We start from the raw sequence: 104,859 nt of genomic DNA, 5'->3' as shown, positions 1-104,859 counted from the left end.
ATTAATCCAATTGATACACCATTTAACCTAATTCACAATCACTTTACACTTAGGTTTTGTTATGAACCTGACAAAGGCCTACATTCTAGAAGGCCTAAATAGGGCTAACAACTAAGAGGGAATTAAGGAAATATTCCTTAATTATACTAATCCTACTACGGCAGCAATGGATCAACAATTGGACCCCCAACACTCCTAAGAGGCCCAAAAGTCCACTTATGTCAGGTAACCCATCTATAAATAAGGGGTTAAACCAATAAGGTACACACACTCTAAACCCTCTCTCTTAGCTTGTCACTGTGCACACACCCCACGCCTTGACTATGTCGTTATATAGTGCACAGTGATCCGCTTATCTTTAGGGTACCTCTCCTATAGGTACTTGAGAGAGGGCAACAGATCCAATATTAAATTACCAATCTCTGATTGGACATTCACGATCTATCAGATCGTAACATTGGCGCCGTCTGTGGGAAAGATAAAATTCGATTCCTACCCAATTGTGGTAAGGGCGTAAAAGCCGCCGACTAACCAAATCCTAATACGATGGACGCAAAAGACAAAAATGAAGCTCATCAACAACTCAAGGAGGACCAAAGTTCGTAATCCAAGATATGAAAGCCAATCTCAACGAGTATGGTGAAACCGAGATCCAGACGAGATCGTGGCTGAGATCGAGGTTAAAAAGAAGGGGGCAAATCAAGCAAAGAGCAAAAGCTAAGTCTCCTTCCTTTTAAATTCTAAATTTACATGAAAAAGGAAAAAATGTTCCATCTCTTTAATAATATTTGTTGAAAAGGATCTACCTTTTTAATATTTTATCAATATTTAAGAAAAATCGTGGCACGTAAATTTTGAAGGTCCATGAGATATCTTCTTGAAATAATACGTCAAGCTTGGCGGTTGACTAAATGATATACTAAATTGTTACCACCAAGACTATATATGTCAATTATAGCCGTGGGACCCATGTCTTGTTCTCAAAGGCCTTACCACGTTATAGTTGTGACGTTATGTGCATACATTTAACCAATATGCCAATTAGATATGCATTTTTTATAAAACCAGGAAGTCTGGCTATTTATTATTTTCAACACCATCCAAGATGCAATTAGATAACCATTATGCCAATTATTATCATATGTGCCAGATAATAATTCTGAATTCCATGGCTGAATATTTTATTCACTTGAGGCAATATGAAATATGATTAATTATCATTATTTGCTTATTGTCGTTGATTAATTAATATTGATAGCTGTTGATTGCCTTCTTCATATTGTATTATTGTGCATTTATTTTTATGCAAAAATAATCAAATATATGCTGGGCCCCAACAAAAGTAGAAGAAGGTACAGACTTCTTTGGCCAAAACTCATGCAAATAAAGGCACTTGTTGAAAAAGTTAGTCTTTAATATAATTTGGTGGAGCCCGCCCCTAATGCAATGCTTTCTGATGGGACGTAAATTCGTTCCCATCTAAGCCTATTTTGATGGAAAAATACCACACGTTCTCTCATCTGATGAACAACTTCAACATGAAAATCACTTGTTTTGCACATTTGTGATAAAAACACATTGGGAGAACGTATGGTAACATATTCCTTTAAAATATATTAAAAGGGAAACAGACTGAGACGCATTTAATACACCTGTTCCACTCATTTAATGCCTCTGTACACTTTGCAGGAAACGTGGATTTAAAGTCTTCTAAAAGCAGAGGCGGTGCACCAACTGAGCAGCAGGAAACGTGAATAGCAGAGAATCAAGAGTTCTCATTGGCCAAAGAAGAAAGCAAAGCATGGGTGGACTGCAAAAAACAGCTAATCATCAACAAATCCTGTCCCATCCAGCAATTTGCGCAGCTTCTACACTCTATTGCCACCGCCACGTCCCTTCACGCAAGAACCCAGCTCCAAAGGAATTACAAAACTGCCACTCATCTTCCATCTACAAATAGGACGCCCCACACACAAAAACATCATCGAATTCTGGAGGGATTGAAGTCCTAAAGGAAGAAGATCACCTAGTAGTAGTAGTAGCTTAGATTTATTTAAGTTGTAGCTGTAACTAAGTGACAACCCCTCTTCTCTTCTCTGTATCAACCGTTAAGACTCCTCACGAGCATCAAACCATCCTTCTCCATTTTTTGTTTTTGTGTAAATTGTCTTTTAATTTAATATAAGTGTTTCTTCTCTTCATTCTATTCGTTATGTCTAAGCTAAATCTCGGGTCTATGGGATTTCAGATTGGAATAATTATGTTTCAAATATGTGACACCCTCCTTTGTATGCATCCAAGGGAAGAGTCTGCTAAAACTGATTAGAGATGTAACGTTGACGTGTAAAATTCTTATTCAGTAAAAACAATTTGATGTTACCAATTAAAATCTTGCTTGGAAAACTGACTTCACAAAATAAAAGCAGCAAGTAAATTTTTGGAAAGGCTTTCGCTGCGCAACTCTAATTTTTCTAGAAAATAGCCTGTCTTGCAAAAATCATGTAAATTCAAAATAAACAGCTTAAAAAAATATTCTTTGATATATAGAAACTAGACATCTGGGGCTTCGCGTACATATAAATTATAAGTGAATCAGAGGTGAATAGCCCCACGAAGAAGAACTCGCAAGGTACTTGAAAATTCATTGTATTTTCCAGAAACCTCTTGACTTGTAAAAATCATACTAAATCGAAATTTCATAATTTCATTATAAGGTTTATATAATCTGAAACTAGACACGTGGGGCTTCGCGCGCATATAAATTATAAGCAATTTGGAGGTCTGTAGCCCCACTAAATACAACTCGCAAAGTGCTCGCAAAACAGTTTATAAAGCTACATTCAAAACTTTAAGAATTAGTTTTCGCAAAACGTTTCCAGAATTTTTCCAAAGTGCGAATCGACTATAAAAATCTTAAAACAGAAGCTAAATCATGCTTCCCATAGTAATCCAAACTTCCCCAAAATAGTACAAGAATACAATCATCCAGCAGACACACAGTTAACATCCATAAGACAAGCAGACAACAACAAAAATCCCAAACAGTAGCAGTAAACAACAATTATCCAACTAACAACGTCATCATATACTTTTCCGTCCTCCTGCAATTTTATAAAAATTGAGCCCCAAAAGGGGTGAGAAAAATCCCAGTAGTGTGATAGAAAAACCAATAATGCAACAGTACTAACTAGATACAGAATTATAAAACAGTCGCATCATCAGTTCAAATCCATCAAATACTAATCATAATCATAATGCGTATATAACGCAAAAGGGTGCGTATATAACGCCAAAAGTTTACGTTCCTAGCACTACGGTGCACGTATCACTAACAAACACAGTGGAGAATCCTGGGTGGCTCCTCAAAAGGGCTCCAACTGTGACCTAAGCGGACGGAAGCCAAGTGTCCCATACCCTGGTACCGGAGGGATGCCTATATGATGCGTGCTCAAACATATGCTTACTTTTCATAATTATTTTCAGTAATCAACACGAAAAATATGCAGGTATGCTATGTAATGGTCCGCACACAAAGCAGCTAAAAATATGATATGGGTATGCATGACTAAATAATAATCAATATATCATATGTTCCATGGATTTCCTATAACAAAATGCTGAACACCAATTACTTCCCAAAACAGAATTTCCAGCACGTCAAGTCCATGAACAGCATACGAATAACATATGCAGAATCCGAATCCAAAGCATGAGAGCAACATTCACAATCCATGTACTAGCTAGCAATCACAAAAGGTAATGCCACCAGACACTTACCTCGACACTTTAGCTTTTTAATCAAGCATTCCAAATATCATCAAACAGTCCAATTATTTAGGACCTTGCGCACCTAAACAAACATATACATCAAATCAGAATTCATTACATTCATTCCTCTACGTTACATAGCTTTTCCATTTTCCTTAGTACTAGGTTTATAATCAAATTTCAAGGCTCCTAACTAAGTACATTTTCTGACTTGAGAGTGCATTACCCAAGGTTATCAAGTACCAACACTCAAGGTGTTCTATGCATGCAGATTCGGTTTGTACCACCATCACCTAGGAGATGTAAATTTATTTAATTACATACATGTTCTACAAGACTTAGGAGGGTGATAATGAGGTCTATCATGCTGCCTAAAATAGTTCTTAGCGCATACAAGGTTGGTTCATCAACTAAATGCTTATAAATTTCATTTACAAAACACTACCAATACCACTTAGACATGATTCATATAATCTTCAGCATGTTGTTTACATTCTTCTAAGCACATGCAAAGCCTATTAACTTTTCTAATTCAAGAAGGAGTCCAACAATTTAGATGAGGCTATTTTCCAAGTTCATACTTTTCAATTTAGGTTCATATGCATCAATTCCTAAGGCTGTACCAAAGGACAGAATTCAGGGAGGAAAATGGCACAAATAAAATACCCTCCTACAAGCATGTGGGGCCGAGCAGCAAGAAGCAGGGAATAAAATGACAAAACATAATCCTTTTAATTTACTCATACTGGCCGAAACAAGAATGATGAAGGAGAGGGTTTGAAGTCTGAGTTTTACCTTCTGCATGCGGCCGCAAGGTTCAACAATCGGCCAATTGAACAATCACAAAGGGTTGCGCAACATCCTTAACGTCTCATGCTCCAAGGATCCGATCCAGCTGCATGCAATGGATGGAACAACTCAAACAAGGCAGGATTGTGCGCATTCAATGAGGAAGGATTCGACCAGAATGGATTCAAGTAGGCAGGAACAAAAGAATCACGAAAGGTACCTCATCTCCTTGAAGTTGAGCTTGGCCGAACGAGAAAATAGGAGGGGAATGGATATAAGCTTGCTCTAATCTGCATGCAATGGAATGGAGCGACTTCATCAAAGCGGAATCACGTTCCAGCAAAGGGAAGAGCTTAGTCAAAAATTGGTCCAAGTAGGGGAGACAAAGAGGCAACGAAAAAAGTCTCACCTTCTCCTACATGAAGTGGCTGTGCGCACAAGAATAGAATGGCAGTGAGGGTATAACTTTCAATATGCATGCAGAAGGCCTTCCATCAAAGCGAAGAGAATAAGGATAAACAAGGAAGTAGAGCAGTTGCAATACCTCCGTGCTTGGGGATCCTTGACCGAATAGGAGAAAGAAAAGAGAGAATGCTTGGATGTTTTGTTACCTTCTCATAGGACTCACGGCTTGGGCGAAGAGGAAGGAAGAGATATGCAAGTATGGTTTTTCTTTGGGCATGAAGTGGAGCATTCAGCTTTGTGACTTCAAAGGGTGGAATGTCGTTCAAAAAAAGACATGCATACAAGTTCTCTCCTCTCATAAAACGCATGGAAGGGGAATGTGGCTGACTAGATCTTGCAATTCAGATTTATTTTTCTTGTTTTGTGCACATAAGAAGAGATAAGGAGAGATAAGGTTGAACATGTGTCTATTCTTTGGCCAATCAAGAATAAGTGTGTAGATTGTATTTAAGAATAGGCTAAGGATCATGAGCATGAAAATATTGGGCTGTATTAAACCCCAATTAAAGGCTTGGGCTGTGGTTGGCCCATGAGAGAAAGTAGACCCAATAATTTACCTAAGCCATATTGTTTCATGTAGCCACTAAGTTGTAACTAGAGCTTTCATAAAGAGTACCTAAATTATTCCTATCCTACACATTCTTCAATTTAGGGACTTAGGGCTGACGCCCCAATAGATCCTATGGTCAAAGAATTTTAGTCTCTTAATAGATCATCTTTCAGGTGTAGTATTCCACTAATTGTTCTTTCATGTATCCTCTAGAAATTAACTAAGGCTTTTGTACGTTGTACTCAAATCAATCAAGACTTTTACACGTCATAAACAATTTAATCACATACTTTTCAACTAAGATCCAGGTTTAGAAAATATACATAATTATTCCTACAAGCATGCAGAAAATAATTCCTTAACTACATTGGAGTTGAATTCAAGGCACGCTTCTATGTTCTTAATTATAATTTATATAAGTTCCTAATTATGCGGGATGTTACACTCTCCCCACCAAATTTGAAGTTTGTCCCCAAACTTCGTCCTACCAATTTCGCTAACTACTCAAGGCGAATGCCAAACACACATGCATTCATGCAAGACATTATATCACATTCAGCTGGACATCTTTAAAAATCATCAATTAATTCAGAGTGTTACAATTAAATCGTACCCTAAAAGTTCATTAGATAACACACAACAAAACCTTACTCCTACTGAAGGAGATAAAAACTTTCTTAAGTTTAATCATGATAAAAACAATTGTCTGGTTCTTTCTAAACAACATCAAATTCATACTGCAACAAGGATGGAGTAAACCAACATATTATTTTATTAAACAAGAAACTCCAACTATCCCTTACGTTATTGCTTATGTTCTTCGTTTCTTTATGTGTGACAGTATCAATGACATGCCAAACTCTTACTGATACACCTGCTATACTTACTATACTGGAAATACACATCATTAACTACCAGATGATTCTATGGTTTTTATGCAAAACGTTTGGAAATTAACAATTCAGTTTACAAGGTTACTACACAATTGATCACACAACCAAAATTCTTACAATTCCGAATTAGAAAATTTTAAAACTATTAGATATACCTACCCATTACTTGTGCAACAGAGAGCTAGTTAACTAGGACCATCAACAACCGTTATTTTATCTTTGTAGATTACAGGTTACAATTTAGCTTTTCGCCCACTTCTTACTTACTCCCTACATATGAAAAAAATTCAATTCAATAAACACTTCACAACTAATTACCTGACTTGACAAACATCACAAGTAGAATTCCACAAATTAATAGTCTACAGAACAACGAGTAAGTAAAACAGAGTGCATCATATTCCAATTTACAATGTAGAGGGGTCTTCGTAAAATCACAGAATTTCATCACAGACAGACTTTCTATAACTTAATAATCTTCGGGACATACACAAATAAAACATAACACGTCCACTTCTGAGTTTCAGTTTAGAAGAGTTCTCATGGAATTTCAAAGCTACAATACCGAACATTTAATTAAACCTTTCATTAATTACTCTATCTTCTAAGGACCTTAGTCTATCACTTTAGAGGTATAAAATTTAGAGATATCAGGGTAGTGAGTAATTTAATATTGTATACTATCTTACGGAAGGAAGATTCACATTGAGGGGTAGTGGTCCTTACCCAACACACCCGGTTTAGGAGTCACCTCTAATTAAACTCGGAATACCTGATTAAGGTAATAGGAAAGAAGACATATGATGAATAGTGTTTGTTCTTTCCCTACAGATGAAGTCGAATTACAAAGGTCAGGGTAGAAATGCATTGATTCTGAGATACTAATTCTGAACTGTCACAATTATCTGAGATGTTAGCCTGTTCACTTATTCTACAGATACTGTCAAAATATTTTCCCACAATCAAGTGTCACAATGTCTATTCTTCTACATCGTACTCAACAAACTACTGATGCCAATCAATCAAGAATACAACTAATCAATTCTATCATACTATTCATACACATCATGTTAAATGATACCTCTCATACAGTTCCTCAAAACACCCATATGAGGAAACTTCCTCGAGCTTTCCGCTGTCCTAGGTACCTCAGATGTAATTGACTTCACCGATCATAGGATTCATTAACTATGATATGAATTTTCCAATAATTACTAACACTACATTTCTGAAATAACAACCAATCATACTCCACTAAAATAGACCATCATAATTAAACTTCACAACAATCACATTCAAAAATCTAGTTGCAGTTAAATTTCTATTTAGAAGGGACAAGAAGATACGGCTACATCCTTAACAACAAAGTTAAGATAATATTTCTGATTTTTCTTACGTCCCCGTTATGATAGTATGTATCTAGTTTAGTTTTCCTCCTTATCGAATTTTAATCTCAGATTGACCTCTTAGTACTTCATGAAGAGTAAAGCAACTATGTTACCTGAATCCCTTTGTAATTTAATTAATTAAAGCATAATCACTTCCACAAGTTCTCAACACCATAGTGGCACGTTTCTATTAGGACTCATTTACATCGACTTCTCCTTTCATCTAATATACTACTGAATTTTAATTTCTGTCACTAACCAAAATCCTACTTTCTACTTCAGGTTCGGTTTGATACTGTTCCTAATACGTACCATGCTTTAAGTCCAATTTTCAACATAAAAGAGAGTTCATCAAAATCAAGTACTCAAAGTAAAAATACTCAATCAGATTTGCAAACATAGAAGAGTCTCCTGGAAGTAGTTAGACTAAAATAAGACTCACACATTCAGATTACCTAACACAAGGAGTTTCTCAAACACAGTGCACAAACTGAAGTTACTTAACCGTGACTCCTCTGGAGATTGCATACTAGTCGGTTAAAATACATCCACCATTTCATAAACTCAATTTTGTATATTCTACCAACCATCCAGTTTCGATTATCTTTTTTCTTTTGTTATCCCGACAAACCAATACCAAAATAAGAGGTTTCATGTATTCAATTTATCAAACAAAGATCACTCACTTTTAATACAACTTAAACATCAATTCATTTCTACGTCCACTCATATGGTTCTACAAAATTTAGTTTATTTGTTCCAATTATTCAAGTCATTCCCTAGATTAAATTCCTAACTAGTTTCAAAAATAGGTACCACAACCCCCAAACAAAACTTTTTCATTAATTGATTCTCGGTGTTTGACAGTTTGATACTACCGTGTTACCGAAGAATGTGTTGGCCAGACCCATTCCCAGTCACAGCTGGAGTATCACCTCATCACACACTGGGAATCGACAAATTCCATACTTCATTATTTATTCTTCATTCAGGCATTATTCATGTACAATCTACTACGCGTCAGACTTCTCTCTTGAGGAGGTTTTCGTGTCTCGTAAATACTAATTCTACCTTCGTCATGCCAAGCAACGAGCGGATCCTACTCACTGCATGACATGCACGACGGTAGTCTTAAGATTGAGACACGGTTCCCACTTCAGGACAAAATCTCAAATAATCATTTATACAATTAGACAATTCACACATTTCAATTCAACTGCAACACAATACAATCAGACAACTCTTGCACAATTTAGTGACAGCCACCACTCAATTCAAATAATTCAATGCAGCGAATGGACATCACAACCGAGCAGAGCATATGATAAAACAGTACCTAGTATTCGACACCTGAACAACATTCAATAACCACAACAGCAAAACAGTTCAATCCAATTTAGCAGGTCAAATTCGATTTCTCAACCATATTACACTTATCACTGCATAAACCAATCGTTACACATCCAGTCACAGTAAGTCAAATTCATACAATACAACCTACACTTCAGAAATTCAAGCAGTACTTTACAACATTCTCAGGACTCAAAACTGCTCCAAGTAATAAATTTCAAACTGCTTAAGTAAACAATGCCACCAAGTGATTTCAGTATATCTCAGGATAACTCTAATATTTCAATTATACTAACTTTCTCAATTTAACAGAATAATTCAGCACGTGCCAATCATGATTCCAACAGTCCAGTGATTTAATCCTAACAGTCAGCAACCAACGAACGGTTCAACAGCTAAATTCAAACAGCAATAATTAAACAAACATATACAAACAACAACCAATGCAGCAATCACACACAACACCTTGAATCAAAACTGCTCTGATACCATTTAGTGTGACACCCTCCCTTGTATGCATCCAAGGGAAGAGTCTGCTAAAACTGATTAGAGACGTAACGTTGACGTGCAAAATTCTTATTTAGTAAAAACAATTAGATGTTACCAATTAAAATCTTGCTTGGAAAACTGACTTAACAAAATAAAAGCAGAAAGTAAATTTTTGGAAAGGCTTTCGCTGCGCAACTCTGATTTTTCTTGAAAATAGTCTGTCTTGCAAAAATCATGTAAATTCGAAATCAACAGTTTAAAAAAATAATCTTTGATATTTAGAAACTAGACATCGGGGGCTTCGCGTACATATAAATTATAAGCGAATCGTAGGTGAATAGCCCCACGAAACAGAACTCGCAAGGTACTTGAAAATTCATTGTATTTTTCCAGAAACCTCTTGACTTGTAAAAATCATACTAAATCGAAATTTCAGAATTTCATTGTAAAGTTTATATAATCTGAAACTAGACACGTGGGGCTTCGCGCGCATATAAATTATAAGCAATTCGGAGGTCTGTAGACCCACTAAATACAACTCGCAAAGTGCTCGCAAAGCAGTTTATAAAGCTACATTCAAAACTTTAAGAAATAGTTTTCGCAAAACATTTCCAGAATTTTTCCAAAGTGCGAACCGACTATGAAAATCTTAAAACAGAAGCTAAATCATGCTTCCCATAGTAATCCAAACTTCCCCAAAATAGTACAAGAATACAGTCATCCAATAGACACACAGTTAACATCCATAAGACAAGCATACAGCAGCAAAAATCCCAAACAGCAGCAGTAAACAACAATTATCCAACTAACAACGTCATCATATACTTTTCTGTCCTCCTGCAATTTTATAAAAATTGAGCCCCCAAAAGGAGTGAGAAAAATCCCAGTAGTGTGATAGCAAAATCAATAATGCAACAATACTAACTAGATACAGAATTATAAAACAGTCGCATCATCAATTCAAATCCATCAAATACTAATCATAATCATAGTGCGTATATAACACCAAAAGTGCACATTCCTAGCACTACGGTACACGTATCACTAACAAACACAGTGGAGAATCCTGGGTGGCTCCTCAAAAGGGCTTCAACTGTGACCTAAGCAGACGGAAGCCAAGTGTCCCATACCCTGGTACCGCAGGGATGCCTATATGATGCGTGCTCAAACATATGCTTACTTTTCATAATTATTTTCATTAATCAGCATGAAAAATATGCAGGTATGCTATGTAATGGTTCGCACACAAAGCAGCTAAAAATATGATATGGGTATGCATGACTAAATAATAATCAATATATCATATGTTCCATGGATTTCCAATAACAAAATGCTGAACACCAATTACTTCCTAAAACAGAATTTCCAGCACGTCAAGTCCATGAACAACATACGAATAACATATGCAGAATCCGAATCCAAAGCATGAGAGCAACATTCACAATCCATGTACTAGCTAGCAGTCACAAAAGGTAATGCCACCAGACACTTACCTCGACACTTTAGCTTTTTAATCAAGCATTCCAAATATCATCAAACAGTCCAATTATTTAGAACCTTGCGCACCTAAACAAACATATACATCAAATCAGAATTCATTACATTCATTCCTCTACGTTACATAGCTTTTCCATTTTCCTTAGTACTAGGTTTATAATCAAATTTCAAGGCTCCTAACTAAGTACATTTTCTGACTTGAGAGTGCATTACCCAAGGTTATCAAGTGCCAACACTCAAGGTGTTCTATGCATGCAGATTCGGTTGGTACCACCATCACCTAGGAGCTGTAAATTTATTTAATTACATACATGTTCTACAAGACTTAGGAGGGTGATAATTAGGTCTATCATGCTGCCTAAAATAGTTCTTAGCGCATACAAGGTTGGTTCATCAACTAAATGCTTATAAATTTCATTTACAAAACACTACCAATACCACTTAGACATGATTCATATAATCTTCAGCATGCTGTTTACATTCTTCTAAGCACATGCAAAGCCTATTAACTTTTCTAATTCGAGTAGGAGTCCAACAACTTAGATGAGGCTATTTTCCAAGTTCATACTTTTCAATTTAGGTTCATATGCATCAATTCCTAAGGCTGTACCAAATGACAGAATTCAGGGAGGAAAATGGCACAAATAAAATACCCTCCTACAAGCATGTGGGGCCGAGCAGCAAGAAGCAGGGAATAAAAGGACAAAACATAATCCTTTTAATTTACTCATACTGGCCGAAACAAGAATGATGAAGGAGAGGGTTTGAATTTTGAGTTTTACCTTCTGCATGCGGCCACAAGGTTCAACAATCGGCCAATTGAACAATCACAAAGGGATGCGTAGCATCCTCAACGTCTCATGCTCCAAGGATCCGATCCAGCTGCATGCAATGGATGGAACAACTCAAACAAGGTAGGATTGTGCGCATTCAATGAGGAAGGATTCGACCAGAATGGATTCAAGTAGGCAGGAACAAAAGAATCACGAAAGGTACCTCATCTCCTTGAAGTTAAGCTTGGCCGAACGAGAAAATAAGAGGGGAATGAATATAAGCTTGCTCTAATCTGCATGCAATGGAATGGAGCGACTTCATCAAAGCGGAATCACGTTCCAGCAAAGGGAAGAGCTTAGTCATAAATTGGTCCAAGTAGGGGAGACAAAGAGGCAACGAAAAAAGTCTCACTTTCTCCTACACGAAGTGGCTGTGCGCACAAGAACAGAATGGCAGTGAGGGTATAACTTTCAATCTGCATGCAGAAGGCCCTCCATCAAAGCGAAGAGAATAAGGATAAACAAGGAAGTAGAGCAGTTGCAATACCTCCGTGCTTGGGGATTCTTGACCGAATAGGAGAAAGAAAAGAGAGAATGCTTGGATGTTTTGTTACCTTCTCATAGGACTCACGGCTTGGGCGAAGAGGAAGGAAGAGATATGCAAGTATGGTTTTTCTTTGGGCATGAAGTGGAGCATTCAGCTTTGTGACTTCAAAGGGAGGAGTGTCGTTCAACAAGAGACATGCATACAAGTTCTCTCCTCTCATAAAACGCATGGAAGGGGAATGTGACTGACTAGATCTTGCAATTCAGATTTGTTTTTCTTGTTTTGTGCGCATAAGAAGAGATAAGGAGAGATAAGGTTGAACATGTGTCTATTCTTTGGCCAATCAAGAATAAGTGTGTAGATTGTATTTAAGAATAGGCTAAGGATCATGAGCATGAAAATATTGGGCTGTATTAAACCCCAATTAAAGGCTTGGGCCGTGGTTGGCCCATGAGAGAAAGTAGACCCAATAATTTACCTAAGCCATATTGTTTCATGTAGCCGCTAAGTTGTAACTAGAGCTTTCATAAAGAGTACCTAAATTATTCCTATCCTCCACATACTTCAATTTAGGGACTTAGGGATGACGCCCCAATAGATCCTATGGTCCAAGAATTTTAGTCTCTTAATAGATCATCTTTCAGGTGTAGTATTCCACTAATTGTTCTTTCATGTATCCTCAAGATATTAACTAAGGCTTTTGTACGTTGTACTCAAATCAATCAAGACTTTTATACATCGTAAACAATTTAATCACATACTTTTCAACTAAGATCCAGGTTCAGAAAATATACATAATTATTCCTACAAGCATGTAGAAAATAATTCCTTAACTACATTGGAGTTGAATTCAAGGCACGCTTCTATGTTCTTAATTATAATTTATATAAGTTCCTAATTATGCGGGATGTTACAAAATATCAGCCATGGGCTGAACTATCTGTGGAACGGATAAACTGCAAAACTCTTAAAGAACTATTTTCAAAACTCTTGACTGAAGCTTTTTGTATTTCTTTGGATAAGTAAGCTATATTCATTGTGTATCAATGGAAATTGAACACATACTGAGAAAGGAACTTCCATAAGGAAGGGATTTCAGACAGCTTAGTTATTGGGGGAAGGTAGTGTCATGGCAAAAACACTATTGGTCACCTTAGGAATAAGGGGCCAACTCGTCCATTTTAAGGTTCTGTACTAAGTACCTGTTGGAGTCAACGGAGCCAAAGGAATATGGAAACTTGTGAGCCATCTAGTCCATGAGCTGAGGAATCGGAGTTGGCAGATAAGAAATTGGGACAAAGCCAAAAAGTGCTAGGTCTTGAGTAGAGAAAATAGCTATTTAAGAATGAAGCAGTGAATCCGTTCCTTCTGTTAAACTGTTTTAAAACCATCCACTTGTTGTCTCTTAATTATAGTTATTTATGTTTAAATATTTATACTTTATTTTAAGCTGTTATCTATCAAACTCCAATGAATATTATCTCACCTTCTTCTAATCAGGAAAGATCACATACATAACGCAGCGAGCAATTGTTTGTCATTAGATTGAACTTACTGTTCCTGAGAAACGTTGTCAAGACAGTAAGGAAAATTTGACCAGACAGTTCATTCACTAACTTTTCTTTTCAGTTTCATTCTTTATAAAACAGTATAAGACAATATCTAGAGTTCTATTCACGTGGGAACGATAATCTGGGCCTTAATACACCCTTTATTACTTGATGCGTGCACTTGCGCACTTAGGCTGGAAGTAAGGGAGCGAATCTGTATTCTGTTTAGAACAGAGGAACGTCCCCCATTAGAACTTATCTTTTTCCACCATCAGCAAACCACCTAACACTTTCCATTATCACACACATAAGGAAGCTAGCGTTAGATAAGGAAGCTAAATATCAAAAGAAACCAAAATCAGCTTTCATTTTATGGGCATGGGTCCGCGAATAAATGCTTTTTGCTAACCATATTATTAATAGTTGGCAAGCTGTCAAGTGTGCAGGAGTTATGATAAAAGCAAGGTTACTAAAAATATATTTCTAAAACTAAAACGGTGCAAGCTCGGTAGCTTTCACGACTCTGTAAGTGCCGTCATCATGGAGCACCCATCGATGATGAAGGCAGAATGCATGAATACTATACACAGCCGGGTTGAAACAGAAGACGATATCTGATGTGCGTCTAGCATATGATGCTTTCTAACTTAAAAGAAGCAAGGAATTAATCATAAATGTGTGAAAATAAGTCATATATGCAAGAAATATTGATTATTCCTTCTCAATCATTCTCTCACTCAATTTATGTGTTTTAATAGCAGGAAACGCCATAAAAGGAAGCAAAAGAGAGAAGTTCAATTTTCCAGCTGGCGCACGGTGCGCAGGACCTGGGGCACGATGCGCAATTTTATGCAAATCGTCCCTGTATCCTGGCGCACGGTGCGCCGTTTGATAACTTCAGTTCTGTTTTCTCATGCAAAGAGCGCCAGACTTGGCGCAAAGTGCGTGGGCGATACTTTTTAACACTAATCTGATGCGAATTACTCAAAAAGGAGGCCCAATTGGAGAGCAATTGAAAGGAGGTTTTCCCAAAACTAATAAAAGGATCAGAAACAAAGGAAGGAAGGACTTTTTGGACAAGAAGGAAGAGAAAAACAACAAAGAGAGGGAGAACTCTTGGGAGCTTTTTGGAGTTTCAAGGATTCGATCGATCAAGACGGAAGATCTTCATCTTCCTTTTCTCTTGTAGGTTCTGAATGTTATTTTCTTTTATGATTATTTTGTCAGATATGAATATGTTTGGCTAGTTCTATAATTGTGGTAAGGATCACAACCCTTGATGTGAACCCCTTGTGATTTGGTTAAATTTATATTCATCTATGTTAATTGAGTTTATTTTCCTTGTTCTTCATCTTATAATTCTTCTAGAACTGATCACTCTTTTAGGATTGCAAGGGTTAGGGTTTTCAATAGGAATATTAGAATTCTAATTCCTGACAAGAGGTAAGAAAACTGTTCATGTATGCACTAGGGATAGGCTACATGAACCGCAAACGTGAAAGATTCGCTGATTCGAAGGCTCAACTTAAAAAGGGATTTCTAAGGGATTGGGATTCTAATAGGGTTGATAAGGTTAAGATCATTAAGGAATTAAGGCTTAACCAATTAAATAAAAGATAGTGAATCGTTTGATCAATTGCATAATTAAATGTAAACATTAATTCAAGTTACAAGGTGGGGATCATAAAGGTGTTGGCGTCTCTTTACTGCAATATTTTCTCAAATACTTTCTCAACCTTTAATCTTTTGTTCTTTAATTCTAAAAGAACCTTGCATTATTTACATTTTCTTGAATTGTTTTCATTATTTCACAAACCACAATTGTTCTTAAACTATTTTGATTAATCCAACAAGAGAGGAATAGTTATAATAACTTCGGTGCCTCAATCCTCGTGGAGACGATACTCTACTCATCATTTTTATTACTTGGTACGATCGGTGCACTTGCCGATTATTCGCAACAATATCACAACAAGATTCTGGCAAAGTCGAGCTCAAATAAGTAAAGCTACAGTATATAAAACTGGGCTAATTATAGCAAGGAGAAATTCAACTTTGCAAACGAAACATGCAAAGAATCGGGAGCAAAGCCCGACAATATCAGTTAAAAGGGGCTCAAAGATCCCCAAATTAGAAAAAATAAATTTTGATAAATGGCAAAGTCGTTATTCCGACATACAGAGCTTGGATTAAAGTAATACAACACGACAACCCGGATTCTCGACTGCCGGACTGGGGGGCAAGTACAGGAATGCAACCAAAGTTAAAAGAGAAAGGCAGCAATCCTAAAGATCTTGGTAAGACAGTTGAAAAGACTGGTCAAGTAGTCCGAGCTACGTACCTCGGCCAAAAAGGTTGAGGGAGGAATGTTGAAATAGCATACATAGTACCCGGCTCATGAAGCCCGGCACTGAAGAAAGAACGAAATAAGAAAAAATAAATTCGAAACACGGATCGACAAGAATCCCTGGATTCAGAACATGGGTCAATGAATCAATAAAACCTTGGCAAAAAGGTCAAAGGGAAAAACTCTCCTACTTCTAATAGAGACCTCGGTCACGGAAGTTTGACCAACAAGATTATGATTCAACAGACTTCGCTTTGGACACCCAAAATACCTGGTAGGAAAGCAAAAGAGGATGTCTGAAGTAAGAATTCAACATAACAAGATGGTTGAAGCCACATCACAAAACAAAGGCTAAAAAGGCTCGAACCATGAACATGGCCGACTTCCAGACACTAGAAATAAAATATTCGCAAATGCGATCAAGAGCAATGCACAATAACATAAATATACTTATCGGATAGAACAAAAGCTCAACATTGTATTACATCCTGGCAGCCCGGACAACCAAACTACTGGGCTAAAGGGCGACAACCCAGGATGAAATTCCAGGATAAAGAATGAAGACGAATTTGGAGAGATGAGATCCTGAAAAAAAGGATCGCACCCCAATCCGCGATAAAATGAAGACGAGTTTGGAGAGATCTGGAAAAAAGGATCGCACCCCAATCCGCGATTACTGACAAGAAAGTTGGTAAGGAGAACTGAAAACTCACATCCGGGATCCAAGAAATGGACACCTTGACACAACGATGTTAAGCCGAGTTACGAGGATGATGCGCTTGGGGGCAACTCACCAGTTCGATCCGAACAACTCAAGCTCATTCATCACCTGGTTATATGGAATGTACGCAGTATCTTGCCGGGTTCATGCTCAACCCGCCAAGATAAGGGGCAGTGAAGTACCATTCCCCGTTACAAAAATTCAAAGCCTAGAACGCATGGGAAAGTTAAAATAAGCCAAAGTCAAAAAATGACACTCTGGCAAGAAGCCAAGTTAAATATTATAAAGCCAAGGTATTGGAAACCTACGAATAGCAACATGCAAAAACCTGGATAGAAAACGTGTTAAAAATAAAAAGCACACTGCAGGACTGTGGCTTCTGGCCGAGGCATAGGAAAACGAAAGGACACTTCTGAATCCTAAATGTTGTCAAAATAAACAACATGTGTACAAGCTGTGATAAATGAAATCAGGCTTGAAAAATAAGTGGCAGATTGGTACGACCTTAATCAAGTCACCATGACGCCTCAAATTTGAAAACCTAAATTGGGTTAAAAGCAAAAAGCGGAATCTGCATGAAAGACCATGGCTAGGTCATTTTGTTCAGTTAACACTGAAAAGCTAAATCTGAATAAATAAAGCTACAATGCAAGAAGTTGGGCTCAAAGCGAAAGCCTCGGAGGGAGAAGCCGAGCTCGATGTTGAAATGAGGCAAACACTGCCTCACCAAAGCACCACCTCAGCAAAATAAGGTTGAGGGAGAAATACGAAAATAACATATTCAATACTCGGTTCTCCAAAACCGGCTGAATAAATTACAAAGATAATAAACTGCAATCGCTAACCCAATTAAGTTGGCCAAGGAAAGTTCCAACCCAAAGAAAATTGCTTCAATGAAGATGCCAAGTCAAAGCAAGAATTCGACTGCTAACTTGAAAATCAAATGCAGAGATTACTGCTATTACATGCAAGTATATGACAACTCTTATCTGGGTTATGCAAATGATGCTTGGGGACAACTCGTCAGTTGGATCCCAACTACTCAAGCACATTAGTTACCCAATTACACATGCATAATATCTTGTTGGGTTCATGCATAACCTTCCACATAATTGACAAGGGAAAATCATTCCCGGAATCCAGAAGAAAGCTACAAGCTCAGGACGTGTGCGTATGGAATGATGTTTGGGGGAAACTCGCCAGTTGGATCCCAACCACTCAAGCTCATCCCAAACTCGGTATAGGAATACGTGAAATATTTTCCATGGTTTATGATCAACCCGCCTAGATAAGGGGAAATGAGGACCCCGGTTTAAAAGCCTGAGATGTAAGGAACATATATGCAAAAAGTTTACAAAAACTCAAACGCTATCAGCTCAGCAAAAAATCTGAAGCAAAAGGCAAGACAATTCACCCCGGTAGCCTGGACAACCAAACTACCGGGCTGGGGGGCAACTGTTATGGACCTGACAAAGGCCTACATTCTAGAAGGCCCAAATAGGGCTAACAACTAAGAGGGAATTAAGGAAATATTCCTTAATTATACTAATCCTACTACGGCAGCAATGGATCAACAATTGAACCCCCAATACTCCTAAGAGGCCCGAAAGTCCACTTCTGTCAGGTAACCCATCTATAAATAAGGGGTTAAACCAATAAGGTACACACACTCTAAACCCTCTCTCTTAGCTTGTCACTGTGTACCGAGTCTCTGGCCAGTAGACAGTTGCCTTCGGGCGTTACAGACTTCCACTAGATAGGTCTCCATGAGGGAGTTCCAGTTGACCTGGGGTCGTGGTGTGTGATCCGTAGAGGAGAACACTAGGAAGTCTCGGGTGGTTATGGATGGAGGGTGCCTTGGTTGATGTTCTGGGAACACTCCTTTGTTTGAAACCCGTAGGCTATATGCCGAGGCCAATAGGTCGGACGTTGCGTGGCTTTGGCATTGACCATTCCAGCTTCGTCGTATTTTGATTCCCTATGCTTCCCTACTTCACTAGATCCCTTGCTTTATCTCGTTTTAAATGTTATATTATATTGTTGATATGCATCGAAGTGAGCCATTGGGCGGAGTATTCTCCAGAACCTCTGAGTTACTGAGATATATTCGTATATCTCACCCCGTTTTAGGGACTTTATTTCAGGTATGCCAGTGGCATGGGAGCGGCAGGCAAGAGGCCCGTAGGATGAGCTCGTGGATTCATGTTGGATTTTGCATTTTGGGGCCATTGGGCCTAGGCTAGACTTAGGGCATGAACACTGTAGGTAGAGTTAGGCTTATGCATTGTATCATCGCTGTTCATGCCATATTTTGTCTGAGTTTAGCTTATGTTTATCATGAATTATTTTGGTGGATTATTATGTATAATTGGAGAATTGTTGTAATAGTTGTAAATGAGGTTGTAATTTGTAATTTGAAGACTCTATGTAATATTGATGCATGTATATGATGAAAGGGCAATAGGCCTATTCTAGGATTTGATTTATGTTTTATGTCAAAGAATTGCATGCAAAGGAATTAATGTGATTGAAATGGTTTAAGATTTTATAAGGAGATAATTGAATGGAAAAGTAAGTCAAATGATATAAACTATGAAGGGTTGTAAGAGCACCAAGTCATTGCTAGTCCTTGTGTGCCACCCACGATTATTAGGTACAAATTGAGGTTAGATAACACACCTTCAAAGGTGGGATTTATTGGAAAAACAAAGGAAAATCTGGTGAATTTTTTTGAAATTGGCAGAATTTAGGTAAACGTTGGGAGAGCATATCTCCCTCCACAGAAGTCGAATGGGGACGTGCCATACGCCGTTTTAAAGATTGAGATGTCCTCTACCTTATGTTAAAATTTGAGAATTTTCTGGGTTGCACGAAGCTCTCTATAAGCCCGAGAGCTGGGACTGTCTAGAACGCACCTGTGCAGGGGTTGTATCTGGTAGTTTTTGAGAATTTTATTCTCGCTTCATTTCTTGGTAAAATTGGGTGCATGATATGTCAAATTGAAGCTTGAGGTTTCTAGTTTACTGTATAAAAATTTGAGAGAAATTGGTTGAGTGGAGTTTCCAGAATCACTAAGATATTAAGGACTGTTTGGAGCCTGTTTGAGGTTGGCTGGCAGATTTGCTTGTCCAACTTCAAACGACGATATCCGGAGAAAACGAGAACTTTATAACTCATGTGATAGCTCGTTAGAAAGGTAATTAAGTCTAGAATAATATAATATAAGATGAGAGGTTCGCGACATGCAGATTCTCTGCAGTAATTAAAAGACCAAACCATGTTTGGATAGGTAGAAAACGTAAAATTGAGATTTAGGCTAAGTGGGTTTATGGGAACCCCTTAGTGACTTGAGAGAGGTAATATATGATATGTAAGTAGTTTAAATAATTATTCCGTAAAGAGTTTACATTTACGGTCACAACTTTTATTTATTACGCTTTATTATTGTTTTAAATGCTCGCGTAATAAAACGAAAAAAATTTACTCGCATTTTTATAAATGAATTGTTGTGATTGTAACTGCGCTTAATATCATAATCAACGTTAACAATACCGGTACGTAACGGGCTATTACAGTTGTTTAGGGGATGATAATGCCTTATGTTTAGATGGTAAGAACGACCCAGAAGGAGAACAACTCTCGAGAACGACCCTAGGGAACGACTTATATGTATAGGGAACATCCCGTGTATGGGGAACGTCACACGTTCCCAGCTCATACATGATTTAGTAAAATAGATATAACTTGAGCTATAGAGCTCCAAATCGAGTGAGGTTTGAACCTATATGAAGCTAACACATAGGGCTATAAACTGTTAAATTTTTTGGACCATTGAGCATATGTATTATTCTCAGTTTAATTTATAAGTTGCTTCCCTGTTTTGTGTAGTGTCTGTTTATAGTTTTGAGGGATCAACTTATGGTGAGCGTATACGGAGTTATAGAACTCCAAATGAGGCGTGTGATACCTTGTTGGAAAGGTAATTGAATCTATTTTTTAACATACTAAAATATGGGAAACTAATAAAGTGTGGATCACACCAAATAGTGAAAGGACAGAAGCATGTTCAATGTTAGGAAAAGTGGAAAAGCAAGATTTATGCTAAGTTGGTTTATGGGAAACTCTTAGCAACTTAAAATAAATATTGTATGATAGTTAAGCATGTGTAATGTTAATTCCGCGTATAGATTTCGGTTATGATAACAGTTTATATCATTACGTTTCATATTGTTTTCAAATGCTTACGTAATGAAAAAGAAAAAGTTTACTCGTATTTTTAAATAAATTGTTGTGATTGTAACTGCGCTTAATATCATAATCAATGTTAACAATACCGGTACGTAACGAGCTGTTAAACTAGGGATTAAGATTACCTGGTCTTCGTTTTCTCTAACTTCTAGAGGGAAAAATAACTTGGGGGCAGAGAACCGATTGGTAACCAGAAGAATATAAAACTAAAATAAAATAAAATAAAATAAAAAAAACTTTTGAAGTTAGAAGATAGAGAATAGTAGAAGGGAAACGTTGAGGATTGGAAGTGGTTTGGTTTGGATAGACTAGGCCTTTATTTATAGTTAGATTTCTGGGCTCAGATATGGGCTTTGTACAATTTTTTTCTTTTTTTTTCTTAATTTATTATCATAACACCTTGTAGATTTGAAACACATAAATATACTTAAAATGAGAATTAAAGGGTAGGATTGGTGAAAATTCTGTGTTCTGGGTCAAAATACGTAAAAAGGGTAAAACAATAATTTGACAAATACGTAACCCTGAACAATAAAATGATAGTAGAAGGTCTCAAATGGGAAAAATAACCCTGGAAATGGATTCAAAACTAAAAATTGAGTTGTTAGGCAAGTTTCTGAAAATTTGATGAATAATGTTTTTACCGGATGAAAATATAGCGGTACAATTGCACTGAAAAACGTGTTGAGTGAAACTTGTGCTCTAAGTTTGAATATAAGTTGGAAAAGGTACTTAGGACCAAGAAATATAATTGTTGATGAAATTTGATGGATTTTAGGGTTTTTGGAGAAACGTGCCAACGGTGCACCACTAGGGGTAAAATAGTAATTTCACCAAATTACCAGAAAACTCGATTCATCTATTCAAGGGTAATTAAAGGACCTTGGTGAATGTTAAATTTTTTATAATGGATAGTTCATGAATTAATTGAAGATTAGTGGTGAGATTAAGTGAGTTTAAGTGAGGTAGCACTTGTGGGACCCACCCCTACTTAAATGACTTATGAGCACATGTAGAATCAGAATTTTTTAGTCTTCTTCCTCCTCCAAACAGCCCCAATTTCGTGGCCCTCCATTGTTAGTGAAAAAGAAAAGCTCAAAAAAATTCAAACAACCATAACTTGAGTTCTAGGCCACCCAATTGATTGATTCTAAAGGCAAACTTGTGTAAAATCTGGAGAGAAACACATTGCTAGCCTTATTTTCAAGTAGGGACCATTGTGTGAGAAGAACATGGCATTAAAAAGCCACGAAATTTCGAGGTGTTCTTGAGTGTTTATGGTTGTTTGGCTAGGACGAATGCTTGAATATCATTCCTATGGAGCCTGCGAGTACGAGTTTTGTTGATGATTTGAAAATGGGTATAAAATTTGAATATGTGTGAGTTGTTTGTGGTAGTTGGAGGCATGTAATGATAGTGTCTCTTTGGAATTTATTGCTTAGAATGATGTCTTGTGTAAAGAAATTCAATAAAATTTTAAGGCATTTTGAATTGTTTAACTTAGAAAAAAATTCATGGATGAACATAGTTTCGTGAAAATAAGTTGTTGGAAAATTGTGTAATTGATTTGTTGGTGATTTGAATCATTGATAATTGGATTGTATGAGAGTGTAATGCATGTGGATTGAGAGAAAAATTCCTTGGTTTCTATAGGGTATATGTTCAGCCATATAGGGTAGTTTTGAAGGTAACTATGCAATTTGGCATTTGGATTGATAAGTTGATGTTGTAGGTGTTTGAATGAACTTGTGTGGACCTAAGAATGAGCCTTGAACCTTGAAAAGGCAAGAAAAAACTCTAGCCCCATTGGTGAGGTACATTCGGCCATATTGGGCTTTCTTGGAGAAAATTATTCTAAGTTATGGTTTGATACAATTGTGGTATAGATATGGTGTTGTTGTTGAACAAGTAAACCATTGGAAGGATGAAATGAAATTAAAAACGTGGTTATGGGTAATTAGGCCTTAAGGGACAAATTGAGTATTTGTGGGAGGAGAGTTTATTGTCTTGAAATATGGACTTGTTTAACAAGTGGATTGATGATTATGTGTTGTGATCATTTTAGGTTGCCTCCCACGGACGAAATCCTAGAAGATTGAAGATTGGAGCTTGTGGATTGCCTTTGGTCCCTGACCAAAAGAATATTGGAATTTCTTTGTTGAAGAAAGTTATGTGGTAACTTGTGATTGAAGCAACCTAGCTTGGGAGCTTCAAAAAGGTAATCTCTTGGTACTGGGGTTAATCCACGTGTGTGCTTCACCATGACCACTGGGGTAGTGGTTGAAAGTTGTTTGTCCAATAGTGTAATTATAACATGTTCATGCATTTGTGAATGTTGGGTACATAGAGTTGTATCGTATCTCTGGCCAGTAGATAGTTTCCGTAAGGCGTTGGGGACTTCCACTGGAGAGACCTCCGTAGGGAGTTCCAGTTAGCCTGGGGCCGTAGAGATGTTATCAATTGAGGGGCACTCTAAGAATGTCTCGGGAGTTATAGTTGGGGGCACCTTGAATGATGTTCTGGGAACACATTCTTGGACGAGAGCCCACATGTTGTAGGCATGAGGCCAGTGGGCCAGATGGGTGCATGGTTTTGGCTCAGAACATTCATACTCCATCGTATATCTTTCGCTTCTATCCCCCTGTCTCTCTAAATCCCTTTCTATATCCCTCTCTCTCTTTCTATCTCCCTATCTCTCTAAATCCCTCTCTATATCCCTATCTCTCTTTATCTCTATGGTTATGATGCATTATTGTATTTTACATCTGAGTGAGTCATTGAGCGGAGTGATCCTCCAAATACTTTGAATTACTGAGATATATTCATATATCTCACCCCGTGTTTTGGGGCTATATTTCAAGTGGTTGTAGCAGTTCGGGAGTCCTGGGCAAGAGGCCAACGGGTTGAGGATATGTTGAGCATTTGGAGAGCATGACATATTATGCCATTTTGCATTTTGGGTTGTACATGATAGGCTAAACTTAGTGCGTGAACATTTGGGTTGCATGAGTTATGTATACCATGCTTTTGTTGTTCATGTAGTATTATTTTGGCTAAGTCTAACATTGATGTATTTGATTGTAGTTATATTTGGAGAATTGTAATTAAAGCATTATGGATCTTGTGTAATTATAAAGTATGTATGTGATGGAAGGGAAATAGGCCTATTTTAGGTTATGAATTTATATGTCAAATGTTAAGAATGAATGAAATGGAATTATGTGATTGTAATGAGTTTTAAGTTTTAATGAAGTTAAGCAATGGATTGCAAAGATAATGATTTATGGGTTGTAAGAGAACCAAAGTTTGTTGGTCCTTGTGTGCCACCCTTGTCAATTAGGTACAATTTGAGGTTTAAAACACACTTTGGTTAAAGTGGGATAAGTCAAATAAACAAAGGAGATGTCGAAATTTATAATAAATGAGCAGTTTTTAGGCTAACATTGGGAGAGCATATCTCCCTCCAGAGAGGTCCAATTGGGACGTGCTACAGACCATTTTAAAGGTTGAGAGATGTCAGCTATGTTTTGTCAAAATTTGGTACTATTTAGAGTTGTATATCTCCCTGAAGAATGAAAAGAACACAGACTGCCCAAAGAGGTCTAGTGCAGGGGCTGTTCGGGTCTGTGACTTCCACAAATTGTTTCTCCATCAATTGTTACACGAATTAGGCTCATGATATATCAAATTAAAGCTCAAGGTGTCTAGTATTCTGTATAAAAATTTGAGAGCAATTGTTTCAGTAAACTGTCCAGAATCGCAGAAATGGTGGGGGAGGTTTGGTGCTCTGTCTTGGGTTGGCTGACAGTTTTGCTTGTCCAACTTCAAACGGTTATAACCGGAGCTAGAGAACTCCAATTGAGGCGTGTGATACCTTGTTGGAAAGATAATTGAGTCTAATTTAACATACTAAAATATGAGAAATTAATGAGAAGTAGTTTGCGCACAGTGATGAGAAAACAGAAGCATGTTCAGTGTAGAAAAAGTGAAAAAGTGAGTTTTAGGCTAAGTTGATTTATGAGAACCTCTTAGCAACTTAAAATAAATGTTGTATGATAGATAAGCATGTGTAATGTAAATTACGCGTTTAGAATTCAGTTATGATCACAACTTTTGTCATTGCGTTTTATATTATTTTCAAACGCTACGTAATGAAAAGAAAAAAGTTTACTCGCATTTTAAATAAACTGATGTGATTGTAACTGCGCTTAATATCATATCAATGTTAACAATGCCGGTGTACAATGGGCTGTTACATTTTATGGCTCAGAATATTGCTGACTCATCTTAATCCAATCACATTACCAATCAAATAATAACATTAAAGAATAAATGACCAATCAATTAATAATTCAAACAATCACAATTTATCATCTAGTCCTATATAATTATTATTATTACTACTAATTTATAATTTATTATTATTATTAATTTATTGTATTATAAATTACTATTATTTTTCTAGGATATTACACACAGGGTAGGAGGTGTGTCACGGGTTTGGGAAAAAGAGAGAGAGAGATGATTGAGGGAGGAAAGGGAGATCATGGTAGATGAATGAGAATGAGAAAAAGGTGAGAAACTTTGACTTTTTGACTTAGAAAATATCTAAGTGGTCAAATACTCTTTCACCTCTCATGATTTACTCACACTCAACTACTAACTTAGTGTATTTATTTGAGATTTTAGGCTCTTAAAATTTATGAAATGGTTTCCACTAATTTTTTTCAAGTTTCGAGTAATTTTGTTTAACTACATTTTTACCTCAAAACTTTTACTATTTACACTTTTGTCCCAAAAGTGACATAATGCAAATAAATAAAATTTTCATCTAATTAACATCTTTTAATCATTAATTAATTCCTAAATATCCAATTTAATTATTTGAGTTATTATATCCCACCCCTCCCAAATCCTCTCCATTACTCATTTCTTGCCTCTCACATTTTTCCTTCTCGTTTTATCCTTACTCTAGCTTCCTCTCATTTGCCTCGGGATATTATGTTAAATATTAGGACCCGAGAGATATGTGATGAAATCTATATGCGTTAATGGAGACTCTATTATATAACTAAATGAAAAGGAATTACAAAGATACTTACGTGATGTGGGACTTCATCCCTCACACTAAACTACTCTACACTTCTCTATTTACAAGAAAACTATATTCATACAAAAGTATGTAACAAATTAGAGAAGCAATATGATATAGTGGTTAATGTCACATGTACTTTGTATCATGCAGCAGGTTCAAATGCCACATATAGAATTTCCTATTAAGGATTTTGCACAAATTTCCAAAAGCTGATCCAGCCATAAAATTGATCCAACTTCTTGCTGGTTTAGCCGGGTTTATTAGTTTAATACCGGTTTGATTGCATAATCGGTTCAAAAATTGATGCAGGACAGTCGGACCAACCAATCAGGCCTGGGTTCTATAACGTTCGTACGTACCATTTACAAAAATATAGTAACAATATTGTCAGATATAACTTACTGTATTTACAACTGTGCACAACTCACAAGTGCCTCCATATGGGATTTAGATCCCATTAAAACATTTTCTAGTTCATCTAAATAAACCTACTTATGCAGTTGTATGCTGTGTTACAATAATATGCACTCCAATCTATCTAGTCTCATAATAAAATCCAAATAATAAACACTGAACTTTAAAAGAACAATTACTACGGAAGTTAGAGCCAGCATAGCGTTCAAGGTAATTCTGAACTTGCATAAAGCTGTTATAATTAACAGGTTACATCTTGAAAAGATATTACATCATGTTTTGATCCTCTGACTGGACAATAAACCTTTCATAATCTTGTCATGAATTGCCTCAAGGCTGCAATGATAGGAAGAGGATTCTCCAAATGGGCAGCATGCCCACAGTTGGGAACCTCAACCAACTCATGCATGTCATTCCCTTTTTCATGCTGACTCCCCAATCCAGAGCATATTGCATTCATCATTTCTTGTGCAATTTTCTTAAATTTCATATCCTTCTCTCCGTGTATGATAAGAAGCGGTACTCTGCAATTCGGCAAATCTTCCCACAACGACCTGCCATGCAGAGAAAAATTCCATGAGTCCTTCTAATGGTGCATTAAATGTTGACTATATCGTTCACATATATACAACGATTCCCATAGAGATCATGAATTACTGATTCATAACTGGCTTTATCACAAAAGCAGGTAAGTTCGATGCATCGGGATTGCCTCTTCCAATGCTTTATTAAAATACGCAGAATTCTCATAGCCACAGATGAACATGTCTACTTTGAAACAGCTTGTATTACATTTATTTATAACAAATATAACGAATACCTTGGACACTAATGAATAACCAAAGCTAAAGATTGAACAATTAGTCAAGCGTAATTAGCTTACGGCTGCCTTCCGATGCTTAATCCAGACAGCATTTGGCCAAGACTCCGCATGTCATTGTGCTGCAAACGACTAGCAATGATTCGATTGAAATGGGGATGGCTCCTTAAGCTATTTGATAAAAGAAAAGGAAAAACTATTGAGACACGTATAGAAGGAATAAGTCGTACAAGTATAATAAGATCAGCAAAAATCATAGCAAAATGTAATGTTAAAAAGAACAAGTCACCTTTTCCACAGCTCTCCTGCATACCAGGAACTGAGAAAAAGTTGTAAACCATGCGCAACAACAGAGTGGGCTCTAGCATCGTCCTTAGCTGCACGAGTTTTTCTTGATAATTTATCTTTTAATCCAGGGCTTCCAGATATTAAGACAGCTCCCTTTGTCTGCATCATAAATGTTCAAATTGTTGATCAGTGGTCAGGTAAATATTAAAACAAAATATTAACATTGAATGTCAAACTATACCTTACTGCTAAATCTCAGTGCCATATACAAAGCAATCCTTGCTCCCATTGAATACCCAACTATTGTAACTTTTGCTGGAGCTATATGATGAATTAGTTTATGTAATATCTCAGCAATTATCTCCAGTGACAAACAGGGTTCCTCACCAGCAGCCATTGCACAATGTAATATCGATTTTCCATGACCAGGAAGGTCAACTGAAATGCATCTTGCTGATCCAGAAAAGGTCTTCATGATAGTTATCCAATCTTCACCAGCTCCAAGAAAACCATGAAGAAATACTAGTACATTATCCTACATTTCCTAAATCTGACTAAATCAGATCCGTATGCAGGAATCCAATTTTACTTTCCGGTATACACAAACAAAGGGAGTATTTTACACATCTATATAATGGATTTAGCTTGAAGAGAAAGTAAAGGAACAAAGTCTGGGTTTAAAATCTAGCCATACTACATTCATTACAGCACCATAGCATCTGTTCACTCAGTATGCATCTTTGGGCTTGCTCATAAAACAAAAGCTTTAGCAATATATGGTAATCTAATAATAGGAATAGAACACCAGAGTTTTCACCCATCCTTATGTGCATTCTCTCAATAAAGCTCGAAAAGAAAAAACTGAAATATTATTATCTTCTTTTAGAGTATATGTACAAAGGGGTACCATATATATAAAGACTAATAGACCTAAAGGAATAAACTCAAATCATAAAAATAAGGAAACACTAATTTGGCTAAAGAAGGAAAAAAATGATTACAAATATTTTATGTAAAGAACCAATTCAACCTAAAAGCTTAAGCTATTGGATGAAGACGACTTTTTCAATGGTTTATACTATTATCTAACCCCCCCCATACGAGAGTCCACTAGGCTTGAAGAGTGGATAATGTATCAATTGAAAGAAATATTTGTATATAATTGAACTGAGTAATATCTGTACAAGAATTCTCTATTTAAAGAGACTAAAAGACCTAATGGGCTAAGCCCAAACACACTTCTAGAGTATTCTAGCTAATACAAATAATAAGTAAATAATTCTAATATTTACAACACTCCCCCTCAAGCTAAGGAATGGATATTTATTATTCTCAGCTTGCTAGTAAGCTCTTGAAACCTAGCAGTAGGAAGACCCTTAGTTAAGACACCAGCCAATTGACAACCAGAAGGAATATATGGAGTAGTGATCAGTCCACTATCTAGTTTCTCTTTGATGAAGTGGCGATCAATCTCAATATGTTTGGTTCGATCGTGTTGGACTGGATTGTGGGGTATACAGATAGCTCACTTGTTTTCACAGAGTAACTTCATATATCCTTCATATCTTACCTTGGGATCATCGAGAATGATTTTCAGCCACAATAACTCACAGATACTTTAAGCCATGGCCTGAAATTCTGCTTCTGCACTAGATCTAGCAACCACATTTTGCTTTTTTCTTCTCCATGTTATTAGATTTCCACAGAAAAACATACAATAGCCCGAAGTAGACCGTCGGTCAATCACAGATCCAGCATAATCGGCGTCTGTATAAACTTCTAAGGATAGGTTTCCTCCTCTCTGGAGCAATAGTCCTCTGCCTAGTGTGCCTTTCAGGTATTGGAGAATCCTATCCACAGCTCGCAGGTGTTTCTTCCTCGGATCATGCATGAATTGACTAACAATATGATACGAAAGGAAACAGCAGAAACACAATTTTAACTGAATAACAATTCTGTATTGAAACTGTCTCAATAATTCAGATCTCCTTACATATTTCTCCATAGTACTGCTATAGCTCAGAGTTTCTAGAAATGAAAAATAATAGAAAAATGCAATAACTCAGGGACCTTCGAGATGCCCTGCGAATCTCCAGAATGTTCACACTTTCTAATGACCTCCAAGGTGCCACTCTCACACCACTCCCACGCCTACTTAACTCCCCCACCATAACTAACTTGCAACGTGTGTGCCTTGTAACAGAATGGCTGACTCATCACTAACAGCTTTAGTGGATGCATCCCAGTGTTTCCTATTTTTATCTCTCACATACACCTTGCTCATTTGGGCTTTACGTAATTGGGCCTTATCAATACTCCCACCCAAAATAAGCACCTTGTCCTCAAGGTGGAAGTCAGGGAAATGATTCTCAATGGCAATAAAATCCTCCCAAGAGTTTTCGAAATCGGGAAGGTGAGACCATTTAATGAGAATCTGAATTTGGCCTTTTGAACCACGACGCCAATCCAGAACAGTTTCAGGTGTAACCCGCAATTCCCAATCCTTGGACAAAAGTTCTGGCAGAGGCTGAACAGAATCCACAGTAGGCTGTGCTTTTTTAAGCAATGACACATGAAAAACAAGGTGAATTTTACACCCCGGAGGCAACGATAAACGATAAGCAACCTCACCAATTTTTTTCCACAACCAAAAAAGGGCCATAGAAACGGGGACATAATTTCTCATTGACCCGAGAAGCCAAAGTCTTTAAACGATAAGGCTGAATCCTCAAATAAACCATATCCCCAACCATAAAACTAACATCACGTCTGTGTTGGTCAGCTTGGGTCTTCATGCGGTTTTGAGCTTTGATCAAATTCAACTTAAGCTCTTCTAGAATTGCTTCACGTTCAGCTAACAAGGTAGCCACAGAAGGAAAATTGTTTCCCACTCTCAACAATTGAGGAGGATCTACACCACAAAGAGCCTTAAATGGTGTCATGCCGGTAGACTCTTTATGTGTGGTGTTATACCAAAATTCAGCCCAATGCAACCACTTAGGCCACTCCTTTGGCTTCGGGCTACAGAAACAGCGTAGGTAGGTTTCAAGTACCCTGTTAACAACCTCTGTCTGCCCATTCGATTGTGGATGATATGCCGTACTGTAATGCAGTTTGGTGCCTGAAAACTTAAAAATTTCAGACCAAAAATTGCTCAAAAAGACCCTATCACGATCAGAAACCACCACCAAGGGAAACCCATGCAAACGAACAATCTCTTTCACAAAAATAGATGCGACATCCTTTGCTGAATACGGATGAGACAATGCCAAAAAATGAGCATATTTTGTAAGGCGGTCCACAACCACAAATATAGTGTCAACACCAAATGTCTTAGGTAAACCACCAATAAAATCCATAGAAACTTCAGACCATACCTGCACTGGAATAGGCAACGGTTGTAATAAACCTGCAGGAGATAAATTTTGCACCTTGCTCTGTTGACAAATCGAACATGCCATGACATAATCTTGTATAGTCTTTCGCATCCCCTCCCAATAAACTGCGCCAACAATGCGCTTATAAGTTCTGGAAAATCCGGAATGTCCCCCAAAATTAGAATCATGGAATTCGTGTAAGATTGAAGGGATAAACTTCGAAGTTCTGGACAACACCAATTTATCTCTGTAAAACAGCCTACCACCCAGCAATTTGAACCCAACATGTGCTTCTGAGTTAAGTAAGAGATCCTGCACAATTACCCACAAATTAGGATCTTTCTGAATCTCTGTTGCTACCTCCTCCAACTGTGGAAGCTGAACCAGTGATATCGCTGCACATTGCATATTGCGAGAAAGAGCGTCAGCTACAACATTTGCTTTTCCGGGTTGATATTGAATTTCAAAATCATACCCCAATAATTTTGACATCCATCGCTGTTGTTCCTCCCCTAACACCCTCTGTTCTAGCAAAAAACGGAGGCTCTTTTGGTCTGTTTTCACAATAAAATGTCTCCCCATTAAATAAGGACGCCATTTCTGTATAGCAAACACAATTGCCATCAATTCTTTTTCATAAACTGACTTTCCTTGTGCCCTTTTCGAAAATCCTTGACTGATATAAGCCAATGGTTGATTATCCTGCATAAGAACAGCTCCAATACCCTTGCCCGAAGCATCAGTGACGACTTCGAAGGGCTTAGAGAAATCAGGTAAGGCTAAAACAGGAACACTACTCATTGCTGCCTTCAACAACTGAAAAGCCTCTTCTGCAGATGGACCCCATTGAAAATTATCCTTTTTTAATAAATCAGTAAGAGGCTGAGCTATTTTTCCATAGTCCCTCACGAATTTTGTCTAGAACCACCAACTTACTAAACCACTTAGAACCACCAACTTCATCTAGTAACTCCTCTACTAGTGGTATTGGAAACTTGTCCGGTATGGTTAATTTGTTCAGAGCCCTATAATCCACACAAACTCTCCAACTTCAATCTTTTTTTTTTATTAAAATAGCAGGGCTTGAATATGGGCTAATGCTAGGTCTGATAAACCCATCACTCAACAACTCAGTAACCAATTTTTCTATCTCATTCTTCTGATAGTAAGGATACCTGTACGGGCGGCTGTGTGGCACCTGGCTCCCTGGTTTAAGGTTGATAGCATGGTCCCGGATTCGCTGTGGAGGAAATTCCTTCGTTTCTGCTAACACATCAGCAAATTCTTTAATCAATTTCTCCAACTCCTCCCAAACGTGTTGAGCTGCTCCTTCAATCTCAGCCTTAGCCGTAGTCACTATCTCTCTTTCGACATAATAACCTTGGCCATCCATCAACGCCTCCTTGGACATTGCTTTGAATGAAGAAATGGTTCTGGACAACCCAGAATCCTCCACCAGAAAAGCTTCCTTGCCTTGCTTGCCATATCGTAGCGTCATCTCCCGGAAATTAGCTTGAATTTCCCCCAATTCCTGCAACCACTCTAAACCAAGCACAATATCTGCACCACCTAACTCAAATAAGTACAAATCCTGGATTATTTCTTGATTCTGAACCTCAATTTTCACCTGCCTGCATACCCCCTTACATTCAACCTTATGTCCGTCTCCAACTACAACCTTATACAACGGAGTTTGTTCTACAGACAAACCCAATTTCTGTGCCAACTCAGCCTTCACAAAGTTGCAAGAAGCCCCACAGTCGATTAATACCACCACCCTTTCTCCTTTTACTACTCCCCATACCTTCATGGAATGATTCGAAGTTAGACCCATCATACTATGCAAGGACAGCTGCATGGCAAGATCTTCGTCATTATGATCTTGTTCAATCACTGCCACAGCTTTTGCTTCAACAACTTCTCTTCCATCCTCATCGTCTTCATCAATAACAAGAAGGTGCAGTTGTTTACCTGCGCATCTGTGTTCAAAGTTCCATTTCTCGTCACAATGGAAACACAACCCCTTTCGCCGTCGTTCTTGCTTCTCAGCCTGCGAATATCGACGAAAATTACTCCCCTGACTTTCCTCCCTTCGATTCGTCACTGCACTCGTTTGGGCAGCTGTCGCGGTTCCCTGATTTAGGGTATTCGATTTGGGCATTTCAGAATTGTTGAGCTTAACCATACCCGAAGTGTTATTTACACTAGAGGTAATCCGACCCGACCCAAAACGCTGAATTCCTCCACTTATCCTGTTGGGCCCGTAATTATTTTTAGGCCCAAAATAACCAACTCCTTCTTCAGTCAATTTTTTGTGCAAGCTTCATCATCATTGACAAACGCAAACCAGGATTCATTAACACTTCTTCTCTGATACTCGACTTCAGCCCACTCAACCAAGCTCCCTTCACCTGAAAATATCTTTCCACCTTACTCAACCACATATAAGCGTTTTCCCCTGAGAAAATGGGGATGTCCAACTTCCTGACCTTTGAATCACCGTAATCTGTTCCCCTATGGCTCCCATGAGAACCCTCAGAACCGTTCCTTCTCCTTTCTCCGTTTCCATGGTTTCGATCATGGCTGACTCATCACTAACAGCTTTAGTGGATGCATCCCAGCGTTTCCTATTTTTATCTCTCACATACACCTTGCTCATTTGGGCTTTACGTAATTGGGCCTTATCACAATACTAACTGCATAAGCTAGATCAGGTTTAGTATGAGCTAGATATATCAATTTTCTCACTATTCGTTGATACTGTCCTTTGTCAACTGGAGGTCTCCCATTTTCACTACCTAGTCTGTGATTATGCTCAATCGGAGTACTGGAGGGTTTACACCTGAGTTTTCCTACTTCTTTAAGGAGGTCAAGAACATACTTCCGTTGACAAATAAAAATACCTTGTTTAGAATGAGCAACTTCTATCCCAAGAAAATATCTCAGGTTTCCAAGATCTTTAACTTCAAATTCAGCATTAAGTCTTTTTTCCAGATCATTTTTCTCACATATATCATCCTCTGTTATAATCATATCATCAACATAAACTAGAAGGATAGTGGTCTTACTTTCTTGAGAATGTTTAAAGAAGAGTGTATGATCTCCTTGACTTTGCTTGTATCCCAATGAAAGCATAACTTTGGTAAATCTTCCAAACCAAGCACGCGGGGATTGCTTCAAGCCATACAACGCCTTCTTCAATCTGCAAACTTTATTATCTCCATCTGTAGAGTTGAATCCTAGTGGGATCTCCATGTAAACCTCTTCTTCTAATTCCCCATTGAGGAAGACATTTTTCACATCAAATTGTTTCAAGTCCCAATTAAAATGAGTAGCAAGAGACAATAAAACTCGTCCATTTTGGCCACTGGAGCAAATGTTTCTTCGTAATCAATACCATAGGTCTGTGTGTACCCCTTGGCTACCAGTCGAGCTTTATACCTCTCAAGAGCCCCATCAGAATTATACTTCGGAGTATACACCCATCTGCACCCTACTGCCCTTTTTCCATTTGGCCTGTCAACAGCTTCCCATGTATTATTCTTCTCCAACGCATTCATCCCGTCATGCATGGCTTGAACCCAATTATCATCCTTTAACGCTTCATGTACTGATTTCGGGATTGAAATGGAGTCAAGTGTTGTAATAAAACTTCTATGCTGCATAGAGAGATTCTTAGAGGAGACAAAATGAGAAATAGGGTGTTGGGTACAAGACCTTTTCCCTTTCCTCACAACAATGGGTAAATCACCAGAATTAATATCTGGCTCAGGAATAAAAGAAGTAGTGTATTCAGTCCTTACCGGCGGTTCAGGCGATTGCAGTTGCTGATGGAGCAGTGTGAGTTGTTTCTTCCTTTGATACACTAGTTCGGGTGTCCCAGCTTTGCGTACTCTTTGTTGATCAATAGGAGGCATGTCACATGAGGAATAAGAAGAATTTTCAGTCTCAGCGACGAAGTCTTCCTTCTCAACTTGGGTAAGAGATGTAGGTAACAGGAAGGGAGACTCAGACTCAATGAAAATGGATGAAGCTTCTATACTGTTCTCCCCCTGAAGCTGAGGGGTTGTAAAGTAGGACTCAGATTCATGAAAGCTAACATCCATAAAGACAAAGAATTTATGACTTGGAAGATGGTAACATTTGTATCCTTTCTTGTTGGTGGATGGACCCATGAACTCAACGCCTTAAGGTTTTGAGTTGAGACAAGGTGTCGGATCCACTTGCTACGGTTGGTGTAGCTTAGCCCATTGGTGGTGGTCCCCCGCCACGAGCTTCCCCTGGACCCGCTTGTCAGTGGTATCAGAACATCGATGTCACGGGTTTGATCCTCACCGCCCCCACTTTCTCTTATAGAATTTTCTTAGCATAGGTAGGTGGGCCTGTGTATTATTCACCCTTCATGCCCAATGGGCTCTCGTGTAAGGGGCGTGTTAGAGATGTATAAAACCATTAATGTAGCTTCACCTACCAGCTTAAGCTTTTGGGTTGAATTGGTTCTTTACAGGGTATCAGAGCCTCGGTATCCCGGGTTGGATCCTTGCTGCCTCCCATTTTCTTTGTAGAATTTCTTAGCACAGGTAGGCTGGGCATCCACCTTTCAAGCCCAATGGGCTCTCTTGTGAGAGAGCATGTTAGAGTATAATATAAACTGTTGAGATATATAAAACCATTAATATAGCCTCACCCAATAACTTAAGCTTTTGGGTTGAATTGGTTCTTTACATGGTATCAGAACCTCGTGTCCTGGGTTCGATCCTCGCGGCCCCCCACTTTTTTTCAAGTGGAATTTCTTTGTTAGCACAGGTAGGTGGGCCTGTGCATTGTCCACCCTTCAAGCCCAGTGGGCTCTCGTGTGAAGGGGCGTGTTGAGATATATAAAACCATTAATATAGCCTCACCCAATAGCTTAAGCTTTTGGGTTGAATTGGTTCTTTACATAAACCATTAAAGAGGCCCTCACCTAACAGCTTAAACTTTTAGGTTGAATTAGTTCTTTACATGGTATCAGAACTTCAGTGTCACGGGTTCGATCCTCACCTCCCCCCACTTTCTCTTGTGGAATTTCTTAGTACAGGTAGGTGGGCTTGTGCATTGTCCACCCTTAATGCCCTGTGGGCTTCGTGTGAGAAAGCGTGTTAGAGTATAATATAAACCATTAAAAAGACCCTCACCCAAGAATTGGTTCTTTACATGGTGTCAGAGCCTAAAGTGTCACAGGTTCGATTCTCACCGCCTCCACTTTCTCTTGTGGAATTTCTTAGCACAGGTAGGTGGACCTGTGCATTATCCATCCTTCATGCCCAGTGGGCTCTCGTGTGAGGGGACATATTAGAGAAGTATATAAACCATTGATAGGCCTTCACTTAACAGCTTAAGTTTTTGAGTTGAATTGGTTCTTTACACTCTATATTTACAACAATAACTATATGATCTTGAAACAAATTAGGAATATAAAGACATAAGCCATGATAATTTCTGGTTGACTTTATTCTCTTATTTATTATGTTGTATACACTGTAAGAAAATAATATAGATATTTATGTTACCATCCTAAAATTTTGCATCTAAATTAATAAGTGAATATTAAAGGATATTGAACCAAAATATAGATCAGTAATCAAAACAAATTTGTTAAATTTTAAGCAATAATTAAAACTATTATTAATATGTATGGACACTTCTTTACTCACCGTTGATTTTAGGCCAGTCTCGTGAACTTCAAAAGAACAAGACAAATTGGTAAGTTCTACTTTCAATTGGTACCGACGAACTTGCTGCTCAGTAGTGATATTACAGATGACATTCTGGTTGACTTGAAAATCATGTAGCAACTGACTAGCATTTGCCACAGATGCTTCAACAAAACCACTATGTGGATTACGACCAATCAAAAGAGGATAAGGTGTCACATCTTCCTTAAGCCAACGATAGGTCCCTAGGCCATGAGCTACAGACGGTGCTGCCTTATCATCTAACACTTTGAATGTACCTAAACTCAGTATTTCAAGATAACTAGAAAACTGAGTATATGCAGAGAGACTCAGACTGCTTTCAAATGCAGCACTGACAACAGCCATCTTCCCCAACTGGTGTGCCCATTGTGCAATTAATGCGGCATTCTCAAATCCACCAACAACACTTGGCTTGATAACCTAACAGTAGATATAAAATTCTGAATAAGATAAAGAATTAGTATTTTATATAGACAAGGCAATCAGCTTATTTTTTTTGAATTTTGAATATTGTGCAGTTTTGATAGGGAATCATAAAAGATGATTCTGTTTCATTTAATCAAGAGATTGATCCAATCAGAGTCAGAATGCTGGAACATAGCCATAAAAAGCAAACGTGTTCACATCTCCACATCAGCCAGTATAATATCAGCACTTAATGCAGTTCCACTAGAGCTCAATAACAATTTATTTATTTTTTCTAGTTTGTGCTCTTCCTATAGCATGCATAAAAAGGTACAGAATACCGATACTGCAAAAGAACTATTTGGATAATTTATCCTATGAATCTACAGTCTTGCTGACTCCGGAATAAATAGCCCTAAGAGTAGGCAAATATTGTCTCAATTTTACAGAAAAACAAAATTGCAGTTTAATAATCTAACAGTTCAGTTTTCATTTCTTAAGGAAATAAACATAATACCAGTACCCAAATGAATTAAGGCTACCCTGCTACTTAATATCTTAACGTATTGAAAAGAAGTTTCTGTATATTGATCTTGAATAATTTACATGAGTGAGTATTTATACAAGAAAGAATCGCTAAGAATGACTAAGCGATGACTAATCAATCCTAATCACAATCAATCCTAATCAATCATAATCAATCCTAATTAATAGGAAATAAAAACGGAAACATGTTTGAATTCTGATTTTCTACACTCCCCCTCAAGTTGGGAGGTAAATATTGATCATTCCCAACTTGTCAATCAAGTCTTCGAATGCTGGACGGTGTAGGTCCTTGGTAAGGATATATGCCGTTTGCTCTTTAGTTGGAACATATATCAAACGCACACTTCCATCATCTAATTTTTCTTTGATGAAGTGACGATCAACTTCCACGTGCTTTATTCGATCATGATGCACAGGATTTTGAGCAATGCTAACAGCTGCCTTGTTGTCACAATATAGTTTTATTGGTAGGGAATATGAAATCTTCATCTTGAAGAAGTCTTCTCAACCAGATTCCTTCACAAACTCCATGAGCTAAAGCTCGAAATTCTGCTTCAGCACTACTTCTTGCAACCACTGTTTGCTTTTTGCTTCTCCAAGTAACAAGATTTCCCCACACATAGGTGCAATAGCCTGAGGTAGATCTCCTGTCTACTGATGAGCCTGCCCAATCTGCATCAGTGTAGATTTCAATTGTTCTTTTATACCCCTTTTTAAAGAATAATCCTCTTCCTGGAGTATTCTTGAGGTATCTAAGCACCCTATAGACTGCACTAAGATGCTTCTCCTTGGGTGAGTGCATGAATTGACTAATCATACTCACCGCAAAGGCAATGTCAGGACGCGTATGAGATAAGTAGATTAGTTTACCAACCAATCGCTGATATTGTTTTTTATCCACCTCATTCCCATCTTCAATACCTAACTTGGTATTAGGTTCCACAGGTGTCTCAGCAGGTTTACACCCTAACATTCCTGTTTCCAACAAAAGATCTAGAACATATTTCTTTGGTGTTAGAGTGATGCCTGTTTTGCTCCTAGCAACTTCCATACCAAGGAAATATTTGAGAGTGCCAAGGTCTTTGAGTTCAAATTGAGCTGCTAGAAATTTCTTCAAGGTGTTCAATTCCTCAATATCATCACCTGCAAGAATTATATCATCTACATATACAATAAGAATAGCAATTTTACCATCCTTAGAGTATTTGTGGAAGAGAGTATGATCAGTCTGTGCTTGAATGAAGCCTCTTCTTTTGACTGCTTGTGTGAATGTGTCGAACCATTCTCTGGGAGACTGTTTCAATCCATATAGAGACTTTTTTAGTTTACACACTGATCCATTTCCCTTTTCAAAACCAGGTGGAGGATCCATATAGACTTCTTCATGTAAGTCACCATTTAGGAATGCATTCTTCACATCTAACTGTTGCAGAGGCCAATCTAGATTGGCAGCAAGAGATAAGAGAACTGGGATGGTATTGACTTTAGCAACCGGAGCAAAAGTCTCATGATAATCTATCCCATGAGTCTAAGTGAAACCCTTTGCAACCAATCTTACCTTGTATCTGTTGATACTATTATCCGCATTGAATTTTATTGTAAACACCCATTTGCATCCTACTGCCTGTTTTCCTTTGGGTAGGGTCACTATCTCCCAAGTTCCATTTCTTTCTAAAGCATTCATTTCTTCAAAGACAGCATCCCTCCATTTTTGATCATTGAGAGCCTCATGTATATTTCTCGGTATCTTTGTACTATCCAACATAGTATTGAAAGCACGAAACCCTGGGAACAACTTTCCATATGAAATATGATTAGAAATAGGATGAGTAGTACAAGATCGAGTACCTTTTCTGAGAGCAATGGGCAAGTGTAGATCATTTTCACCATGATACTCAAGTATTGGGGTGCTGGAACTAGAACATGGTTCAGAATCCTGGCAGTGTAGAGGCTTTGGGTTATTCACACTTTGAGGAGGCTTTCGCCTGCTATAAACTTGTCCCCATTTTGAGGAGGCTCCTGATGGTGAGGATTCTGTAGCTCCCCCTGTTTCCAAAAGTAGAGGTAATACCGTGGCATCAGTAGGTTCCTATGACTGATCTTCATCTACTCCTATAGACTCCCCCTGAAGAGAAGTCGAGGGGAAGAAAGGGTCATTCTCAGAAAAAGTGACATCCATAGAGACAAAGGACTTACGAAGAGAGGGTGAATAACACTTATAGCCACGTTGAGTAGGAGAATAACCAATAAAGACACACTAAAGAGACTTAGGATCAAGCTTAGACCGTTGATGGGAGGGAATATGGACAAATACAACGCAACCAAATAACTTGAGAGGTAAGGAGGAGACACCTCGGAAGGAAGGGAAGATACGAACAAGACTAGAAAGAGGAGACTGAAATTTCAGAATGCGAGATGGCATTCGATTTATCAGATACGAGGCAGTGAGAACTGCCTCTCCCCAAAGATATTTAGGAACACTCGTGGTAAACATAAGAGCCCGAGCAACTTCAAGGAGATGTTGCTTTTTTCTTTCTGCAACTCCGTTTTGTTGGGGTGTGTCAGGACATGAGCTTTGGTGAAGGATGCCATGTTGGGAAAGATATTCTTCAAGAATAGAGTTAAAATACTCTTTGCCATTATCTGTACGAAGAATTTGTATAACAACTTGGAATTGGGTTTGAACCATGGCATGAAATTCTTTAAACACGGATACAGCATCGGACTTATCCTTTAGAAGATACACCCAACAGACTCGAGAATGATCATCAATGAAGGTAATGAACCATCGAGTACCTGAAATATTTTTAACACGGGCTGGACCCCATATGTCACTATGAATTAAGGAAAATGGGGAAGAGTCATGGTGAACTTTTGAAGGATAATGAGCACGAGTATGCTTAGCAAGTTGACAAATATCACAAGAAAACAAACTTGGACTTTTATTAATAAATAAGTTTGGCAACAACTTCTGAAGAAAAATAAAATTTGGATGGCCTAGCCTACGATGCCACAGCATAACATCATTACATGAATCCAAAGGAAACATAGAGTTTTTTTCTACGAAAACAGCTTCATGAGTCACATCCTCCTCAAAGTAGTAAAGTCCACCATCCTCTCTAGCACTGCCAATCATCCTCTCCGAGTCCTGTTCCTGAAAAACACAACCATGTGGAAAGAATTTAGCAAAGCAATGCAACTGAGAGGTTAGCTTGCTAATGGAAATGAGATTACAAGTCAGAGAAGGAACATAAAGAACTGATGTCAAAGTAATCAGCTCAGAAAGTTTAATGGTTCCGTGTCCTGCAATCTGGGAAAAACTGCCATCGGCGATCTTGACCCGAGAAGATTTAGAATATGGAGTGTATGAACAAAACAAGCCAAGATTACCTGTCATATGATCAGAGGCTCCAAAATCAAGGATCCAATGATTTTGACTATCAACATGGAAAGCTGTACCTTGCTGGACCACATGACTAGTGGCCTTAGGAGGTTGAGTCAAAAGTCTCTGAAGTTGTTCAAACTGAGTCTTGCTAAGAAAGACACCATCAGAGGATTCATGAGGCTCATCAACCTTGTCATCAGTAGAGACCTGATATGCACGACCTTTATTTTGTCCTTTGGGCTTCCAATTTGCAGGTTTCCCGTGGATTCCCAACATTTCTCACGGGTATGACCAATTTTATTGCAGTGGGTGCACCATGGACGACCATCCCGTTTTGATTCTCCGGAGGAACGGTCAATGGTACGGTTGGCAGCTAATGCAGACATATCATCAGACTTATCAAGAGACTCCTTTTCTCCCAGCATAACTCTCCGTCTACTGGCTTCTCTACGAACTTCAGCAAAGGCGTCAGCAAGTGAAGGTAACGGTCGCTGCCCCAATATTCGACCACGAACCTCATCAAGATCTCGGTTGAGTCCGGCAAGGAAATCATGCAGTCTTTCCTTCTCCAAGTGTTTTTTAAATTGGGTATTAGCTTCCAATCCCTTAAGATCAGATGCATAATAAAGATCCAATTCCTGCCATAAATTCGTTAGTGCAGTAAAATATTCAGTAACAGTCATACCCCTTTGACGAAAGTCTCTCAACTTATTTCTCAGTTCAAAAACTTGAGAGGTATTCTCCAGATCGGAGTAATTTTGTTGAACAACATCCCAAATTTCCTTGGCAGTATCAAAGAACAGATAGGTTTGGCCAATCTGTGGTTCCATGGAATTAGTCAGCCAAGCCATGACCAAGGAATTATTAATCTCCCAATCGTCATAATCAGGAGAATTCTCAGTAGGTTTCTTAATTTTCCCCTCAAGATAGCCCATCTTACCCTTTGCCCGGATGACCAACTTAACTGATTGAAACCATTGCAGAAAATTCTTACCGTTCAACCGGTGATTGGTGATCTGCAAACCTAAGTTGTCTCCAGAGGACTGAGAATTTGGGGCAGATGAGGAGGCGGAAGAGTGTTTTGAGGAAGCCATGAATAGAAAGAGAAGGGTTGACTGTTGATGAAAAAATCAAGTTTTGTAAATTTTTGATCTGACCTCTGGAACAGGAAGGGGAGAAGCCGGCGAGAAGGTCTGTGCAAGTCGCGGCGGAAAAAGACATTGGGAAGGCGGCGCGTGGAGCTCACGCGCCTGAGACTGGCCGCGCGTGTGACGGCGCGTGCGGCGGTTGACGGCGATGGGTCCAGCGGCGGTCGACTCGTTGGATCCTTCTGAGTCGAATGGTCACCTCACTTTCTTGATCGGAGGTCAGTAGACTAGGTTTCTGTGTTTGACAGATTCAAGGAGGTGTTTAGAAGGTGTTTGACGGTGATGGAAGTGTTTGGATGGTTATTTCAGATTTGAATTAGGGTAGGAACGAACCCGCTCTTGATACCATATTGAAAAGAAGTTTCTGTATATTGATCTTGAATAATTTACATGAGTGAGTATTTATACAAGAAAGAATCGCTAAGAATGACTAAGTGATGACTAATCAATCCTAATCACAATCAATCCTAATCAATCATAATCAATCCTAATTAATAGGAAATAAAAACGGAAACATGTTTGAATTCTGATTTTCTACATAACGAAATTCTTATTTACTTACAACAGCAACTATTCCAGGATGAGTAAACTTCACTAGCTTTTCCATGGGATTTTCTTGAATTTTATCTATGGTTTCATCCAGGGCAACAGGTAAGCCACTTTCTTGACAAAACATGAGAATATCATCTTCATCCTGAACAGGTTCCTGCAAAGGGGACATTTTAATCAAGTTATTAATGCATCACAAACATGCCAACAAATTAATTAGTAGAGAGTATAAAGTAAACAGAATTGTAAATCTAAGAATTATGAAAACTGTAAAATTTTCTTAGTTAACCTCAATATACTGCAGGTTACAATCCTTAATCAAAGAGCTGAATTCCATAGCTTCTTCATAAGTCCAATTTCGATTTGCATCTGCACGGATGATAATCTGGCAACCAACTTTTTTTCTCACTTCTTGAATTATTGCTGCATCCTGCATTGGATTACCCCCACGTGCTACCTGTTTAGCATCGTAACCTATTAACCTTCTAGCTTCTCTAACAGTTGTTATATATAAAATGCAGCAAAAAGCTGAAGTATATCCAGCAGAAACTAAACAATGGAGGACTATCTCACCTTCAGCTTAATTGCACAAAATCCTTCCTCAACTAGAGTGGCAGCAACATTAGCTACTTCAGTTGGAGAACCATTTGAATCAATCAATGCACAAATTGGAACTGCTAATGACCTTTCACATTTGTCGTTCTTATTTGTTGGGGGATGGAGTATGCTCAACAAGTTGGAGCCTTTTGCATCAGCTATGGCATTGAGGATAGCCATTTCCAAACCACATCTGACACTAGGAAAAATAGAAGATGGCTGCATTACAGACAATAACTACATCAACAATATGTTAATTCTGTTTGTAACAATTTGATGTTATTCCCAATGAAGCAGTTTCCTTAATGTTTAAGCTATAAGGTCACGGAGCACATTAAGGAAAGTTTTCAATTCATATCTGTATTCTATAAACACACCCCTCATACAAGATCCCTTCGTTAGAAAATAACTTTATACCATGTCAAGGAACCCATCAACTAAATGTTAATGCTGTTATGTCCAGATCCATAAGTAGTTTTCTTATTTATATAATATCGCTAGCCCTTGTCAAAAAAGTGCAGATTAGACAGCTTACCAAGATGCCCAATTCATTCCATATCCAATATGAAAATGAGCCCTTCAATAGTGACAGGAAGCAACTAAAATCAACCTGTTCCATGACATGAGTAAGAAACCTAAGTTGATACTCTGCATCTACCAGACTTTCCTTGTGGATCTCGAGAGGTGCAATCTGCTTGATGCCAATAATATATGAACAGGTTGGTTTTAGAGAGTTAAGAGAATTTACAGGAAAATGAAAAGGGAATTGGAGAACAAAATAAAAAGTTACAAAAAAAAGGTTCTTAACATAAATTGACAAGGGCTAAAAAATTACAATTGAGGACCCACTAACCAGTCATTCGGTTAATTCAGTTCATGAGTGGATAACAATTAATCACTATTGAACGGAGTGAACAATGTGAGTGGTTAAATGGAACTTTTGTGTAAATCTTTTTCTATACTCTCCTCCGATCATTGTGAGTAAGTCTCCCAAAAAATTGCTGTCAGCGGTAAATAAAAAATTAACTTATTCACAGCGAAATTGAAGTAAATTATTTGTGTTCTTTTCAACAGCTTAAAAACCTAGTAGAAAGATGTAGAAGTCAAATGGCTAGGTCATCATCATTCTTTAGTTTGTTTAGCAACAATTAAATGTTTTGTTCCTCTTCTTGTCTCTAATATTCTTCACAACCCACATGCATGTAAGACATTGCGATGGTTGTAAAATGTAACACTTCCCCACAACTATTTCTCTATGTACGTATGTAGAAAACCAGGATTAGAATCTTTTCGCTTTTATTTCTATTAATTAGTGAATGATTTTTTCCTTTAATAGGAATTTGAATTTTGAATTTGCTTCTATAAGACAGGGCTGATGACTCATTGCTGAGTCATTCTTATCCATTCCCCCCCCCCCTCATTTACTCTTGTTAAATACCTCTATCAGTGTAAATCAAATTAATCAATACTAGAAAAAACTTTGTTTTACATCTTTCAATATGGTATCAAGAGTCGATTCGTTCCTCCCCTAGATCAACCATTCTCAAGGCTATGAACAATGTTCCTGTACCATAAAACACTATCCAACCACTTCCTAAAAAACCTAGGTCAACTCTAAAAATCAAAAGCCCTTCATGTTTTTTTAAAGTTCTGTACCAGCCACACACGTCCGCAAACACTGTTCATCGCCGGAAGTATTGTTCACGCCGGAGTTACTGTCCATTGAATCTCATACAATTTGTTCTCAAGAAATTTAGAAATTCCTTTCGAAAACCCCATTTTTCTTCACCAAAAAAAAGAAAAAAAAAAACCCAAGCTTGTTCCTGTTTTTTGCCGGAATCAAATTCTGAGCAGAACCCAACCGGTCACCGTTGTTGGAAAAAAAATTCGGCAACTTTTCTGTTTATTTTTATCTAGCGACTTTTCTGGGTAAACTTTGTCTTCTCTCATGGCTTCACCTACCCCTTCTGTTGCGCCTAATACGCCGTCATCTAAAAAAGTATGGCATTGCAAATCACCAGTTTTGTGGCCCAACAAGGTACAGTGTTCCATGTTGACAATAATAGTAGTTGGATTCTTGATTCAGGAGCTTTTGATCATATGACAGGTAATGCAACCTCGTTTTGTTCTTATACTCCTTATTATCAACAGTAGCCGATGACAGCTTCTCTCTGATTGCTAGAAAGGGGTCCATTAAAATTTCTGAACACATTACTTTGAACTCAGTCCTTCATGTTCCCTCTCTTACTTGTAACCTCATCTCTATCAGCAAACTTGCCTCTGAATTACATTGTGTTGCCAAGTTTTCTTTCCATCCTTGTGTTTTTCAGGAGCAAGACTCGGGGCTGATGATTGGCAGTGCTAGAGAGGAAGAAAGGCTCTATTATTTTAAAAAGGATCCTTGTGAAGAGAAAATTTTTGTGAACCACTCGGTATGTTTGTCTGATGATTGTAATGATGTTTTGTCGTGGCATCGTCGGTTAGGATATCCAAATTCTATTTATCTTCAGAAGTTGTTCCCAAACTTATTGATTAATAAAAATCCCAGTTCTTTTTCTTGTGATATTTGTCAATTAAACATTCTCGCGTTTCTTATCCTCCTAGAGTCCATCAAGATTCTACTTCATTTACCTTGATTCAAAATGATATATGGGGTCCATCCTGTGAAAAAAATATCTCTGGTGCTCGTTGGTTTATAACTTTCATACATGATCACTATAGGGTATTTAGGTATACCTTCTAAAGCATAAGTCTGACGCTGCACCCACTTTTAAAAACTTTCATGCTATGGTTCAAACTCAATTCCAAATACCTATCCAAATTCTTCAAACTGACAATGGTACTGAATATTTTAATTATGTTCTTGGAGACTATCTCACCCAGCATGGTATTCTTCATCAAAATTCTTGTCCTAACACCTCTCAACAAAATGGGGTGGCTAAAAGAAAAAATAGATATCTCCTTGAAGTTTCTTGAGCTCCTATGTTTACCATGCATGTCCCTAAATATCTGTGGGGGGAAGCTGTCTTGGCTGCAGCATACCCATCAATCGGATGCCTTCTCGTGTCCTAAATTTTCAGTCTCCTTTATCTTGTCTTACCCACACCTTTCCTTCTTTCCGGGCTCATTCTTCCCTTCCTCCCATGTTATTTGGTTGTGTGGCTTTTGTACATGTTCCTCCCCATCAAAGGTCCAAGCTCAATCCTAAGTCTATTAAATGTGTCTTCATAGGATATCCTCCTAACCAAAAGGGCTACAAGTGCTACTCACCTTCTCTTCGTAAAGTCTTTGTTTTTATGGATGTCACATTTGATGAGAGAAAATCATTTTTTCCTTCGACTTCTCTTTAGGGGGAGTCTATTGGGGTAGATGAAGATAAGTCTTGGAAACTAAATGATTCTGTTGTTTTTCCTTTGCCGTTAGAGACAGGGGAAGTCTTTGTGCAAAAGATAGGGGTAGTGTTGAGATATATAAAACCATTAATGTAGCCTAACCTAACAACTTAAGCTTTTGGGTTGAATTGGTTCTTTACATGGTATCAGAGCCTCGGTGTACCGGGTTCGATCCTCACCGTCCCGCACTTTCTTTCAAGTGGAATTTCTTTCTTCGCACAGGTAGGTGGGGCCGTGCATTGTCTACCCTTCAAGCCTAGTGGGCTCTCGTGTGAGGGGGCGTGTTGAGATATATAAAACCATTAATGTAGCCTCACCTAACAGTTTAAACTTTGGGTTGAATTGATTCTTTACAGGGAGCTACTGTGCCAGAGAATGGAGATCCTCCTGGTAAATAAGGAAAGTTTTATAGCAGATGAGAATCACCTCAGGAGCCTCTAGACTGCCTGGTGTCTGACTCGAGCCTTAGTTCTAGCAACACTGATACAGCCGACCTAGATGTGCCTATTGCTCTCTGAAAAGGTACTAGATCTTGTACTGCTCATCCTATTTCTCATCATATCACATATGACAAGTTGTCCCCAGGTTTTCGTGCTTTTAACACTATGTTAGACAGTACAAAAATACCAAAAAGCATCTAAGAAGTACTTGATGATCCAAAAAGGAGGAATGAAATCTTTGAAGAAATGGATGTGCTCAACAAAAATGGAACTTGGGAGTCTGTAGCATTACCCAGAGGAAAGAAAACAGTAGCTTGCAAGTGGGTGTTCACAATAAAGTTTAATGCGGATAACAACATCAACAAGTATAAGGCCAAATTGCTTGCTAAGGAATTCACTCAGACTCATGGGATCAATGTTATTAAAATTGCACATAAGATCGTAAAATCGACCGCTCCTACAATTTTTCCCACTCCTGCGATCTGAAACGCATGCAAGATCGTTTCCTTCTCTGATTTATCAAGACCATCGCTTAAGCTCGTAAAATCGGTAGGAGCGTACGATTTCATGATTCAAGGTAAGATACCCAGATTTACAGAAGAGTGAGAGGGACAACCAACAGGGTGAAGATTAAGGATGAAGCATGTGCAAATGTTACTTGGAAACTAGAAGTTGAGTGAAAATAGGGAAAGTGATTTGGGAGTGGTCATCATCTTCGAACAATATCGCCAATTAACACAGAATCAGAAAGGGATGGCGCAAAACAGTTGAAACTTGAATGGTCGTGGCAACAGAAACTGTTGTGACAGAGTTATAGCAATGGTGACCCTAACCTAAATCATAATCAACCATTTCTATTTTTGTAACAGTGGTCGCATCTTCACTTTTTTCTTTCGCTTCACTTCTTCTGCCTTTACCTTTTCTCTTCTGGGCATTACTTACTCTTTGATAAATGTTTTTTGTAAATTCAAAGAAAAAATAAAGAATGCATGTTTTGAATAATAATAAGTGGATGAGAATTTCATGCTTTATTTTCCACTACGTGGATAGCACTATAAGCTCACATGAATGCATTCCCTTCATTCTATCTTCTAATAATTTTGGTATTCAATTCATAAATTCTGATCCTAGGAAACCTTTCACTATGTTAAGATCGAGATGTTACTTAAGATTGGAAGGGGATAAAAAAATTGTTCACGTGATTTTAATATTTTATTTGTATAGATACGATCTTACGATCCGTGTCGATCTTACCGATTTATGATCTTTTTACACCCTTCCGATCTTAGGTAAGATCTCGATCTCAACAACATTGCATGAGATAGGCTATCAAGAGACATTTTCCCCTGTTGTCAAGCTTAACACTATCTGAGTTCTTCTATCACTTGCTGCCAATCTAGATTGGCCCTTACAACAATTAGATGTAAAGAATGGCTTCTTGAATGGGAATCTACATGAAGAAGTTTATATGGATCCACCACCTGGTTTTGAAAAGGGAGACGGTTCAGTATGCAAGTTGAAGAAGTCTCTCTAAGATCTTAAACAATCCCCTATAGAGTGGTTTGAGAAGTTTACTAAAGTTGTTAAGGGAAAAGGATTCCTCCAAGCTCAGACTGATCACACTTTAACTCAAAAGAAATATATTCTAGACCTATTAAAAGAAATAGGAATGCATGGGTGCAGGCCAGCAGAGACTCCAATTGAACCCAAAATTAAATTGGGAATTGAAGATAGGAAAAAAGTTGACAGAGAGCAGTACCAGAGATCGGTGGGGAAGTTAATCTACTTATCTCACATTTGGCCTGATATTGCATTTGCAGTTAGCGTGGTTAGTCAATTCATGCATTCTCCTAAGGAAAAACACCTAAGAGCAGTCGATGATTGTTCTTTAAAAGGGGACACACGAGGATGATTGAAATATATACAGATGCAGATTGGGCTGGCTCTGCATTGGACCGAAGATCCACATCAAGATATTGTACCTATGTCGAGAAGTAAGAAACAAACAGTTGTTGCCCGGAGCAGTGCAGAAATAGAATTTCGGGCACTAACCCATGATATTTGTGAAGGAAATTGGTTAAGAAGACTCCTTGAGAAATTGAAGATCTCTTTTTCTCTACCTGTCAAAGTGTATTATGATAATAAGGCTGATGTCAGTATTGCTCAAAATCCAATTCACCATGACAGAACAAATTATGTGGAAGTTGATCGCCACTTTATCAAAGAAAAATTAGATGATAGAAGTGTGTGTATGATGTATATTCCTACCAAAAAGTAGACTGCGGATATCCTCACTAAGAGCCTACACCAGCAAACCTTTGAAGACCTGATTGGCAAGTTGGGAATGATCAACATTTACCTCCCAACTTGAGGGGGAGTGTACAAAATCAGGATTAGAATCTTTCCGCTTTTATTTCCTATTAATTAGTGATTGATTTTTTCGTTTTAAAGGAATTTGAATTTTGAATTTGTTTCAATAGGATAGGGCTGATGACTCATTACTGAGTCATTCTTATCCTCTCTTTTTTTCTCTCATTTACTCTTGTATAAATACCCCTTATTAGTGTAAATCAAATTAATCAATACTAGAAGAATTTTTGTTTTACAACTTTCAATAACTTATACACCAAAATATGAAAGTAAAATAGAATATCAAAGATGACATAAAATCAAACTGATACCAACCTCACCAAAACCAACACTTCCATCCGCAAGAATTAAAGATAAAATAAATCCTTCTCTATAGAAATTCATACAACTCTCACCAACAGATGCTGATGTTGGTGGACCACTTAGTGCAATTCTGCCACAGAACCATCACGATCCAAGGAAAAAAAAACAAATAGAAAGACATATAATGTCAAAACAACAAAATAAATTAGTAGAGTCCATGGAAATGAGAATCTTTTTTTTTTTTTTTTAGATACAAGATGAGAATCTTTGTATAATGTGAAAACTCACCTATATTTTGAACACTCTATTTTTCGAATTTTGTATAAACAGAACTCATCTTTTGTAGAGCCTTCACCAAAAAGCACTGAGAGGAATCTTATGGTGTCTTGTGCAGTTTGCAGAGCGAATTTTTTCAAAATGCTGAGTCATGATACAAAGGTGTCAGTAAAAAGCTGATAATCTATTAAATCAACAAAATCTTAAATAATCCCCACGTAAATAAACCTGTGAAAATTGGCATTGGCATCAATGGAACTCTCAATTTCAACCATACAATCCATCTGCTCATGTTGACCTACACACAAAGCTTCTTTAAATTCTGCCTTTGTCTTCACATGTAAATGTTTGATGCTGCAAGTACATTGATTTTTTCCTCAGGAAAAGGTAGGATTGCTTGGGCATGGACTACGAATATCAAAATCACTAGGAAAATTGTTCAATTTCAAACAAAATGCCGAGTTTGATGCTTATTAAATGCATTATATAATTAAAGCGTTTCTGATTGATGGATGCTATGCTGAAACCAACTGCAGAAGCAGGTTGATTTTAATTATGTTTATTGAATAACAAGAACACAAGAGGCATATGATGTAATCCGTGCATCTCACTTTCGATCTTATAATTGAATATAAAGAATTGAAACGGAATAATACACGATGTGAGACTTTGTCCCTCACTAAACTACTCTATTTACATCATTCTCAACAATGTTCTCCTCAGTTACCTCAATTAAATGTGATGTAGTAGTCCCACATCAATCACGCATACTATACCACGTAATATTCTCGATAATATATTGTAAATAATTTAAAATATTCAATTATCTTAGATTAGTTGTAATTTTACCGAAGAATTGTGACATGATTGAATGTTTCTAATTGTGTGTGATTAATTAATTAGTGGGAGGATAGCTTTGGGATGGTACCTCCTAAAGTGATGAACACAACTTTTGGGCTTTATGCCTTTGATATTACATGATGTGACAATGATGTTTCCGTTCTTTCCAAAGTGGTATCTGGCAACAGGGTTTCTCGGGGTACTAGTAGCAACTTTGGAAAGAGGTGTGCACACTAGGATTTGATATTTTGATGATGGCCAATTTTGATTATACGTGGCTGGCAACCGGGTTTCCTGGGTCTACCATGGTTCGCTTCCCATTAAATCCACTAAATGAACTTAATAAAGATTATGAATAATATTTGATTCGATGTGAATATATATTGAAGTCGATAATTTGATGTGATTATGATGGGAATATATATGATGAATATTGAAGTTGATATTTGATGTGATTATGATGGGAATATATTATATATATGATGAAGTTGATATTTGATTCAATTATTATGTAATTATATATTTAATTTGATTATTATATTTGAGTTATATAAATTGTGTTTTGATTAGGATTACCAACTTTGTTGACTTTTGTGTTTGTGTTTGTTTGACTGCAATGATCCTTCGGAGGAGCAGACTTTCAGTGAAACAGGTTGCAAAAGTGGGCTGTGAGGATAACTACTAAGAGATATTTAGATAATCTTAAATTTTACGTATAAGACATAGTCTTTGATTTTATTGTGATATTATGAATGTAAAAAGAGCCTTGCACTTGTCCCTATTATAGGTCGACGGTAACATTTCCCCAAATTAGTTTTAGATTAGCTTCCGCAACATTTATTAGATTCAAATAAAATATTAAAATGAGAATTTTGGCAATTTCATTATTTTAAAAATTGTTAGAAATTTGGAGGTGTAACAATAAATAATGGCTAGTTTTAATAATGATTTGCCTCAAGAGGGTAATCAACCAATAGGCCACCATATTTTAATGGAAACGATTATCCTTATTGAAAATCAAGAATGCAAATCTTTTTAGAATCGGTTGATCTTAGGGTTTGGACTAGTGTTGAAGAAGGATATGATTTTCCTACTAATTTGGGTGATGATGGTAATAGGGTTCCTAAAAAGGTAAAAGAATTTAATGATCAAGAACTTAAGGAAACCCGATGGAATGCTAAAGCTAAGAATCTCATAACTAATGCTCTAGGTAGAGATGAGTTGTTGAGATATATAGTCCCACATTGGTTGTATGTACAACTAATGTGGAGTTTATAAGACCTTGGGCACTCCCACCCTCTGAACTAGCTTTTGGGGTGGTGTATCCCAAGGTTTTTTACATGGTATCAGAGCCTCGCCGCCCCCCACTTTCTCTTGTGGCATTTCTTAGCACAGGTAGGATGGGACTGTTGCATTGTCCACTCTTCAAGCCCAATGGGCTCTCGTGTGAAGGGGCGTGTTGAGATATATAGTCCCACATTGGTTGTATGTGCAACTAATGTGGAGTTTATAAGACCTTGGGCACTCCCACCCTCTGAGCTAGCTTTTGGGGTGGTGTATCCCAAGGTTCTTTACATGAGTATTTTAGGATTTCCTCTTGTAAAACTGTTAAAGAGATGTGGAACTGCTAAAGAGATGTGGAAAGTTTTAGAACTCACACATGAGGGTACTAATGAAGTCAAGAGGTCTAAACAAAATGCCTTAACTAGAGAATTTGAAACTTTTGAAATGTTTGATGATGAGTGTTTATGATTTGTAAAAACATTTTACTCACATCATTACAAGGTTGAATGATTTCGGTATTCATTACAATGATGAGCAACTTGTCAAAAAAATCTTGAGGTGCATGACCAAGGAGTAGGATGCTAAGGTATTGGCTATCTATGAATCAAAGGATTTGGAGACAATGCAAATAGCCACTCTCTTTGGAAAACTTCAAGAATATGAATTTGAGATGAAAAGACATGCATTGAGAGATCAATCCAAGAAGAAGGTCAAAGGGATTGCTTTCAAGTCTACCACCTCCAAGGAGCAAGAAGATGATGATTCTAATGAGGAGGAACTTGACCCCGAACAAATGGCTCTCTTTATTGAGAAATTTGGCAAGTTTTTTAATAAGAAAAACTTCCTAAAAGGCAAACAAGGAGTTTCTGCCCAAGGAAAATTAAAAGGAGATTCAACTCATCAAATGCTCAAATTACTTGCTTTAAATGTGGAAAGCAAGGTCACTATAGGAATGATTTCCCTACACTTCAATCTAAGCCTAAAAGTGACAAAAGGTCAAGTAAAGGCAAGAACAAAGGAAGGAAAGCATATATGGCTTGGGATGAAGATTCCTCTAGCACAAGTTCTTCATCAAGTGAGGAGAAAGCTAATCTATGCTTAATGACAAAAGAAGAGGATGAAGAAAGTGAGGTAAGTTCTAATTGCTCTTCTTACAATCCTTCTTATGATGAGTTGGAAAATGCTTTTAATGAACTCTTTGAAGAAGCTATGTCATATGCTAAGAAACTGAGGGTTATTAAAAAGCGTAATGATGAATTAATAAAAAAAGTTGCATCTCTAAATAATCAACTTAAAGACTTAAAAGATGAGAACGATACTTTACAGTTGATTAATGCTAGTGCTACTTGTCTTGTATGCTTATCTAGATTTAATGATGCATCTTAATCTTCTACATCTTGCACTATGATACAATCCCATTGCAGGTTTATCAAAGGACCAAGCATAGGAAGAGTTGGGCCCTCAAGGATCAGGAAAGCCCAATAGGAATTACACAGCTGGTTGGTCATTCGGTGCTGGGTGCAAACCAGGTGGCACAATTTGACAATCATATCCCTCAACAGAATAGCAACGTGGCAAAGGACGCGTGAGAAGGGTCGTTAGTGGAAGAAGCATAAAAGCTGTTGAGGGAGCGTGGAAAGGAGGATCTGGAATATTTGCTGCTGGGTCCCTTGTGGGAATTGGGAGAGAGTGGAACCAATTAAGTGCCTCTCCTTCCAAAACCACCATTACTGCGCTCACCTTTTCTGCCTCAGTCACCTCATTGATCGCGAAGTACCTCTCAACCTTGCTCACCCACCCAAATGCATCCTCGCCGGAAAATATGGGAATCTCCAACCGCTTTGGTTGAGCGAAATTCATTCCTCCTCTTCTTCGGTTACCGTCCCCTCTATTATCGGTGCCGTGTTCTTCGTCGTTGTTCTCTCCTTCCCTTGAACGGATTCGTATGTCCCTCGCCATCTCATCCAACCTTCTGACGATCTCAGCTACTCCTCTTTCACTAGCCTCCATTCTGAGTACCACCTCTTGATGCCTCGTTTCGCTTGCATCCAACCTCAGACACAGCTCTTCGTGCCGAGCACAACCCCTACGCAACCCTTCTTCTATCGAGTCTAAACGGTGTTCCATTTGTCTCGTCCAGACCATTCCACAGAGCTCCTAGATCGGAGCTCTGATACCAATTGTTAAGAACCAACCAGTATTCAAACTAAGAACAGGATTTACTCAAAGAAATAATACTAAACCTTCCTCATTCATATAATTCTCAGCAACATTACATACAGAACAGAATTGTTTAACATAAAAGACAATACAGAATTCCAATGGAAATTAACAATTGCAAAATAGTAAAGATAGTTGTGGAACACATATGAGAGGTTCCACTCTCTCCCAATTCCCACAAGGGACCCAGCAGCAAATATTCCAGATCCTCCTTTCCATGCTCCCTCAACAACTTTTATGCTTCTTCCACTAACGACCCTTCTCACGCGTCCTTTGCCACGTTGCTATTCTGTTGAGGGATATGATTGTCAAATTGTGCCACCTGGTTTGCACCCAGCACCGAATGACCAACCAGCTGTGTAATTCCTATTGGGCTTTCCTGATCCTTGAGGGCCCAACTCTTCCTATGCTTGGTCCTTTGATAAACCTGCAATGGGATTGTATCACACTACATGTGAAAAGTTTAAGGAAGAGGTTAAAAGGTTGAATGATGATTTAGAAAAATTTACATGTGCTATGGAGAACTTAGTCTAGTGCAGAAGCTGAGTATCGTGCAATGGCAAATACTACCTGTGAGTTAATCTGGTTAAAGCAGTTGATTCAGGAGCTTCATCTTTGTGAACAGAAACAACCCATGACACTTATTTGTGATAATCAAGCTGCGCTACATATATCCTCTAATCATGTCTTTCATGAAAGGGACCAAACATATAGAGATTGATTGTCATTTCATTCGAGAAAAGATTCAATCAGGAGAAATCAAGACTGCTTTCGTCAACTCCTCTGATCAACTAGCGGATGTCTTCACTAAAGCTCTTAGAGGTCCTCGGGTTCAATACATTTGTAACAAGCTTGGTACTCACAATATATACGCACCAGCTTGAGGGGGAGTGTTAGAATATATTAGATATGATTAGATATGATTAGAGTCTGTAATTATTCTGATTGTATTAGGTCTGGGCCTTTCATATAAGCCCATTAGAGTCTCTATATATTGTAACTCTCTGAATTAGATCAATACACAACATATTATTTTATATTCAAGTGTTTATATGCTTCTCTAACAATAAGCCAGCAGACAAAGCCAAGGAAATAGCATAAAGAAAAATAGAATGATCAAGTAACATAAAAGCATTTTTCTCATAATTCCTGTCAAATATTTATATCCGTACCCATGTGCCATGCATAACTCACGGATTGAAATGTTATGAGAGGTGTAGAAATATTTATGCAGTATATTGGGTTCAACTTTATCTGCCAAAGGAAGAAGACTGAAAATTGCACCTCCATGATTATTTACCACAAGAATCGTCATTGGTTTCCGCAATTTCCTGAAAGTTGATATATTTTAAGAATATTAGCTATGAATCATGTAAGTGAAAGTAGCAATGATAAAGTACAGGTTTATCGTTTATGCAACAATAACTACACTAAGAGATAATAAGTAATCTTGTAACAAAAATTAAAATAAAATCAGAAACTAAGTTTATATCTGAAGATAACTTTTCATAACATTATGCAAACGCTGGATACTTAAAAAATTACATTGAACCTGCACTAGAAAAATAAGATTTTCTTTATTTTTTTGGTTGCAAGAGGAGGAATGTGTTAAGAAAGAAAAAGATAATTAGGAGTAAACCACATGCATGAAGGAAACTGAAAATAAAGTAAAAGTAATAAATGCATATATCCAACTCACCCTAATTAAAACAATTACATAGTTCGCTCGACTACTATATATACAATGAATCTAGATACCTAACAATTCACGTTTCCAACAGAACGCGTTAACAAATATAATACAAATGAAAGTTTGGTAGATAATTTCCTACCGCTGGTTCAAAATTGTCAGACCGTTTGTATCATGCAGTAAAGAAATATCTCCAATTACACAGAACACCTGAATGAAATTATGAAATTAAAAGAAATGTTAAAAAGAGAAATAAAACAGAGAAATCTGAGATTTTAGTGGAAACTGTTGTAAGTAATCAGACTACACACTATACATATATTGATGAGAGAATCAATAACAATTGATTTATGTTATCCTAATCCTAATCAAATATGGCCATATCCTAGTAAGATATTATTATATTCTAATTATAATATTCTAACACTCCCCCTCTAGCTGGAGCGTATAAGCCATATGCGCCAAGCTTATCACGCTTGAGAAGCATTTGATCTAGAGTTAACCAGTCAACGTACTCATAATTGACTTCTTCATTCGTGCGACCCTTCTCTAACAGAAACTTCAATAGAATCTTAAGGTTAACAAGAAACCGTTGGAATTTGATGAGAAGTTATTATTGGTTCCATGATCTGGTTCCAAAACAAATAATTGACTGAAATCTGATAGTTGAACAATGATGGAGCCTTGTTCTCCATGGATGAACTACTCCGATTATTTTCAGAAGACATTGCTGAAGCCATGGAAAAACAAGGAATGGTTCTGGACCTCAAATTGAGGGCTCTAATACCATATTTGTGTTCAGGGAAAGAGAGATAGAAAGGGAGAGCAAATACAATTGAGAGGAGAGGCATTGTATTGATCTGAATCTTCGATGAATGGAAAAGATAGATGAGTGAATACATCAGGTTCTATTTATAAAACCAGGTGCTGACTCAAATATGAGTCAATATCTAACTAATACCAACTGAGAAGCTATTTAATTCTAACAAACCATAATAGAAAGTGAGAGAAGTAACCATATACAACACGATACATCATACCGACAGTAGGAACAAAGCTAGAAAGCTAGATGACAAGGCTATTCTACTTTTACTCTAATACGTATAACTTCTATCATACTATCCAGATCCTTTCATTGATGATCCTAAACCATGTCTTACACCTCAGATCCTGCAGAGCAATCCTCTGATTCTGTCAAATTCTCCCATGCCATCTTAGTGCGTCTTGACAAGAAGAATCATCTTCACATGAATTCAAAAGTTGAAGCCATCATCAAGGCTTATAGATTTCAACATTTAGTGGAAAATTCAGAAATTCCATTAATATTTCCAATATAGGAAGATCACAAACTTGGAAGAATAAATGGTACATATCTTCAGTGGGAGCAACAGGATCATATGATCCTAACATGGTTATGATCGACACTTTTCGAGGCCAACCGTAGCAAAGTGGTTGGTTGCATTCACTCGAGCCACGTTTTGGACAATATCCACACTTTCTTCCAGTCTCACAAGCACCCAAAGGCTTGACATCTACAATCAAACCTAAGAAACACAATAAATGAAGGTCTCACAATCTCTGAATATTCTTTCAAATCATGTCAATTGTGGACTTGTTAATCTCGATTGGTGATCAGGTCAGCACCATATACCAACTCGATGTCATCCCTGAAGGTTTACCTCAGTATTAAGAAGCTTTCTAATCTCTTTACCAGTCCCACGTAACCTTGCACCATCACTGAGATTGACGGCTTGTTGATGGCTCAAAAAGCTTGTTTTGACAAGCATTGTCGATTAACGCTCATAAATGCACTATTGGTTTAGGATTGGCCCCTCCTTATCGTATTTCGCCTAAGATGAAAGAAAAGATAGGTAATCTGTCTTTTCAAAGCTATCGTCCCACAAAGAAAATATTCTTGTTGTAGGCCCTCTTCCTGGTTAGAAATATAGTAAAATCACATTTCCTATTTGTTGATATATATAAAACCATTAATGTAGCCTCACCCAAAAGCTTAAGCTTTTGGGTTGAATTGGTTCTTTACATAGTATTAGAGCCTCGTGTCCCGCGTTCGAAATCTCACCGCCTCCCACTTTCTTTGTAGTGGAATTTTCATATGTAGGTGGGCTTGTATGTTGTCCACCCTTCAAGCCCAGTGGGCTCTCGTGTGAGGGGGCGTGTTGAGATATATAAAACCATTAATGTAGCCTCACCCAAAAGCTTAAGCTTTTGGGTTGAATTGGTTCTTTACACTATTCTTTTCCTAAATCCTACTATGAATAGAGATGTTCACTACTTAAAATATCCTATATACATACACAGTAACATGGGGAGGGGTCAAACTAATCCCGAAGGGAGCAAGAGCAACAATAATGTTTATAACGCTACGGCAACATGTATAGTAAACAAAATCATAAGGAAAGAGAAAGGGGGGTTATGAGATAACTGTAGTGGATGCATCAGATGGACGTAAAGTGATTGATATAATACCTCCAGAACCAGAATTTCTTGTTTCAGAGGACAAATGTAATAAACTTGATCAACTATTAACGAGTAATTCTACTGTGGATGGGTTTGGTTAGAGGGATGTGGAAATAGAACACACTGCTTACAAGGAAGTTCAACCAAATTCTAACTCTCAACAAGCTCTAGCATCAACTTGAACAATATTTTTGCCATTGTCAGGCTCAATTTCTATCCCGCAGTATCAAACAACACTAGGCTTTGGTCAATATCCATGTGCGTAATTAGATGGAAGAGAATTGTTTTCACTATCCACATGATATGTATCTTATACAAACTTTGGGAGAGCCTCACCCCAAAAGCTAGCCCAAGAGGTAGGAAGCCAAAAGTCCATATAAACCCCACATTAGTCACCCATATAAACAATGTGGGACTCAAGTGTCATACCTTGCAATTAGATCATAACATTCCACCACGCTCCGCAGCCTACTTTGCGCTAGACTTTTCTAGCCTTGGACAAACATTGCAATGCCAGCGTCACCACCCGTGCTGCTTGATTGCAACAGGGAGACATAGTGGAAGACTCCGATACCAATTGATAAGAACCTTGGGATGCACCACCTCAAAATCTAGCTCAAAGGATAGGAGTGCCCAAGACCTTATTAATTCCAATTAGTAGTCCGTACAACCAATGAGGGACTCCAAGTCCCATATCTTCCAAATGGGTCCTAATAGTATCCAAATTACCCATATGATCCACGAGGATTGCTTTCTCTAGGGCATGGTAATGGCAGTTTCGGAGATTCAAAGGCTGCGAAAGACGTTCTTTGATTGGTGAAATCTGTCTGTGGCCAACTGATGGAACCCAGAATAACAAGAAGAATATCCATTAAACATAACAAGGAAATAACAAAGAAATACAAAAGGAATAACAATAGAATATAAAAGAAGCACCAAAAAGATCTCAACTCACCCTCAAAGCCAAAACCCTAGGCTCCAAGAGATCCTTCACCAGATCCCCTTTTTACCAAATACCCACAAATCACAGCTAAGCATCTACATATATTAATCTTAACTAAAGATAACTAATGGGCTTGGATATCTTATTGTAGGGCCATCAATACCCCCCTTTCAAAATTCACCTTGTCCTCAAGGTGAAGTAAGAGTACAGTTAAAGTGAGAAAGCTTCCACCTGGGTCCCATGTTTTTAAGCCTGTTTAGATACTAACAGATCTGGCCACATAAGACAGACCCCGGATTCTCCATCAGAGATTATTCCCATTGCCCTTCGCAAAGGTATTCGATCCACCCGCAACCTCATCCACTTTACAGTTTCTTGAGTTATGATAGACTTTCTTCACCGCATTTTACTTTTATTTCTAGTATTTCGTCTGTTTCTATTCCTAAAACCATAGGTGAAGCACTGTCTCATCCGGGTTGGCGTCAGACGCTCATTGATGAAATGCAAACACTTCACTGCAATGGCACATGGGATCTTGTTTGTGCTCCTCCCAGAAAGTCAGTTGTTGGTTATCGATAGGTATTCACAGTCATAGTTGGTCCTGATGGCACTGTTGATCGCCTCAAAGCTCGTTTAGTGGCCAAGGGATACACTCAGATATTTAGTCTTGACTATGGGGATACTTTTTCTCCTGTTGCCAAGATGGCCTCTGTTCGTCTGTTTCTTACACTTGCTGCCATTCATCAATGGCCCCTTCTACAACTTGATATTAAAAATGCTTTCTTATATGGTTTTTTAGAGGAAGTATATATAGAGCAACCACCAGGTTTTGTTGCTCAGGGGGAGAATTCTGGAATGGTATGTAAGCTTCGTAAATCTTTATATGGCTTGAAGCGGTCCCCTCAGGCCTAGTTTAGTCGCTTTAGTTTTGCTGTTCAATCCTTTGGCTTAACCAGAAGTAAAGTCGATCATTCTGTCTTCTATAGACATAGCTCTTCTAGCCAGTGCATCTATCTTCTGGTCTATGTTGATGACATTATTATTACTGGAAGCGATCAAGTTGGGATTGATCAGTTAAAGAAATACTTATTCAATCAGTTTCAGACCAAAGATCTTGGCAGAATTCGATATTTCTTAGGGATCGAAGTGGCACAGTCTAGGCAGGGCATTTCCATTTGTCAGACGAAGTATGCACTGGATATCCTAGATGAGACTGGTATGTTGGAATGTAAACCTATTGATACACCTATGGATCCTAATGTTAAGCTGTTACCTGGACAGGGAGGAGCCATTGGCAGACCCCGGTTGTTATCGCCGACTAGTTGGAAAATTGAACTATCTTACTGTGACAAGACCAAACATCTCTTTTGCAGTTAGTGTGGCAAGTCAATTCCTCGACTCTCCTTGTGACTCCCATTGGGATGCAATTATCAGGATTCTTCTAGATATCAAAAGAGCATCAGGAAGAGGTTTATTATACACAAATAAAGGGAATGCAAAGGTGTCTAGCTATTCAGATGCTGACTGGGCAGGTTCTCCTTCAGACAGACGATCCACCTCTGGGTATTGTGTTCTCCTCGGAGGAAACTTGATCTCTTGGAAGAGTAAGAAGCAAATTGTGGTCGTTAGGTCAAGTGCAGAGGCAGAATATCAGGCAATGGAAAATGCAACCTGTGAGCTCATCTAGCTAAAACAATTGCTTAAGGAACTACATCTCTGTGAACAGCAGCCCATGAAGCTCATCTGTGACAACCAAGAAGCATTGCATATATCCTCTAATCCAGTCTTTCAAGAGAGGACCAAACATATAGAAATTGACTATCACTTTGTTAGAGAGAAAATTCAGTTAGGAGAGATCGAGACAGCATTTGTCAATTCCAATGATCAACTTACAGATGTTTTCGTCAGGGCTCTTAGAGGTCCCCGAATAGATCATATATTAACAAGCTGGGAGCTTATGATATATACGCACCAACTTGAGGGGGAGTCTTAGAAATAATATTGTATTAAATAATATTGTATTTTTATTATTCTGTTATTCTAGCAGGTTATTTGGGCTTGGCCCATTAGGTCATTTAATCTCTTTACATAGAGGACTTTTGTACAGTTCAATATATGATTGAATACAATATACATTCTCACTTTTAAATGTGATGAAGGTCATGAGGATATAGGAAAAAAAGGGCTCAAATGATGTCCAATGTAATTGCAACCTGAACCCATCGAACTTGTCCAAGTTGTACCCTGATCCCGTCAGTGTATGTCTCAGATAATGTCCCAAATGCAGCCTCACCCTAATTTATTGTCCTAGATGCAACCTAGCCTTGTTGGTCATTGTCCCAGATAAAACATGGCATTGTTGGCCACTATCCCAAATGCAACCTGCCTCATTAGTCTCTGTCCCAAATGCAACCAAGCTCCGTTATTCATTGTTCATTCATCAACTCAACATGGATGCATTTAGGACATGACCTCAGTCTTCTCCCAAATTACATTGGTGATTATTTTTTCATTTTTTAAGGATTCATTTGTAACAAACTTAAAGCTTAGTAAGCTTTGACTTGAGGGGGAGTGTTAAAAGTATTGTAAATAGGTTGATGAAAAGTCCTCCATTGTTAAATTATTTTTATGAAATTGTTATAGTCAATCTATATAATAAAGCCTCCGCTATGCAATCGAGACACACAGATTTAAACATATGCCTCTCATTTCCTCGTAATTCAATAATTAGAAATTGCTGAATTCCAAATCTGCATATTCATGTATAATTTTTACAAATATATAGACTAATGTAAGTACAAAAGTCGAGAGTTGTAGGCACTTTTTGACTAATTGCACCACCCTTCGACTAATTACACATGTAGGTTGGCTCAACCACCTTTTGACTTACACATGGTAGGGTGGCTTATCCACCTTTTGACTAATTACATATGGTAGGGTGGCTCAGCCACCAAATAAAGATGTTTGGATTACAACTTTCTTAGAGAGATAGGTAAACTACAGCAACCACCAGCTGATATACAAAAGATGGATAATTTTGAAAACATAAGTAGTTACTCTTTTGTTGCATCCAACAGCAAAACCAATGGCTGTGCTAAGTAACCCGTCAATACCACTAGCCCCCCTATTAGCAGCCACCCTCGTCAAGTTAATTGGTAGGTCTGAATTCAACAAGAGAGATGTGACACTATGACTGCATATGGACCAACTATGTCCATATATATCTGCATCACGAATAGGCATACTGTTACCAAGAAAAAGAGCAGACTCAGAGGAAAGAGCTTCTGACATCACATGTGCAACATAAGGTTCAGTTAGGGAGCACTCAGCAGTTATTTGAAAATGCATCTGCCATTCAACCTGCAAATTAAAATGTTGAGATAATGTATGCTAGAAAATGACTATAGCTGTATCCAATATCAAGGCACTATTATCAGACACAACCCCATAGTGTAATTCTGACAGCATTTTAATGGAAGAGATTGGCACCAATAGAAATACTTTCAATCGAAATTAAACTAATATATAGGCAACAGCAGGAATACATCAAATTAGATGTAAAAGAAACAATGGCCAACATTATCATAACAAGAAGTAACTCATCATTTCTTTGAATTAATACCATTTTACTCAACAATTGCAGGGAAGTACACCACATGCTCCTTGTATGTGGAACTGTAGCCTTAAGTAAACAACCCACAAAATCAAAAACGGTAGTTTGTATCCGATGGGTTACAATATGTGACGGATCGTGACGAAATGGATGCTTGTCAACCATAATATATGAAAAAGGAGCACAGCCCTCAAGAATTTGACAGATTCGTTTGCTAGTTATCCTGCTTCCTATCTGCTCCACATACGAAAAAGCAAGACTTGTAGTAGCATAGACATAACTATCATACCAAAAAATGAATATGTGCAGAAACATAAAGAAAGAAAAGGAAAATTCTAAAGGAAATAACTTGAGAACTGAGAAAAGATCCATGAATAAGTGATACCTGAATAACCACATCAATCTCTAACCAGGCCTTGACTGAATCTGAGAGCAGAGCATGATCAAGATTATCTACAAATGTAAAGTTTCTTTCAATATCAGGAAAAGAAGTTAAAAGCTTTCTCAACCGCAGCCCTGACAAGATATCTGCTACAACAGGCCACTGGAGGTGTTTAGCCAAAAGCAGAGCAGCCCACATCTCATCTTCTGTATGGATTGCACCAAATAGTAGAAGACTATTCTTGGCCCTTATTATCAGATTTAAAACTTCAATCATTTCGCCAGAAGCACTTTTACAAGTATTAGACAATCCCATATGAATATACTTGGTAAATGGTTCAGCATTAGTCATCCAGAAGTCTAATCCCTTTAAACAGCTTGACAACCATTTGCGGGGACTGCTTTCCAAAGGCTCTCTGTAAGGGCAGTTAATATGCACTGGACCACACGGTGAAGAAGTTGCCCGATGTACAGCAGAATCAAGAGTAGTAAGTACAATCTTTGCAGGAATCTGATCTGTGGGTGGAGGAAGATTAAAGAAAAATCTCACAAAAGAACCAAAATGGTTGACCTGGCACATAAATTCAATCGGTAGCTTGAGTAACTGATAGGATTCAACCAGAAAACAGATGAATGTGAAGAAAAATAGCAGAATTGATATTCAGTATTATATCACTAGAGAACATTACAACAACCAGAAAAGAAAAAGAAAATTACAATAACTCAGGGTATCAAAGCATGGGAGTGATTCTGACATGGATCCTCATCTTAGATCCATAGTTGGTCTCTCTGTAGTATGCCACTTTAAGCAGGTCAGAAATTTCATATATTGTCAACCTATGTTGCACCGACACTGACAAGGGACACGGGACACGACATGACATGCCAACACGTTAATTCTACAATTTTGACATGTTAGGACACGTTTTGATTTTAAATAAAAATTTTAATATACATAATATAGTTTACATTTAATACATATAGCAACCCATAATAAGTAATGTAATCAATCAAATATTCAAATTCAATAATATAAATATAAAGCAAAAATAATTTTTTCATGCCTTGTTAATTTTTCATCTCAAATTTCATAACAGAAAATATTTGATTTATAAATTAATTTTTTATGTTTAGTTAAAAAGATAAAATAAAATAAAATTTGGATATCAAAAGAAAAATGTCGGAAAACGTTGACCGCATGTCGAAACGTGTCAGTGTCTGACACGTGTCCGATATGCATTTTTCTTCCAAATTCACATGTCCATGCTTCTTAGCTGGCAACTGAGTTGAAACACACCATATGTATTACAAGGGAGAAAAATGGTAATTTCAAGAAAATATTAATAAACTTAAGATTTCAAATGCTCTCTCCGACAAAAAAAAAAAAAAATTCACCCTCATCTTTCACTTATCTCTCTTCGGATCTCTTTCTTCTCTCGTTTGCCTCTGCTCATAACCAATTCCAAGTATCCTTTTGAAGCTTTGATGAAACTTTGAAGCCCTACTATTGTAAACCTACCCATGTATTTTTCTCTTCGAAGTAGATTTTCCGGTGAATTTTGGAGTTATTAAGGGTGCTCTAAGGAAAAAGGGATGCAACCCACTCTTTATGAGTTGACTTTTTGTAAAGAACCAATTCGATCCAAAAGCTTAAGTTATTGGGTGAGGCTACATTAATGGTTTATATTATTCTCTCACAATCCTTCACACGAGAACCCACTAGGCTTAAATATGGACAATGACAGATTCACCTACCTATGCTAAGAAACTCCACAATACTTAATTATTTAATAATTAAATGGAGGCGGTGAAGATCGAACTCGTGATCACTTAGTCACGGAGGCTCTGATACCATTTAAAGAGCCAATTCAATCGAAAAGCTTAAAATGTTGGGTGAGGCTACATTATCCAAAAAATTTGAGTGATGCATATTTTGCACAATTTATTTGGGGTAGGGTTATTTTGGAGCTTTGGGCATGAATTAAGGGACTTTATCAAACCTCCTTACTACCTGTGGATAGTTTATCCTTAAATAATTTCTAAGACATTGACAATATATTTCTTGGCATTCATATTTGCTAGATACCAGCTAATTTTCTTTCTCCAAAGTCATTGAAGTGATTTAGTTGGTTTTTTAGAGGTGTAAGTGAATAAAAATTATGATAGCACATTTTATCCATTACTATTATTTTTCAAATTTTGTTTTACCATTCTTGTTTAATAACATGCCCAGAGAAATATACAATTTATGGTGTAAATGGTTAAATTTGCAAGTTATAGATTTTAATATACTAACATCCTACTTATGATTTGCAATATGAATAATTTATTTTGAAAATGCTGGATAGAATTTGAATAAATAATGTTTGATTTGAAAGCATAACACTCGACAATTTTATTCATCATCAGAACTAGATTTTATTTTATTCATAGTGCCATGTCATCATGGTTTCCATAATAACAAAAAAGCTTATAGACGATGATTCAAAAGCAAATTGACAAAGTAAAATAAAAAAGAAATCAAGACGCAATACATCGATTTGTCAAAGTGATGCAAATTCAACAACTCAAATGGATCCTAGTGAATGGTGATTCTCTAGGACCAAGGAAGTGGCCTAGGGTAAAGGAACCTTTATGCCCATCTAGCCTTGGGAACAACTTATGAAGAAGAGTGCATAGAGAGTAAGTGGGTCAAGTGACAGTCACTTAGGCTAAAAGACAATGCAATTAGGACAAGGAATTGGGCACGACTAGTGATTAGTAAATATCTAACCTAGCGTCTCATTCATTGAGACAACACCAAGTGTGCCGCCTTTTTAGCTCTGGAGCTCTCTCTCCCTCACATTGTGCACCACCTCTTTCTCTTACCCATTAGTCTCTCTCTATATATTTTACTCCTTTGTACATGTACTCTTCAGAATCAATAATATTTTTCAGTTTTCTCCTTCCAAGTTGGCATCAAAGCTCTCGATTTGGTAACCTTTTGCTTTGATAGCCACAGCTTCGAGTGTAGATCCTTCATTATGCCTCTAGTGCATCTAAGTCACCAAGTTTAGAGAGGATCCTCCTCTGCAACTACGTGCCTCAATATTTGGTCACTTTCCGGTCCTCATTCCAAGAAGTTTCAATCAAATAAGCCACCTTTGCGTCCAAGAATTTCTCTACGCACCTCAACACACCCCTGAAAGTTTCAACCACCCTTTTTCTCTTAGGCCAACCACTTTTTCAACTATTATTCAAACCAATCAATCTCAAAGTGAGACCCATATCCCAGATTGATTGAAATCTAGGATCCCCCTTGTCACATACCCGTGTAAGAATCCATCTTACACCGCACAACGAGCAATACATATCATGCATTACATTCAATTCATTCACATCCATATAAACCAAAACTCACGAGCTTGATGGAACAATAAAGGAATAAATCCCAATGTCCGAGAGCTTACTTGTAAAAGCTTTCCACCAAATGCTTGCTCCAAGCACTAAAATTCCACACCAAAGGTTTATTCACAAACAACAACTATAATCACAAGGTGAACTTGCAATGAACAAATTGCTAACAAACAATCGAGTCTCATTGCAGTGAATATAGACATATTCACAATTACCCTAAATAAGTCACATCCAATCCATGGAAGTCATGAACTTATTGGGCTTGAAATTACTCAAGTTTCCAATTCAAGCTCCATTAGCTCCTCCAATACTTGATCAATCAAATTTCCACAAGTCTCAATTCTAGAAAAACCATAGGCACAATCAATACAACCCATTTACATTACTTGAGACACAAGTAACACCATTACATAGGCATGCATTTTCAAAAATGTGGAAGATTACTCAAAAGGTTTTCTAAACACATTTTCCTGATTAAATCACTTCCTTAACATTATCTTTAACATGCACTAAGCCTCAATTATGCCTCAACACACCCAACCAACCAACATTCCAACAAAACCCTAAATATCCAATTTCTTCAAATATACTAGCAAGTGAAGAACTCTTACCCCAAGTCACTCCACAATGGCCCAAGGAAGGTCCTCCAACCAACAATGAGGCAATGCACCACCTCAAGCTCCTTGGAATGCCCCAAAGCCGCCTCTTTCTTCAAGTTTTTCCTTACTACACAAGGCTCTTTTGCTTCCATCATCAAGTGGTTCCATTGAGCAACAAGGAAACTAGGTTTTGAAGACCTCAAGGAGGGTCTTTAATAGTGTGGCCTCGGTTGGTGAAGAAGGATGAATGTTTGGTGAGAAGAAGAAAGTCACTTAAGTAGATATTCAAAATTTCGCATTTGCTCGCTGGACTCCTCGCTTCAGCGAACAACCCCAGCAAGCTTTTCAACACTCGTTGAACAGCTCGTTTCAGCGAGCTCTCCAGTGAGGAGTGGCTGACAAGGGGGCCTTTTGCATAAAAGCCCAATTCCTCACTTACTCCCACTTAACCATTTTTTTTTTTTTTTTTTTTTGATAACAACTTAACCATTTTTAAAATGGGCTATCTTCATCCCCAATGCTCCACATTGATTTAACTAAGTATTCCACTTATTTTATCTACAATGTACATGATTAACATTTAATCTAATTTTGTTAAGCCTTTCACTTAATTAATCTACATTATGCATGATTAAATAATTAATCCAATGCAATTAGATATTTTACAATTTAGGGTTATTATAACCTCACCAACAACTGCAATCACATGAACCTCTGGTAAATATTGAATGCACTACTATTCTTGAGCCTAATATATATAAATCCCGATGACTTACCCATTGCTCAAAGGAAAGAGAAAAAGTCTCATACCCAACACCTTATCTCTCATTTGTCTCTTCTAAGAACCTTAATTTGCAGAATAAAAGTTTTATTTCAGCACTCGATTTTATTTCAATCCTAACACCAATATACGAAACATTAAAATATGAGAATTTGGGTCTGAGCCATGCATGACAAGATGAAAAGAAATACAAAGAAATAATATACAATGTGGAACTTTGTCCCTCACACTAAACTACTCTATTTACAATATTCTTATCAAATTTTTGGGATAACCTTAGAACTATTTCCCTCTATCATAATCCTGTCCTTCACTAAAGAACAAAACACATGGAGATTGACTTATTCGTTGTTTAAGAAAAGTCCTTGCCAAGCATCTTATTGTATACCATATCCCTGCCATTGACCAATTGTTGATACTTTTACCAAGTCTTTTTCTGCCTCAAGATTCTACTCACTCAGAGACAAACTAAAGGATTTGGACCATCAGCAGCTACTCCATCCACCCAGAGTTTGAGGGGGTTATATTAGAGAAGTACCCATTCGGGTCTTGAGTAGCGTCAATATGCTGGCTGCAATTGATCCTAGATCAGTATCTCTTCTCCTGCCTTGTTAGCTTTAGTTTGTTGGAGTTTGTTATATGCCAAGTCAGATTTCTGTCAGTTTAGTATTTGTTATGCTTTCAGCTAGCTTGATATGTAAGTTTCAATACCTCTATAAATCCTATCTCAGCTATTGTAAGCAAAACTGAATCAATCAGATCGGAAATATTCTCAGATCAATAACTTATCTTACTTTCTCTCTCTTTATATTCTTTTCTTGCATTTTATATTGTTTTCTAGGAGTTACAGACACATAATTTCATCTGATCCATTTTACTCTCAAAACTTCAAGCGTAATCATTATAATTATTGTGTTACTAGCATAGGTCATTAGCTACCGCAGATTGAGTCTTTCTTTAAATAAAGTAATTATTGAGTTTAGCCTATACATTCTAATATGTTGTATAGATTTACCCTATGTTGTACAGACACTTCAAAAAATCTGATTAGTCGTATCCGACACTCACAGTTTGACACGCTCTGACATCTATAAAATTTGAAATTTCATTACATATCATGAAAAAATTGATCGATGTTTTACCAAACTGATATAATAAAAATTAAAAATGGATACCGAATAAATCTCACTGGAGTGTATAAGAGATTTTCAATTTGAAAATATAATAGTAAATATTTACATCTTATGTTTCTTTGCAAAATTGATGGGTACTATACGTTAAGTTTCATTTTTTTGTTAAATTATTGCATATTAAATATAATATACACTACATAAATTAAAAATATTATTTAATATTAAAATGTGTCCTAACATGTCGAAATCTAACATTTTTTGGAATTAATATGTCGGAATGTCGTGTCGTATCGTGTCCTGTCCCATGTCGGTGCAACATAGGATTTACCAATTCATTCAGAAATAATATCCAATCCTTTTCATTTAAGGCGACGAATACTGTCTTATTGAAATATAAACCATAGTATACTAGAAACTAATAGAAGTCTACTCTGGTTAAAGAAAATATATACATCTTTGAGGTCCCTCCTGCCCCGTCTCCCCAATTTTGCATCGTATAACTACCAATGTACCAGATAAAAAAGCAATATATATCACGATATTTAAGAATGTCAATGTTTTTAACCTGATCAATTGCTTGGTTTGCCCCACAATCCAGCATCTCTGGAGGTCGATCTGCTGTAAGTAAAATAAGTGGAACAAAATCTTGACTTGCCTCCACAACCTGCATGTTTTATTACTCACACAAAATGATCAAAAATATTATTTGTATCCCAACAAGCTTGAGCAGCATATCCCTTAAGAGAATGAAAAATACAATTCAAGTTGATGGAAATTGTAAAGAACCACTTCAACTCAAATCCTTAAGGAGTTGAGTGAGGGATTTTTTAAAGATTTATATTATTCTCTAACACACACTCTCACGCAAAAGCCCTTTGGGCTTGAAGCGTGGATATTGCATAGGTCAAAATTTTTTTTTTTTTTTGGTTTATCTTATGCTTATTTAATTCCACAAGTGGGGGTGGTGAGGATCGAACTTGTGACCTTGTGGTCATTGAAGCTCTGATACCATATAAAGTACCACTTCAACCCAAAACCTTAAGGTGTTGGGTGAGAGAGTTTTTAATGATTTATATTATTCTCTAACAGAAATAAAAGTAAAAACTAAGCAGGATAACAAAAACCAGCAACCTATTCAACAAATCCTAGACAAACCAAAAAAAAGGCTCCATCCAAATATTAATTACATGATAAAAATCCTTAACGCATCACGCATGTATTAGTGGAAGCCCAAATCACTAGAATTAATAAATAGTATGCATTCAATATAATAAATAAAGAAAAAGTATTTGTCATTTTAATGGACACAACTTTGTGTCATTTTAAGTCAAACTATTGTATTTTTGTGGTTTTTTACTTTCTCTTTCATCCACAAAATCAGGAGGAGAGAAAAAAAGAGTATTGTGGAAGAGAGAGAATATAAAAAACACGATAGTTTCATCTAAAATGACACAAAATTGTGTCTTTTAAAACGACAGGTGCTTTTCCCACAAATAAATCCATGGCAAATAAAACAAATTAATGGAACTCACAGCCGGATGAAGGTTTGAAACTGCAGTGCCTGATGATGTTATGACTACTGCTGGAATGTGAGATCCTCTTCCATATCCAACTGCATGAAATGCAAGTGAACGCTCATCAAAGCACGAAATACATGTGATTGACTCGTGACTTGAAGCAGCAACAGCAAGTGGGGAAGATCTAGATCCAGGAGCAACACAAAAATACTGGAAGAATGAATAAATCAGAATCTTGCATCTCAAGGTGAACAGCATATTTATAACAATTTATCAGACCATCTCACCGTCAAACCAAGTCTTGCACATTCTTCAACAATAAGTGATGCCCAAACAGCATTGATATTGGCACTTTCATTCAGTAACGCTGAAAATTCATTTGCATGATCCAACTGATAACAAGAGACATAACGTGAACAAACTTCAGCCAGGTTTACTCAAGCTAGCATTATTAAAGTAAATCCTCAATCTCAATGCACTACAAAATAGAATAAAAAATAAATTTGCTATATAACTAGGAAGCTGATGAAACCCAAATTATTCAATAGTATTTCTTTGAATCAATGGAGGCAAATCCCCTTAAAAACACCAATTTCCAGAATGACAGTAATGACAATGGCTAAGAACAGCCAAGAAACAACCTATTTTGACAGACGCAAGATACACATAGGGCTGTATATAGAACCAATTCAACCCAAAAGCTTAAGTTGTTGGGTGTGAGATTACATTAATGGTTTTATATACTTCTAACACGCCCCTTCACATGAGAACCCGCTGGGCTTGAAGGGTGGACAATACACAGGGCCAACTACCTATGCTAAGAAACTCCACAAGACTTAATTAATTATTAATTAAATGGGGGGTAGTAAGGATCGAACTCTTGACCACTTGGTCACTCCTGCTCTGATACCATATACTTGAATATGAAATAATATGTGTGTATTAAACTGATACAAAGAGTTACAATATATAGAGACCCTAATGGGCTTAAGGGAAAAGTCCAAACCTAACCCAAATCCTAAATAGGAAAAAAATATTTACAAATAACAAAGCAATCTATACAAATCTATACATATTATTTTCCTATTCTAATACTCCCCCTCAAACTGGTGCGTATATATTGTGAGCACCAAACTTGTTACAAATGAATTCAACCTGAGGACATCTAAGAGCTTTAGTGAAGACATCCGCGAGTTGATCATTGGAGTTGACAAAAGCTGTTTTGATTTCTCCTGACTGAATCTTTTCTCGAATGAAGTGACAATCAATCTCTATATGTTTGGTTCTCTCACGAAATACAGGATTAGAGGATATATGTAGTGCAGCTTCATTGTCACAAATGGGTGTCACGAGTTGTTTCTGTTTACAAAGATGAAGCTCCTGAATCAACTGTTTTAACCAGATTAGCTCACAGGTAGCAATTGCCATTACACGATACTCAGCTTCTGCACTAGATCGAGCAACAACAGGTTGTTTCTTGCTCTTCCAAGAAATTAAGTTTCCTCCAAAGAAGACACTATCCTGAAGTAGAGCGCCCGTCTGAGGGCGATCCTGCCCAATCAGCATCTGAATAACCACAAATTTCTGTATTTCCCTGATCGGAATACAACAAGTCTTTCCCTGTTGCTCCTTTGATGTATCGAAGGATCCTCACAACAGTATCCCAATGAGAATCACAAGGGGAGTCAAGGAACTAACTAGCCGTACTAACAACAAAAGAAATGTGCGGCCTAGTCACAGTAAGATAACGACCAGGATCAGATAATGGCTTCCCCTGTCCGGGCAATAATTTGATAGTAGGATCCATGGGTGTATCAACTGATTTACATCCCAACAAACCAGTCTCTTCTAGGATATCTAAGGCATACTTCCTTTGACAGATAGAAATTCCTTGTCTAGACTGTGCCACCTCAATTCCTTAGAAGTAACGAAGCTTACCAAGGTCTTTTGTTTGAAATTGATTGAACAAATATTGTTTTGACTGACGAATTCCAGCTTGATCACTCTCAGTGAGAATGATGTCATCAACATAGACTAACAAATAGATGCACTTATCAGGAAATGTGATCCTATCAAATACAGAATGGTCAACTTTGCTGCGGATTAAGCCAAAAGCCTGAACAGCAGAACTGAAGCGACTGTACCATGCCCGAGGAGACTGCTTGAGACCATATAAGGATTTACGAAGTCAGCACACCTTCCCAGACTCTCCCTGAGCAACAATGCCAGGTGGTTGCTCCATGTAAACTTCTTCTTGTAAATCACCATGAAGAAAAGCGTTTTTGTAATACCCCATATTTTTATTAATAAAATAATAATAATAATAAACTATAAATTAGTAGTAATAATAATATAGATATATATAAATAAATATTATGGTGATAGATAGCAAAGTAGAATATTAATTTTATTTTTGATAAAATTATTTTGTGCGATATGAGTGCTATTGGAAAATAATTTTGATACTTTGTAATACTCTAAATTATTTATAATAACATAATATTAATATGTATATATATATATATATATGTATATATATTAGATGATAAATTATAATTAATTGGATTATTAATTGATTGATGATTTAAGTATTTATGATTGATTGGTAATGTTTGATAGGTAATGATTGATTGGTAATTTGATTAGATATGATGAGTCAGCATTGAATCAGTAATGTATAAAGTCAATATCTGAGTCAAATACATCAATAAAGAAAAAGGAAATAAATGCACGAAACCCATATCCGAGCCCAAAACTTCAACTATAAATAGAGGCCTAGCCTAAACAAACTAATTCACTCTCCAACATTTCTCCTCTACTACTCTCTCTCCTTACTTCAAAAGTTTATTTGTTTTATTTTCTATATTCTTTTGGTTACCAACCGGTTCTCTGCCCCAATTTATTCTCTTCTAGAAGTTAGCAAAAACGGAGACTAGGTAATCCTAATCCTTAGGTATTTTTAGATTATATTTATTTTATGTGAAATTTGGTATGTGTAATCCTAATCCTTAGGTATTTTTAGATTATATTTATTTTATGTGAAATTTCGTATGTGTAATCCTAATCCTTAGGTATTTTTAGATTATATTTATTTTATGTGAAATTTGGTATGTGTAATCCTAATCCTTAGGTTATAATTTTGTTTGAAGTTTATTAATAGTAATCCTAATCCCTAGATGTTTGTAGGTTATCTGTATTATATGAAATTTGGGCATGATCCTTATATGTAATCCGTAGATGTTCTTAATAGTTTGGTATGAACATTTCTATATATATAGGTATTTGTTTTTTTTTTTAAATTTAAATTACTACATATGATAATTAGAATATTTTTGGAAATTTTTTATTATTTCAGAAATTATGATTATGTGCAATATATGGTATAAACTTTTAATTCATGTGCAATATATGGATCTTATTGAAAATTATGGAATTATACTACTCTTTAAGAAAAACTTTCCAAATATGTGTTTTAATGATTGAATTTAAATATTTATATTATTAATAACTATGATAATTGATGTGATGGGATTATTTGAATGACGATGATTGGACTTGGATTTTACTGTGATGAATGTTGAAGATTTGAATTATCATATCCTTGAATAAATTGGAAAGTTATTATGATGATCGGATTTGGATTTTACTATGATGAATGTTGAAGATTTGAATTGTTATATAAATTCAAAAATTTATGATAATAGTTGTTTGAATTATGATACTTTGAAAAATTATAATGCCCTTGAGTAACTCATTTAGAGATGATAATACTTAAATAATAAATAATTATGATTTAATCTTTCCTGATTGTGTGTGTTTGTAATAAATTAATGGTGGGAGGATAGCTTTGGGACGGTACCTCCCAAGGTGATGAACACAACTTTTGGGGTTTATGCCTCCGATGTGAAACTGATGTGAAAAAGATTATATCCGTTCTTCCCAAAGTGGTATCTGGTAACAGTGGTTTTTTCCCGGGATACTAGTAGCAACTTTGGGAAGAGGTGTGCACACTAGGAAGATGTGAATTGATTATGGCCAATTTTGATTATACGTGGCTGGTAACAGTGGTTTTTTCCCGGGTCACGGGGTAGACTGGCAGGGTTTCCCGGGTCTACCATGGTTTTCTTCCCACTAAATATAATGAATTTAAACATTATTAATAATGAAATTTTTTATTTGATTTGATTATGAAGAATGTCATTGAGTTGTGAATATTATCATATTATGACTAATGTTGTGCTAAATATGTTAGTTGATAATTACCAAATACATCAAATGAACTTAATAAAGATAAATATTATATAATGGAATTTTGATTATTATATTCATATTTGATTTGATTAATGTGGAATTGATTTGAACACTATTTGATATTTGATTTAATTTGTTATTAATTACATTAATCGTATTTTGATTGGGATTACCAGCTTTGCTGACTTTTGTGTTTGTTTGACTGCAATGATCCTGCGGCTGCGGGGGAGCAGATTTTCAGTGAAGCATGTTGCAAGGATGGGGCTAGCTGTGGGCAGTGAGGATCACGACTCGGATATTTCTAGCTGTCATAAATATTATGTATAAAAAAAAAACTGTAGTCTTAGATTATTATTTGAATGTAATAGAGTTAGCCTTGCACTTGTCCCTGTACAAGTGCGCCGGTAACACTTCCCAAATTTGATTATTTTGAACTTCCGCTGTTATTTATAAAATTATTGAATTTATTTATGCTATTATAAATTGTTAGAAATTTGGGGTGTTACAGTTTTTTATGTCAAGTTAAAGGAGTGGCCAGTGACGAATAACAGCAAGAGCAAGAAACATGCGAACAGATGCCATCTTAGCGACCGGAGAGAATGTGTCACTATAGTCAAGGCCGAAGATTTGAGTAAAACCCTTTGCAACTAAGCGCGCCTTGAGACGATCAACATGGCCATTAGGTCCAACTTTGACAGTAAAGACTCAGCGACAACCAACAATAGACTTCTCTGGAGGAGCAAAAACAAGATCCCAAGTGCCATTGGAATGAAGTGCAGTCATCTCATCAAGCATCGCTTGGCGCCACCCTGGATGGGAAAGTGCTTCACCTGTGGTCTTTAGGAATAGAAACAGAAGTAAGACTAGAAACAAAGTTGAAATGAGGAATAGAAAAACGGTCATAGCTCAAAAAAGTATAAAGAGAGAATAAGGGTTACGAGCAGGACGTATACCTTTTCTTCGGGCAATGGGATGAGCCTCTGGTGAAGGAGCCGGAGGGGAAGAATCAACAAGAGAAGGCGATGAGTCAGCCAGAGTCGATTCGACAGGAGGCACAGTTTTACGACGCTGATAGGTGAGAAATTGACGGTCCTCAGGTATGGAAACAATAGATCGCTCATCTGGAATAGAGTTACCTGCAGCTGGTAAAGACAAGTTTAGAAAAGGAAGAGGAAGAACATGATCAACCTGTGACAATTGAGATGGGATAGAATGAAAGGGTTGTTGATCAAGAAAAGTGACATCAGCGGAAACAAGATAACGCTTAAGATCAAGAGAATGACAACGATAACCTTTTTGAAGCGGAAGACATCGTGTGACTCGATTTGTATCAGGCCCTCAGAGAGAGAACTCTGATACCATCAAAGAAATCAGAGAGAGAGAGAGAGAAGAAAGAGAACGAGAGTGAACAAAAGAGAGATAGTGAATAGTTCATTAGATTGTATTATTGTAGAAAGTAGTACACGAGTGCTCTTTTATAGAGCTCAGATTTATGCCACGTCATATAGTTCAGTAGCAACTATAATCAGTTAACTAAATTGATCTATTTAACTAATTACAAGAATAACCCTGTGTATAGTTGTACACCTTTATCTACTCTAATTCAAGCTCATATTTGAGAATCTAAAATTTTAGCCATAGTTGCAGTTCGATATCTTCGACATAGTGTTCCCGTCCGTCTAATGAAAGGGAAATCAATACCTCATACTTAGATTTTTTTTTTTTTTTGTTTGAAACATTAGACTCAGATCGGTGAAGGCGGAACTCCGTCGGTGGTGGCGAAATTTTTCTATGACTGTGACTATGTGCTGTGAAAATGGTTCATTGATTATTGTGAAAATATTGAAAGAAGAATGCAAAACTGGTAGGGAGCTTCAATTTCAGACTGGAATGGAAATTATCTGAATGGTTGTGCATCAAATTCTCCTCCGTTTACATCTGATCAATATGATGCCAACTAAAAAACATGGCTAATGGAAGCGTTGCCTCAAAACAGGTGGTGGCTTGGCATTAGACGGGGCACAACAGTAAAGGGCACAATGAGGAAAGGGCACAATAGTAATTTTATACTTAAAAGTGCTTCTTTATTTTAACATCCGAATAATATTTCTAGTTAAAAGCACTTTTTAAATATTATATCCAAACATAAAATAACTTTGGCTTTTAACAAAGTTCTTTTAAAAAAAGTAACTCACAAAAAGTCCTGTTTTTCAAAAGCTTATCCAAACGGGCCCTTGATCTCCGAGTGAACAGGAGAATGTGCTGCCATTAAAATAAATCAATAAGGTACAGAACCAAGCGAATAGAAACTAACCCGATTGCTAATTAAGAAGAGGCACACACCAAAAGTGAGACCCACGAAGAACCAACAACAGATTTGGAAAGAGGAAAAGAAGGCAAGCTTGTCTGTCCTGGAACGGCCGGAAAAAGACGCCAGAACAGTGCACACGAGCCGGTGGAAGGTGGCACGTGAGCTGTAATACCCCATATTTTTATTAACTTTAACCTTATGCCTTTTAGTTTAATTGAGAAGCTCAAACTTTTAAGTTTCGAGGACGAAACTTCGTTTAAGGAGGGTAGAATGTAATATCCCAGGAAAATAATAGTAATTTATAATACAATCAATTAATAATACTAATAAATTATAAATTAGTAATAATAATAATAGATGATAAATCATGATTAATTGATTGATGATTTATGTATTAATGTTTGATTGATAAGTTGTTTAGATATGATGAGTCAACAAACATAAATTGTTTAGATATGATGAGTCAGCCTTGAGTTAGCAAATAAGTTAGTTATATTCTAAGAAGTTAAGAATAAAAAAAAAAAATGTATAAAGCCAAAATCTGAGCCAGATACATCAATGAGGAATAAAGAAATAATTGCACGAAACTCATATCTAAGCCCAAAACTTCAACTATAAATAGAGACTTAACTTGACCAAACCAATTCACTCTTCAACATTTCTCTTCTACTACTCTCTCTTCTCACTCCGAAAAATTTATTTTAATTATATTCAATTTTTATATTCGTCTGGTTACCAACCGGTTCTCTGCCCCAAATTATTCTTTTCTTCTAGAAGTTAGCGAAAACGGAGACCAGGTAATCCTAATCTCTAGGTGGTTGTAGATTTGTTGTGTATGAAATTTTATTGTGTGTATCCTAATCTTTAGGTAGTTATATGTTTGATATGTGTAATCCTAATCCTTAGGTTATAATTTTGTTTGAAGTTTATTAATAGTAATCATAATCCGTATGTTCTATTAGGATATTTTATATATATCAAATATATTGTAATTAATCTTAATCCCTAGAGAGTCATAGATTATATTGATATGAATTTTGGTATATGTAATCCTATTCGTAGGTTATTTCTTTTATATAAAACTTGGATGTAATCTTAATCCCTAGGTGTTTAGGTTATCTCTATTATATGAAATTTGGGCATAATCCTTATATGTAATCTGTAGATGTTCTTAATAGTTTGGTATGAACATTTCTATATATATAGGTATTTGTTTTTTTTTTAAATTTAAATTACTACATATGATAATTAGAATATTTTTGGAAAATTTTATTATTTTAGAAATTATAATTATGTGCAATATATGATATAAACTTTTATTATTTTAGAAATTATGATTATGTGCAATATATGATATAAAATGTTATTATTTTAGAAATTATAATTATGTGCAATGTATTTTATAAGATTTAATTCTGTTGCAATATATTGATCTTATTGAATAATTATGAAAATTATGGAACTATACTACTCTTTCAGAAAAACTTTCCAAATATGTGTTTTAATGATTGAATTTGAATATTTATATTATTAATAACTATGATAATTGATGTGATGGGATTATTTGAATGACGATGATTGGATTTGGATTTTTCTACGATGAATGTTGAAGATTTGAATTATTATATCCTTGAATAAATTGGAAAGTTATGATGAGGATCGGATTTGGATTTTACTGTGATGAATGTTGAAGATTTGAATTATCATATCCTTGAATAAATTGGAAAGTTATGATGATGATCGGATTTGGATTTTTACTATGATGACTGTTGAAGATTTGAATTGTTATATAAATTCAAAAATTTATGATAATAGTTGTTTGAATTATGATACTTTGGAAAATTATAATGCCTTGAGTAACTCATTTAGAGATGATAATACTTAAAGAATAAATAATTATGATTGAATCTTTCCTGATTGTGTGTGTTTGTAATAAATTAATGGTGGGAGGATAGCTTTGGGATGGTACCTCCCAAGGTGATGAACACAACTTTTGGGCTTTATGCCTCCGATGTGAAACTGATGTGAAAAAGATTGTATCCGTTCTTCCCAAAGTGGTGTCTGGCAGGGTTCTCCGGGATACTAGTAGCAACTTTGGGAAGAGGTGTGCACATTAGGAAGATGTGAATTGATTATGGCCAATGTGATTTGTTTGTGACTGGCAGGGTTTCCCGGGTTATAGGGTAGACTAGCAGGGTTTCCCGGGTCTACCATAGTTCTCTTCCCACTAAATTTAATGAACTTAAACATTATTAATGAAATTTGTTATTTGATTTATTATGAAGAATGTCATTGAGTTGTGAATATTATCATATTATGATTAATGTTTTGCTAAATATGTTAGTTGATAATTACCAAATACATTAAATGAACTTAATAAAGATAAATATTATATAATGGAATTTTGATTATTATATTGATATTTGATTTGATTAATGTGGAATTGATTTGAACACTATTTGATATTTGATTTAATTTGTTATTAATTACAATAATTGTATTTTGATTGGGATTACCAGCTTTGCTGACTTTTGTGTTTGTTTGACGGCAATGATCCTGCGGCTGCGGGGGAGCAGATTTTCAGTGAAGCATGTTGCAAAGGATGGAGCTATCTGTGGGCAGTGAGGATCACGACTCGGATATTTCAAGCTAGTTTTTAAGTTTAGAAATTTTATGAGATTTAAATAGATGCAAAAGACATATTTCCTTTATTTAAACTTGAGTCTTTGGTTTTATTTTAATGTAATAGATTTAGCCTTGCACCTGTCCATTGTACAGATGCGGCGGTAACATTCCCCAAATTAGATTAAATTAGCTTCCGCAATATTTCTATTATTATAATTGTAAAAAAAAAAAAAAAAAAAAATGAATTTTGACAATTTATTTATTATAAGATTGTTTTATAAATTGTTAGAAATTTGGGGTGTTACATGAGCACCACGCGCAGAGGGAGCAGGCCACGCGTGGGAGCGCGTGGAGGCTACGACGGTGGTGGGTCTTCCACTGAACAAGTCGCCGGAGAGAGGAGGAGCTGATCGCAGGTGTCCCGGCTCAAAATGTCGCTGGAAAAGTTCTCCAGTGACCGGAACAGCGACGAATAGATTTCGGTGGCGGACGGAGGTGCTGACAGGTACAGAAATCAATCTGAAGGGGCACACGGCTTAGATGACTTGCCGGAAGGACACACGGCAAAGAAAAAGAGAACTCCTAAGCAGTGGGCTTAGGTTTTAAAGCGAAAACGAGGTTTTAAGCGAAAGCGATAGTCCCCAGAACAAAAGAGCTCTGATACCAACTTGAATATGAAATAATGTGTGTATTAAACTGATACAAACAGTTACAATATATAGAGACCCTAATGGGCTTAAGTGAGAAGCCCAGACCTAACCCAAATCTTAAATAGGAAAAGAATATTTACAAATAACAAAGCAATCTATACAAATCTATACATATTACATTTCCTATTCTAACACATATAAAGAACCAAATTAATTATTAATTAAATGGGGGCGGTGAGGATTGAACCCGTGACACCAAGCCTCTGATACCATGTAAAGAATCAATTCAACCCAAAAGCTTAAGCTGTTAGGTGAGGTTACATTAATGGTTTTATATATTTCTAACAGGCTGCAAGCAGCACCTTTAAAACCACCCAAGACGCATGCCTTCCCTCTTTTCACCCCTTTCCCTATTATTCATTCCTCAGTCCTCAAGTGGTTATCCTCTCGTGTTTCCCCATTCTGATTTAGCCACGTGTCTTCCTTTGTAACAAACTCCTTTTCTTCTCCTTTACAACCTCCACCCTAGCCCTCGTCTCATCTGTCACAACTCTCACTCTCCTCTTTCTCCTATTATATACTCATTTAAATGGTTAACCAGAAGCATTCAACAATAGCTAGGCTAGTGAAAAAAATTCTTATTTTCTCTATCTATTGTAAGGGAATTAAATCTCCCAAAGACTTAAAGGGATGTTTGACAAGCTTAACGGGCTGACAAGGATCAAATTCTTCACACTTGACCATTAGATTAAGGATGGCCTATAACAATGTCAAGAACCAACTTAACCCAAGAGCTTATCCTACTAGGTGTAGACCCAAGGCCAGGAAATCATAGATCTAAAATCGGTATCATAAACTAGAGGATGAATACGTTGGCAGTTTGGTTATAATATTATTTAATTCTAGATAATGGAAGACTTTTAATTCTTACATTCTTAACGACAAATTCCGGACATGGTTATCATATTTAAATATGGATTAGGTTTCTGTTAGGCACAACACTTGACATGGGATGGGATAAGATTAGGTGTTTGACGCCTATTTGGTGTAAAGCTGTAAAGAACCAATTCCACCCAAAAGCTTAAGCTGTTGGGTGAGGCTACATTAATGGTTTTTATATATCTCAACACGCCCCCTCACACGAGAGCCTACTGGGCTTGAAGGGTGGACAATGCACAGGCCCACCTACACCTGCCTGTGCGAAGAAAGAAATTCCATTAGAAATAAAGTGGGGGGTGGCGAGGTTCGAACCCGGGACTCGAGGCTCTGATACCATGTAAAGAACCTTGGGATACACCACCCCAAAAGCTAGCTCAAAGGGTGGGAGTGCCCAAGATCTTATAAACTTTACATTAGTTGCACATACAACCAATGTGAGACTATATATCTCAACACGCCCCCTTACACAAGAGCCCATTGGGCTTGAAGAGTGGACAATGCAACAGGCCCAGCCTACCTGTGCTAAGAAACGCCACAAGAGAAAGTGGGGGGCGGCGAGGTTCGAACCCGGGACTTTGATACCATATAAAGAACCAATTCAACCCAAAAGCTTAAGCTGTTGGGTGAGGCTACATTAATGGTTTTTATATATCTCAACAAAAGCACATTATCTTTTTATTGAGGTTTCACAAACAGTCATGATGAGGGATTGGACAGCTTTGTTCCACTGAATTTTTTTCTTGGTTGTTTTCTGTTTTCTTCTTCCCTTTACGAGGATTCTATGTCCTCCTTTCTCTTTGTGATTCTTTCTCTTCGTCTTAATCAATTTCTTCTGATATGAGAAAATATGGATTGCCTCCTGCTTCCTATTATTAAATAGTTAAGTATATATCTTGTAAAAAAATATAAACAAAAGATGCATTTGTATCCCATAAATATTCACAAATTGAGGACACCACAGAACTTAGATTCTGTTGGAAAGTATCTTCTATTTAGGAAAATCCTTTCTATATCTCTTATTTAGCGACTGTACATACTTAGGAATTGATTTGCATTATTTTCACTAATTTCTTAGTTTCCTAGTTTCCATATCTTCTTGGTTTACTAATATTATAGATTGCAAAATCCGAATTTCCTGTCATTAGAGATTCTAAATCCTACTTAAATAGAAGGTGCTGCTGAGGATTTTCTCAAATAATTCGGAAATCCCTCTTCACATATGCGTACAATCAGGGCTACGTTTGAAAATTAGTTTCTGCTTCAGAAAATAAAAGGTGGATGTCTGGTACTGCAGTCATGTTCTGGCATGTCAACCTTTCCCACTTCTGACATGTTGGCATTCCTAACTCGGTATATGCTAAGAAAAAGTCAAACAAATTAAAAAAATTGTCACTCACTAATAGAGGAAAGTTTTCTTCCAATTATTTCTAGAAGATATACCAATGAATACAAAATGCATGTTTTTCTATGTATACTAACATAATAAATACCATGTTATTTGAAACAGCAAGGACTGCTGAAAGCCTGACACAGAATTGACTGCAAAACTGACACTCTTTCTGCAATAGAAGTGAATGAAATTAGAAATGTTCAACTGTCACAGTTTCACAACGGAACAACAATCACAGATATCAAGAACAGAGAGAAGAAGAGAAAGGAGATATCTTTATTGATTATCTTCACTCAACTATGTATGGCTTTTCAAGGGAACATCAGATACCCCCTAAAACAGACTTATCTTTCCTATTTATACAATATGTCAACCCCAAGTGACTAACTGACTACTAACAGTCTGATTTTTGTTTCTTCTGGAATACACCTTCCAACCCACTTGATTCTCTTTATTATCCTTCTTATCCGTAACTATTGTAAAAAGGGTTTTTGTTTTATTGATATTGAATAAATTACATGAGGAGTATTTATACAAGAAAGAATAGCTAAGAATGACTCAGCGATGACTAATCAATCCTAATCACAATCAATCCTAATCAATCCTAATTAATAGGAAATAAAAACGGAAAATATTTGAATTCTGATTTTCTACACTCCCCCTCAAGTTGGGAGGTAAATGTTGATCATTCCCAACTTGCCAATCAAGACTTCGAATGCTGGACGGTGTAGGCCCTTGGTAAGGATATCTGCAGTTTGCTCTTTGGTTGGAACATACATCATACGCACACTTCCATCATCTAATTTTTCTTTGATGAAGTGACGACCAACTTACACGTGCTTTGTTCGAACAAGATACACAGGATTTTGAGCAATGCTAACAGCTGCCTTTTTGTCACAATATAGTTTTATTGGTAGGGAATAAGAAATCTTCAACTCTTGAAGAAGTCTTCTCAACCAGATTCCTTCACAAACTCCATGAGCTAAAGCTCGAAATTCTGCTTCAGCACTACTTCATGCAACCACTGTTTGCTTTTTGCTTCTCCAAGTAACAAGATTTCCCCACACATAGGTGCAATAGCCTGAGGTAGATCTCTTGTCTACTGATGAGCCTGCCCAATCTGCATCAGTGTAGATTTCAATCGTCCTTTTATACCCCTTTTTAAAGAATAATCCTCTTCCTAGAGTGTTCTTGAGGTATCTAAGCACCCTATAGATTACACTAAGATGCTTCTCCTTAGGTGAGTGCATGAATTGACTAATCATACTCACCGCAAAGGCAATGTCAGACGCATATGAGATAAGTAAATTAATTTACCAACCAATCTCTGATATGTTCTTTATCCACCTCATTCCATCTTCAATACCTAACTTGGTATTAGGTTCCACGGGTGTCTCAGCAGGCTTACACCCTAACATTCCTATTTCCAACAAAAGATCTAGAACATATTTCTTTTGTGTGAGAGTGATGCCTGTTTTGCTCCTAACAACTTCCATACCAAGGAAATATTTGAGAATGTCAAGATCTTTTAGTTCAAATTGAGCTGCTAGATATTTCTTCAAGGAGTTCAATTCCTCAATATCATCACCTGTAAGAACTATATCATCTACATATACAATAAGAATAGCAATTTTACCATCCTTAGAGTGTTTGTGGAAGAGAGTATGATTAGTCTGTGCTTGAATGAAGCCTCTTCTTTTGACTGCTTGTGTGAATTTGTCGAACCATTCTCTGGGAGACTGTTTCAATCCATATAGAGACTTTTTTAGTTTACACACTGATCCATTTCCCTTTTCAAAACCAGGTGGAGGATCCATATAGACTTCTTCATGTAAGTCACCATTTAGGAATGCATTCTTCACATCTAATTGTTGCAGAGGCCAATCTAGGTTGGCAGCAAGAGATAAGAGAACTCGGATGGTATTGACTTTAGCAACTGGAGCAAAAGTCTCGTGATAATCTATCCCATGAGTCTGCGTGAAACCCTTTGCAACCAATCTTGCCTTGTATCTATTGATGCTATTATCTGCATTAAATTTTATTGTAAACACCCATTTGCATCCTACTGCCTGTTTTCCCTTGGGTAGGGTCACTATCTCCCAAGTTCCATTTCTTTCTAAAGCATTCATTTCTTCAAAGACAGCATCCCTCCATTTTTGATCATCGAGAGCCTCGTGTATATTTCTCGGTATCTTTGTATTATCCAACATAGTATTGAAAGCATGGAACCCTGGGACAACTTTCCATATGAAATATGATTAGATAGGATGAGTAGTACAAGATCGAGTACCTTTTATGAGAGCAATAGGCAAGTGTAGATCATTTTCATCATGGCACTCAAATGTTGGGGTGCTGGAACTAGAACATGGTTCAGAATCCTGGCAGTGTACAGGCTCTGGGTTATTCACACTTTGAGGAGGCTTTCGCCTGCTATAAACTTGTCCCCATTTTGAGGATGCTCCTGATGGTGAGGATTCTGTAGCTCCCCCTGTTTCCAATAGTAGAGGTAATACTGTGGCATCAGTAGGTTCCCATGACTGATCTTCATCTGCTCCTATAGACTCCCCCTGAAGAGAAGTCAAGGGAAAGAACGGTTCATTCTCAAAAAAGGTGACATCCATAGAGACAAAGACCGTATGAAGAGAGGGTGAATAACACTTATAGCCACGTTGAGTAGGAGAATAACAAATAAAGACACACTGGAGAGACTTAGGATCAAGCTTAGACCGTTGATGAGAGGGAATATGGACAAATACAACGCAACCAAATAACTTGATAGGTAAGCAGGAGACGCCTCGGAAGGAAGGGAAGGTACGGAAAAGACTAGAAAGAGGAGACTGAAATTTTAGAATGCGAGATGGCATTCGATTTATCAGATACGAGACAGTGAGAACTGCTTCTCCCCAAAGATATTTAGGAACACTCGTGGTAAACATAAGAGCCCGAGCAACTTCAAGGAGATGTCGGTTTTTTCTTTCCGCAACTCCGTTTTGTTGGGGTGTGTCAGGACACGAGCTTTGGTGAAAGATGCCATGTTGGGAAAGATATTCTCCAAGAATAGAGTTAAAATACTCTTTGCCATTATCTGTACGAAGAATTTGCATAGCAACTTGGAATTGGGTTTGAACCATTGCATGAAATTTTTTAAAAACGGATGCAGCATCGGACTTGTCCTTTAGAAGATATACCCACCAAACTCGGGAATGGTCATCAATGAAGGTAATGAACCATCGAGCACCTGAAATATTTTTAACACGGGCTGGACCCCATATGTCACTATGACTTAGGAAAATGGGGAAGAGTCATGGTGAACTTTAGAAGGATAATGAGCACGAGTATGCTTGGCAAGTTGACAAATATCACAAGAAAACAAACTAGGGCTTTTATTAATAAATAAGTTTGGTAACAACTTCTGAAGATAAATAAAATTGGGATGGCGTAGCCTACGGTGCCACAGCATAACAACATTACATGAATCAAAAGGAAACATAGAGTTTTTTTTCTACGAAAACAGCTTCATGAGTCACATCCTCCTCAAAGTAGTAAAGTCCACCATCCTCTCTAGCACTGCCAATCATCCTCTCTGAGTCCTGTTCCTGAAAAATACAACCATGTGGAAAGAATTTAGCAAAGCAATGCAACTCAGAAGTCAACTTGCTTATGGAAATGAGATTACAAGCCAGAGAAGTAACATAAAGAACTGATGTCAAATTAATCAGCTCAGAAAGTTTAATGGTTTTGTGTCCCGCAATCTGGGAAAAACTGCCATCGACGATGTTGACCCGAGAGGGTTCAGAATATGGAGTGTATTAACAAAACAAGCCAAGATTACCTGTCATATTATCAGAGTCTCCAGAATCAAGGATCCAATGATTTTGACTATCAACATGGAAAGTTGTACCTTGCTGGACCACATTACTAGTGGCCTTAGGAGGTTGAGTCAAAAGTCTCTGAAGTTGTTCAAACTGAGTCTTGCTAAGAAAGACTCCATCAAAGTCAGAGGATGTACGAGGCTCATCAACCTTGTCATCAGTAGAGACCTGATATGCACGACCTTTATTCTGTCCTTTTGGCTTCCAATTTGCAGGTTTCCCGTGGATTTCTCAACATTTCTCACGGGTATGACCAATTTTATTGTAGTGGGTGCACCATGGACGACTATCCCGTTTTGATTCTCCAGAGGATCGGTCAATGGTACGGTTGGCAGCTAATGCAGACATATCATCAGACTTATCAAGTGACTCCTGTTCTCCCAGCATAACTCTCCGTCTACTAGCTTCTCTACGAACTTCAGCAAAGGCATCAGCAAGTGAGGGTAACGGTCGCTGCCCCAATATTCGACCACGAACCTCATCAAGATCTCGGTTGAGTCCGGCAAGGAAATCATAAAGTCGTTCCTTCTCCAAGTGTTTTTTAAACTGGGTATTAGCTTCCAATCCCTTAAGATCGGATGCATAATAAAGATCCAATTCCTGCCATAAATTTGTTAGCGCAGTAAAATATTCAGTAATAGTCATACCCCTTTGACGAAAGTCTCTCAACTTATTTCTCAGTTCAAAGACTTGAGCGGTATTCTCCAGATCTGAGTAATTTTGTTGAACAGCATCCCAAATTTCCTTGGCAGTATCGAAGAACAAATAGGTTTGGCCAATTTGTGGTTCCATGGAATTAGTCAGCCAAACCATGACCAAGGAATTATTAATCTCCCAATTTTCATAATCAGGAGAATCCTCAGCAGGTTTCTTAATTTTTCCTTCGAGATAGCCCATCTTACCCTTTGCCCGGATGACCAACTTAACCAATTGAAACCATTGCAGAAAATTCTTACCGTTCAACCGATGACTAGTGATCTGCAAACCTAAGTTGTCTCCAGAGGGCTGAGAATTTGGGGCAGATGAGGAGGCAGAAGAACAATTCGAGGAAGCCATGAATAGAAAGAGAAGGTTTGACCGTGGACCCAAAAAAAAAATTTGCTCCGATTTTATATCTGACCACTGGAACAAGTAGAGAAGAGGACGACGAGGTGATCTGGGTAGCTCGCGGCGGAAAAAATTCCGGGAATGCGGCGCGTGGACTACACGCGCCGGAGAATGGCCGCGCGTGGGCAATCTGACGGCGACGGGTCCGGTGGCGTTCAACTCGTCGGAGCCTTCTGAGTTGAATGGTGACTCCACCTTCTCGATTGGAGGTCTGTAGGTATGGTTTCTGGGATTTGGGTTTAGGTTGGATTGTGTTTGGATGGTTTTCGGATGATTTCGCCTTGAAGGTGGCTGTTTTAGGGTAGGAACGAACCCGCTCTGATACCATATTGTAAAAAGGGTTTTTGTTTTATTGATATTGAATAAATTACATGAGGAGTATTTATACAAGAAAGAATAGCTAAGAATGACTCAGCGATGACTAATCAATCCTAATCACAATCAATCCTAATCAATCATAATCAATCCTAATTAATAAGAAATAAAAACGGAAAATATTTGAATTCTGATTTTCTACGGTAACACTACCACCTCCCTGAAGAACAACCTTGTCCCCAAAGTTGAAGCCAAGAAACTGTTGTTGAAAAGTGTCTAAATCCTCCCAAGATGCCTCTTCTATGGGTTGCTGATATCACCGTATCAGAATTTGGTCGACAGTTTCCCCATGTTGAATAACTGATCTTTTTCTGAAAACCACCTCTGGTTCATACTTTTCTGATTCAACCTGAAGTTCTACCTGGAGAACTGGTTCAGCACCATGCTTCCCGACAGGCTCTTCAATTATGATATATGAAAAACTGGATGTACCCTAGCCTGTGGAGGTAGCTGAACCTGAAAAGCTATAGCACCAATCTGTTTGGTGACCAAAAAGGGACCATAGAAACAAGCAGCCAGCTTAGGATTCAAGCGAGAGCCGAGAGAATGTTGAACATGAGGCCTCAACTTCAAATAAACCCAATCCCCCACCTTAATAGGAGAGGTAGTTCGATGAATATTGACTTTTTTTGTCATATTATCTTGTGCTCTTTGCAAATGGAACTTCAACTGACTGTCTCTCTACTCATGGGACACCCGAACTATTGTACCAAAGGAAGAAACAACCCACACTGCCCCACCAGCAATTGCAATAACCTGAACCGCTGGTAAGTACTGAACACACTACTTCTTTTATTCCTAAGGCTGATATTAATTCTGATGGCTTACCCATTGCTGCAAGGAAAGGGAAAAGGTCTTGTACCCAACACCCTATTTCTCATTTTGTCTCCTCTAAGAATCTCTCTATGCAGCATAGAAGTTTTATTACAACACTTAACTCCATTTCAATCCCGAAATCAGTACATGAAGCATTAAAGGATGATAATTGGGTTCAAGCCATGCATGAGGAGATGAATGCATTGGAGAAGAATAATATATAGGAAGTTGTTGGCAGGCCAAATGGAAAAAGGACAGTAGGATACAGATGGGTGTATCTCTGAAGTATAATTCTGATGAGACTCTTGCGAGGTATAAACCTCGATTGGTAGCCAAGGGATACTGATGCAGTACCTTTGCAAGTGTACCAAAGAAGCAAGGGTAGGAGGACTTGGGCCCCCAATGCTCAGAAGAATGGCCCATTGGTGAACATGCTGAATGGGAGTCCAATTATGGATGGAGGTCATGTTGTTTCTAATACCCATATTGGCCCTCAACAGAATGCCAACGTGGATGGGAGCGTGTAGCGTGTAAGCGAGCTAGTTAGTTGGGAGCAGGATATATGCAAGGGGGAAGGCAGGGGTGAGGTATCTGGAGAATTAGGTTGTCAGGTCCCTTGTGGGAATTGGGAGAGAGTGAAGCCTCTCTATGTGCTTCATATTATCTTTTATTATTGTATTGTTGTTGAGAGTTTATTTCTTTATTTCCATCTTCCTGTAAGCTTTCGTATTGTAAGGAGAACATGGATAGTTGATGAATATTCCAGTATAATTGGTATTTCTTTTACAGAAATTGTCGTTAACTACATTTTAATTCACTTGACTGGATTAACCCTATCAATTGGTATCAGAGCTCCGATCTAGGAGCTCTGTGGAATGGTCTGGACGAGACAAATGGAACATCGTTTAGATTCGTTAGAGGAGGGACTACGTAGAAGCTATGCTCGACACGAGGAGGTATGCCTAAGGTTGGATGATACTGAGGCTAGACACCAGGAAGTTATAGCAAGGATGGAGGCCGGTGAAAGGGGTGTAGCGGAGATTATCAGACGTCTGGACGAAATGGCAAGGGACAGAAGAAGCCGTTCACGAAGCAGTGAAAACGACGATGAGAAAATGGGACCCGAACTCCATGGCGAAGGAAATCGGAGGAGAGGTGGTATGAATTTCCCTATTTCCAGACGGTTGGAGATTCTGCTATTTTCCGGCGAGGATGCGTTTGGCTGGGTGAGCAAGGTAGAAAGGTATTTTACGGTCAACGGAGTGACGGAGGCAGAAAAGGTGAACGTCGTGATGGTGGTGTTGGAAGGGGAAGCCCTCAGCTGGTTCCATTGGTGGGAGAACATGAACCCTAATGCACCATGGCAAAGGTTCAAAAGGGAGTTGCTCAGCCGCTTCCAACCTGAGGCCTTGGATAATCCATATCGTGCGTTATATACACTGAAACAATGGGGTAGCGTAGCAGATTTTCGAGCTGAGTTCGAGAAAGTGGTGGATGTTCTGCGAATTGATGATGAGGATTTGCTCAAAGGAGCCTGGCTCAATGGGGTGCGTAGTAGTATCCGGGAGGAATTGTTGATGATTCTGATGATGAGCCTCGCCGACATGGTAAAATATTCCATGAAAATAGAAAGAAGAAACAACGCGTGGGAAGAAGAGGGCGTAGGAAGACGTGGTTGGGCTCACAACGTTGGCCGCGTGAATTTGGGCCAGAAAGGGAACTTGGGCCCATCTGAAATAAAAAAGGGTGGCCCAAATCCTTTTTCTTCAATCGGTTCACTAAGGGCAAATCAACCCAACTCCTCGTCTGTTGCAAATATGAGCAACCCTAATCAACAGATCCCACCGACGGAGAACGCTAAAGGAGGTGGGTCTTCGAAGGGTTCTACCTCAGCCACCGGCAATCACGCGACGGAGAGCCATATAAGGCAGGGCCGCCGCCTATCCCAGGCGGAATGGCGCGATCGTCATCAAAGGGGGTTGTGTTTCAAATGTGAGGAGCGTTGGAAACCCGGCCATAGATGCTCGATACCTCAGCTTCACCTGCTGCTGGTAGATGACGATGATGATGTTACCGAGGAAAGAGACGAAGATGGAACAGGCACGCCTGTGATTGAAGGTGACGAAGGAAAGGGAAAAGATTTACAGCTCTCTCTTCATTGTTTGCTGGGGCTCACTTCAAACCAAAGTTTGAAAGCTTGGGGTGAACTCGCCGGCCAAAAGGTGGTTGTAATGGTTGATTGCGGTGGTTCAAGTAATTTTGTCAGCAAAAATCTGGTGGAGCAACTCGACCTTCCCGTGACAGAGACCTCGGTTTATAATGTAGAGGTGGGAGATGGCCATAAGGTACAGTGTCATGGGGTCTGCAAGGGAGTGGAGCTCAAGGTGCAATCAGCTCAGATCAAGCAGGATTTGTACTTGTTTGATTTAGGAGGGACCGATGTGGTGCTTGGGTTGGAGTGGCTTACACAATTAGGGGAGATAAGGGCCAACTTCAAAGAAATGACCCTTCGGTTCGGGCAAGATAACAGGGAGGTCATGATTAAAGGAGATAGTGCTTTGTCACACTCAGAAGCCTCTTTCAAGTCCATGGTGAAAGCTTTGCAGAACCAAGGGGAAGGTTATTTTCTAAGTTCTGAACCAGAATTTGTGACAGAAGGGGAACCGTGTTGGGATGGGTTACAGAAGCTGATCTCTGAATTTCAGGACCTATTTCAGTCGACAGGAGCTCTTCCTCCTCAAAGGGCTCGTGATCACGCCATTAACTTGCAGCCAGGTAGTCAGGTACCTAATCTGAGGCCATTCAGGTACCCTTACTACAAAAAAACTGAAATTGAAAGCTTAGTATCTGAGTTGCTGTCGTTTGGTTGGATCCGTCATAGCACTAGTCCTTACTCTAGTCCTATGATACTGGTGAGAAAGAAGGATGGTTGTTGGCGTGTGTGTGTCAATTACAGGGCCCTCAACAAGTTCACGGTACCTAATAAATTCCCAATTCCAGTGGTAGAGGAGTTACTGGATGAGTTGGGTGGATCACAAGTCTTTTCGAAATTGGATTTAAAATCCGGGTATCATCAGATAAGAATGAGGAAGGAGGACATACCAAAAACGGCTTTTCGGACTCATGAGGAGCATTACGAGTACTTAGTCATGCCCTTCGTGCTGACAAATGCCCCATCAACTTTTCAAGCACTCATGAATGACATTCTAAGGAGTTTTTTGCGCAGATTTGTTTTGGTATTCCTAGATGATATTCTCATTTACAGCAATTGTAAGGCAGATCATGAGGTGCACCTAAGACAAGTATTTGAAGTTCTACGGCAGAATAAATTAGTTGTGAACAAGAAGAAGTGTTGTTTTGGAAGCACACATGTGGAATATCTGGGCCACATCATATCAGCTGCAGGCATTCGAGCTGATCCAGTTAAGCTACAAGCAATTGTAGACTGGCCTAGCCCCAAAAATATTAAAGGATTGAGGGGTTTTCTGGGCCTCATAGGCTATTACAGGCGGTTCGTCAAGGATTATGGGAAGTTGGCCAAACCATTAACCAACTTGCTGAAGAAGGACTGTTTTAAGTGGGATGAGGAAGCTGAAGAGGTGTTCCAACTCTTAAAAAATCAGATGTGCTTTGTTCCAGTGCTGGCTTTACCGGATTTTCACAAAACTTTTGTGGTTTGTACTGACGCTTCTGGGAAGGGTATAGGTGCAGTCTTAATGCAGGAGAACAGGCCCTTGTCATACATCAGTCAAGGTTTCTCATCTCGGGCTATGAGTAAATCGGTGTATGAGAAAGAATTGATGGCCATTGTATTTGCGATACAGAAATGGAAGCATTACCTGATGGGCCGGCATTTCATTGTAAAAACTGACCAAAAAAGCCTCAAATATCTCTTGGAACAAAGAGCATTGGGGGAGGAGCAGCAAAAGTGGCTTTGCAAGCTCATTGGATTCGACTTTGAAATAGTTTATCAACCCGGAAAGGAAAATCTAGTGGCGGATGCTCTTTCTCGTCAAATGCAACTTGCCAGTTTGTCACGGGTGCAATTACCAGAGTTGGAACAACTAGACCAGGAAATTCAGCAAGACAGCAGACTAAGGTCCATGGTACAGGATTTATTGCTTAATTCTGATGCTCATGAGGGTTTTAAGTTGGCAGGAGGGAGATTGTATTACAAGGACCGTTTAGTTCTCCCTAGAAATTCCCAATTTATTGCCCCTCTCCTAGAGGAATTCCACAACTCAGGAGTGGGTGGTCACTCGGGTTTTCTTCGCACTTACAAGAGATTGGCTGGACTAGTCAATTAGGAGGGAATGAAGACCGGCATTAAAGAGTTTGTGGCTGCGTGTGTCATCTGTAGCCAGAGTAAAACTCAGAATTTGTCACCAGCAGGCCTACTCCAGCCATTGCCTATCCCCAGTAAGGTATGGACTGATGTATCTATAGATTTTATTGGAGGGTTGCCAAAGGCTTCGGGGGTAGACACCATTTTTGTGGTGGTAGACCGTTTCTCCAAATATGCACATTTTTTAACACTCAAACATCCTTACTCGGCCAAAGAGGTGGCTGATTTATTTATCAAAGAGGTGGTGAGGCTACATGGTTTCCCTATTACTATTGTGTCTGATAGGGACCGCTTGTTCATGAGTTCGTTTTGGGCTGAGATTTTTAAATGTGCTGGTACCAAACTCCACTACACAACAGCCTACCACCCACAAGCAAACGGCCAAACCGAGGTGGTCAATCGGTGTCTTGAAGTGTACTTGCGTTGTATGTGTGGTACTCAGCCTCGGCAATGGCCCAAGTGGATCCCGTGGGCTGAGTATTGGTACAATACTACTTACAAGGAGTCAACGGGTTTTACACCTTTCAAAATTTTGTATGGTATAGACCCTCCTACACTGCTTAAAGCTAATCAATTTGTGTCTGCTATTGATGAGGTGTCTCAAGCTTTAATGGAGAGGGATGCTACCTTACAAGAACTGCACCAAAATCTCATCAAGGCCCAAAATCGGATGGTCCAGCAAGCAAACAAGAAGAGAAGGGATGTACAGTTTATGGAGGGTGATTTAGCATACTTGAAACTGCAACCATACAGGTTGAAGTCAATTGCAAGAAAGGTGAATGAGAAATTAAGTCCCAGGTTCTATGGTCCTTTCAAAATCATCCAACGCATTGGGGAAGTGGCCTATAAACTACAATTGCCTGCCGACTGCAAGGTGCACCCTGTGTTTCACGTGTCTTTGTTGTAACCAGCTGCTGTTGAAGTGCCTAATGTCCAACCGTTGCCTTCTTGTTTGACCGAGGAGTGGGAATTACGTGTAGAACCCGAAGAGGTGCTGAGTTGGAGGCGTACTAAGCTGGGTAAGTTAGAAGTTTTAATCAAATGGCATAACCTCCCTGCTTTCGAAAACACATGGGAAGCTTATTCTGTGATCCATCATCAATTCCCTCTTTTCCACCTTGAGGACAAGGTCCTTAAATTGGGGGGGAGTATTGATGCAATACCTTTGCAAGTGTACCAAAGAAGCAAGGATAGGAGGACTTGAGCCCCCAATGCTCAGAAGAATGGCCCATTGGTGAACATGCTGAATGGGAGTCCAATTATGGATGGAGGTCTTGCTGTTTCTAATACCCATATTGGCCCTCAACAGAATGCCAACGTGGATGGGAGCGTGTAGCGTGTAAGCGAGCTAGTTAGTTGGGAGCAGGATATATGCAAGGGGGAAGGCAGGGGTGAGGTATCTGGAGAATTAGGTTGTTAGGTCCCTTGTGGGAATTGGGAGAGAGTGAAGCCTCTCTATGTGCTTCACATTATCTTTTATTATTGTATTGTTGTTGAGAGTTTATTTCTTTATTTCCATCTTCCTGTAAGCTTTCGTATTGTAAAGAGAACATGGATAGTTGATGAATATTCCAGTATAATTGGTATTTCTTTTACAGAAATTGTCGTTAACTACATTTTAATTCACTTGACTGGATTAACCCTATCAGATACACACAAACCTATGGCATTGATTACGAAGAAACATTTGCTCAAGTTGCCAAAATGAACACTATAAGAGTTCTATTGTCCCTCGCTGCTCATTTTAGCTAGGATATGAATCAATTTGATGTGAAAAATGTCTTCCTCAATGGTGAATTAGAAGAGAAGGTTTACATGGAGATTCCACCTGGATTTAACTCTACAAATGGAGATAATAAAGTTTGCAGGTTAAAGAAGGCGTTGTATGGCTTGCAGCAATCCCCGCGTGCTTGGTTCGAAAGATTTATCAAAGTTATGTTTTCATTGGGATACAAGTAAAGCCAAGGGGATCATACACCTTTCTTTAACCATTCTCAGGAAGGTAAGACCTGTGAAGCACTGACACTTCAAAAACCCTGACGTGTCATGTCCGACACTCACCAAGACTCTGACACTCCAATACTCGTTGCAAAGACTCAAAAAAGGTTCAAAGGTTACGTTGCGTTGCATTTTGAATTCCAACTATTAGATTCGTTGAATTACGATTACCATTTTATTGAGTTTAATATAAACATTTGGGATATCTTATGTTTCTTTACAAAATTGATGGGTATTATAAGTGTAGCTTTATTTTTTTATTAAATTATTGAATATTAAATATAATATACACTACATAAATTAAAAATATTATATAGTATCAAAACGTGTCCTAATGTGTCGAAATTTAATATTTTTTAGAATTAACGTGTCGGAGTGTCGTATCGTGTCGTACCCCATGTTCCGTGTCGGTGTTGGTGCAACATAGGGTAAGACCATTATCCTTCTAGTTTATGTCGACGACATTATTATAACAGGGGATGATATAGGTGAGAAATGTGCTCTGAAAAAAAGACTGACTGCTGAATTTGAAATTAAAGATCTTGGAAAACTGAGAAATTTTCTTGGGATAGAAGTTGCTCATTCAAAGCAAGGGATATTTATTTGTCAAAGGAAGTATGTTCTTGACCTCCTTAAAGAAGCAGGAAAACTTGGGTGTAAACCTTCCAGTTCTCCGATTGAGCAGAATCATAGACTATGAAGTGAAAATGATAGCTCTCCAGTTCACAAAGGACAATATCAACAAATAGTGGGAAGATTGATATATCTAGCTCATACTAGACCTGATCTAGCTTATGCAGTTATTGGTCTTAGTCAATTTATGCATGATCCGAGAGAGAAACTGATGCACCCGAGCTGACTAACTTGGATTGGGCTTTTCTATAATTTATTTCATAGTTTAGGGCTTTTCAATAATTGTTAATTATTTCCCTTTTTGTTAATTTTAGATTATGTTTGAGTGTGCGTTAATTGTGCGTTATCTCCTTTGATTGCGCATGATTATAGGTATTTACTTTTTTTGTTTTTTATTTTTTTATTTTTTTTGGTAAAAACTTTTTTTGTTATTTTATTTTGCCTATTTAATGCTTGGAGAATCCTATTATTACTAGGTTGTTTTTGGTTAAAGAAAATTAAGAAAAGAGAAAAGTGTTTTCTCGCAATTCTTGTTTCGTTCTTCTTTCTGTTTATCCAATAGATTACTAATTCAGCATCATTTGGTATCAGAGCACTAGGTTGCCATCAACCAATGGCTGAACAGAATCGTTGAGGTCGACGGCGGCGGAGTCACGAGGGTAGGAAACGTGGATTCGTTCCTGAAGAGTATAGACAACTACGTCAAATTGACACACGAGATATAGAAAATCACGGAAGGCGGATCCAGGATTTGAAGCAATAACTTGAGCAAGCGTTGGACAGGAAAATTCAAGTTTTGGAGCGACTATTTGTGCGGGCGCGGAGAAAGATATTCAAGATCTGGAGCAACAACTAGTGCGAGTATGCATGAAAATTCAAATTTTGAAGCGAACACTTGTGCAGGTGCAGAGCATGGAAATCCAATATTTGGAGCGACGACTTGCGTGGACAAAGTTGGGCATTCAATCCGAAGAAGAGGAATGGAATTAGATGACGCATCTGATGACGAAGAAAAGGACGTCAATCCCTTGGGGATTCTAAACCAGGGACAGAATTGGGAAGTACGACCTGGAAATCAATCAACTTTTCAAGATATCGAGATGCAAATCAGGATTCCCTACTTTGACGTCTATGATCATAATCAAGTTTATGATGATTATCCGATCTATGATGATAATCCAATTTTTGATGATTACCTGATTGTTGATAATTATCCCATCTATGATGATTATCCATCTTACGATGAAGATTCAGTTTATGATGATAATCCAGTGTATAATAAATCTTATGGTGAATCAGATTATGAAGATCTAATAGAGGAAGATTTATCATTTGAATTTTTGTCTAAAGAAATTGAGATCAGTGGAGATAAATTCGAGGACGAATCTTTTCCTAGCAGGGGAGAATGATGCACTTATAGTTGGCCCATTGTATATGGCCTAACCATTGATTCAAGAAACTCGTAGTCAACTAGAATTGTGGCCCAATAAGTATGGAGATAAATTCGAGGACGAATCTTTTCCTAGCAGGGGAGAATGATGCACTTATAGTTGGCTCATTGTACATGGCCTAACCATTAATTCAAGAAACTCGTAGTCAACTAGAATTGTGGCCCAATAAGTATGGCTCAATTGTTGAAAGAGGCAATGATTTGAAATATAACAAATTACAATCGAATCCAAATCCCAGTAAAGCAGCAGATGTGATTGTGATTTGTTTGGGAAGAAAAGGAAAGCAACATATTTGGCGTGATTTGAGATTAAAGATTTGGGATGTATTTTGAATTTTTTTATTTGTAATTTTTTATTTATTTTTAGATGTTAATTACTGTTATATTTATTTTAGGAAGTTTTATTATTTTTAGAATTTTAGATTTAGAATTTTGAATCAATTTGTAATTAGTCTATAAAAGGGTGCTTATGACCCTTATTGTAGGAGTTGAATATTTTATTATTTTGATATTTTAGATTATATTTGAGGGTGCGTTAATTGTGCGTTATCTCCTTTGATTGCGCATGATTATAGTTATTTACTTTTTTTGTTATTTTATTTTGCCTATTTAAGGCTTGGAGAACCCTATTATTATTAGGTTGTTTTTTGTTAAAGAAAATTAAGAGAAGAGAAAAGTGTTTTCTCGCAATTCTTGTTTCGTTCTTCTTTCTGTTTAGCCAATAGGTTAGGAGATAACGCACACTCAAACATAATCTACAAATAACAATTATTGAAAAATCATAAACTATGGAATAAATTATAGAAAAGCTCAATCCAAGTCAGTCAGCTCGGGTGCATCATCCTCCCCCGCTAGGAAAAGATTTGCCCTCGAATCTGTTTCGTCTTCGTTGATATCAACTTCGTAACCCAGGTGACAACTATTCTGATACAATATCACCAAATTCCCTAATTAAGATTAGGGCTTGTGAATGCAATTCTTTCTTGATACGCTCGTCTGCATTCATATTAAATTTCTTGGGAACTAGAAATATTGCGAGTTCTTCTAAGGGAGTAAGTGGACATAAACTATTCCAAAAGGACTATTGCCCACAGTTTGGTTCAATGATCGCATCTGTGATCCATCATTGGAAAAATTTGTTTGATGTACCAGCAAGTCCCATTGTCCTGGACGATCACCAATTAAACTTTTACCAAAAGCTAAATCTTTATCTTCATGGAGCATGAGGTTGTTATGCCCGTTGTCCCCAAATTCATAATACTGCTTGCAAACTAAAGACTTCTTGAATGAAGGATCATTCCGCGTGTTATCTTTGGGTAGAACTTGATCTTTGTCAGAGATATTAGAATTTCTAATAACTGACTTTCCACGGAAATCACTATAAGAGATTTCCTCCACCTTTGGATTCTCATCATCTTGCTCTCAATCATACTTATCATAGATAGGGAACTCGTCATAAACAGGAGCATCCATAACAGGATTCTCATCATCTTGCTCTTCATCAGATTCATCATAGATCAGGACCTTCTGGTCTTCTGTCAAGTCTCTGATGTCAAAGACCCTTTCGACAGTGTGTGATCCGTTGATAAAACTCATCTGTATGAGTGGTGCCCTCGAATTCCGGGATCTCAATCTTCACCCCAATATTAGCAAAAAATGATGGATTTTGAGGTTGACTTCGTCCTCGTCGCTCCTGGTTCAAGTTCCATAATGGATTTTCGTTCCTTTCCTCCTCATGAGATCATCTTTCAGATTCTCTTCCTTCATCTGACTCGTCCAACTGTGTTTGGACAAACAGTTGTTCGAGCTCCTGAATTCACCTACCATGTTCTGTCATTGCTACAATTATGGTGTGTCAAACGTCGATGTGTGGTTGTTCGTCGTTTCCGTTACGGGTGTTACCATGCCCTCCGTCGTCCACAACCTTGACCTCGACCGCCATTGTTTTGTTCAGCCATTTATGTGACAACCAGAGCTCTGATTACCAAATAATGTCGAAGCAGTAACCAATTGGCTAAACAGAAAGAAGAACGAAACAAGAATTGCAAGAAAACACTTTTCTCTTTTCTTAATTTTCTTTAACCAAAAACAACCCAGTAATAATAGGGTTTTCCAAGCCTTAAATAGGCAAAATAAAATAACAAAAAAAAGATAACTATAATCATGCGCAATCAAAGGAGATAATGCACAATCAACGCACACTCAAACATAATCTAAAAATAACAAAAAGGGAAATAATTAACAATTATTGAAAAGCCCTAAACTACGGAATAAATTATACAAAAGCCCAATCCAAGTCAGTCAGCTCGGGAGCATCAAAAACACTTGCAAGCTGTGGAAAAGATTCTCCAATATCTGAAAGGCACACCAGGTAGAGGACTATTGTTCCAGAGAGGAAGAAACCTATCCTTAGAAGTTTATATAGACGTCGATTATGCTAGATCCGTGACTGACCGACGATCTACTTCGGGCTATTGTATGTTTCTCTGTGGAAATCTTATAATATAGAGAAGTAAAAACCAAAATGTGGTTGCTACATCAAGTGCAGAAGCAGAATTTCGGGCTATGGCTCAAGGTATCTGTGAGTTATTATGGCTGAAAATCATTCTCGATGATCTCAAGATGAGATATGAACGATCTATAAAGTTACTTTGTGATAACAAGTCAGCTATCTATATAGCCCACAATCCAATTCAACACGATCGAATCAAACATATTGAGATTGATCGCCACTTCATTAAAGAGAACCAAGTAAAGAACCAATTCATCCCAAAAGCTTAAGCTGTTAGGTGAGGCTACATTAATGGTTTTATATATCTCAACATAACCAAAGCCCCTGGACCCCAACCCTTGGAGGGAACACCTGAGGCTCCGGAATTAGTTCCAACGCGAGTGTCATGCTGGCCCATCTCAGCTTCAACATTGGCACGCATAATGTCTTGCGGCTCTAGGATGTGGACACGTTGTTGAATTCCTAGTTGAAGGACCCCAAAAAAATAACCCAGCAGTTATTATTCCCAGTTTCTGCTACCTGTGCTACTAAGGCTTCAAATTCGTGAACATACTTGGCCACCAAGCCTATGAAGAGGCGTTCATAAATTCCACCATACAAACCATCCCTAAATCTCTGGATTATAGCCTTCTTCAATGCTTCACTGGTTTCCTTCCTAAAAGCCTCAAAGGCATTGTTGGTTTCTTTTATGAAGGCGTCAAGGGATTTTTCCATAGTGTCCAATCTTGTGTGATTGTTTATCATGGCCACTGTGAAAAGGATCTGGCAAGTCAGACCACTGTTACGGTTTCATAATGGAGCAACAATCACATATATCAAGAATAGAGAGAAGAAGAGAGCTTTATTGATTATGTTCACTCAACTACAGATGACTTTCAAAGGAACACCGCCCTTCACAATGAAAGTTTCACTCAATTACACACTAATACATCAGATACCCCCTAAAACAGACATACCTTTCCAATTTATACAATATGTCAACCCCAAGTAACTATCTGACTAATGACTAAGTCTGTTTTTTATTTCTTCTAGAATACACCTTCCAATCCATTTGATTCTCTTTATTATCCTTATTATCCATAACATCAACAAGACAGAGGAGTGCAGAAACATACAAAAATGGAAAAAGCATTAATTCCAAATTAATGAAAGTAAAAGTAGGACCCAAAAGAATGTATAGGAAAAATAGGATACCAGATCCATGAAATCAGACACACTTTCTCTTCCTCCTGGTACAATAGTGTTCATGTAGACCTAGCAATTCATGTAGATCAGCAAAGAAACACCCAAACCATCAACAAACACAACAATCCGCAACTTAGAGCAAGCATTTGATGGATCAAGAAATGATGGTCACCCTTTACAAATATTGGAAAAGGACCATTATGCATATATATTAATTTAACAAGACATAGGAAAGCAATAAGCATGGGAAAACACACAAAGCATTTATCTGAACTACTTACTAACTTCAAATTTAAACAAATAAAATAAATGGTGTTGAATATCAAGAACAAGAAGATTTATAAGTAATCTGTGTGTCTTAACTACACAGCGGAGAGTCTATTATATAACTCAAAAGAAAGAAAATACAAAGAGATATACATGATGTGGGACTTCTATACTACTATTCTAAACTATTATTTACAACACTCCCCCTCAAGCTGGAGCATATAAATCATATGCACCAAGCTTGTTACATAAGTGATCTATCCTAGGCCCTCTCAAAGACTTAGTGAAAACATCAGCTAATTGATCAGTTGAGTTAACAAAACTAGTGACTATATCTCCAGAGAGAACTTTTTCTCTAACAAAATGACAGTCTATCTCAATGTGTTTGGTCCTTTCATGAAACACTTGATTGGAAGCAATATGTAAAGCAGCTTGATTATTGCAAATAAGAGATGTTGTGCCAATGTCTCCAAATTTGAGTTCCTTCAATAGTTGTTTTAACCAGATAAGTTCACAGGTGGTTGTGGCCATGGAGCGATATTCTGCTTCAGCACTTGATCTGGCAACTACACTTTGTTTCTTGCTTTTCCAAGAAACCAAGTTACCTCCAAGAAATACACAATACCCAGATGCGGATCTTCTATCACTGGGGGAACCTGTCCAATCAGCATCTGAGTATCCCTCAACTCTGGTATGACCTTTGTTTTGTTAGAGGAGACTTTTACCTAGAGCATTCTTGATGTACTTGAGGATACGGATCACTGCATTCCAATGATCTTCACAAGGAGAATTCAAGAACTGACTTACTACACTGACTGCAAATGAGATGTCTAGTCGAGTAACTGTCAGATAGTTCAGCTTCCCAACCAATCTTCTATACCTTTCTGGATCTGAAAATAGCTCCCCCTGATTTGGCATAAGCTTGACATTTGGATCCATGGGGGTATCGACGGGCTTAGCATTCAACAAAGCTGTCTCCTCTAGCGTGTCCATAGCATATTTCCTCTGGGATATCACAATACCATCCTTAGATTGAGCCACTTCAATTCCCAAGAAATATCGTAGTCTTCCGAGATCCTTTGTCTGAAAATGATGACTGAGATGTTGTTTTAACTGAGTAATGCCTTGATGGTCATTACCTGTAATGACAATGTCATCAACATATACTACCAAATAAATAGATCCAGAGTCTGAGTGGCGATAAAAGATTGAGTGATCAGACGCACTCCGAGTCATACCAAACTGCTGGACAATGGTGCTAAACCTCTCAAACCAAGCTCGTGGAGACTGTTTGAGACCATACAAAGATTTGCGGAGTCGACAAACTAGACTGGACTCCCCCTGAGCAACAAATCCAGGAGGTTGCTCCATATAAACTTCTTCCGCAAGATCACCATTGAGGAAAGCATTTTTGACATCCAATTGATAAAGCGGCCAGTGACGAATAGCAGCCATAGTAATAAAGAGGCGAACAGACGCCATTTTTGCCACAGGGGAAAAAGTATCCCCATGATCTTCACCAAACACCTGAGTATATCCCTTGGCCACCAAACGTGCTTTGAGACGATCCACCTGTCCATCAGGACCAACCTTGACAGTAAATATCCATCTACATCCAACAGCAGATTTTCCAGAGGGAAGAGGAACCCGATCCCAAGTAACACTACCATGAAGTGCACACATCTCGTCAATCATAGCCTGTCGCCATCCGGGATGGGATAATACCTCACCTGTAGTCTTAGGAACAGATACAGAAGACAAAGAAGAAAGACAAGCAAAATGTGATGGAGAAAGGCGATGATAACTCATATTTATTGAATACCTGGGTGGAGGACAAATATTACGAGTACCTTTTCGGAGAGCAATGGGTAGGTCAATGTCGGAGGGCGGGACCGAAACCGCAGGAGTTGATGACGGCAGATCTGAGTCCATAGGAACCTCATCAATGTCTTGGGGTATGGATGGATGTGACCGACAGTGATAAACCTGGAGAGGAGGATCTGGTACTGGGACATATGGAGAAGTGACAGTAGGCGTTGGTGGTGTGGAATCTGGTGCAGGCGGTGGTGGTGTGGAATCTGGTGCCGAAACATATTGAATTGGAACAGAGGGTATAGGTAACTGAGTATCAACAGAGTCATCGGGAACGGAGGTGGAGCCAAAAAATGGCACAGACTCAAAGAAAGTAACATCCGCCGAGACAAAAGAGCGATGAAGACTGGGAGAGTAACATCGATAACCTTTTTGTGTCCGGGTGTAACCGAGGAACACACATTTGTGGGATTTGGCAGACAACTTGTCACGATTGGGACCGAGTTCATGGACAAACCAAGTAGAACCAAAAATACGAAGGGGTAAGGAATGTAAAGGCTGATGAGGAAACAAGATAGAGTACGGTACCTGGTTACCAAGGACAGAGGAAGGCATGCGACTAATGAGATAACATGCGGTGAGAACAGCATCACCCCAAAAACTGGTAGGAACATTCCCAATGAATTAAGAGTGTCCGAGCTGGTTCAATAACATGACGATTTTTTCTTTCAGCAACCCCGTTTTGTTGGGGGGTATGTGCACATGATGTGTGGTGAAGAATGCCGTGAGATGCCATGAATGATTGAAATGGTTGAGACAGATACTCACGAGCATTCACTACGAAAAGTGCGGATAGGAATACCAAATTGAGTAAGAATTTCATGATAAAACTTCTGAAATATGGAGAACAACTCAGAGCGGTTTTTCAGTA

General features: G+C 37.8%; 1 protein-coding gene across 2 annotated transcripts; it reads right to left on the bottom strand.

Annotated features, from left to right (window-relative positions):
• Window positions 1–26,908: 26,908 nt before the first annotated feature.
• Window positions 26,909–83,720, bottom strand: LOC133298010 (protein PHYLLO, chloroplastic). Of its 2 annotated transcripts, XM_061497251.1 has the most exons (21): window positions 83,657–83,720; window positions 71,678–71,782; window positions 71,406–71,600; window positions 70,439–70,537; window positions 63,969–64,535; window positions 63,593–63,817; window positions 63,028–63,330; window positions 56,692–56,759; window positions 56,032–56,190; window positions 50,744–50,869; window positions 50,528–50,659; window positions 50,252–50,369; window positions 44,270–44,425; window positions 43,711–43,953; window positions 43,427–43,594; window positions 43,151–43,294; window positions 37,063–37,524; window positions 28,234–28,527; window positions 27,994–28,151; window positions 27,768–27,875; window positions 26,909–27,438 (listed from the first exon to the last, which is right to left on the bottom strand). In XM_061497251.1, exons 1-21 carry the CDS (start codon window positions 83,657–83,659, stop codon window positions 27,192–27,194), a joined length of 4,080 nt encoding a protein of 1,359 aa, XP_061353235.1. In that variant the 5' UTR covers window positions 83,660–83,720; the 3' UTR covers window positions 26,909–27,191. The 2 variants fall into 2 exon arrangements, with proteins under 2 accessions (XP_061353235.1, XP_061353236.1); XM_061497252.1 differs by lacking the exon at window positions 83,657–83,720 and having other exon boundaries at window positions 71,406–71,485; window positions 71,678–71,774.
• Between the last annotated feature and the right edge of the window lie 21,139 nt (window positions 83,721–104,859).

Source organism: Gastrolobium bilobum, unplaced genomic scaffold, assembly GCF_033153095.1.
Source record: "Gastrolobium bilobum isolate Gb01-03AN ecotype WA unplaced genomic scaffold, APGP_CSIRO_Gbil_v1 utg13341, whole genome shotgun sequence".
Lineage (NCBI taxonomy): Eukaryota > Viridiplantae > Streptophyta > Magnoliopsida > Fabales > Fabaceae > Gastrolobium > Gastrolobium bilobum.
The sequence above is the reverse complement of the archived record's forward strand: the minus strand, read 5'-3'. Positions and strand labels throughout refer to the sequence as shown.

Excerpts from the sequence above, each read along its gene's own strand:
- LOC133298010 (XM_061497251.1), bottom strand. Across the intron at positions 44,426-50,251 it reads GAAGTGTTGGTTTTGGTGAG|ATTGCACCTCTCGAGATCCA; the intron begins GTTGGTATCAGT and ends GGCATCAAGCAG. Across the intron at positions 27,876-27,993 it reads GCAGGAGAGCTGTGGAAAAG|CTTAAGGAGCCATCCCCATT; the intron begins GTGACTTGTTCT and ends TTTATCAAATAG.